The 107,440-nt window shown below is 53.0% G+C and overlaps 2 protein-coding genes across 2 annotated transcripts; one reads left to right on the forward strand and one right to left on the reverse strand.

Annotated features, from left to right (window-relative positions):
* Window positions 1–18,624: 18,624 nt before the first annotated feature.
* Window positions 18,625–20,162, forward strand: BOLA1 (bolA family member 1). The gene is made up of 2 exons (XM_048828083.2): window positions 18,625–18,728; window positions 19,171–20,162. The coding sequence occupies exon 2, from the start codon at window positions 19,199–19,201 to the stop codon at window positions 19,631–19,633; it is 435 nt and encodes a 144-aa protein (XP_048684040.1). The 5' UTR covers window positions 18,625–18,728; window positions 19,171–19,198; the 3' UTR covers window positions 19,634–20,162.
* Window positions 20,163–31,587: 11,425 nt separating this feature from the next.
* On the reverse strand, window positions 31,588–88,861 carry SV2A (synaptic vesicle glycoprotein 2A). Its single transcript, XM_048828082.2, has 13 exons — window positions 88,641–88,861; window positions 71,267–72,171; window positions 56,459–56,639; window positions 54,674–54,825; window positions 52,183–52,316; window positions 50,753–50,842; window positions 49,149–49,259; window positions 48,244–48,332; window positions 42,277–42,441; window positions 41,446–41,579; window positions 39,343–39,546; window positions 38,092–38,251; window positions 31,588–35,047 (listed from the first exon to the last, which is right to left on the reverse strand). Exons 2-13 carry the CDS (start codon window positions 71,853–71,855, stop codon window positions 34,864–34,866), a joined length of 2,193 nt encoding a protein of 730 aa, XP_048684039.1. The 5' UTR covers window positions 71,856–72,171; window positions 88,641–88,861; the 3' UTR covers window positions 31,588–34,863.
* Between the last annotated feature and the right edge of the window lie 18,579 nt (window positions 88,862–107,440).

The raw sequence follows: 107,440 nt of genomic DNA on the forward strand, positions 1-107,440 counted from the left end.
CAGAACTAAGAAGGAAACGCAGATCGCTTCACTGCCAATCCTGTGTCATATCTACTCAACCATGTTGCCAATGGTAAAGCCCTTTAAAACACACTGTGGCAGTGTCTTAATGAGCGAGGATCGTCACAATCAGAGAGGGTGGGGGACAGTCCAAGGATGCTGCCTGTCCTGGGAACTGGAATGACGGTCCGCCTGGGACAGGAGCTGGTTAGTAAAAAAAAAAAATCAACCACAAACAGGTTTCTACGCAGTTCAAGTCCCACCTTGGGTCTCTGTTGTCAACCAGGGACCATGCCCGGCCTGGAACCCTAAACAGCCCACAGAGACATCTAGAGGCAGAACAGCATCCTGCACATGATCAGGAAGCCAAGGAGCAGTTTGGGCTGGTGGTTTGCCCCCTCAGTGGGGCTGTCCCTATGGAAAGGGAGTGGGTGGGATCCATACACCAAAGTTCCCCATGGGACATGGGACAGGAGCCCCTCTCTGAGTCTGATTCCTTGGGCTGGCCTGGAAGACCAAGCATTTTGGAGAGGATGGGTGAGCCCGTACTGGTGGAGCAGGAGGGGAAGGTGATGGAGAAGGTGCCCTGGCAGCCAGCCGGCCATGCTGCTCTATTTAGCACACGAGTGTGAGCCCAGCTAGTGCCAGCCTGTCTCCAGGCAGGTGGAAGCCTCGCTCCCAGCTGCAGGGTAGAATTACCCTCTGGGGACATCCATGTTGCAAAAAAGACGCGTTGAAGGGCATCTCAGAGCCCGAGTCAGCTGACTTGGACTCCTGCTATGGGGCGAAAGGGGCGTGGACCTTTGGGCTCAGGCTGGAGCCCGGACTCTGAGACCCACCCAGACTCTGAGCTTCACTGATGCGGGGTGGGTTTTTTTGCAGTGTAGATATATCCTGTGCGTCTTGGTTCCTCACCTGTGAAATGGGGGGCAGGGAATGGAAATCTTCGGGTATGTCTACACTGCAAGCATGGGTGATGTAGCACAGGTAGGAGTACCCGTGTGTGCTTTAATCCAGCTAGCACGGGTTCCAGGAGCAATGTAGACGTGGAAGCGCCGGCTAGCAGCCTGTGTGTGTACCCAAGAACCCTGGACTTGTTCTCCGGTGGCCAGCCTGTGCTGCCATGTCTACATTGCTCTTGTAACCTGCGCTAACTAGATTTAAAGCTACCCCCCAGGTACGCCTGCCCCTGCTACAATCACACCTTTTCTTGCAGAGCAGACGGACCCCAGGGGGGAGCCACTGTCTCCTGCTCTGGCACAAAGGGGCCCTCATCTCAGCCACTCTCATGCCAATGGTAGTATTTAGTGCTGTCCCTGGGACCCTGATGTTTAGGTAGATTCAAGCCCTGTTTAGCCTTAACTTCACCCCCACCCTGGTGGCCTCTCCCACTCTAGAGCCATCTGCCAAAGAGGCTGGCGCCCGGAGCAGGGCTGTGACTCAGACTTCCCAGGGCTCGGAGTCCCCGCTGGGCTAACCTTTCCAGACCCCTCTCTGCGGGAGCAGCAGGAGGGAGGGGCTGTTGATCCCAGAAAAGTGCCAAAACAAACAAGAGGCGGAGAGGGGACTCTGGTGGCCGGGGAGCCAGGACGCAAGGTCAGCGCAGGAACAGATCAATCCCGCCCGGTGACGCCGGCCCTGGCAATATTTTTAACCTCATAATTAACTCCCTGGCTGACAAGGAAACAGGAGGGTCGTGTGTCAGCAACGGCTTAGCAAGCGGCATTCACCCTTTCACGCTGCTGATGTGGTGATGGCGACGAGAAACTGTCCTTTCTCCCAGCTCCGGCCCTCCGGGCTCATTAGCAACAAGCCGTGTGGCGGGTAGGCAGAGTTGCAGGAAAGAGATCTTTGCTCAGCAAGCAGAGAGGCCGGTGTTACGTGCATAGAGGCCTGGGATGTTTGCCCAAGAGCAGTCCGGCCACTGGCTTCCATTCCTTACCACCCAACTAGACCCCCACTTCCTGGAGCATTCATACTACACCCCGTGTATCCCCCAGTCCACAGGACCACGGCCGCATCAGACCCCTGCTCAGCTCTGCCATCTGCTTAGGACGCGGAGCACGTGGCCTGGGGGCTAATCCCGGCCTTTCCCGTTTCTCTCTCAGGGTGTGTCTACACTGCAAGCAGGAGGGTCCTGGGTGGGGTTGTACTACGCCATGGAGGGTAGCCCACGCTGCCGTGGCTTCGCGGCTATCATCACTCGAGTTAGCTTTGATCTGAATCCCACCTTTGAATCACACCTCCTGCTTGTGGCTATGGCACATCCTCACTTATTGCGGTGGCTAGTCCTGGCCTCTTCTCCGCCCTCATGGGGTCTCTCTAAATTCCCGGCCTGGCTACCCCCGTCGTGGAAGGGGCTGTTGGCTACCACACAGCTTGAACTGATTGGCTAGTGGAGTGGGCCAGGAACCAGATTTTCCATTTCACAGGATACGCCGCAATTTCGAACTGTTTCCAATTAAGAAATGGAACGGTTCAGGGATTAGGGAGCTAGCCATAGGTTAGAGCTCAGGAAGCAGTTTCTAAGGATAGTTAAGCACTGGACTAGACATCCTAGGGAGGTTGTGGCATGGGCGGTTTTAAGGACCAAGTTAGACAAACACCTGTTAGGGATGGTCTAGGTATTCTTGGTCCGGCCTCAGCACAAGGAGGCGGAGTAAACATCTTGTTGAGGTTTCTTCCTGTCCATTTCTATGAAAATAACAAAATGTCAGAATTATCCATGACATGCACTTCCAAGAGAAAGTGGGTTTTGGTTCCAATTCTGGCCTTTGAAAACTTTCTAAAATGGGCGGTGGTTTTCTTTGGTTTTTTTTTTTTTTTTTAGAATGGATGAATTTCATTTCAAAGGGAAAATTGAAAGGTTCCTTTCAGGCAAATGTCGAAATGGGAAGGTGAGATGTTATCAAAATGTTTCATTTCGGGGGGGGTTTCAAGATGCAACTTTGCCACCACTGACGCGTTTTCCAACAGTTTCAGTTTCAACAAAAACTGCATTTGCCACTGAAAAAAATGTCAACGAAAAATTTCTGACCAGCCGGGCAGTTTCTCAGATACTCTGGAAAGGGAGTGGGCCATCATCTGCCCAAATTATCCATCTCACCTCACAGCCCCTTTGTGCTATTAGAAACCACTGAGTGGTCTCTAGACCCCTGCCCCTCCCCAGAACAGGTGAAGCCAGAGCCATGCTGAGCGACTGGACCTCAGGGTTGAGTTATTCAGCAACAGGTGGTTTGGTAATTGGCAGAGCTTGGGAAAATTCCCAGGGCCTCTCCCTGACCCCACCCCAGCCCCGTCGCTTAGATTTCTGTGCTGAGGGGACAAGGGAAGAGTGCCTGGCTGCAGCCCATTACCCACAAGGGGACAACAAAGGGTTAAGGATTGACTGAATGACAGGAAAATAGACCCCCAATGTTGGGCAAAACTTGCTGGTGGTGAGATGTGGGATCGACCCACATACAGGCAGGGGTAGGATTTTTAAAACGGATCCCTGTGGACTGGACTGTAGGGAAACTGACTAGAGAGGTCTCAGTCCTCTGTGATGCTGTTATTTCCCTTTTAACTCAATGGGCCCCGACCCCATCTGGCATCAATCAGTGTCACTCCATTGGAGTCACTGGGGGGTCCCCTCTTTCCTGTGCTCCAGACTGGACGCCTTTCCACGGGGGAACGGAAGCTCCTGAAGGTTAATCTCCTCCAAGCTAGCAACCATCCCAACGGTGACCCAGCCTGACTGCTGCATGCACGTGTCCTGGGTTCAAGTCACTCCAACTCCCTGCTTCTCCGTCCGGATGGGATTTCTCAGCCCTGCAGCTGCTTCGCCGCTAATTGGGGTGTGTCTACACTGCAGCTAGGGAGGGCCTCCCAGCCCGAGCAGACAGATGTATGCTAGTGCACTAAATGCAGCCGTGTGGACGCGGGTCCAGACCCAGACCCAAGTACAGGCCTGTGCCACAACCTAAGGTGTGTCTACTCTGTAGTGTGTGTGGATACGGGCTCTGACACACATCGCACAATCCGCACACAAAGCCCTCTGAGACATGCCTGCACCCCGTCTGCCCACGGGCTGGCTGGCTCATCCAGGGGTACAGGTACGAGCCCAGCCAGCTCACTTTGCAGTGAGGACGTAGCTAAAGCTCATGTTTGGATAGTCCTCCAGTGCTGTCCCACAATTCCCGGGGCCTGTGTCTTCTGGCCCTTCTGCCTCCCAATGTCCCATTTGCCTCCCTGAATGCATCGGTTTCACAGCCGCCAGCGTGGGCGATTACTCCTGGTAGCTGCGCGTGCCGAGCTTCCTTGTGGCTCAGTCGCGCCCCCCCCCCCCCCCCCGGCCCGGCACATGATCCTGTCCTCCCACAGAATAACCCGCCTTGTTGTCAGAAACGAAACAAGGGGCTCCCTTGTCTTCCCCGCTCTCCTCCATTCCCTCCTCCCCCCGTCCCGGCAAAGGTCGCAACCCCCGGTGCCCTTTGCATGACATGCTCGGTCATGCCTTCTGTGCATTCCACAGCCCTGCATTCCAGCTGCCCCAGGGAGGCAGAGCCCCCACGGCCTGCTCACCTCCCCCCTCGGCTGAGGGGTTTGTTTTTTTTCTCTGAGCTCAGCAACACCTGAAGATACCAGAGAAGGAGAAATACCGGCTCTGCCTCCCACATGGCAGCACATCCCCGCAGCATCAGTGTCCAGCCCCGTGAGCAGCCCTACCCACGCTGCACCAGGCTGCCAGAGCCTGATGGCTAGACAGGCTGTATATAAAAAAAAAAACAGGTAAATTGAGAGGCAGTGTTGCCTAGTGGATAGTGCAATCACTTAGGAATTGGGACATTTGGGTTCCAGTCCCGTCTGTGCTGTGTCACCCAAGCAAGTTGCTTCTCCTCTTCTCCGTGCATCTGTTTCTTCTCCCAGTCTGCAGTGTGCAGGTTCGGGATGGCCTCTCTTCACATAGTTTGTGAGCCATCTAGTGGCACTTGCTGTGTTCTTGGCTTGGAGAAGCGGCCAGAAACCAGCCAGAGCAGCAGTACACATGTAGTTAAGGACCGCTCTGTTCACGTGTGTTTCGTAAGCACTCAATGCGTGGGTGTCTTTGTATTGTTTTGCTTGCATAAAGGGCAAAAGGCACAATGCATTCCTTGTCTGTTTTAGGCTGGCGATGCTCGAAGGAAACCCAAGGAGTTGGTTGCTGAAGGCTCTTTGAAAAGCCATGCATTAGATCACAAGGGATTGTCTCTGACGATGCGTGTGCAGCTCCGAGCGCGATGGGCTGTGGCCTCTCGGAATGACAGGAATAGAAATCAGTAATGATGGATTGCTGTGGATCTGCACGATGCTAGCAGGACACCTTTCCCCAGCCAAGGCGATTCTCGCTACATACAGAATTGGTGCTCACCAAAAAATAGGAACCACGAGAGATAAGGCGTAGAGCCTTAAATCAGTGGGATAAAGGAGATGGTGAAAGTGAGAGCAGCTTTCAAGAACACTGCACATGCTCTCCAGAATAAGATTAAAAAAAAAGCGGGGGGACCACAAGTTTCTGCTCTCTGCCCCACTGGTGTAAATTTGGATTCTGCTCTCAGCCCCAGTAATGTAGTTATTTACATCACTGGGGATGGGGTGTAAACTGAGGCACAAGTGCAGCGCAATGGAGAACCTGTATAATTTGGAGGGCAAGGAAAGAGAGAGCAGAAAGAGGCAATGCTGCCAGGAGGAATGAAATAAACGACAGCAGCGTAAAAGGGATGATTGATTTTAGACTGGGTTTGCAGTTGTGGTGTATTGAGGACCACATTGGCATTACAAGCTACTGCTTTAATACCGGGAGGGCTTTGCTGCTTGGCTTGCAGGCTCGAGGGCTCCGTAGCAAAGTGTGAGAGCAGAGTCGGTTTGGAAAGAGCCAGCCTTAAATTAAGATGGGGTGAAATGAGTCTCTCTATGTTAGAGAGCAGCCTGTTTTCTCTCTCTGTGTTTTGGGGTTCTTGTGTATTATCATTCTGAATTCGAAGAAATAATATTGTGTTATTCATTCCAGCAACAGAATCTATGTTTTTATCCAACTTCTTTGTGTGTACGGCATGAACTTTACAGTAGTGTTGTCCTCTGTCATGATGTTATCACAGGTATTGAGATTTTGAAGGCCCCCAACTGGAATCATGTTATTATGTGACAATTTCAGCTTTCTTTCTTTTCTTTTCTTTTTTAAGTATATTTCTAGCCCTTGTGGCTGCAGAGACATTAGAAAATGTGACCCATAAAACCTCTAGGAGCTGAAGACAAATATACAGGACCCTACATTTGCTCAATTTTAATGAGTTTTGGGGCAGCTTGTGACAGTTTTGAAAATATCCTGCAATATCCTGGACAAACCTTACTGAATTAAATTAAATCTTGTTGAATTACGTTCATTACCTTTGGAGTCCACTGTACTGATGATTTTGGAACATGTGGGGTTGGCAGATCAAGGCGCTGAGTCCATTTTGTTGTGAGTCGAAGGGTCGTATTCTGGCGGCTGCCAGGCACCTGTGAGAATGTCGAGGGCTCCTGAAGCCTTCATGAATATTAGCCGCCTTGATGGCTTGTAGCGCAGAAAGTGTCATTTGCTGCTCATTATTCCCCAATTTTAAAATGGTTCAGTTGTCCAATGAGGGAGCAGAAACAGCGCCATGTGATTTTGGTGACCAATTGCACATCAGGAATGAGCAAATAACGACTAGTCGGGGGAATGCTTTGGGAGCATCTCATAGGTTGAGAAAGATTGATTCAACCCAATCAGAAATACTTATGGATAACAAAATATCCTTTCTTTCTATTTATCTATCTATCTATCCTCATATACCTTATCTCTATCTCTCTCTCTCTCTCTCTCCACCTCAGGGCTGCTCTATTTTACCCTCAGTGCCCATGCTCCCCCATGGGCCCCTAGAAGCAGAGTAGCCGCATTAGTGCGGCATATTCTGGCCCACCCGACGCCCCTGATCCACCCCTTCTGCTGGTGGGAGCAAGGCGCTTATGCCGGCTCCACTCCAGCTAAGAAGGCATCTGCATGGGGAGGTCGTTTCTGACCACTTTAAGGCCCCATGGCGCTGCCAGAATGGCCTGGCAGGGCCCAAGTGTGACTGAGAACCGGGGCCAGGATTTTTAAGATTTTTAGTAGGGAAAGTTTGAGCAGCTGTTCTGGGCGGAGAGGTAACCAGGGGACAGCCTGTTGCAAAGGGCATGTGAGTACATGCAAATGACTGTGTGTGCATACGAGGTGTGTGTGTGTGTATGTGTGTGCACACGTAAGGGGGACGTGTGTGCATACAAGTATGTGTATGTACATGCCTGTGAGCGTGTGTGTATATGCATGTATGTGTCTGTACATATAAGCGTGTGTGTGCGTGCGCATGCACCTATATACTTGTGTGTGTGTGTGTGTGTGTGTGTGTGTGTGTATACACCCATGTGTGTGTGTTCATGTTGTGACAAAGTTCCTCCTCTACCTTGCGGGGGGTCCTGCGCTTATTGGCGGATTTTGCTCACCTCAGAGATTCAGGGCAGCCCTCAGTTTGGCCTCTTTCGTGAACAATCCCCGCAGTTTCTGCTGATCCACCATGTGGGTTGGGGACCAGCTCAGAGACCTTCACCTCTGGTGGAAGCTCCTGTGTTGGGTCAGGAGTTGGGAGGTTTGGGGGGAACCCGGGCCCGCCCGCTACCCCGGGTTCCAGCCCAGGGCCATGTGGAATGCAGCTGTCGAGAGTGCCTCCTGGAACAGCTGTGTGACAGCTACAACTCCCTGGGCTACTTCCCCTTGGCCTCCTCCCAACACCTTCTTTATCCTCACCACAGGACCTTCCTCCTGGTGTCTATTAACGCTTGTACTCCTCAGTCCTCCAGCAGCATGTCCTCTCACTCCCAGCTCCTTATGCACACACCTCACTAACTGGAGTGACAGCCTTTTTAAACCAGGTGTCCTGATTAGCCTTAATTAATTCTAGCAGCTTCCCAATTGGCTACAGGTGTCCTAATTAGCCTGCCTGCCTTAATTAGTTCTAGAAAGTTCCTGAGTGCTCTGGAATAGTCTCTGTTATCTTACCCAGGGAAAAGGGACCTGTTTAACCTGGAACTAATGTATCTGCCTTTGACCACTCTCTTGTAGCCATCTGGCCTGACCCTGTCACAACGTGTATGTGTGTGTCTATACAACCATGTGTGTATGTGCATATGCGTGTGAACACAAGTGTGTTGTGTGTACGTATGCATGCATAGGAGTGTATGTGTATGTGTATACAAGCCTGTGTGCGCACAGAGTATGTTATGTGTGTGCGCATACATGTGCGTGCAAAGTGTGCGTGTGTGTTTGTGCATGTCCTCACATATGTGTATGTGTGTGCACCTGTGATCTCCCATCTGTCTCCCTGGCAATCCTGGCATCACGGGCTGGTGACCTATCCATGACTTTTACTAAAAATACCCCTAACTAAATCTTAGGTGCTGGGTCGGGGGCGCTTCTGGGGACGGTGCTGATCCTGGGGGGGCAGCACCCAGGTCCAGCTGCCTGGAGTCGCCCGAGCAGTGGCCGGTGTGGCTGGCCCCGGGGCCGCCACAGCTGCTCCGGTGGCCCTGGGGTCAGCCGCACCAGCCACTGCAGAAGTCACAGAGGTCCCAGAAAGTCACGGAATCCGTGACCTGTGTGAAAGGCTCGCAGCCTTATTTATCAATCATCCTGGTCAGGCAGTACTACAAAAATCCAGTCAAGCAGGTCAAGCATTAGGGGCCGGCTGGCGGGCGGATTCCTGGCTAATAGCCCGTAGGTGCATTGCAAGGTGTGAGAGGTTGGGACCTGTTTGCTTGACACTCTCTACTCGGAGCAGGGATTGCTTCGCCACAGCCACCTGGCCGATCATCCCCAGGCCCTGGTAATTGCTGCCGGCATGTGCACTGACTGGAAACCTAACCCTCTCATCCCCCAGCCTGCATGAGGCTCAAACCTGCAGACACTAACCCAGATGGGGCTGTGGCGGGAGGGGAGAGCAACAGGGACCGGCCCTTCTCTATCACATCAGTGGTAGGGCACTGGATGGGACTGCAGGAGACCAGGGTTCTAGTCCTAGCTTTGCCATTGGCCTGCTGGATGACCTCTTGCAAGTCACTTCCCCGCCCTGGGCCTCAGTTTCCCTATCCATACAATGGAGATAATGATAGTGCCTGTCTGGGTAAAGTGCTTGGAGATCTGCTGATGAACAGCACTAGATAAGAGCTAGGGATTACTCTTGTCTCCACTTTCAAGGCCCTCCCTGGCCTGTCCTCCCAGCTACCTCTCGTCTCCCACCGAGCCGGCGACGCCAGCCTCCATCGCCCACTTGTTACATTGCCAAAGAAAGCCCCTCTGCGCATTCTCCTGTGCTGCCCCTCACGCGTGGGAGGCACTCCCCATTAACCTCCACCAACCGACAGCACAGTCTTTGCCGCAGAGCCTGCAAATACATTGACAAGGGTTAGCCGGTGTGCCGTGGCCACTGCCCGTCAGTATAATCTCCTAGTTACCTGGCACTTCCCCATCTGTCTCCGCCTCCACCCGCTGTCCTAGTTGTCTGCTCTTTGGGGCACGGTCTGTCACTGCCACTGTACAGCACCTAACACCATGGGCTCCTAGTCCGTGACGAAGGCTCCTAGGTGCGACGGTCATTAATATCGTAAGAAGAATTGACAAACAATTAACGAACGCAGTCTAGGTGAGTCAGTAGGGGGCGCTCTCCCCTCTGAGTCAGTGCTGCCCCAGGGCAGCACAATGGGGCGCTGGATTGCAGGGAGTGGGGTGGGTGGCCCAATGGGGGCACTTGCTCCTCTGAGTCACCCCCCCCCTCCCAAAAACCAAAGTCCTGACAACTTGTGAGATTGCAAAAGATCCCTCGACTGATTTCACAGCAGCACCCCAGAGTCAATGGGACCCAGGGGTGCACGGCCCCTCTGCCAAGTCGGCCCTGGGTGTCTCAAGTTGGCTCTTCCCTCCCCCCCTCCAGCAAAAAAATGGAGACACTCTCTAAAAATCAGAAGCCTCTTTGGAAAAGTTTAGCCTTGAAGGATCAACTGGGGCTGGATCAAATACCTGGCCCCAACCCCCCCCCCCCCATGCTCTGGATGCAGTGACGTGGCTCAGGGCAGCCGCTAACTGCTCTCACTACCCCTTGCCCCCAAGTACCACTGATGGGGGGGCGCTGGAAGATAATCTGCCCATTGCTGGCTTTGGGATCGGGGGCGGGGCAGGGAAAGGATTCAGGGCCAGAGTGCGTCACAGCCCCGCAGTGGCTGTTTGATGGGGATGCAAAAGGGGCGAGGGGGGTTCCTTTAACCCTCACACTTTGCCCCCCTCCCACTCCTCTGGAGACCCTATTCACTGGCGGATCAGCCAGCTAATTTGAGGCGGTGACTAAGTGCCTGACATGATCCCTGCTTGAGAAAGGAACCTGCGTCTCCTCCAGTTGTTTAAGTACTTAATGAACATTTGTAGCCCATATGGCAAGACTATATTAACCCCGCGCAACCCGCCCCCGCCTCAGGAGAGCAAACACTGCCGCCATTCAGCAGCCCCGTGCCCCCCCCACCCCCCCGTCCCGCTCCGGGGTCGCCCCGTCCCTGTCGCTTTGATACTTTCTGGCAGGCGAAATGATTTCGGAGGACCGTTTTAGCAGCAGCTTCAGCCCTCTGACCTCTAGCTGTTCTCTCCTCTGCTGGCGGGAGGGGTTTCAAAAGAAGGGGTCAGCGAGTGGTCAGATGGTTCCTAAAAACCAGGCCGGGTTCTCCGGCCCTTGAAGAATTGAGGCAGCGGGGTCGGGAGGGGGAGATGGAAGAGGTGCCAGAAGAGGATTTGGAAGTATAAGAAGGGAATGGGCTTAGCTCAGCATTTGCCTCTCTTTGGAGGGTGTTAGCTGGGACTCGTGAACAACTAATGGACCAGGGAATTCTGCAATAATTGCTTCCCCCCGCCCCCAAAGGAGAAAAGCATTGGTCATTACAGGTTAAAGCCCTGGTATTGCATTCCATCCCAAGCAGCTGGGAGATGAAGCACCCGCTCCTATGCAAGGGTGCTTGTCCCAGGCAATGCCGCTCGCCAACATAACCAACGCTGGCTCTCGCAAGGAACAGACCCCGTCACCGCCCCCTGCCCTGACACCACCTGACACCACAACCCGCGACAAGTTAATGCACTTTCCAGAGCTGGGGTCTGTGAGGTCAGACCACAGGGTCATCGGAAGCCCATCTCCCACACACGCTCAAAGCCTGCCCTGGGTGGAGGTGGGGAAGAGACAGGGGGTGGGGAGAGCGACCATCACAGAGGGAGAGAGACCCAAAGGAGATTTAATCAGCAAATGAGGAGCTAGGGCCGGATTTTCAGACAGGCTCAACACCCACTCTCAGGGGCTGCATTCTCAGAGAAGCCCAGCACTCTTTAGATTCCTGAATAAAGATTTTCCAATGGGCTCAGACACCCCGATGGGCAACATGTTCTGAATTTTCACCTGTGTGCTGAGCGCGTGTGAAAATCCGGGGGTCAATGGTGAAAGGTTTCGTGGCTGGAGCTAGGACAGAGGGGGATTAAATTGTCGAAGTAGCTTTCAACTCAAACCAGCCAACACACATGTACGTGTAGACGGGTATGCACACAGTCATATGTACACAGGCACCCGTGGAGGCAGGCACATGTATGCAAACGTACGCTCACAGATCGGGGCACACTGTGTGCCCACGCATCACGGGACAGGCACATCTGTGCAAACGTACATGTATGCCCACACGCGTGCACTGCACAAATCTATGCACATGCTCGTACCTGCATATACACCCACCCATGAGCATATGCTCATATACAGAAACTCCCCCCCATGCATACGTGCACGGCTGAGACCACACATCACCCACTAGGGTAAAGGAGCTTCCTGTGCTCTGGGTGCGTTTGTTTCTATTTCATTTAGGGCTCTTTGAAGGCACAGCTGTCACTCCTCCCCCGGGATACAAGTCAGCTGTGCAAGGCCACAATACAAGCAGAAAGGGGGAGCGACAGGCCGGCGGAGGAGGAGAGAAATATTTGCTGCTTCCCTGGTTTCCCACCCGCGATGGATCCGGTTTCAGGACACGCATTGGCGAACGCAGACACCCAACTCCCGAGCTGCTTTGCCCCTTGCCAGAGGAGACAGATTTACTGCTCTGGGAAGGAAATGAGATGAGTTTCCCCCCACCAGCCCGGGTACAGTTACCGCCATCACGGTCACAGCTGTACCTCGGCATCCCCTTGCCCAGCCGCGATACTTTTAGCCGTGGTACCCCACGGATGACTGCGCATGACAGCCCCGGTGCACACATGATCCGAGTCGGTTACAGCCCCAGCTAGGGTCCGCCACGTTAATAACACGCTCAGGGCAGTGATGCGTTTACGGCAGAGACGAGCTAACGGGACATTTTGCGGGGCGGACTCTCATTTATAGCCGGGAAGGGGCGTTCAAACAGGCGTCTACCTCCTCCAGCCCCTATCCTTCCCCTGTCGCCTCCAGGATGGCCATGGCTGGGGGGTGGGAGATCGGACAGGGCTCTGCGGTGGTACTGTGCAGTCCCTCCCTCTCTCTCTGGTGCCTGGCTGAGTGGCTCTTGCTCACACGTTCAGCACAGTTGCCAACTTTCACACGGTAAACAAGCACCCCGACTTTCACAATCAGCCAAAAAAACAGGCTAATCCCATTTCAAAACAAGGCCAAAACAAGCCAATCCTTAAGAAGCCCAACACTCTGTGTGACTAGATCCCCCCGGCGTGCAGTCTCGGACTGTGGTGGGCCCGCTGTGCAGCCCGACTCTGTCCCCCCCCTTGCCCCTGCTTGCTGGGAGCTGATCAAAAAAAAGAAGCAACAAGCTACAACAAGCAACAAGCCAAAAAATCTACAAGCCAAAAACTAGCCAATAAGCCACTCACAAGCCAATAAAGCCAAAACCAAGCCCAATTGCTGCGTTTTTGGCGTGTCTGATGCTCAGGGTCTCACTGATCACCATAGCTGGGATCAGGAAGGAATTTCTCCCAGGTCAGATTAGCAGGGACCTTGAGGGCGGGAGTTTGCCTCCTTTACAACATAGGGTGCAAGTTTATCTGGGTGTATCTCACATAATTATTTCCTGGCCACTGCGGGGGCCTCGGGCCCTGGTGCGCCTCGGTCCCTCCTGTTCTCTGCCCATGGCACATAGCGGGCTAGTCTCCTGTGGTCTAATTTCAGCGGTTGGGTTTAGTGTGGAGATGCCGGAGGTCAGAATACACGATCTCGTGGCCGTAAGCGCCGTGACTCCCTTTTACAGGGTGGGGAGGTGATCCGCAGAGAGGCCACATAGTCAAGGCCACAGAGGGTGTCTGGAGCAGAGCCAGGAATTGAACCCAGATCCCCTGTGTCCCACGTACGGGCTTGCCCCCACCGCAGCACCTAGTGGTTGCATGTCTGTGACACGCACTTTAAGGCAGGGTCAAGGCCAAAGTGGTGTGAAGGGGCCCTAGTGTGAATGAGCGTCAGCCCCACTGTCTCTGGGGAGTAATGGGACAGTGCTCTCTCCCTCCAGCGAGGGACGTGGGCCAGGACCCTGTGGTGCTAGGGGCTGGACAAACACAAAACCAAGAGACAGCTCAGGTCTTGGCTTCTCTCCTCCTTCCTTGGGCAGGAAGTTAAATGGGAAGGAAAACAGAGGCGAGAGAGAGGAGAAAACTGAGGAGGAATGAACTTCGCACAGCTCCAGGGTTCCCTGCAGAGAAGCACCCGAGAGCAGAGATGCTGATCCCAGTTATGTGCAGTGCTCTGGGTTGGGAGGGGGGCTCATTGGTTTGATCCAGTGCCATGGGTTGCGGGAGGGGCTCATTGGGCTGATCCAGTGCAGTGGGTTGGGGGAGGGGCTCATTGGGCTGATCCAGGGCAGTGGGTTGGGGGAGGGGCTCATTGGGCTGATCCAGTGCAGTGGGTTGAGGGGCATTCATTGGTCCACTCCAATACAGTGGATGGGTGGGGGGACTCATTGCTATGATCCAGTGCAGTGGATTGGGAGAGGTGTTCATGGGTCTGATCCCATGCACTGTGCTGGGGGAGGGGCTCATTAGCCTGATGAAGTGCAGTGGGTTGCAGGGGCTTGTTGGTCCAATTCACTGCAGTGCGGGGGGACGGGACGGGACGCTCTTTGGTCTGATCCAATGCAATAGATTGGGGGGGGGGGGGGCATTGGTCCAGTCCAGTGCAGTGATTTGTGTGCAACAGGTTGGGGAGGGCTCAGGGGTCCAACATGGAGCATAGGGTTGAGGGCGGGGGAGGTGAGGCTCAGCGTTCCATCAGTCACAGCAGGGAGAGAGAGGAGACCTGACTGGCCTGGTCCATGCCCGATCCAGTGCGGGAAGCCCCCTGCCCTGCCAGACACTCCCCGGGGCCCGTTGTTTGCCCACAGGGCAGCCTGGGCGGCTTTCTCCCTAAAGGGCCTTTTAACTCACCCCTTAATCCCAAAGTCACTTAGTAAAAGACCCGGCCCCTGCCCTGCTGGGGCTTTGTGCTCCCAGCCCGTGGCCACGCAGCCCAAACAAGAGCGGGGCGGGACGGGCTCACACGCCGCTGGCTGCTAATACTGGCCCTTAATCCAGGGGAAGAATGGGCCTGTTTGAGGCTGCCTGGACCCCTCCGGGGCTTTGAATGGCAGGTGCAGTGGGGAGCCCCGGCTACAATGCGAGTGTGGGAAAGGCCTCTCCATTTAGGGGCCCGGATGAAAAGGCCCCGTTCCCAGCAGAGGTCGAGGGGCTTTCAAAGGTCCTGCTCCCCACCCCCATCCCCGAGCTGGTCAGCCTGCTGCAAAGGCAGCGGGGCTAGAGGGGGAAGCAGTGCCTGACTTACACACTCAGTGCACCCCCCTACTCCTCCCAAGCATGCTTGTGCAGATACCTACGTAGTCACCTCTGCTGTAACCTGCCCAGCCAGAGGGCCAACATGTACATGCTGACAAGCATGCCCAGTGCATAGACACGTGCAAATACACAGGCATGTGCAAAGGGCACATTCACACACCTGGCGAGCTCAAGGATGGCCAGGCTGTGTGCACACCCAGGTACACTCGCACACTCGCACATGCCTATGTACACTTCTGCACACACTCATCCGGTACAGAAGACAGAGGTGGGCACACACGTGTGTGCATATGCGCTCACACACACACACCCTTTGTGCCAGGACCCGCCAAGTGACACTCATGCACAGACACTGGCAACCCCACGCGCGCACATCCTCCCTTCCCTCTTCCTTTTCTCATCTTCTGTCACCTTGTCTTGACTCACTTGACCAGAACGTGCCCAGCATCTGCTGACTGCAAGGCTGAGCTCTGGCTGTCAGGTGGACACATTCCTTCATGCAGGGGCTTCCAAGCCAACAGCCGTGAACACTCCCTGGACCCTCCTGCAGGAGTAGGGAGGCCAAAGCCTGCTGATCAGCCCATTCTCCCCTGCCCAACTCCATTGGTCAGCCCTCCTGGGGATCATTCACCCCTTGCTGAATGAGGCTGCTCCTGATGCCCACCGGAGTTCACTCTGTGCAGGAAAGACTGAAGAATCCACCCTGCCACCTGCTCAGACCTGGCCTAGGCAATAGCGCACTGGCCTGCGAGCCAGGAGACCCAGGGGCTCTTCCTGGCTCTGACACTGGCCTGCTGCGCGACCATGGGCAAGTCACGTCACCACCCTGTGCCTCAGCTTCCCAATTTGTAAAACGGAGATAACAACATGGCCCTCCTTGGAAAAGCCCTTTGAGTTCTCCAGATGGAAAGTGCTGTTAAAGAGGTAGGTGCTGTTATTATTTTGCTGCCCCAACAGGAGTGGGCCCCACAGAGGGGGTGAGAGAGTGGGAAGGAATTAAAATCAGACTGAAAAATGCCCTGGAATAGAGTATAGGGAAGGCTCCTGGGCTGGTACCTGATAGGGATGAGCTAGATTGGATCACAGGGAACATCCAACCCTAACCCAGCCGATTCCAGGAGCACGCCCGATTTCCCACTAATCTGTCCACCGTGGCCCAGTGACAGCCGCCTGTTTCTTCCTTGCCTGACAAGGCCCTTTTAGCCACGTGGGGGGGATGGGGGGGGGAGGGGGGAAACAGGGGAATGGCAGGGAGCAGCAGGCAATGAAAGAGGCCAGGCATCGCAAGGCTGCCAGAAAGCCAGCAACAGGCACTCCTCTCCCAGGTCTGCACCTTGTCTCGTCTCTGCTGTGGCATAGCAGGGACTGAACTAGGGATCCCCAAAGCTAAAAGGACAAACGGCCAGAGCGCCCTAGCAGCGGCTGTAAAAGGCTCACTTCAGCTGCCGGTTAGGCCCAGCGTGGGACCTGTAACATGCACTCGAGAGGGCGAGCTGATTAATTCATCACAAATAATGAAGAACAAGGGGAGGGAGAGGGAGCTCCGATGGGACCGGTCCTCGCCCCTCTGGCACACACCTAGTATCAGGCTCATGTTCCTTTCCCCTCCTGCCCCTGGGTCAAGGGACTGACCTGCCCACAAGGCCCTGTGAGATATGCCAGAGGATGCCGACTGCCCTGGACCTGAGCTAGCTCATAATTAAAGGTGATTAGAGTCTTTCGCTGAGAGGCAGGGGAGGGAGGGTGTTGCATGCCTGGTCTTTGCTTCCCATCAATCAGTTCCCCTAGGACTGAGTCCAAAGGGGCCTGGCCAAGAACCATCAGGAGGGCCCGATCCAGGAGGCAGATGGCCTTGTCAATTGCCACCCGGCCTGTGAGTTGTCAAGGGCTGGTGGTGGTGGTGGTTTGGGGTTGGTAGACAGGTGGAGAGCCAGTGTGCGCAGGGAACTCTGTGTTAGGGACGGCTCATTGCAAACAAGCACCCTCCCCGAATCTGGCCCCCATGCACCCGGCGCTGACGGTTCAATGCAGTTTGCATTCGCTTGCCTTGCTCTGAAATGAGCCTGCGAGGCAGAGCTCGGATCCAGATTGCAGGGAAACTGAGCTGTTTGCTTCACCCTCTTATCAAGATCGAGCTGCAGAAGTGGGAGCCGAACTGGAAGTTCCCTGGACTTTGTGGGTCACTGAATCTGGATTGCCTGGGTTCGAGCCTCAGCTGGTGTAAACAGGCACAGCATCATCTTCAGTTACACGTAGGCCCTTTCCCTTTGCGTTCGCCGAAAAGTCTAAATTGGCCTGAAGCCCATTGATTTCAATGGGAGCGAGGCGCTTAAATACCTTTGAGGGACGGGACGGTAAATGAGAATCAGGCCCATTGGCTTTGATGCCTTCAGTGGAGCTAGTCGGAACTTTGCAGAAACCCGGCAGATCCTTTAGCAGCAAAAACTAAAATAGCCTTTAATTTCAGATAGATGCATCACCCAGTTTCTCCCTGGAGCAGGGTTGCAAAGCAGCAACGTGTCACCTGGTTCCGATCCATTTAGCTCAACCCTCCCTCGCTCTTAGGTGGGCCCGTGTCCTGCAGAGCACCTCTAAAGCTTGGGCGAGTTGTGACTTGAAGTAAAACGTGTGGGCTATGGCTCCTCCCAGTGGGGAGATGTTAGACTACAGCTCAGACAGGAGAGCAGGACGCGGCCACCTCTTAGGAACTCTTTGGCCATCGTCCCTCATGGGTATTTTTTATGCCCATGCAAAGTGTGTGTAATCTGCTACCAGATCGGAATGGCAGCATTCTTCCCCCAGCATCAGAGGGAGAGCTGTGCCCACCCGCGCATTGTTCAGGTCACTGGCAATTTTCGGAAAATCAGAGGCAAAAAAAAAAAAAAAGAAAGAAAAAAGAAAAGAAAAGAAATCAAATTTTTTGAAATTTTTCAGTGAATCAGAAAGTTTTAAAAAAAATCATTTGGGGTCAAAGAAAACGTTTCCTCTGACCCAAAATGAAAAATTTCAATTTTGAGCATTTTTAAATGTTTCTGATTGTTTCAAAAATACAATTAAAGGAAAGTTCGAGACAAAAAGTTAAAAAACAAAACAAAAACCACAAGGCTTTGTTCAGAAAACACTAAAATGAAACATTCTGATTTTTTTCAGGATTTTTTTAGGCCCCCCCGCATCATAAACAATTCGGCAAAGCTGGCCCTAATGCATGAAATGTTCCGGCGTTGACTAATCTGCATTTTTTGCCCCCCGAAGTTTTATCGGAAAAATGTAACCCAACTCTAGACAGAGGGTGCAATTCATCCTGACACGGTGCCCTGGGGGAGGCTGAGGCCAAGGGGGGGATCACTTGATGATCACCTGTTCTGTTCATTCCCTCTGGGGCACCTGGCGTTGGCCACTGTCGCAGATAGTGGGCCAGATGGACCTTTGGTCTGACCCAGTATGGCCGTTCTTATGGGGTCAGCAACCAGGCATGGCTCCATCCTTTCCCCAGGGACACCCAGGGTGCAGGGGGGTGAGCCAGGGCAGCCTGGGGTGGATTGTAGGCCAGCTTTGCTGCCTCACTGGGGTCAATGGAGCAGGGGGTGCCCTGGGCAGGTTGCCGACAGAACTACAATTCCCAGAGTGCACCTGGGGAATAGGCGGGGGAGAAATGCAGGCGGGCTGGCGAAAGGCCTCCTGGGAGCTGTAGTTCTCTCTCGCTCTCCCGCCCATGTTCTGGAGGGGAGGGAACTACATTTCCCAGGATGCAAAGTCCTGCCCGCAAGTGCACGGAGGCTGGGGCCGCGGCAAGGTGGCTGGAGGCCTGAGCACGGGAGCGGCTGCGGGTCCCTGCGGAGAAGCCCAGGTAGGGGCGGGCGGGGGCTGCTGAGGATGAGCCAAGCCTGGGAGCTGGGGTAGCCCCGCCCCATTACAAGCCCCCCCCCCCCCAAACCCAGGATCATCCCCTCCAGCATGCAAATCACGCCCCCCAGTTGCAAACCCAGGCTCCCTCTCCCTCCAGGCAAACCTGGGCTCTCCCCCGCCCTGCATGCAGGCTTCCCTCCTAGGTTCTCCCCCTGCCCTGCATGAAATATCCCCCTGCCCCCCCAAATCCAAATCCCAGGCTGTCGTCATGCTCACCCTTCATGCCCCCCTGCGTTCTCTTGCCCCCTGTGCTCCCCCTCCTGATAGCAGGCTCGGCCCTCCCCATGCACAGCTGCCCCTTATCCTCCAAATCAGCAGGCAGCCGATGCTGTACCAGGGGATGTTGTCTCAGTCTGTCCCTCCCCCCCCGCACTGTGTTGCAGCCTTGGGGCGCTGTCCCCCCCCCTCCGGATGCTCCCCGCCCGCCTCCTTCGCCAAGCCCTCCCTCGGCCAGCCCCCAGCTTTGGGTACTCGACAGCTGGTCCCACCATGGAGGAGAAGCCAGTGGAGTCGTCCATTCGCACCAAGCTCCTGCAGGCCCTGCAGCCGGTGCACCTGGAGGTGCTCAACGAGAGCTCCATGCACGCTGTGCCCCGGGGCTCCGAGACCCACTTCAAGGTGGTGATCGCCAGCCCGCGCTTCGCCGGCCTGCCCCTGCTCCAGCGCCACCGGCTGGTGAATGAGATCCTCCAGGCGGAACTGGCCGGGCCCGTCCATGCCCTCTCCATCCAAGCCAAGACCCCCCAGCAGTGGGAAGAGAACCAGAGCGTGAGCCAGAGTCCAGGGTGCCTCGGGGGATCCAAGCACGACCCGCAGATGGCAACCAAACTGGGCAGTCAGGGGTGACCCTGAGGGGCGGGACGGGATTGGGTTGTGTTGTGTTGGCTCACTCCCCGGGGTGACTCTGATGCTCACATTGTGACCACGTCCAGAGCCTTGCAAAGCTGCCTAGTGCTGGAAGTGGGGACATTCACAGGCTGGGCTTGCACCACCAATGCCAAGAGTCCACCAGGGTCAGCCCCAGACTCTGCCTGCCCCTTGCTCTTGGCCGCGGGTTATCGGTTTCTCGGTTGGTCGTGTGAAATATCCCTGGCTCCTCTGCTTTCATGGTAGCAGGAGGGTCAGGCTGGCGGGTCGGGCTGGCAGACCGGGCTCCCAATGGGCGCGAATGCATGTGTTCATGGTAGTTGTGTCTGGAAAGCTGGGGGAGATTTGGGAAGCCTTATTTTTAATGGAGACTGGGTGCCCGAAATCTCTCCAGTGGCTTTAAAAAGCTCAGTGCCGTGCATTTAAAGTGCGGGGGGGAGGGGGGGGGTCCTTGTGTTGTTAATAAAGCTCTTGACTGAGCAAAGAACGGTTTCACACTGGAAAGCAATGACATCATGTCTCTGGATTTGGTTGACCCAGGTTGAGTTTGCAGCTGCAAAATCTTTATTTCACTCGGGAAACTGCGACATGCTGGTTTGGTTTTTTTTTCCCCGTGCGCATCGTCTGCAGCGACAAGAATTCTGCCGAGCAGACCCTGCCCCTCGTGACGGGGAATGCAGTTTGGGACGGTCATTGGAACACAGTTAATAGTTCTGTGGAGGATGTTGGAGCCAGAATAAACTCTCGCCTCCCCCCTCCTGTCTCCGGGCTGGCTCTGCAAGTCTCGTAGAAGCCCTTTGGCTTGGGCTGGCTCTGCTGGGCTACTGAAATATATGTAAGGCCATGAGAGGGAAGTCGTTTCTGCCATCAGCTATGAACTCTGCATCCACACAGACAGCAGGTGAATAATGGTAATAATTAATCCCTAGCTGGGGTATAGCAGCTGCACAGAGGAAAACAGAAATTAGGGGTTGAAAGAATCTTCATCATTTCTGCTTCGTTTCAATGTTACTTTTCATCATTTCTGCTTTGTTTTGCAATGTGTTCAGCTTGGGGCAATGGAAAATAGACTGGTTGGTTTTGTGACCATGAGAGTGTCCATCCCCCTGCCAGTTGGAGGGTGTCACTTTTGCCCTCTACTTCTCCTGTGCTAGCACAAGGCTGGGATGTTGGGGTTAAAAACAACACAGGGAAACATTCAAAACACTGTTGGGGCCGGAAACTCCCCCACCCCACCCCAGACTTCATAGGGATGTTTGTTTGATCTCAAAGTTATCCTGATCTTGAGTCTTTTTGTTTTGTATTTTTTACACCCTCCCCACTAAAAACTCAGTTTGGAGCTAAAATCCAGGCAGAAAGCAGATCTGTAGCAGCCCAGTTGGGTTTTCCCCATAACTCTTAGGGCAAGGCTTAGCGTAAGCAGGCACGCTGGTGACAAAATGAGCGAGGTCTGGACTGCGTGTTTGCGGTTTGGAATGTTCACTCTTCGTCAGTTGGCTCAGATACTTGGCTGGAAAGCTCCCGGACGTTACAGGGCCTGGGAAGTTTTGAAGCTCTCGTTATCTTTCTCCTTTGGGACCATTGGAGGATGTTTTTCTTGGCCGGGTCGCTAGCTGAATCCGATTAAGAAATAAAAATGATTTGTCCATGACTGTGCAACTCTGAAGAACTGGGGAGATTCTGCTCTCCATGCCACGAGTGGAAACACAGGCGGGGTGAATCATCTTGCATTATATTCCCTGCTGGCCATTGTCATAAGATCTGTCCCGCTCCCCCCAGTTCCGTACACCCCCTGTGTGCAAATGAAAAGGGGCACAAACCCGTTTATTTCCCAGCACCCCTAAAACCATCCCCCAGCCCAAACCAGACTCCGAGGCAGCTGGGTTTTTTTTAATCTTTTAATCTTTTTACATTGATTTTTATGGAATAGTCGTTCATAGCGCTGGAAAAAACGGTCACTGAGCCAGCAGGGGGCACACGGCCTTCCCCCTCCCCATTCCCAGCACCTTATATATTTTTAGTTGATTTTTTTCCCAGCATGACATTTAAAATAACTGTCATATCTAATCACTCTGTTTTATACAAAATGGACAAACCAAAGACCACAGCTGAATTATTAGTTTGCTTGATTTTTGGAGGGGAGGGGTTTTTTTTTGTACATTTTTGTGGTTCTTTACAAACATCTACAAACTACACCACAGCACAGGGTTGCATACGGACAGTACTACGCATGTTCTCTTAGAAAGACCAGCTACACCGAAGAATGGAAAGAGCGAGAGAGACGGGTACGTAGAAAAACAGGATGGGTTGTGCTGTTTGATTGCTTCGGGCTGGCGCAGGTCACGTGGAACCAGCTCTGGATCTGCTTGCTATCAGTGAAGGATCCTTTCTGCACGGGATTAGTTACGAGAGCCCAGGGTGTAAAGCTGATGGGGGAGGTTTTATTTTGGGGTGTTGGATTTTTTGGGGGGAGGGGAGTTGCTGAATTCAAACCAGCACTGATGCACGTTGTGCGGACCCATTGCACCGGCTCGCATGCTCTTTGCTGCCAAAAACAAGTAATTTGTTGCATCTCGATGCAAAACCCAAGAGGAGATGAGGCAGCTTACAGGGAAATCCCCCAGGTGGAGGGTGTAGCACTGACCTTGATTAGCGACATCAGGGTAAAACAAACTACCTGTGGCTTCATCCACCAAGACTTCCCCTGGAGATGTGAAACCAGAGCAGTTTTTGCAGCGAAGGCAGCCTGTCCAACAGGGCAGATTGGGTGTCAAAACGCTACCCCATCCGAATGCTCTTGTGCGAGGGGCAATGTAAGAGCTAGAATGCTCCCTTGCATGCTCTATGCAGGCAGATCTTCCCCATGGGCGTTTTGCCTTAAAAATCGAGACAGGGCTATGGCAGAGTACATCAGCACTGGATGTCTCGCCAAAAGATCTGACTCAGCTCAGCCTCAAGTCCTGGAGAATCCTTGACTGAGGGGTTTCTCTGCCCCATGCTTTGCAGGAAGTCAGATGAGACGATCAAATCTAGGATCACTCCGAGTGCTTGGTTTGGAAGGGGTTTCCTGTGTGGCATCCTCCGTGTGAGGGCACTTCCGAAGACTGTGCACACGAAATGCTCACCCCAGCCTGGAGGCCAGAGGATTTGGAGCCTCCCAGCCTGTGGGGAGCATGGTGTAACTGCATGGGGGAGGGGAGGATGCCTTGGCCAACTGCTGCGGCGTTAATCTGGCCTGTACCTGGGCACAGTCATGCACGTTAAGATGTGAGACCGCAGGGCTTTGCAGCGCCCTCTGCGGGGAATTTTGCGATGAATCGTTTTTCGTCACTGCCCGCGGATTTGTCGAAGCTGAAAGGGGGTTGGGTTTGGCGACTTGCCCGACTCGGAACAGGGTGGAGGGAAATGTTTAAACACCATCGAAGCCCTTCACTCGATGCTTTGTAAGCCACACGTTCCCATTTGCCCTGCCTCTTGGGTTGGACATTTCAGCTCGTTAAACCGAAAACAAGGTTTGAAAAAGAAAAAGGAAAAAAAGGCCGAGGAGAAAGGACACGGACAGAAAGTAGCGCGACAAAAACATTTCAGTTGGCAAACGGCGTCAGGGCTTGGCTGTGCAAATCTGCCATTTTGACTTTTCATCCCCACATGAGATGGAGTGGCAAAAACTTTAAACACTCGACCACATTCACGGGGCGGGAAGACCGTTTTCCATGCAGCTGAACGTCTGAATCAGTGGACGCCCAAGAATGGCAGGAGAGCCCCTAAACTAAGGGACTGTGGGAGGGAAGAAATGCTGTGTCTGCCCTTGTGACTGATCATTGCTGGGGGCAACAAGCCAGGCGGGGACACGCAGTCCCATCATGGGGCAGACCTCAGGCTGAAAGTCTGGCCTTCCCGCTACGGGAACGGACATTGTGACTGCAGCTCTTTGCTTCCCACATGCTTTTATCCTTCTAAGAAGCCCCCTGGGTGCTAGCCCAGCCGCTGGGCTAGGCTGCACCCAAGCAGGGTTAAGGGGTGACGTATGATCATGGGCTTAAATTGCAGCAAGGGAAGTTTAGGTTGGACATTAGGAAAAACTTCCTAGCTGTCTGGGTGGTGAAGCACTGGAATAAATTGCCCAAGGAAGTTGTGGAATCTCTGTCATTGAAGATTTTTGAGAGCAGGTTGGACAAACACCGGTCAGGGATGGTCTAGATAAATACTTAGGCCTGCCACGAGTGCAGGGGACTGGACTAGATGACCTCTCGAGGTCCCTTCCGGTCCCACGATTCTATGATTGTGCTTTTACCCGGTTCTAGCTCGGCTCTCATTATACAGAGCCCCCCCCCAAAAAACTGTCTTGTCCCTCTGCCAAGATGCATCAGTCTGGCTGAAGTGAGGATGCTGGTTGGCGTGGGGGTGGGGGCGTGTGGTTGAGACTCAGCAGCTGTTTCTTTCCAGGCATTCCCAAAGGCGTATGAGGGGGGGATTTGGGCTCCAGTGTAAGGGGAAGCCTGGCTGGTTTGGGGTTGGTCTTGTCCCAGGTTGGTGCAGGTACCTTTGTGCTTTTCCCAACAGCTGCTGGTTTTAAGACTAGCTGCTCGTTTAAAATATGCTCTGGGAACCCCACGATCCGCTCCGCAGAGGGAAAGAGGGAAATCCAATTGTGGGCTCTGAAAAAACCCACCTTCCCTTCCCCCAAAGCACCTCTTGCAAACCCCTCCACCTGGACCAAACGCCTCCCCTCCCAAACACACCTGTGCTGCCCTAACCCTCCCACTTCCCGTCAGCTGGGACTGCTGCTTCGGTTTAGTTGATTGAGAAGAAATGAACACATTTTAAAAAAAAAAGTCGAAAAATATTTGGCGGTTGGGGGTGTGTGCATCTGACCCGCCGAACGGTGTCATCAAACAGGATGTAAGGGTCACGTAAGGGTTGCCCTGGGCGATCGGTACATTTCAGAGCTTTCTGTCGGTCCTGTTTGGCCTGTTCTATGTACCCACCCCTTCCCTCCGCCTTTCAAAACACACCATCAGTGACTGAACCAGCGTGGCTCGCATGGAGCAGGCACCAGAAGGGTCCACCAATTGCTGTTCCTCCAAGGGAGGAGCGTGGCTGCTGTTGCAATGAGCTACCTCCCAGAGCACATCTGCTGGAGTTGTCACATTTCCATTGGCATAAGCGAGATCAGACTCCAGGCCTGGGTGATGCAGCTGCTGTTCCTGATACAGGCCTGATGATCAGTTGAGCTAAGGCTCCTTTATGGTGCAAAGGTAACCTCAGTGGAAAGGAGAATCAGGCTCCTAATCTGTATTTTCTGGCTTCCTAGGGGCCCAGTTCTGCCCTGGGTTAGAATCAGAATCATAGAATATCAGGGTTGGAGGGGACCTCAGGAGGTCATCTAGTCCAACCCCCTGCTCAAAGCAGGACCAATCCCCAACTAAATCATCCCAGCCAGGGCTTTGTCAAGCCTGACCTTAAAAACTTCTAAGGAAGGAGATTCTACCACCTCCCTAGGTAACGCATTCCAGTGTTTCACCACCCTCCTAGTGAAAAAGTTTTTCCTAATATCCAACCTAAACCTCCCCCACTGCAACTTGAGACCATTACTCCTTGTCCTGTCCTCTTCTACCACTGAGAATAGTCTAGAACCATCCTCTCTGGAACCACCTCTCAGGTAGTTGAAAGCAGCTATCAAATCCCCCCTCATTCTTCTCTTCTGCAGACTAAACAATCCCAGTTCCCTCAGCCTCTCCTCATAAGTCATGTGTTCCAGACCCCTAATCATTTTTGTTGCCCTTCGCTGGACTCTCTCCAATTTATCCACATCCTTCTTGTAGCGTGGGGCCCAAAACTGGACACAGTACTCCAGATGAGGCCTCACCAATGTCGAATAGAGGGGGACGATCACGTCCCTCGATCTGCTCGCTATGCCCCTACTTATACATCCCAAAATGCCATTGGCTTTCTTGGCAACAAGGGCACACTGCTGACTCATATCCAGCTTCTCGTCCACTGTCACCCCTAGGTCCTTTTCCGCAGAACTGCTGCCGAGCCATTCGGTCCCTAGTCTGTAGCTGTGCATTGGGTTCTTCCGTCCTAAGTGCAGGACCCTGCACTTATCCTTATTGAACCTCATCAGATTTCTTTTGGCCCAATCCTCCAATTTGTCTAGGTCCCTCTGTATCCTATCCCTGCCCTCCAACATATCTAACACTCCTCCCAGTTTAGTATCATCCGCAAATTTGCTGAGAGTGCAATCCACACCATCCTCCAGATCATTTATGAAGATATTGAACAAAACCGGCCCCAGGACCGACCCCTGGGGCGCTCCACTTGACACCGGCTGCCAACTAGACATGGAGCCATTGATCACTACCCGTTGAGCCCGACAATCTAGCCAACTTTCTACCCACCTTATAGTGCATTCATCCAGCCCATACTTCTTTAACTTGCTGACAAGAATACTGTGGGAGACCGTGTCAAAAGCTTTGCTAAAGTCAAGAAACAATACATCCACTGCTTTCCCTTCATCCACAGAACCAGTAATCTCATGATAGAAGGCGATTAGATTAGTCAGGCATGACCTTCCCTTGGTGAATCCATGCTGACTGTTCCTGATCACTTTCCTCTCATGCAAGTGCTTCAGGATTGATTCTTTGAGGACCTGCTCCATGATTTTTCCAGGGACTGAGGTGAGGCTGACTGGCTTGTAGTTCCCAGGATCCTCCTTCTTCTCTTTTTTAAAGATTGGCACTACATTAGCCTTTTTCCAGTCATCTGGGACTTCCCCCGTTCGCCACGAGTTTTCAAAGATAATGGCCAATGGCTCTGCAATCACAGCCGCCAATTCCTTTAGCACTCTCGGATGCAACTCGTCCGGCCCCATGGACTTGTGCACGTCCAGCTTTTCTAAATAGTCCCTAACCACCTCTTTCTCCACAGAGGGCTGGCCATCTATTCCCCATGTTGTGATGCCCAGCGCAGCAGTCTGGGAGCTGACCTTGTTCGTGAAGACAGAGGCAAAAAAAGCATTGAGTACATTAGCTTTTTCCACATCCTCTGTCACTAGGTTGCCTCCCTCATTCATTAAGGGGCCCACACTTTCCTTGGCTTTCTTCTTGTTGCCAACATACCTGAAGAAACCCTTCTTGTTACTCTTGACATCACTCGCTAGCTGCAGCTCCAGGTGCGATTTGGCCCTCCTGATTTCATTCCTACATGCCCGAGCAATATTTTTATACTCTTCCCTGGTCATATGTCCAACCTTCCACTTCTTGTAAGCTTCTTTTTTATGTTTAAGATCTGCTAGGATTTCACCGTTAAGCCAAGCTGGTCGCCTGCCATATTTACTATTCTTTCGACACATCGGGATGGTTTGTCCCTGTAACCTCAACAGGGATTCCTTGAAATACAGCCAGCTCTCCTGGACTCCTTTCCCCTTCATGTTAGTCCCCCAGGGGATCCTACCCATCCGTTCCCTGAGGGAGTCGAAGTCTGCTTTCCTGAAGTCCAGGGTCCGTATCCTGCTGCTTACCTTTCTTCCCTGCATCAGGATCCTGAACTCAACCAACTCATGGTCACTGCCTCCCAGATTCCCATCCACTTTTGCTTCCCCCACTAATTCCTCCCGGTTTGTGAGCAGCAGGTCAAGAAAAGCTCCCCCCCTAGTTGGCTCCTCTAGCACTTGTGCCAGGAAATTGTCCCCTACGCTTTCCAAAAACTTCCTGGATTGTCTATGCAGCTTTGCCTTTGGGGGTTAGCTGGGAACGAGGAACCGGGGGTCGGGGCCGAGGGGCAGCGTTGGCGGGGGAGAGGCGGAAGCGGCAGCTCTGGGTGGCAGCAGGGTGCAGGGGAGAATGTGTCCGGAGTCGTGCTTTTTCCTACATCATGTGTGGCTTGCGCTGTGCTCACCCAGGGGTGCTCCCGCTCCTGCTCCCAAACGCCGGCGAGGCGCCCGGCAGGCGGGGGTGTGCACGAGCCATCGCAGCAGGGTTTGTGGGGACGGCAGGGAGTTTTTGTTGACCTCAGAGGACTGGGGTGCTGGTGACTTATAGGGAGCCCAGGGCCAGCAGGCTGACCCTGCAGAAGAGCTGGGGCCAAGCTGGGGAGGGACCTAAGTTTGGTCCAGTTTTGGGTCGGGGGGGGGGGGGGAAGGGGAAGTGACCATTTTCAAAATGTTTGTGACATTTATCCCCTCCCCTCCCCTCTTTTCTTTTCAAGCAGCCAATTAACATTTTCCAAAATGATCCCTATTTTAAATCTTTTACGTTTCAAAATAATTTTTTTTAAAAGGGGGCAGGGGTGGGGCTGGCCTTCCCCGGCCTGGGACCAGTTTGCTCCAGTAAGATAAAAATCCCTCTTGCCTAGAACGTCACTCTCCTACTGACCTCTCGTCTTTGGCTCCAGTTTGCAACTAGATTTTTAAACTAAAAGCGTGATACGAGGAGGATTGTTTTTTTTGAAAGGAGACTCGGGGTAATATTTTCATAAGTGCCTAAGTCCCATTTCCAAAAGTGACTTAAACCCTTGGGAGCCTAAATCCTCTTGACTTTCAAAGAGATTTAGGAGACGTTTTGAAAAAAGTGACGAGTAATTTTGGTCCCCGCCCCCCTTATGTTTTGCATACCCAAGTCAAGCCATCTTAACGCGGCTCACCGCGCAGAAGGTGGGCGTGCAACGCTTTGTGCAAATCCGCTCGCTTACCCACGCCCAGCTGTGTGCACAGAACTCAGATGCTCTGACTCATGAGTCTCTTCTGACAATGGGACTTTGGAGCTGAGGGGGTAAAATTTTTAAAAGCAGCTGAGTGACTTAAGAGCCCAAATCCTATTGAAAGGCCATAAAACTCAGGCTCCAAAGTCACATTTGAAAATGATCCCAAGTGACGCAGGTGCTTTTGAAAATTCCGGCCAGCGTTCGGTTAGTCTGGTGTAAATTACGGTACAAGACCAGCCACAGCAGCTGTGCTATTCCCTCTGATCGCGGCCTCACGCTTTGGGCCCAGAGTGGTTTGTCTGTACGGTGAGACACGTGTAACCCAGAATAGGAACAAGCTCATCCCAGGGTCTCGAGTTAAATCTTTCTAAAAATCAGTCCACTTCGTCGCTTAGGCAGCTATGAGTCAAGCGCGCCTGCCGATCCGATAGGAGGGAGGCAAACACAGCCTGGTTAGGATAGGGAAACATTGATGATCAACTGGGCCTTGCAGCCCTTCCTCACTGGAGCAGGTTGCATTGGTGGTCCTGATGCTGCAGCCTAGCTGACAAGTTTTCTAATCTCCCATCTACACCAGCCCTTTAAAATGAGCTTGTGTGGGCTACACTCATGCTCCCTTCTGGCTCAGGTTACAGTGTGATCATAATCCAGTCTGGCCCCATTCACAGTGGGGTGGAAAAGCCAACATAGTTGGGACCAGTAGATTGATCTGAGCCTCCTCCTAGGTGGGGCCTTTGTCCTGCTATAGTGCTTGGCCTTTTGGTACCTTTATTAAAGGGACTGGCTACCCAGCAGTCACCTTGTGGTTAGCTGCTAAAATAACATCTATCAACTGTCATGCTTCAGAACTGGAGCTATGATTGCTGCATGGGTCAGGAAGGAAATTCTCTGTCCCATTACATGCAGGTGCTTGATGCATGTCCTTTCTCTGATCCCCCAGCTATCAGCCACCATGGGAGGCCCAGGGGCTGATTCACTCTTTCCTTTCACCTTGTGCAGCCACTTACTGCAAATCACCACTTTTCTCACTAGGGAGTGGTGCGCACCCACTGCGCAAGTGACAAGATGGGTGTGCAGTGCCACCACATCAGAGCATTCCTTTTATGCGTTCCTTTTACCCAGCTGTATATGATGATGCAAGGCACGAGGCACTGAAGAATTGGGCCCAGAGGCTCCTGGCCTTGTCTACATCCAGGATAATAACAATACCTAGCTCTTACATAGCAGCTGCACGGGTTTAACGTAAGTTGGTTCTTAAAGTGCTACAAACCCTTGTGTGGATACTGCTGGTTCAGTTTACGTTAACCCTGTTCTCAGTCAGCTGAAGCTAAACCCAAATAAGCCTAGTTTAAACTGAACTGTGTCCACGTAGCATTTTGCACGAGATGAAAAATCGCTCTCAAACTGATGCCATCCTCCACCTGGCCAGCGGCCCTGATTCTCCAGGGCAAATCCTTAGCTTGTAATAAAAGATGACACCTTTGTTTAATTAAGCTTTGTTAATGGAAGAAACATTGTGCCCTTTCATGCTGCCAGAGAAGTAGAGGAAGGATAGCTCAGTGGTTAGAGTACTAGCTGGGCTAGGGAGCCTGAGCTAGGTTCAATTCCTACCTCTGCCACAGATTCCCTGTGTGACCATGGGCAAGTCACTTAGTGGATGTCTACATTCCCTGCGGCAGTATGACTGCAGCGTGGATAGACAGGCCCAATCCAGCTAACTGGAGCACTGATAGCAGTGAAGGCTAGAGCACAGTCCGGGGGGCTGAGTGGGTTTGTACAGCCCCTGGTGCTGCAGCTTTATTGCTATTATTATTCAAGCGAGCGAGATCACAGCTAGGTTGGCTATGTCGACACATGCTGCACTCCTCTGATCACAGGATAGACAGACTCTTTGTCTCTCTGGGCCTCAGTTTCCCTACCTGTAACTTGCTGCACAGTAGGGCTGTGAGCATTAGACATTGTGATGTGCTCAGATAGCCCAGCTGGGGAGCTAGGTAGCTAAGAGAGACACAAAAAACGCTTCCTTTCAGGTATGCTTGGTCCCAAGCTTGCGCGAGGAGGGGAAACTGAGATCTGGTATAAAATTATAAATAATGAAAAATATACTACTCTTAAATATCTCCTAAAATGTAAAAAAATACAACTCTCGCTTAAAATGATACAGCAGGACGTTTCCCCCCTTGGTGTACACCACGCTTCTCTACGTATCTGAATAGAATTGGCGACCTAGCTCTAGTGTCTAATGCAGACCGAAGTGACCTTAAACTGACAGCCCCCTCCCCACGTGCAGTGTGTTTCCCTGTTTAGCTCTGCAGCGAAGGCAAGATATTTAATTCCCCGTTTTGGAGCTCGGCTGGTATGCATTACACCAAAGAGCCCCAGCAAAACCGACACAGGTGCTGGTCAATTTCATCCCTTGTTTAAAATACAAATTTTGGCTGTGTGTGTGTCCAGCTGCTATAATTAGATTAATGGGCACCGGGGACCACATGCCATTCAGATCTTTGGATGATGACACAAAGAGACACATCTAGCTATTAAAGCATGGAACCTGCATGGGCCCATTGAGCGATTAACCTACAATGTGACAATTAGTGGGCTTTGCTATGCAAATGGGTTATAAAATACAACCAGAGAACCTGGACATTCCCACCCCCCCCTTCCTCCAATCAAAGTTGCCCTGAAGTCCAGATTCTGCTCTCTTAGACTGGTATGATGGGGATTTACTCCAAGATTTACCCCAGGGTAACAGAGAGCAGCATAAAGACTTAGCCCAGGGCATTATTATGATGTTTTGAAATTAAGAATTGCACTGTCGCCGTGCAAGGTAGAGATCTGGTTTTAAAAAGCTTATTTCCTTCCACACCACCATTGGGGGGTCCTGCTGCTTGTTAGAGTTCAGGGGTGGGGGGTTAGGTTAATTGAAGATCTGGGTTGGAACTCACTCACCATCCGGATTTTAGGCCCTCTAGCACGCGCTTAAATATTATTGACCTCAGTGGGTGAATGTGCATAAAACGCTCTCCTGCCATCTGGGCTCAAGCCTCCCTCTTGGGCAAGGCAACGGGCTTGTGTCTCTTCCAGCGCAAGGTCAGAACAGACTCAAGTGCCTCTACCCCCTTGCTGACAGCGGAAAGGACACGGCAGGGATCCTCCCCTCATTGTTTCCAAGCCACAAGATGGGGCAGATGCTGAGACATCTGCCTCGGGGCAGATGCTGAGACATCTGCCTCAGGTCAGCTGGGGTTTTAAAGAACATTTAAATTCTCAGCTACAACCAGCGCGTGCGCGAAAGGAGCCCCCCTCCCCCAAGAAAGCTTCTTAGCCTCCTGGTTCCTGGACAGTGCTGGCTTTATAGCGCAGAGAATTAAAGGGCCAGCATGTGACACCCAGCTGACTCCATGACCTTGGAATAAAAACCATACATTGGTCCTAAGGGGAGAAGGAGGCCAGGGTGTGCATCCACTCTGTGCCCATAGATGGCGCTAGATGGCTGCTTCAACGAGGTTGCTGTTCTCCACCCAACACCCACTGCTGCTGATCAGTGTGGGGCCTTTGCAACCCACAACAGGGTTTCTTTAAAATAGCCCCTTGTGGCCCCTAACTACCTCTGACCTCACTGCTCCTTCAGCTGAGCAATACCTTCGCCCAGTGAGTCCTGGACACACGCGCTGAGCAAAAATCTTCGAGGCATCTTACGCCAAGCCCTGGGCAGCCGCACTGTCCCTCCCGCCCTAGCTCTGCCTTCATCTGCAGCAGGAAAGAGGAAAGCAAGAAAAGCCAGCCGGAGCTGGGGCAAAGGCTCTGGGTGCCTTCGGGGCTTGGCCCGTCTCTAATGAGCAAGGCGCGGTGCTTTGGGTTTTGCAAAAGTAGAGCCCGCTTGCGTGGAGCCATTGCACCTTAAGTGCTACGTTCTGATCCTCCCCTGGCTTTAGCTGCCCTCAGACTCTAGGGGGTTCCCTCTGGCAACCATCCAAGGTAATAGATTTTCAAGGATCTTACTCTCCCTGTGGCCCTGATGGTTAAGAGATGCCATTGCTCCATTTTCCCTGGTAGACCTGTCTGAAGGGGTGGAACTGCCCCACCCTTCAATGAGCAGCCCCCCCCTCCCCCCCCAAAAAAACCCCTCTGCTCCAAGCTGGATGCATGGTTTGCACCCTTGCAAAGCTGTTCCTGAGTAGGAATGAGAAGAGGAACAATTGTCCTGGGGCCCCAAGCACAGCGGGCTCCCAAAATGTCTGTAGCTGGGGTGAAATCAGAGGAGGCAGACCCCAGTGAACCTGACGTATTAGGGCCCCTTCTCTGGGCAGGCCTGGATGCAAGTTAATTAAATCTGGAGGCGGAGGGTGAATTCATAGGCAAGCGTTCCTGAAAAGGACGGGAGGTGGAGGGGGTGGGGGTGTAGCAAAACACAATCATGGGCCTGCTGAGACATGGGACAGAGCCCTAGGCACTCATGGTCTTTCCTCTCTTTTCCCACATCTACAACCCAACGCCCCTGCTGGGTGACGCTAAATGCGCCCCCTCCCCAGGCCAGCTGCATCAGTCGAGGACATGAAAAATCGGCAGCCCTGCGTGCCGTGCGGAAGACTGCATGGGAGGACTGCTTCCATCGACGTTGCTACTGGCCTGCGAGGAGGTGGCGTTCTTACATGGATGGAAAAACCCCTTCCGGTGCCAACAGGCTGCATCTGCACCAGGGCTTTCCATTAGGTTCCATCAATGGGGTCAATCCACCTCCCTGAGAGGCCGGGGCTAGGTTGATGGAAGAATTCTTCCTAGGAGCAGCTACCTCTGGGGTTAGGTCAACCTAAGTAAGAGACGCAGGGTACGAGATTTTTCTTGGCCCTGAGCGACATAGCTGGGTCGATCTAATTTCTTTTAAGTGTAGACCAGACCTTGGTGTCGACCACGGAACGGGGGGAGGGCAGAGAGACAGGCGGCTACAGAATTAAATACACGAAACGCCTAATCGGAATGAGCAGCAACCCACAGACAAGACAGAGGTTAGTGTCACTCTCAGGCCAGCTGGGCTGCTGGCCTAGCATGGTGGAGCCTTGATCTCATCTTGGGGAATCACAGGTGCTACTATCACACCCCTTCCCACGCCCCCACCCCCAGCCCCAGCTGTGTTTCTGGATGGCCGCTGTGGGGAGGGGTTTGGGGAGAATTAAAAAAAACAACAACAACCACAATCCCTAAGCTTCAAAGTCAAATTTTCTCCCCCCACACAGAAAAAACAACATTTAAAATCCCTGAATAAACAATATTAAAAGAAACCGAGCATTGCTGTCTTGTTCATCTGCAATGGATAACTGGAAGAGGGGAATCTCCTTGGATTAGCGCGTTAAATTCGGTCCAGTTACAGAGGGATGTCTGAGCTGATGTGGGTCCAAAGGAGAAAAAAGAATGCTACTTTGCCCTCACATACAGCACCGTTTCTCTAAAGCACTCAACAGAAGGATGCCAGTATCATGATCCCTGTTTTACAGATGGGGAAACTGAGGCACAGAACATTGGGACAATCCACCCACCAGAGCCAAGGATGGAACCGCTGCTCTGATACAGCTTCTGCCATGCCGATGAGAGCCTAGACCTGCTGCCTGCAAAATGTATGAATGCCCAATACCACTAGAGCCGACAGGGGTGTATGCCTGCCGTGCCTGGTGTGGCTCGACCAGACATTTGTGACACCAGCGAGACATGATGCAAGGGCACGTGCGGATCAGGATTTCAAATTCGGTTCACGTGACACAGAGGAACCACTTAGCTCTGCCGATTTGCTCCTGCAAACCTGGTTTAGAAGCCTGAAATGGATGCTTTGTTAACACCTGAAATCGATGCTACTTTACATATGACTCAAAGGGCCCCGAAAAAGCAGGGGGGAGGGAAGTAGGGGGGGGTGTTTGCGTTGCTCTCCACACACCACAGGTGCCCGATGAAAAAAATAAATGAGGATTCGGAAAATATTACACAGCCAAGATCCATGAGCACACATTGCACGTACTACTAGTTTACACCCACGTGTGTAAAATTAAATGGATCACGTGTTCACCAGCACACACCCTAGAGCCAGTGCCACAGAGGGGTTCCAGGTTACTGCCCAGTGACAGGGTGCCTAGACATTAGATGTCCCCTTGAGGAGCTGGCCCTAGCCCCTAGCATCCAGCTCTGATCAGGAGCTAGGTCAATTGGCGCCTGCCCAGTTAATCAGTTCACACTGCCGGGGCTGGACCGTTTCCAGCCTGAATTTAGTGCAAAGAGGTTATTTCCCCCCCTCTCCTTCTCAGTCAAGTTTTATTCCCTCCTCCCCCGACTCCCTCAACGAATGAGCCGATTCTCACACACGTAATGACACCAAAAAAAGAGGGAAGAGGAGCCGGGGGAGGGGGGGGGGAGCGAAAAAATAAAATAGTCAAAATCAGAAAATCAGACATTTCACAGTGTCTAACAACTCTAATCTCCCTGGAGCGGGGGAGAATCGGAAGGGGCGGGGTACGCCCCACTCACTGCAACACCTGCCCCCGCGTCTCCGGCAGCCTCAACGCTAGCGAACTGCCCACGGCCAGCGCGGTCGAGGCCAGCAAGATTGGCACGGCTTTCGTGATGCCGACGAAGGAGGTGAAGCTGCTGATGCCCAGGACGGCCGCCAGCTTGCAGAGGGCATTGAGGAACCCGAAGGCTGTCGTCCTGGAGAAGCGGGGAGAGAGGCTGAGGTTACAGGCGAGCTAAAGGGTTTGGGTGGGGGGAGAAGGCTGGTATGTGCGTGGGGGGGTTAATGGCCCCTTTCTCCCTAAAAGGTGGAGAACAAGCAGGGTCACAGCAGCAGCCGTCCAGAGTAATCTGACTGCATTTCAGCCTCGTGGCCTGGGAACCTAGACCCCTGCATTCTATTCCTGGCTCTGCCACTGATCTACTGCAGGACCTCAGCCAAGTCCCTTCCCCTCGCACCCTTTCGCCATTTCAACTGTGAGCGCTTTGTGGCAAGGCCTGCCTCTCTCTCGATATATGTACAGCACCCGGCACAATGGGGCCCTGAACTCAGCTGGGGCGCAGATGCTACCCATAACAGCCAGTGATGGAGAGGGGAAAGGAGTTTTATTTTACACACACACACTCTCTCTCTCTCTCTCTCTCTCTCTCTCTCTCTCTCTCTGTTTAAAGCTCTGCTGTTCGCATGTATTTTTCTATCAGGAAATCAGTCGCCCCAGTGTATTTAACACCGATTACGACAAAGCTCCGGTGTCTGGTGTAAGCTACTGTAAAATGCTTCAACGACAGTCCCTGCGTTCTAACTTTAGCTGCAAACTCTGCAGCCCGCCTCTAGTCAGCACAAGGGCCCAGCTTCCATTCCCCCCGACCTGCTGGGTGTGGGGGGCTCCTCCTTCCAGGAGCCCCCAAACCCCCTGCTAAAGCAAAGTCTGGTCCATTTAATGCCTTAATGCCTGGAGCAGCTCCCCAGTCTCTGTACTCAGCCACCTGCCCGCCTCTCCCTTCCTACTGTCTACTTCCAGCCTTCGGCAAGCTGCAGTCAAAGATCCCCTTTTCCTACGGGTCTGCAAAAAGCCGAGCACAAATGGATCAGGCACAAGGGCAGCCCAGACCACCACCTGCCGCCCATGGATCAGTGCCCTTCGCTCTCAGTGACGGGCCCTCCAGGCAGCCAAGGCCCAACCTGGCAGCTCTGGGCACCAGTTGTGCCTGCGCGATTTCTCCCCCGCAATCAGCGGTGTCAGCAGGGGGCAGCTGCCGTGACTCACAGCCCCAGGTGAAAGGGATGTGCGTCATGGCTTGGCCTGGAGGTGGCGCCCTTGAGCCCCTCTAGTTGACTGCATTGGCAATACCTTGTCCACGTTCAGTCTCAAAGCAGCAGCCTCCCTCCCCACCCCCCGCATGCAAATGTTGATGTGCTCCCAGAATCCTTTGTGGGCCTTCCCTAAGCACAAAGGTTTATGGGGAACCCCTGGCATCTCGTGGGGGGGGGGGGGGGCAGAACAAATTGGCAGGCCAGGGAGAGGGGTTGGGAGCCGATTGCTGCCAGCTGGCAGGCTTATTGGGATTGGCATAAAATCTCCTCAGTGGTCCCATTCTCAGAGTCAAATGCACCCATGCCATCTACAGTCAGTGCCCAATTCACAGAGGAGAAAACTGGGGTACAGCAAGAGGAAGTGACAAGTCTGTGCAGCCAGGCAGAGGCAGAGGTGGGAAGAGGACTCCCCAGGAGTCCTGTGCCCCAGTGCTCTACTCTGCCCAGTAGACACCGCTCCCCACCCAGAGCTGGGACTAGAACTGGCTGAAAAAGAGGGGAAGGGGGCTTCCTTTCTGTGAAAATGTGTCCAGTTTTAAGAATATAAGGACAGCCATACTGGGTCAGACCAAAGGTCCATCTAGCCCAGTGTCCTGTCTTTCAACAGTGGCCAATGCCAGGTGCCCCAGAGGGAATGAACAGAACAGGTAACCACCAAGTGATCCATCCCCTGTCCCCCGTTCCCAGCTTCTGGCAAACAGAGGCTAGGGACACCCTCCCTGCCCATTCTGGCTAATAGCCCTTGATGGACCTGTCCTTCATGAATTTATCTAGTTCTTTTTTGAACCGTTATAGTCTTGGCCTTCACAACATCCTCTGGCAAAGAGCTCCAAAGGTTGACTGTGTGTTGTGTGAAGAAATACTGCCTTTTGTTTGTTTCAAACCTGCTGCCCATTAATGTCCTTGGGTGATCCCCAGTTCTTGTGTTAGGAGAAGGAGTAAATAACACTTCCTGATTCACTTTCTCCACACCCGTCATGATTTTATAGACCTCAATCATATCCCCCCCCCCCCTTAGGCATCTCTTTTCCAAGCTGAAAAGTCTGAATCTTATTAATCAAAATGTGCACTCCCAAAGCAGGGTGAAATGTCAAAACTGTGGAAATTTTCATGGAAACGGGCTTAAGGAAAAATTCCATTTGTTAAAAACTGAAATGGAACTTTTTGGCTTTCCAGCTGCCCTCAGGGAAGGCTCTAGTTAATTTCGTGTGAAATTGACAAGTACCTTCCCATCCCACTGCTGGAGGGGCAAAGAGCCCTGCCACACTGCCTCCCTGTGAACCGCCCTCAGCTCTAGGCACCCGAGAGGGTGACCAGACAGCAAGTGTGGAAAATCAGGAGAAGGGCTGGGGGTAATAGGGCACCTATAGAAGACAAAGCCCCAAATATCAGGACTGTCCCTATGAAATCGGGACATCTGGTCACCCTAGCACCAGAGCATTGCTGCTCATCCCACAGAGCCGGGGTGGGGGGGGGGGAGCCAGGGGAACCCTGGTCTTTGTGTCTCTATCCCCTAGAGCTGGCGTTCAACAAAGGTATGGTCAAATCTGTGGCTGATTTGGCTCAAGATTTCACTCTGCCACATTGGCATTTTCCAGCAAAATTAAGTTTAGTGGCTTCTGCTCTAACCACTAAACACTCCTCCTGGGGCTGGGAATAGAACCCAGGAGTCTTGACTCCCAGTCATTCTGCTTTAGCCATTGGGCCGCCTTCCCTCCCGCCAACATGCGGGGGCCTTCGAGCCCTAACAACTATTTATCGTTACTGCATTGTGTCCCCAAAGCTACCAGATTGCGGCGGTGACCCAGGATTCCTCCTTCTCAGCCACCCTGAGGTGGCTTCATGGGACCAGCCCCTGTCTGGACTGGGTGTCCCGGGATCAGGACTTGCTCTGCCTTGGGTGGATAACGGAGGCGGGGACTTGTACCTTTTGTCTGAGGGGTAAAGCTCCACCGTCAGTACATCCAAGGCGTTCCAGGAGGCGATGCTGACCCCCCCAAAAAGGCAGAGCAGGGCAATCATGGCTGACTCGCTGTTCCCGAACGACAGGAAGAAGCAGCTGATGCACGACATCACGCTTGAGCCGGCTGCAGCAGGACGAGGAGAGGCGTGTTAGGCGCGGGTACAGGCCTCGCTGGAACTGTACCTGGTCAGAGCCAGCATCACCCGCCTGGTGCAAGAGCCTTCTCCTATGCATCAGCCTCCAGCGGTCCTGCAAGGCCTCCTGACCATCCCCTCTGCACAACCCAGTGCAAGGCCCTTCTCTTCTGCAGCCTCCCTGCCCTACCCACCATCTCTCACCAGCTTCCTCTTTGCTCCTTCGTTCTGCCGGTGCAAAAACCACTGACTCTGCAATTCTGCCAGGCCCTCTGGCTACAAGAGGCAGCTGGGGCAGCTGGCCCGAATGGTGCAGGGTTGCAAATCCTAGCTGTGCCCCTGCTCTGCATGGAGAAGTTTCCCCTGGGAAAGTTTCAGTGGGAACGGCTGATGCCTATGGACCAAGAGGGTCCAGTTCAAGCATCAGCCAAGGAATAGAGCCAGTTGGGAATTTTTCAACTCAACTTTTTTTTTTTTTTTCGGTAGGAAAATGGATTAATTGAACCTGTTCTTGGGAAAGGGTCAGATCTGATGAATTTCCCATTTCAGACAGTTTGTGGAGCTCTGTCTTTCAGCTTAAAAGGACTTTTCATTTTGAAACATTGTTTGTTGATGATAAACACCCATATTTTCAGAAGAGAAGAGGTGGCAATAAAAACGAAACATTTTGAAACGATCGAAACATAATGTGTCACTGGCCGGCTTCGGAAAGAAAATATTCCGATTTTCAGTGCGGGACAATTTTTAAGATTTCAAATTTTCGTCCCGAATCTGGATGGGGGCAAAATTTTGAAATCTCAAAAATTCTCACGGGCTGGGGAAACCTTTCCTTCCCAGCTCTCCCAAGGAGGCATGCAGCCAGCCTGGGGACTCTGTTAAGGGGTGAGACCCTCTCTAGCCAGCAGGGGGCAGAGGCAACTTCAAGCCACAGGAAAGCTGGATTAAAGGGGAAGGGGTCAATTTTTGCTCCTGCAGCCAGGGTCTACAGGGGGATCAGTGCAGAAGGAACAGACTATCCATACCCCCATGCTGCCACCACCACTCCCCCCGCCAGTTCCCAGGCAGCATCCCCGCCCCTTACCCAGCATCCGGAGGCGCCCGATCTTGTCCATGAGCAGGGCCGAGACAATGTTCCCTGGCAGCACGGCCAGGGTGCCCAGGAAGCTGACAAAGTAGATCATGTAGGCATTGTTGTCGTCGCTGAAGTCCAGCTGGCAGCCTTCTTTGTTGTGCAGGAAGGTGCTGTTGATGATTTTGGTGTTGATGAATTTGTACTCAAACAGGTCTGTGGAGAGGGAGAAGACGACACTGGGCATGGCCTTGCACTGAGCTACAGAGCGATTGGCAGGCTGTTTGCCCCTCCCACCAAGCACTGGGGGATGCGGGAAGATGGGCTGAGATGCAGCCGCCTCTGAGGTGGAGCGCAGCTGCTATTTAATGACCACACATCAGCATTGCACAGGGATGCTCTCCCAGCTCTGCAGTGCAGCCATGCCACCTCTGGGTTGGACCACAGCTGCTGCTTAATGGATGGACCCAGCACTGAAAAGGAAACCACTTCTGATATGCAACATGGCTGCTGTTTAGCGGCCTCACCGCAATGCCGCACACTGACACTCACCCACCACTGAAAAGCAGCCACCTCTGGGACAGAACACGGCTGCTGTTTAGGGACTACACAGCAACGCTTCACAGGGATTGCTCACCCCCTTCTGAAATGCAGCCCCCTCTGAAGTGGAACACAGAGGCTTTTCAACAGCATGCAGCAGTGCTGGGAGTGGAGATAGAAATGCAGGGGAACTGTAAGCCACCAGGGTGTCATTAATCAAGGGGAACTTGACCGGGACTAACAGTTTTGTGTTTTGCAGACCAGCCCAGGGATTCTTAATCAATATGAACAGCCGGGCGCCTGGGTTTTAATGGCTAGGTCCAACCCACCAGAGGGCAGAATCAGTCAGTGCGACATTGCAATACACGGAGGGTTGGACACAGAAGTCACGAATGGTCATTTGTTCGCACACACAGGGCCAGCCTTGGAGCAGCGTCTGTCCCAGCTGAAGATGGCTTTTTTGGGGCGGGGGGATAAATTTACCAGCTGTTTGCTTCCCCTTCAACAGCGTTTGTTGATGCCTTTCAGAAAATACGTGGGTTAGCAGCTCCAGCTGCCTGATCTCTCGTTGTCTAGGGCTCCCCTCCCAAAGCCCATCAGAGTCTATTCAGTGCTGAGTCACCGCGAAGCAGCTAATTAGCACGGCCCAGAGGATATTGAGCAGCAGCCTCACAGCAAGTGCAGCAATCTCTAGCCCCACAGAGGGCCGGGTGGAGAATTAAGGCCCGAAAACAAAACAGCCCTGGCCCAATCCTTCTCCGCCCTGAACCTTGCCCAGCCATTTCCATCAGTGCAAAGTGGTTCCCAGATGCTGCCTGGTAACATTTTACACCCCCTTTGCATCAGTGTGTGTAAATGGCTGCAGATGGGGCCAGGGCAGTGGAGAATCAGGCCCCCTGTTTGTTCCCCCATCATGTTCATGTCGCTTGCCCTCCCCTTCAAGGGACCCCAAATGCAGCATCTGCGCTGGTTAGGCTAGTGAACACAAGGGCTATTAATCCTCATGCTCCATGGCACAAGCTGACCACCAGCTGGCCGGTCAGGAAGGAACCTCCCCTATGAGGTATACTATTAGCCAGCAAGGTCCAGTGTTGGAGATTTCAGCCTGTCTCTAAGGGCATGTCTACACTTCAAAATACGGTGTGTCCTTAACATGGGTTAACTAACCCACATTGGCTAACTCGGGTTCAAATAGAAGTGAAGACACGGCAACTTGGCTTTTAACTGCACTTCGTGTCTCAAGTTCAGTCCCTGGCTGCCCTGTAAACTTGAATTTGAGCTGCTGACCCAAACTGCCAGGGCTGTACTGCTATGTTACCCTGAGTCAGTGAACCCAAGTTCAGAACAGACCTTTGCAGTGAAGACATAACCTAAAAGCCAGCGAGTCAATGTGGCCCAGTGGGTCTGGTACTGTCTCAGTGGGTCTCAACCTATTTACCATTGTGGGCCACATCCTATACTATCTGTATGGCCCTGAGGATGTCACATGGGCCGCAGCTCTGTGCTGATTGGGCCAGGTTGAGAACCACTGGTCTAGATGGCCCATCGACTTGTTACAGGGCAGCAGGAAGTTACCTGTGTTGTAGAAGACAGTGGAGATGAAGGAGCAGTTCTTGAAGAAGGTGTTGCTGGAGGTGATGTCTTCGAAGTAGCACTCCTCAAACAGGGAGTCCTCAAAGGAGACGGATTTCAGCTTGAGGCCGATGAACCTACCAGGGACGAACCCGGGGACTGAGCAACCCAAGAGCGACTGGGATAAAGGGTGTGGGACGTGTGGGTCTCCCTCCATCACGGGGGAACAAAAATGGTTTCTGGACCTGCTAAGCCAGACACTGGATGTTCGGCGACCCTTCTGTGCAATGAGTTTGGTGGGTCTCAGTTCAGTCCCTATTGGATGAGTAGCCACAACTGGGAGTTAATTAAGTATTTGCAATTGGCACAGCAGATAACTCAAGACTTGCATGGACTCTGGGGGTCCATAAAGGTAGGAGTTGGTGTGTGGTAGGGTGGGGGTTCAAGCTTGCCCTGTTGATGCCCACGTTCTGGATACACAAAGGATCCCAACCTCTAGGGCTGCACTCCTGGTGAGGTTCTGGCTGCATTTCCCTCAGCACCTATTTATTTATGCACACCCCTCCTCTCGAGCCCAGAGACCTCCTCCCAGCACTGGCTAGGCTCGCTATCCCCCAGTGCAGGCACATGCTGCCCATTCTCTGCAACCACGGGGCCATGTTAGACCCCACCAACCTCCCAGTGTCTTTGCAGGCTCTGCCCAGAATAGGGATGCCTGGTTGTTTTCCGTGAGCACGTCCCCCTGCTCCCCGCCCCAGCACCTCGGCCCATCAAGGGTCAAAGAGGGCTCTGGCTAAGTGCCCTGGGGGTGAGGAGGGACGACCCACTACTCACTTGTCGTTGAAGTATTCACCATTGCGGTGGATCTGGTTCTCCAGGGTGAAGTTGAAGGTGAAGTGTTCCACCTTCTCGCGGGTGAAAAGCTTGGTGCGGGAGGCATATTCGATGTTCTGTAAATGCTTGATCATGTCTGGGAACCAGACGGTCAAGCCGTAGTAACTATCAGAGAGAGAGAGAGAGAGAGAGAGATCAGTACTGATTGTCTGTAGTGGCTAGGAGCCTGAGTCATGTACTAGGACCCCATTGTGCTAGGAGCTGTACATTGTTATTGCTATTAGGTGCATTATGGTAGCACTAGCACCCTAAGTCATGGAGCAGGCGCCCAGTGTGCTTCATGCTGTACACTGCTATTAGGTGCATTATGGTAGCACGAGGACCCTCACTCATGGGACAGGAACCCAGGGTGCTAGGAGCTGTACAAAGAAGGAACAAAACTCAGGCTCTGCCCCAAGGCACTCACAATTAGCGCTGAAAATGGTTTCCTGGTAGATTTTTGAAAAATGTTCCGGTCTCAACTCAGGATGAAAAGATGAAATCTCAATTTTTTTTCACAAACTGAAAAAAAAACCCAAAACCCCTGCGGTTCAGGTCACTCAGACAGCTTCATTTTGATCCTTTTGAAATGCTTCATTTCCATTTTGACCTGTTTGTTTTTCTTTTTTAAAAACTTTTTTAAAAAAGTATAAATTAAGTTAAATTTCCAAACAAAAAGTCGTTTCCAACTGGAAACTAAACTTTTGGTTTCAAAAAGGTCGAAACATCCCGTTTTGATCCTTCTGAGGGTTTTTTTCCCAGCTGGGCAATTCATCACCTTGCCCCTTTCCTGCAGAACGATTCGGTTTCCATGAATCTGCAATTTTATTTTTTTTTGTTGCATAAATAAATTTCTCAGAAAAATCCCCAACCAGCTTGACTTACAATCTAAGTATCAGACAAGGGACCCAGGTCTCTCGAGTCCCAGTCCTGGGCTCTGTCTCCAATGTGTGCTGGATCTGGTTCTTAAATCTCAGCTAATAACAGGACAACCTATCCCAGCATGCTGCCCTGACAGCATGCCTCTGCGTGCATCCATTCTCCATGGACCATTCTGTCTTTGGCCTCTGTCCTGAGGCTGCCCACAAGGGGCTGACTGTGACTGGGGAGCTCCACCCCTAAATCTGGGCTCAAACCCACCAAGCCTTTTCCCCAAACTCTTGTTGCTCTCTGCCATCCAAGGCTGGATTTGAACCAGCTGCCTGAAGGCCCCATAGTTGCCCCATAGAATGGGGTGCACCTGGCTCTCCCTGCACTGGGGGATGGCCAGTGGTGGGAGGAGGTCTCTGGGCTCGGTGGGGTGTGCATAAATAAATAGGTGCTGGGTTGTGGGGGCGGAGGGGCGGGCATGCTCATCAAGAGTGCAGCCCTGTAGATTGGGATCTTTTGTGTATCCAGAGCACAGGCACCAGCCGGGCATGCTTGGCCCCCTGCCCCCTCCACCCACTGACCCCCTGAACCAATCAGATGAGCCCTCTGCTGATTGTAATGTTGGCTTAAAGACAGCAGGAAAATGTACTAACCCCTGCATAGCTGGGGGCCCTTGGGGTGTTCAGAGAAAAATGGGGGAGGGAAGGGGAAAAAGAAATGGCCTTTCCTGCAGCGATTCTCATGGCAGATTCTCTGCACTGAGCTCCATGCTTCAGCACCAAGGACAGCTACTAGAGTCCAGAGTCTTCCTGAAGTCCTTCCCAAGGTGCGGTCAATAACACTGCCGGGAATAGAACCCAGGAGTCCTGACTCCTAGCCCTACACTATAGTCACGGGAGCAAATTCCCTCCCAGACACAGAAGCCAGGAGTCCTGATCCATCTCCAGGCTCCAACTCCAGCCACTGGATCACGCTCCCGCCTTCTGCCAACATATGGGGAGTTAATAGGCTTTCTTCTTAATTTTCAAAAAGAGGATAGATAGATAGATAGATAGATGGGGTGTATGGGGATAGATAGATAGATAGATAGATAGATAGATAGATAGATAGATAGAGGGGGTGTATGGGGATAGATAGATAGATAGATAGATAGATAGATAGATAGATAGAGGGGGTGTATGGGGATGGATAGATAGATAGATAGATAGATAGAGGGGGTGTATGGGGATGGATAGATAGATAGATAGAGGGGGTGTATGGGGATGGATAGATAGATAGATAGATAGATAGATAGATAGATAGATAGAGGGGGTGTATGGGGATAGATAGATAGATAGATAGATTAGATAGAGGGGGTGTATGGGGATAGATAGATAGATAGCGGGAGTGTAGGGGGATAGATAGATAGAGGGGGTGTATGGGGATGGATAGATAGATAGATAGATAGATAGATAGAGGGGGTGTATGGGGATAGATAGATAGATAGATAGATAGATAGAGGGGGTGTATGGGGATAGATAGAGAGATAGACAGACAGACCCTGGACAACCCGACTGACTTCTGTGGGGCTTTACGTGATGTGACCCAGCCATGTAGGCTTTGTGCTGGGATACAAGCCCCCTCTGATACAAGACACCCTGCCCCGGTTGCACGGCCCTGTTGCTGAGGTGGCCGAAAACAGAGAAGCCAGTTAACTACAGCAGCCACAGAGCCAAAGTCTGGCCACTAAACTCAGTGGGGCTGCTTGGGCGTGAATGGCGAATCCCCACGCAACGGGGAAGCCACCGCCTCTCCGCCAGAGACTATTCCACAGCCTAGCAAGTCTCGCGGCTGCAGAAAAGGCTTTTCATTGTTAGCACGGCTTTCCCAGTTTTCCCTGTGCACAGCTCCCTCCTGGGGGAGGCCCGTCCGGCTGTAGGTGGAGCGTAAGAGCTTTGGCAGGGCTCGGGCTGCACCGGGCCTGTGCCGGGAAAGTCAAGGCGTGTGGCAAATAGCCCTTCCACCCCCTCCCCCATTCTGAAACATCCCCCCTCCCCACCCCCCAGCCTCTCTGACAGCAGCTAAACCTAGCGTGAAATCCTGTTCTGGGAACAGCAGCTGGCAGGGGAGGAGGAGGGCGGATTCTGTGAGCGAGATGGATCCCACACTGAGCGAATAGCGTCTGGCAAGGAAGCACTCGAGCCAGGGGTAGGGGGGGAAGGCTCAGCAGTGCCCTGGGAGTGGGGGCGACAGGCTGGATGGGAGGCAGGGGGAACGTGGTTGGAGTCTGGACTTGTTAGCTGGGGGCTGGGGAGCACCGCGAGAGTGGCACGGCACCAGGGGGATCCTGGCTTATAGGGAGGGAGTCGGTTCATTTGTTTGAAGCCAACCAGAATGAGGGATGTTTGGAGCCAGAGCTTGCTGTGGGCCCAGGGGATGGGGGAGCTACGGTCACACAAAGCCACTGTACATCGCCAAGGAGAATCGGGGCCAGCTGAGCGCCATCCCCCTTTGTTGGCAGCAATAGGGCGGGGAAATGTCTTGGTTTGGGTCAGCACGTGGCGTTCTGGAGGTGGATCTGAACTCTCTGACTGAGAGGAGACTGGAGGGGTCATGGTGGGGAGGGTCTCTGACTCCCATCCTCTCTCCTCATCCTGCCCGCCTAGGGGTAGGCAATAGGCAGACGAGCCAAAGCCGGACTGCCAGATGCTTTTGAACAGGCACCAAAATCTTTGTATTTACTCATTACCACCATTATTGTTAATATTTTTGTATAATTTCCTCTGGAATCTGGACCTTGACCATACCTTGACCAAGAAATTTGGATCTTGACAAAAAATAATCGATTACCCCCCCATGTCTGCACTGGGAGCCTTTATGCTCGCTCATCCAATCGAAGAAAAGATGTGATACCATGTGACCCAACTGACCAGCAAACGCATGGGGACATCCCGCCAGCAGGAATAGGACAGCCTGTGGCCCCGTTTGCAGAGATGCCCAGCGCGTGGATTTCATGGGAGCTGCAAGCACTCAGCACCCAATTCCTTGGCGTGTTGCTCACTGCGAACACGGCCTCAGCAATTATCCAACCATCTCAATAATGGACCCACGCTTGTCCTGTAACACCCTTTAGTAGAGTAGTCCAGAGATCAGTTTGCTAAAGTTAATTGGCAATCAGCTAACTTGAATTAGAACAGGAGCAAGACACTCAATCCTTTGCGCCCACAAGCAAGACCCTGATTGCACAAGAGGAACGCCACGACAATCACCTCTCTGCCAGCTCCAACTGACAGGACTTTGCAGAGATCAATTACAGAGACACGGTTCCTGATTGGAGTCCTCACCAGCTCCCCGCGGCCTCGGCTGATATTGGCAGCTGAGCTCATTTGTCCCAAAAAAGCCAAGGAGGCAGATTTGTCCTCGCAGGGCCACTGTGCAAATTGGTGGCCTTTGATTCTCCTTATGATGCTGGTAATTGCTCCATGTACATTAAAGTCAATGAAATATTTAATCACAGCGATGACAAGACTGAAATCAAGGGGAGCTAGGCGCCTAAATACTTTTAAGGATCTGGACTCAGATCCCCAGCTGGTGTAAATTGGCCACCGCTCCAGAGGAGTTGCTGAGCCAGAACCCCAGCCAGGGTGTATCGGCCTCGTTCCGCTGTGTCCGCACCGATGTACACCAGGTGAGGATCTGGCCCGAGGAGTTTAGGCCCTGAAAATGTTACCTCAGCCTGAGCGGTGCTGGAATCTTCTTCAGCCCCTTCCTCCCCTTGACTATCACAGCTCCTTTCTCAGCCCCCGCCCCAGCTCCCCAGACCCCAGCAAGGACAGAATGCTGCTGCCCCGATCTCAGCCCCCACCCCCCAGCCCAGCTGTCCCCGCCCCGACGCTCACACTCCTCCACCTCCCCGCGTTCAAGGCAGGAGCCAACCCAGATTGAAATGCTCTGTTGGGGGTTTTGCCCCAAGTTTTCGATTTGCCGAAAAGTTAGAAAAGTTTCATTTTCGGTTCTACCCCAAACAGGTCCCCCCCCCCGCCCCCGACACACTTTTTTCGGAACCGCCGGAGAACTGAAAAAGCCGTTCTCCTGCTGGCCCTAACCAGAAGCGCGGCTGACGCCAGCCCATTGGGCATGACCCGCTGCCGACCACAGCACGGCGCCGACTGGCTGCTGTAGAAGGAGCTCGGGAGAAGGGACGCGCACGGAGGACCTCATGCGAAGCCAGGCAGCATGAGCAGGGGGCGCGTGCCCCCTCTGGATTGCAGAGCTGTCCTCTGACCCTGGGCACCAACCCTACAGCGGGTGGGGCGGGGGTCTGATAAGGCACCAAAGTGGCTCAGGGGAACGTCGATACCCAGCTGCTGGAAAATCCCCATCAACCACATTGTATTAATCCCTTCCCTGGGCATGCCCCATTCCCCTTCCCAGTGGCGACATCTTATGTCCCCCTCCTTCAGGCTGCATGGATTATACTTGCATCCCTCACAAGATCTACACCAGGGCGTGACCATCTCTCCCTAACAGAGACAGTATGTGTAGTGGTTAGAACAGGAGACAGGGACTTGGGACTCCAGGGTTTTGTTCCCAGCTCTGTGTGGGGAGCGGGGTCTAGGGGTTAGAGTGTGGGAGGGGACCTGGAAGCCAGGACTCCAGGGTTTTGGTCCCAGCTCTGTGTGGAGTGGAGCCAAGAGGTTAGAGCAGGGTTGGGGCTGGGAGGCAGGACTCCTGGGTTGCGCTCTTGTCTCTACCACTGACACCCTGCCTGACCTTTGGGGAGTCACTTCCCCCTCACTTCCATGCCTCAGTTTCCCTGGCCGTAGCATGGGCATAACAGGATTCCTCCACCTTTTGCAAAGCACTTTGTGGCCTTCGCGCCATGCAAAGGGGAAGCATCACTGAGCCCGGGATAATTTGTGGCTCAGAGGAGACCCTAGCCAATCCCCTCCCCCACTAGGAGCAGAGCCAGGAAGAAACAGACCCAGCAAGTCACACAGAGCAAACAACACTGGGGCCGAAATCATCTTTCCGGCCCCTCCCCCACCCCTCCCCCTGGGGTCCCCGCGCCCATCGCACCTGAAGGACATGGTGAACCACACAGCCATCATCATGAGAGTGACGCGCCGGTACTCGGGAGCAAAGCACTGCAGGAAGTTGCTCCAGACCTGAAGGAGGGAGAGACGGGGCGTGTGAAGGGACCACTCACCGCCACGCCAGCTCTGCTGGGGGATGGGCACAGACGGGGACATGCCCAGCTCCCAGCAGGGGCAGCTGGGGTTGGGGGGGCACGATGGAGGAAGAAGACAGAGACGGAGAGAAATACAGCAGCAGATGGGGCGAGCTGATGCATGTGCATTGACAGGGGCCAACAGGGGGGTTGGGATGGGCACAGAGAGGGCTGGGGTGCAGACCCCACCCCCCAGGAATCCCCATTGATTTTGGCAGAGTGGGGGGCGCACTAGGACACTGGTAAGGGACTCCCTACCGCATGAGCCAGGTGCCCAGCCCTTGGAGAACGCTCGGCTGCGGGTTCAAATCCAGCCTGAACCGCCCCCTGAGGGGACGGGGACCACATCCAAGTCGCCGTGGGACCAGTGCTCTCGGATCTCTGGGCAGAGGAGCCGAGGGGCAGCGGGGTCGTGACACACACCCGGCCCCGCGCTGGGCAAATCCCCTTCACTTTGCAAGGTGTCACTCAGCTTTGACCTCTGACCCCCGAAGAGGGGTGCTGTGAGGTTGCCTGGCACGTCCTGATAAAGCTGGTCATCTTGGGGGAGGGAGGACCCTGCTTCCCCCCAGGGCCCAGCACATAGGGCCAAGTGCCTCACATGGCTCTTGGCCGTGCTGGGGGAGTATTCTGGCTGGGTGGAGCCGTCCTCTGGCCTGAATCCAGCCCCGGTGTAGCTCAGACCAGGGGTGGAATTGGCCCCTGAGTTCCTGGGTTTATGACAAGGTCCCGGTCACCCAGGGGCCGGCCCTACCTGCTGCAAGAGGTTCAGGATCCGAACCATCCAGCGCCGGTACCAGGTGCTGGTGTCCAGCTGGATCTCAATCAGCTCGTCCTCCTGCTTAATGGTTTTGATGTGGGTGACCTGTGAGGCGGGAGGGAAGACGAGCACTGCAGGTTACCGGCGGCGTGGGGCAGAATGGGGACATTCCCCTGGCACAGGGTGGGGCCCGACGCCAGGCATGGCAGGATAGGGATAAAGCACAGGCCATGGGAAGCTCAGAGGGCAGAGACGTCAGCCGGTCCGGCCCCTCCAGCATGGGGCCTCGGACCAGCCGAAGACCCATTGCCCCGTGCCAGGGGAACTGGTGCCAGGTTGCACCCCGATCTCTGCCCCTGCTGCCGCAGCAATGCAGACTGGAGAGTCGGGGCCTCACCTCACTGTCCCTGCAGTACTTCTCCTGCCCCCAAACACCCCGTCTCAACCCCCCGCCCCCTCTTCTGCTGCCCCAACAGTCCCCACGGCTCCCCACCCACCTTTCGCTGGCTCACTGGAAACACTAATCACACCAAATCCAAGCGGAGCACCTCGGGTCTTCTCCCCCACAGCCCCGCTCCTTTCCCTCCACCCCGCACGGCTTTGTGCCTCACATTGGGAATGAATCTCCCCCTCTCACATCCTCCCTTGGTTCCCTCTCACCACCCCGCTCTGCCTTGATGCTGCAGACTCTTCACAGCCCAGCGCCCCCCGCACCTGAGCTGCCATGCCTTGCTTTGCGCCATCTACCGCAGCCGGGCAGCTCCTAGCAGCGGCAAGCACACCTCATCCTAGGGCTCAGATTCTCCCCATTCGAGCCAATCCCGGCCTAGATGTTGGACGCTGGCCCAGCATGCCACGTCACTCTCTAGCAACTGGCCCATATAGAGGATAATGGCCTATTACTGCTACCAACTAACGGAGTTACTCCTTTAGCTCAGGGGGTTGGGGTCTGGATCTGTGCTTTGGTGTGGAAGATGCCAGGTTCCAACCCTGCTGAGGGCCCATGGTGCAGGGCCTGTTATATTTATGGGGCAATAGAAATAATTTCAAACCAAAATAGTGTTAACAACCTCCACACAGGGGGTGCCTATGCCACCAATGGCCCAATAGAGGCAGCTGGCACCATACTACCCTCACAATCCATGAGTGGGTTTTAGACTCTCAACCCCCCCCAAGAGTTAGGGAAATGGCCTAGCGGATAGAGCACTGGGCTGGGACTCAGGAGACTCACGTTCTATTCCCGGCTTGCTGGGTGATTTTGGGCAAGTCGCTTCCCCACTCTGTGCCTCAGTTTCCCCAGCTGTGAAATAGAGATAATGATACTGCTCTGCTAATGGAAAGAGCTAGGGATCATCGTCATTATTTACAGGTGGGGAACCCAGGCTCAGGGAGGGAGCGATTTGTCCAAACTCAGCAGCAGAGCCAGGAATAAAACCCAGGTCTCCTGACTCCCAGCCCATAGCCTACTCACGACACCCTCCTCTGTCACCACCAACAAGCATTTTCCCTTGGCTCGCCCCTCTCTCCTCTAGCCTAAAGGTCTCTCCTCTGCCCCAGGGGACCAGAGCAGCCAAGGGGAGCGACTGAGCGGCGCTTACCGAAAACACCCTCTCGGGGTGGCCCTTGGCTCGCATGTTGGTGTCGTGAACCTGCTTCAGCACCATCCAGGCCTCGTCGTGCTTCCCGTTCTGCAAGACAAAAGCCAAGGCCACTATTGACCCAGCTGCCATGCAGCCGTGCAGGGGGCAGGCACCTGGGATACTGCAACTCAGCCTTCAAGGGGCACCCCACTGCCTGATGCGTCCTGGCTTGAAGGGAGGTCAGCCATGCAGGAGATGCCCCTAAGAATTAGGGGCACCTAGGCCAGCTGTTCTCAACCAGGGGTCTGAAGCCCCCTGGGGGGCCCCCAAGCAGATTTCAGGGGGTCCGCCAAGCACGGCCGGCATTAGACTCACTACAGCCCGGGTCAGAAAGCTGAAGCTCCCCCAGCTCCGAGCCCTGCCACCTGGGGCCGAAGCCAAAGCCTGAGCAACTTCCCTGCCTACCCCCTGGGGCGTGTGGCCCCAGGCCACTGCCCTGCTTGCTACCCCCTAATGCCGGCCCTGGCTTGTATACAGGGGCGCTGGAATAATGTGTACAGTGGGGGTGCTGAGAGCCACTGAACCAAACTGTAAACCCTGGCTATAAGGGAAACCACTTCAAGCCAGGGGGTGCAGCTGCACCCCCAGCTCCCCTCGCCCCAGCGCCTGCGCTTTTATATGCAGTTGGGGCACAGGGGGGCCGTGGAGTTTTTATAGCATGTTGGGGGGGGGCCTCAGAAAGAAAAAGGTAGAGAACCCCTGACCTAGGCACCCCACACCTCGCCACAGTGCTGGCCCACCTCTCAGACCAGGCCCTGAGCCAGATGTCGCCGCCCTCCAGGTATCATGCCCCACCGCTGCAGCCAGAATGGCCCTTCCTTCCCTGCACCCCCCTCCAGCCCCACCCCACCTGTGCACGGGGGCATCGCCACGAGTCGCCCAAGCAAACAGTATAGCCATGGGACACCCCCTGCTGCCAGCGGGCTCTAAGCACCATTCCTGCCCCAGGCTGCTAATTTGGTAATAAGTGCTGCGGGACTGACAGGTCCTGGATACAGGAGCCGTCTCTCCATCCCCAGAGTTCATATGGAAGCACCAGCTTTCTGCATTGCCCCCATTCGGGGCAAAGGCGGGGGATTCAGTCCTGGGGCACCTGTTCAGGGCTGAGGCTGATGGATTCATTGCTAGGCCCAGGGCTGTGATCCCCAAAGCCCCGTCTCAGATAGTCTCATCTGACGGCTGCTCCTGGCCCGTCTCTAGTTTCTACTGCAGGATGTTGAAGCAGAGCTGGAGGCCAGTTCAGCACCTGGTCTCCATACTCCAGAGCCAGCCTGTGCCCCCTTTCTGCCTTAGATCCGGCTGCATCCCAGCCCAGGGCCCCAGACGCGGACATGCACAGATAAGTCCTTTCTGACTCCCCCCCGCCGATCAAGCTGCACAGACTTTACCTCCAGGAAGAAGCGTGGGCTCTCGGGCATGGTGGTGAGAGCACCGATGGCGAAGACGGAGGGGAAGGCGCAGACCAGGACAAAGACCCTCCAGCTGTGGAACTGGTATGCGGAGCCCATCTGGAAACTCCAGCCTGGGGAACAGGATGGAGGCATGAGAGAAGAGGAGCAAAAAACAGGAGAGGAGGAGCGGGAAGTGGTAGAACTCAAGATAGCTACATCCAAAGCTGATTGCCGAGAGTCACAAAGGGATCTCCTTGAACGGGGTGACTGAGCAACAAAAGGGCAGATGAAATTCAGTGTGGATACATGCAAAATAAAGCACATTGGACAAACTAATCCCAACTATACAAACAAAATGACGGGGTCCAAATTAGCCATTGCCACTCAAGGGAGAGATCTTGGAGTCATTGTGGATAGTTCTCTGAAAACCTCCGCTCAATGTGCAGCGGCCGTCAATAAAGCGAACAGAATATTAGGAACCGTCAGGAAAGGGATAGATAATAAGACAGAAACTATCATCGGGCTGCTATATAATTCCATGGTGCGCCCACACCTTGAATACTGCGGGCAGTTCTGGTCACCCCATCTCAAAAAGACAGATTAGAATTGGAAAAGGTGCAGAGAAAGGCAACAAAAACGATTAGGGGAATAGAATGATTTCCATACGAGGAGAGACTATAAAGCCTGGGTCTGTTCAGCATAGAAAAGAGAGGACTAAGGGGGGATATGAGGGAGGTCTATAAAATCATGAATGGGAGAAAGTGACTAGGGAAGTGTTATTTACCCCTTCACCTGACGCAAGAACTAGGGTTCATCAGATGAAATGAATAGGCAGCAGGTTTAAAACCAACATAAGGAAGTGCTACTTCACACAACACACAGTCAACCCATGGAACTCGTTGCCAGGGCATGTTGTGAAGGCCAAAACCACAGCCAGGTTCAAACAAGAATGAGATCAGTTCCCGGAGGATAAGTCCAGCAATGGCTGATAGCCACGATGGTCAGGGACCAACCCCATGCTCAGGGTGTCCCTAAACCTCCGATTGCCAGAAGCATCTGGCACTGGCCATCGTCAGAGACAGGACACTGGGCTAGATGGGCCACTGGTCTGGGCCAGTGTGACCATTCTTAAGTTCTTTGGTTCTTAAGTGGAGGAGCATGGGGGGAGATTTCCACCCCGTCAGCAGCAGCTGCATCTTCATCTCCACTCCTGCCCCCTTCCTCCCTCCTCCACCTCCTTAGGGCTTCCCTGCCTACCCCCGTTAAGCAGCAGCACCCCCCCTTCCTGCACAGCGCCCTCGCCAGCATGACCCCGATTCCCCCACCCAAGCCGGCTCCCATCCTGTGGGTGTGGTCAGGAACTGGAAGAGTGTGGGAGGAGGGGAGGAGCTTGGGTCCCAGTGGCTGGTAGGCAGTGACTGACACCCCTGGAGCAGTCCAGACCCTGGCGCTCAGGGGGTTAAATGCCACCCCAGACCGCCTGCTGCCCCAACACACCCCCTTGGCGAGGGAATTTCTTTCCCAACTCTGTATCTTGCAATCAGTTCAGCCTAGTGCACATAACAAAGCCCCTGGTCCCACGCACAGGAGCCCTGGATGCTGTTAGCATCCACATCCCAGCCAGGGTACGTCTCAGAGTCAGCTTCGGGGCCAGCGCCCCCTAAACACATGCCCTCTGCTCCTGTATGACCAATGTGGCCTGGCCCAGAGCAGGTGCAAGAGGGGAGTTCAGCCCCACCAGATGTCTCTGCTGAGGCTGCCAGCCTGGGGGTGTGAATGGCTGGGATGGCAAAACACAACCCATGCAGACAGCTAGACGGTGACAACTGGTGTGAACCAGAGTGGCAGGGGCTACAGAGCTAAAGCTGGTCCAAAAAATGTGGGGTTTCCCCCCTGGAAAATTTTGATTTTTCAGCAGAAATTTGAATACCAAAAGATTTCGATTCAGAAATGCCACTCTGGTGCCTCATGGGAGCTGTAGTTCGGGTGCCTTGTTCTCTATAGGCCAGGCTGCCTGACTGGACTACCTGTCCCATGATGTACCACAGTCTCCCCCCGACTTGGAAAGGGGAGGTGGTGCATCTTCAGAAGCCCTAGCCATGGTGCATCATGGGAGATGGAGTCCAGCTCAGGAGTCCAGCACATAAAGGAAAATGGGGGACAGGAGGCACCCAAACTACAACTCCCATGATGCACCATGGTGCATTTCTAAATCAAAATGTTTCCACTTTGAGGCAGTACAGGATTTTCTGAGGGAAGCAGACACTTCTTGCAAAAAAAAAAATCATTTAGTAAAAAAGCAATTTTTTTGGCAGAAAACAGTTTGGATGGAAAATTTTCAGCCATTCCTATCCATTGCCCATTACTACCACCCCCCCGACCCACCCATTCTTTAACACAATCTTTGCTGGAGCAAGAGGGGAGAAACAATGGTGGCTTTCCCAGCACAAGGGGGACGGGAGCACCAGTTGTCCCCCTTTTCTCTTACCATAGTGAGGGATGATGGCCCAAGCCATGGCTGATGCATAGATGCCCCCAATCATCCAGAACATGCAGAGCCAGCTCAGGTGCTCGCCTCGCTTCTCCTGAGCTAGGAACTCCGAGAAGTAGGAGAAGACAATGGGGATTGAGCCCCCGATGCTGGGAAAGGGAGGAAGAAGACATGGATCAGAACAACTTCCAGTAGGAGAGAGCCTGCAAGGGCTGGCGATCCTCATGCTTCAAGGCATAAACTCATTGCCAACTGGGAGAGGGGGGTCAGGAAGGACTCGTCTGCACCCTACTGCGAGGTGCCGAGGTTTTAACACCGTCCTCTGAAGCCAGGAAAGCAGACCTGATGCACCATCAGCCTGATCCAAAATAGCAGCAGGTTTTGGAGGATACAAAGTTAGATAGGCAACAGGTGGAGCAGGTCATATACCTGGGCTAGATGAATTATGTGTTTGCTTAGGGCGGAGCGGGGGGGGGGGGGGGCGGGGAAAGAGATCCCAGACTGGAGGGATTCCCCATTACAGGCTCTTGTTCTACATCCATTGCAGAGACACCAGGCTGGCCAGATTCCGGCACTGGGTCTGGACGTTTCATTCCACAGCATTGGTTTTCTCAGCCACGGGGAAGCCTGCTCTTAATTACCTTAATTACCAGCAGATTTCTGCTGGCAGATTCCAGGCGGTGCTCCCCAAGAAGGGGAATTCAGAGGTGCACGCGGCATTAGCATCTCAATTCATTATGGCACCTGCTTTCCTGCCCAGATGTGGGAGCTAGCTTGATCAGCAAAGTGGCAACTTAGTTTATAAACCCATTGGGAGAAGAGAGTTTAGGGTTTAGAGGAGGGGGAAGGGAGAGAGGCTTTCTGGGTCCTATTTCTGGACCTGCTACTGATTTCCTGGGTGACCTTGGACAAGTCACTTCAAGTCGCACCTTCCATATCAGTGGCCACCTTTGATCTCCCAGCTAGGCTCCTCCATCACCGTGAGCAGCGGGAATTCAAAGTGGGACCCTAACAGGGGACAGAGCCCCCTGGCTGAGCTGGTAGTTGCTGTGCTAAGATTGTCAGACAAAGGAGAGGGAGTGAGAATCTGGGCAGGATGTCCAAGGTGGAGCAGATGGAAAAGTATTACAGAATTTCCAGGGACATTTCCATTCCAGATCAAACCATTGGTCCATACAGTCTGGTATCCTCACCTCCTACCATCTCAGATCAAACCACTCATCTATACAGTCTGGTATCCCCACCTCCTGCCACCTCAGGTCAAACCATTGGTCCACATAGTCTGGTATCCCCACCTCCTACCACCTCAGATCAGACCTTACTGGCATCCCGCCAGCTCCCACCCATTTGACCACTGGTCCATCTCTGCCAGTTTCCCTCCTTCTGCCATAACATATCCAGCCTCTGGCCCATCTGCTATGGCCTCCCAACTGCCTCTCAGGTAGCAGCTCCGACTGCAGGTCTACCTAGCTCCCTCTCTTCGGATACCACCACTCCCCCAGCACCCCAGACTAGACCATCCAGCTTCTGACCTGGCCCAGAGGAGACCTCAGTGGCTCTAAAAGCTCCAGGGAATGGGTTTTCCACTCCGCCTAAAAACATGGTGCACAGAGACTGGAAATGGCTCAGGATCAGTTTCGATCCACCAGCCATGACGTGGTCAGAGGTGGACCTTCCCCTTGGCCCCCTCGGGGACTGGATCCCATCTGAGGGCGTGAACACGCCACCCTCCTGGCAGAGCATCCAGGACGAGCGGGCTGGCTCCTGCCAGGCCTCCCTTACCCCACTCCGGAGAGCAGCCTGCAGAAGAGGAAGGTGCCGTAACCTTGCACGAAAGAGGAGAAGAAGGCGAAGACGCTGTTGACCGAGAGGGAGATGAGGAGGCACTGCTTCCGGCCAATCCGATCCGCCAGGCCGCCCCACAGGAACGCTCCCACCATCATGCCCAGGTAGACGATGAGGCCTGGAGGGACACCGCAAACAGAGTGGCACCTGTCAGCAGTAATGCACAGGCCTAGAGCGCCCCCCACCCATACCCGGGCTGCAGTGCTCCCTCGAGGCTCAGCAGAGCACGTCCAGGCAGGGGCTGTGCGGCCGCCAACACCAAGCAGCAGGTGCTGGGGTGGAGTGCGGCAGGCGGGTAGGGCAACAGCTTCTAGGAGGCAGGCAGTGACAACGAGGGGAAGAAGAGTCAGGACTCCTGGGTTCTCAACCCCATGCTCTAAGCATTAGACCCCATGCTTCTCCCAGAGCTGGGGAGAAAACCCAGGAGTCCGGAGGCCCAGCCTCCCTGCTCTAACCACGAGACCCCACTCCCCTCCCAGAGCAGGGGAGAGAACCCAGCAGTCCTGCCACCCATGCTGTGTCTGAACCCCAAACCCAAGGAATTAGGAGCTCATAGGAGATGAAGATCCCTCTTTCCCATAGCGGGCAGCCCATCACTCTTCTGGATGGTGGCTCTGTGTGGTTCCCAGTGCCCCCACCCCCACCCGCCGCTCCAGGAAAGGCTGTGATCTCCCAAGTTGTCCCAGCAACCCGTGGCTAATTTCTTGCTGCACTTCTCTGCCGCTGGGGGATGGGGGCGCGAGGGGAGCCCTGCTCGCTGCCCCGGCTAACGGGACTGGCATGAGGGGCAGCCCTGGGCCACACGGGGCTCCCTCCAACCCACTGTGGGGCACTGAGAGCCAGGCAGTCAGGGGGCTGCTGTAGCTGGGAGCAGGGCAGGGCAGGAGATGGGAAGGGAGGAAAGGGGGAAATGGGGAGCGATGTGCTACGGGGTACAGCTGAGCTGGGGGGGCAGAGCCTGGGGGGAAATAGGGGGCGCAGAGGGGACTGTGTCATGCTGCAGAACTGAACAGGGGGGTCGGGCACAAGGGGGCAATGGGGGAGCAGAGGACACAGTGTCACACTTCATGGCTGAGATGAGTGGGGGGGCGGGGTTGAGTGCAGATGGAGATGCCGGGGAGGTTCCTGTGATGCTGCCAGGCTGAGTTGGGGGGCAGAGCATGGGGCAGATAAGGGTGCCGGGGGGACCATGTCAGGCTGCAGGGCTGAGCTCAGGGGGAGCTTGGAGGGAGCAGGGGGGACAGTGTCACGCTGCAGGGTTGAGTTGGGGGGCAGAGCACACGGGTGCAAGGGGGTGTCCCTGTAATGTTGCAGGATAGGGGTGAGCACAGGGGAAGACAGGGGCACGGGGGGGGGGAGGAGTTGTGTCGCAGTGCGGCTCTGAGCTGCCGAAGTACAGAGGGGAAACGAATCCCTTCACCCCCAGCCTCCGATCCTGACGTGGCGGGGGGGGCGGGGACTCCGAAGCGGCACGTTCACACCCCAGCGACCAGCAGCTGTCGACCTGTGTGATTAGCACGATCCTGATCCCTCATCCCGGGGATTTCACGGCCCATCGGGCAGCTAAAGCCGAGAGGGCTAACTCGGCCCCCGCAGCGGCCCGGGCTTGTCGGCCTAGCCCGGGGGAGAGAAACATCCTCCCGCCTCCGCAGGCCAGACCCTCATCGGCGTCATGCCCAGCTCCTCTCCCCGCGAGCGGCCTGAGGCGAGGACGAACCCACCTCCCCCCACGCTGAGTCACTCCTCCCTGGCAGCTGGCAGGCTCTCCCGGACCCCCACCGCTGTGCCCTTCACGTCACTTTCAGGAGATGCCGCGGCTGCCCCACAGCAGGGGATCTCGCCTTGCACAGTCAATTCAGGGGACGCTGCCCAAGGCGGACACGTGGCAAGCACGGGCGGCTGCTGCTTGCCAGATCGCTGCCCGTGGTGAGCCAGAGCCCAGATTCTCCCTCCAGTGATGTGCCCCTCAGTTCTCCCAGCCTGGAATCACTCACACCCCCACCAGGCAGCTACTCCCAGGATTTAACTTCTAATGAAATTCAAGCAATTTTTTTTACGTTCCCAACCGATGCAGCAGGCCCAGAGGCGCCGGGGCTATGAACTGCCAAGCCTAGAGGCGCCAGCCCTGGCCCAAATTAAGCACTGGCTGCTCCTGTGGAACAAGCCACCTATCAGGTGGCGGGCGGGGCTGAAGGCAACCAGGCGGCACCCAGACAGCGGGCTGAAGGCAACCTACGGAGTCTGCATGGGCTCCTGGGGAGGTCGCTGGCCTGCGTCCTATTCCTGGTCTGCTGCTGACCTGCTGGGTGACTTTCGCCAAGTCAATTCCCCAATGCAAGGGCACAAGGGCAAAACCAATTTTCCAGCCACAAAATGCATTCTCCAAGCCCCACGGGACAGTCAGTGTTAATTGTCTTGTATCACGGCAGCGACTGGGAGCCCCAGTCATGGGCCAGGGCCCTATGGTGGGAGGTGCTGTACAAACCCAGAACAAAGAGACAGTCGCTGCCCCCAAAGAGCTTGCACTCTAAGTATAAGCAAGAGACACCAGATGGAGGCAAAACAATGAGGTAACTTTGAGCCTGTGACTATTAGCAATAAATCACTCAAGTTGATGTAACAACTTTACAATGTCTGAATTCCAGGCTACAGCCATGAAACCATCCCCGAAACATGAAAAAAACAGAGAGCGTCACCAAGGCTGGTGGCAGGCGGGGTCATCAGGACTGGGATGTAGTGGGTTGGGGACTGTATTGGAGAAAGATGGACTCAGAAAGAGACTTAAAGGCCATAGTGGAGAACCAGCTGCAAGATGGTGGTTACAAGAGAAAATGCAATCCTTGGATGGATAATCTGGAGAATACTCAGCAGATGCAGAGACGTGTTATCACCATTGTACACGGCATTAGTGAGACCATCAGCCAATACTAGCCCTGGGGAAAATTTTCCGTCTGAAATCGTTTCAGGATCAAAAAAATCTGCATTTTTTCGTCAACCAAAACATTTTTGTGAATTTGTGTCAAATTCATTGAATTGTTCCAATCAACCCTGCCCCCCCAAAAGATCCCCCCAAATTTTGAAATGTTTCATTTCCACATTTTTGAAGCAAAACTTTTCAATTTTTCAATTCAAAACGGTTTTCCATTTCAAGTTTTACTTCAATTTTAGCTTTTTTAAAAAAAGGTTAAAGAACTCAAAACCCACCCAAAATGAGTTGAACGGATCATTTCATTCGAAAAAATAATCTGAAAAATTTTCATTCTGGGGCAACCTGACACTGTTCCCTGCCCCCTTCCCAAATTTTTCAGTTTCAGACACTGCAGATCAGTTCTTTGCACAGAGCTGCTGGATACTGGGGCCAGTCCTGGTGTCCACACTTCAACAAGGATGTTGATAAATTGGAAAGGGTTTGGAAGAAAGCTACAAGAATGATCTGAGGCCTGGAAAACCTGTTTCACAGCAAGAGTGTCAAGACACTGTAGCTATACTGACCTAATCCCCAATGTAGACACATCTAGGGTGACGGATGAATGCTTCCATCAACCGAGCTACCATTGCTCAAGGAGGTGGTGTTCCTACACCAGTGGAAAAACCCCTTCCATTGCTTCAGGTCTACACTATGGGGTTATGCCAACAGAGCCTGGCACCGTAGCTGTGCCAGGATAGTCCCCATAGTGTAGACACGGCCTGAAGCTAGATAAATGCAGACTAGAAATAAGGTGCAAATTTTTCAACAGTGGGGGGGATGAATCCCGGGAACACCGCATATAGGGATGTGGGGGATTCTCCATCACTTGGGTCTTTACATGCATAGACTCCAAGGCCAGAAGGGACCACTGTGATCATCTAGTCTGACCTCCTGGATAAAACCTGCCAGAGAATTGCTCCAAAATAATTCCTAGAGCAGATCTTGTAGAAAAACATCTCATCCGGATTTAAAAATGGCCTGTGATGAAGAATCCACCACAACCCTGGATGAGTTGTTCCAAGGGTTAATTACTCTGCCTGTTAAAAACATTCACCTTATTTCCAGTCTGAATTTGTCTAGCTTTAGCTTCCAGCCATTGGCTCATGTTAGACCTTCCTCTGTCAGACTGAAGAGCCCATTATCAAGTATTTGTTCCCCACTTAGGTGCCTATAGACTGTGATCAACTCACCCCTTAACGGTCTCTTTGTTAAGCTAAATAGATTCAGCTCAGTGAGCCTATCACTACAAGCCAGGTTTTCTAATCTTTTAAATCACTCTTGTGGCTCTTCTCTGAACCCTCTCTGAGCTACCAACATCCTTCCAGATTGGCCATCTCTTTCTCAGAGACACATTCTAGCTCAACCAGAAGTTAAGGCTCCATGCAGGAATTGCTCAGGGAGGTTCTCCAGGCTGTGCTATTTAGGAGGGCAGACGAGATGATCAGAACGGCCCCTTCTCGCCTGAAAATTGACACATTCAACAGAACTGACCCAGTCTGAACTCCCTGACCTTTCCAGAGGAGCTTTCATTTCAAAAGGAAACCCAAAGCTATGGCCCCAACCCAGCAATCGATCCACGCAGGCAGGTCTGAGGATGGGTCTGTCCGGGCTCAAGGATTGGATTGCAGGACCAGTCACCCTTGCAATAGAGTGACAACGGAAAGACTCCTGCAACCCCAGGACTCCCGTTTTACACCAGTGTATTCATGGGGAGAATGAGGCTGCTGCTCTTTGGACCAAACCGGTGTCAGGACATAGAGCAGGCGCTCTCAATGTCTGCAGACACCAGAGGGATCAGTACTAGCTTGAGCTGTCCACATCCCACATCCCTTCACCCTAATCCTGTTCCTGAGAATCAGTGGGAAACCTGTACAAAGCTTGCCAACTTCAGCACAGGCACCCATGCCCTACCCTAAAGATCACGCCTTAGAACAGCATCTGTGATGTCTTGATCCTTCTCCAGCCCACGCAGCAGCTGGTGGCTCCAGCTGGAAGACTGGGTCCCCAAGGGGACTGCACTGGCCCAGAACGTGAACCCTGTAGGGAAGGCTTAGAGCATGGCCATGACGGGCTGTATTCAGGGAACGCTCACCCCAATGCCTATCCTAGTTGCGTGTATAGGAGGCGCTGGTCTCCAGGCTGGTCAATCCAGCCCTTTCCCCAATGCTGAATCCACTTAAAACACGGAGAAAATTGCCCAACGAGATATCATAAACCAGCCTTGACGAGGAGACAAAGTCCAGATGGGGTCCTGGGCTGGAAGAACTGGCTTATTGGCGGGGTGGGAAGCCAGCCACCACAGCAAAGTAGTGGAGTGCCGGGAGGCAGAGCGCACGCAGAGGAGAAGCAGCTATTTTTATCCTGCCTTTCATTTCGATTTGAGCTGCAGTCACAGGGCCATGCATCAGCATGATACAAGGTGACAGGCCCCATGGAAGAGCAAAGAGCCACAACGATTTTCTTCTGGACAGATTGGGGGGGATTCAGGGCAGGGGGCATATGGGGCAAGGGGGCATCTGCATTTCCAAATGGAGCCAGGAAGAACCGTATGCCTCCAGCGATTGAGTACAGCTGGCAGGAGCCAAGCAGCTTTGGGACCAGGGAGCCTGATTAATAGTCATGCCCTTCCCACACTTGGGGCAGGGAGGTAAGAGAGCTCCTAAGCCCCCTTATGTCCCCCCCCTCCATATTCTGGGTCATGCAAGCTTCTGTCCAACCCCTGGTGTAAATTACAGGCAGCCTTGGGGCTGCTCTAACTCACATTCTGTTTCCCATAGGAATCAAAAGGATACCCATAATGCTGTGCTCTCTAGCCACACCCCTAATCCACCCCCATGCCAGGGGGCTGGGAACAGGGCAGGTGCAAGGCCCATATGCCAGCTCTGCACCAGCTGGGGAGGCCTCCGCAAGGGGGTGGGATCCTCAGAGGGCTGTTTCCACCCCCTTTGTGCTGCCGGAGTGTGACTAGGGGTATGTCTATGCAGCAGAGGCGTGAGCTTTGATCTAGCTGGCTCGGGTACCAATAGCAGTGAAGCTGCAGAAACACAGGGTGCAGCCTAGGCTAGCCATCCGAGCAAGGAGCCAGGGTACTGGAGTGGGCTTGAACCGAAGGCCATGCTGCTGTGGTTGCACAGCTATTGGTACTCAGGCTGGCTAGATGGAAGCTAGCTCAGACCACACCCCATGATTGCAGCACAGACGTACAGTACCCTGAGAATCAGGGCCAGAGATATTAGAGATGGAACGACCTGGCAGAACCTCGAGGCTGGTGCAGGATTGTTCCGTAGGGGCATTTTCCAGCAGATTGTCCAGTCTGCTCCCACCCTCCCACTTATTCCAGCCAGAAACTTTCCTCCACCCAGGCACCATGCCATTGAACTCAAGGCTGGGGGGGTCACACAAGGAGAGCAGAGATTGCCCTTCCATTCAACCCTGATGGAAAAGGTTGAGCTTGTCTGCTCGGGCTTGGTTTGTTTCCTTCAGGAGCAGCCTTTGGTGCCCATGCTGCAGGGATGTTGATTCGCTGCGAGCTCTCGACTCTGTGCCCCAGGAGCAAATCTCCCATCTTAGATTGTTAGCCCTTTGCGGTAGGGCTCAGCTCTTTGTTATGTACCTGTACAGTGCCCCGTATGGGGGGGTGTGAAGTGTCCCAGGCCACAGCCCGTACAGCACCCCACACAATAGGGATCCATGATTGTGGCTCCTAGATGCTACCACAATATAAACAGTAAATAATCAAACGGCTGGCACAGGGGATGGGACATGGGGACCGTCCCCTCTCAGCCACCCCTTTCCTCCAGCAGCAGGATCCAGAGATGGCGCAGCGGGGGGCCTTCTCTCCGCTCCCCATTGCTGCATCCCACTCATGTCCCATCTGGTTCCTCCACCACTGGCCCTGGAGTCTGTCCACCCCACTTGCTGCTTGGAAGCAGCGTATTGCTCCCAGCTGCCACATCCACCTGGAAGTCTCCAGGCTGATGAGACCCAGCTCCCACTGCAGAATACACATGCCAGCCAGAGCAGGGCTCATGAGGACCATCTCCCCCTTCATGCCAGGGAAACCCAGCTGCATTGCCCTGCATAGGATTCAAAGTGAACATGACCTGTGCTGATCCTCTACCATATTCTCCAAGAAGCTTGCAATACGGCCACATGCCCCGCCCAGTGTGCAAGGCTCCACCGACTGCCCCCTTGCTTCACAGGTTCCCCCGGGGCTCAGTCCGTAGCAGCCCCCGTGCTCAGTAGGTTGACCTGCTGTGGGATCCCCACGGCCCTGCATGCTGCACTGAGCACTGACATGGGAGGCAAGAAACCCCCACTCTGGTTTCCAACGGCTGCCTGGCGCCGCCTCCACAATGGAGTCCTGGAGGATCCAAACCAGGAGCAGCCAAGGGCTGAATAGGCAGATTCTTCCTTCTCGCCCCCTGGCTCCTCCACCAGTCCAGCTCCAAACTCCCGCACATCCTGGTTTACTGCTGAGAAGTGCAGGGGCTCCCCTCTCTCCAGCTCCGTTTCCTCTGACCCTTCCATTCAAGCCCGTGGAGCCTTTAAGCGCAAGGCAGCTGTTCAGGGTCCTGGTTCCCCTACTTACACGGGGGCAAAGCCACGTGTGACAATAGCGCTCCTGGCACCACCTTGCCCAGGCCATGGTGTCGAAGGGAAGGGCCCCGTGGTCAAGTGGCCCCATTGGAAGTCTCCCAGCCAGATTCCGATGCCACTTAAGCCTGCTGAGCTCACACCAGCTGCCAAGGGCACGGTCCCAGGTGGGACCCGGGCGCAGAACCAGCCAGCTCTGCAGGGCTCACAAGAGAGATCGCCGGTCTGCAGGTGGCCAGTCCTCCGCGCCCCGTGAGCTGGGAGTAGTAACAAACCCACTGGCTTTATCGGTCATGCTTATGTTTGAATTCAGCACTGGCAAGCACCACAGCGTGGCATCCCAACACCACTCTGCCCTGCAGCTGGCACAGAGGAGCTCTTCGACACTGACAGAGGTGCCCCCCAAATCCCACCAGAGTTGGGGGCTCAGAAATGGGGGAGGGGGAACAAACCACTCTTTTTTTTTATGCACAGCCTCCCTAAAGACAAACACTATGCTGGTCGCCAGTAACAGCCCCCAGCCACCTCAGCTGCACTTGGGGCTATGGGGTAACTGTTCCTGCAGCATACTGGGGTACAGCAAGTAAAGCGAGGAGCGGAGGGAGACAAGCAGGGAAAATGTGAGTTAGAAGCAGAACAGTTTCCAAGCAGTGTGTCTGCGGCTCCCCCCCAGCCCCCCGAGCACATTCAGCCAGAGCTCCAAGATCCCCCAGCACACAGGCTCCGAGAGCGATGGTGGAAGTGGAGTTGATCTGACCCTTTGCAGAAACACCTCCCAGCCTCCCCCCCACCATGCTCAGAAGACAGACAGTGTCCTGACCGCGGCCCTGACTCAGACCCTTTCATTGGAGAGGTGGCTGGACTGGGGGGGGGGGGGGGGGGGGGATGAGAGATGGGCCTTTTCCGGGAAGCCTGAAGGATCAGCGAGGGAGGCAGAGAATAAAGCCAGACTCTCCTGTAATGAGATGTGCAGACCCAGTGCAAAGCTCAGGAAGGAAATGCTCAGGCTGCTGCTAAGGGTGCTGGGGGAAAGAGAGGAGCCGATGAGGGAAAATGCCAGTGACTGGCACCCTCATAGTCACGGGCGGATGGCTTATCAAAGGGGGAGACCCTAAAGCCTAAGGAATTGGTCCTCAGGATGCGCAGACAGCCAGGCATGGGCCAGGACTGGGGCTGTTATCAGAACACGTGTCCTGGGAACCGTGGGCGGCGAGGGAACTGCAGTTATTAGTCCTGGGGTGAGCCAGAGACTGGACTCCTGGGCTCTATTCCCAGCTCTGGGAGGGGAGTGGGACCAAGGAGAGAGGCCCAAGCAAATCGCACTGAATTAGCAGCTAGACATTCCTGGCAACTGCTGCCAGGCAGGGTCCTTCCAGAGTTCACGCTGGGCACTGCCAGTGTGAGTTCAGCAAAAGGGCCGGAGTCCTGTGGGGATGGGGAGCGCAGGGCAGAGCGAGGAGCTTCCCTGACCAACCACTCTGCAGCCCAGATCCTGTCAGTGCAAGTGACTGTCCCCGTAACACCCTGGGAGGGGCAACGCAAGGGGCCGGGCCGGCCAAACCCTAATGGGAATCAGCCTCCCGCACAGCTGGGCACGGCCTCGTGGTTCCACACAGAGACAAGCATGTTCCCCCGGCCCCTGGCACGGGCACACACATGCCTCCCCGCACTTATCCCTCCACGTGTGCTCATCCTACACATCCTGCCCATGTGCTCGTCTTGCACACACCCCCATGTACGCGCACTCCTGCCTGCCCCACGCATGCACAGGGCCAGCAACAGCTCTCCCAGCTGGGGATCTCCAGAGGGGAAGCTGCAGAGGGCCACACCAAGCAGTGACCAAGCAGCTCCTGGGGTCGGGGCCGGGGGAATGGGGCGAAGGCGCTTTGCACACTCAGGCCCGGGACAGGCATGGCCAAGAGTCAGCCCTGCTGTCGTATGGCGACGCCTGCATGCGATGAGTTTGCTGGGGCTCATTCTAGTTCCTAGCAGGACAGAGAGGTCCCCCACTCAGAGCCCTTCGGCAGACGGACTACGCAGACAGGCCGAGGATTGAAAGGGCCATGGAGACTAAGCGCCCCGCAAGTGGGAGATGGGGGGGGCTCCCTCCCCAGTCTTCACGGCTCTTTCAAGGGGGGGTAGCTCCCGCTCGGGACTGTGACGGGCCATGCTCGAGGTGGGAGGGGGAGCGAGCTTTGCCGCAGTGCAGCCCGCACCTGCTCAAATCGCCACATGCCGGGGGTGTCGATCCTGTGCCTGCCTCTAGCACAAAACTTGCTTGAAATCCAGGCTGCTCTGGGCCTTCCCCAGGTTCCCAGACTCCTGCCCTCCCCTCTCCCCCCAATTATAGCAGCCCCACCCCTTCACTTCTCTTCTCCGCAGCCGTTCAGGCAAGATTTTCTCCTGCTTGCTTTCATTTGGATTTAATTCCCACTAAGCTCTTTGCGACAGTGCCGAAGCCTGGAGGGGCTGTCAGTGGTGCAGGGAGATAAGCTGGGGGCCCGTTCACATTGGCTAAATTATGCCGGTATTCGAGGACGGCAGGGGAAGGAGGACGACGACACGGGGGGGAGTCACCGACTGTCACTGCCAGCCGGGAGCTCTTGCCCGCCGCAGCATCCAAAGGGATTTCAGAGCATGAGCCCCCCTAGCTACAAATCCAGCTCCCCACCCCCTATTTCCAGCTCGGTTCTACCAAGCGAGGTGCTTGCCTGAGCCCTTCGCTGTCATTAGCCTCACTATTATCCGGGTGCGAATCCCACCTGGGCTACAGCCTGTTGGGTGACGCAAGAGGTCTGGTCTACATCCCAGCCACTGAGCAAATCCTACAGGGCATCAGCCTCTTACATGGCCTCTTTGCGCCTCAGTTTCCCCCTCTAGTCTGATTTCCTGTATATCACAGGCCAGGGAGGAGCTCCAAAATAATTCCGAGAGCAGATCTTTTAGGAGAAACAGTAGCACAGCCAGGAATAGAACCCAGGAGTCCTGACTCCCCAAATAACCCTGCTCTCCCCACTAGATCCCATTCCCCTCTCAGACTATAACCCTGCAGTCCTAACTTCCAGATCCAGGCTCTAACTGCAGTTTGACTTTCAAGAGTCCTCCTGACACTCCACGGAGCAGCACCTCATCTCACCAGCTACTTGCCTGGTCATTGGCCTTGCTCAACTACTGGAGGCAAACAGAACTTAAAAAACAAAAATGAAACGGGGGGCAGCAGCTGACAGGTGCCATGGGTGAGGGCTGCAGCCTCCACAGACCTGGCTACGAATCCTAGCTACTGGCACCAGAAAAGAAAAACAAAAAAAGGGCCATAAAGACTGAAGTCCACTCTCATCCCTCGCAGGACAAGGCTAGGGCATCAGGGTATTGATCTGGGTGCACCTCACAGTCCACCGGGGATTTATCCTACATGGGGTTGGGATGGAAAGACATGGGCTGAGCCGGGGAGTCTGGGGGAAGCCCGGGGCTGGAACAGCAGGGGGCTGCAGGTTGGGATTGAGGGGCACCCAGGCCCCTGACTCTAACCACTAGACCCCACTGCCCTCCCAGAGCGGCGACTAGAACCCAGGAGTCCTGGGGTTCCTGGTCCCTTCCTGCTCTCCCCACTAGACCACTCTCCCTCTCACAGCCCGCCCTCGAAGGAAGCGAGGGGGATGAACCCTTCCCCAGTTATTGAACCTAGACTTAAAGGCACGAGAACTCCCTCGCCCCTGGCTCCCTGGGCTCCAGCCCATGCTCTGCTTCACCAGCTGTAACACTCCGGGGGGGGGGGGGGGGAAGCAATACTTCATTTAAAGCTCTGCTGTTTCCAGCCGTCACACCAACCCAACAGCGCTCGATCCTTTGGCCAGCACTCTGCCCCTCACTAGGGAGAGGCAGCTACTGACCAGGCCTGTATGGAACAGGATCTCCCACCCCGGGCTGCCCCCTCCCTCCCAAGCCAGGAGCCTTCCTTGTAGCCAGGGCCAGCATAAAGGAATCTGGGAGGCAGCAAAGGACAGCATATCAGGCAGCAGAGCTGCTCGAGAGGAAGGCCGGCCTACTGGTTAGGGCTCCAGCCCTAACCCTCAAGAGGCCCGCATTCAAGTCCCGGTTCTGCCAGTAACTTGCTGCGTGACTTTAAGCAAGTCACTTGCTGCTCTGTGCCTCAGTTTCCCCACCTGTAACTATGGCTCACAGGGGGTTGGGAGGACCAGTCCTTTCATGACTGAGGCACGGATACACTATGGTGGCGAGGGTCAGGCAGAGCCCTGCCCGCACAGGTCCCATTGCTCCTTCAACTACTGTGCTGCAGACAGTTGGCCCTGGGGTTCTGGTCCAAGCTCTAGAAGGGGAGTAGGGGCAAGTGGTTTCCGCAGAGGACTGAGTGTCAGGATTCCTGGCTTCTACTCCCAGCTCCTTCACCAATTTGCTAGGTGACCTAGGGCAAGTCGCCACCTCAATATCTGCCTCAGTTTCCCCATGTGTAAAGCAGGGATAACGATACAGACCCATCTCCTGGGGAGGCTTATTCTGGAGGGACAGCGCAGCCTTAGTCCCCCAGGGACCTACCCAGAACCCTTCCCTAGGGGGCAAGGGGCTTCCTCTCCTGGCTCCTAGGTTACGGCAGAGCTGCCTGCCACGTATCCCTGCCTGCCTGCTCTGGGAAGGCAACACCCCATCCCCCAGAGGAGGTGGCGACCGGGGTGCAACTCTGACAGCAGCAAGCGTGGCTGCACTAACCGGGGACGGAGCCCTCTCACCCCTCCAAAGACACGGACATGGAGGGAGATCTGGGATCTCAGTCTGGGCTGAAGAGAAAATCAATGGCCCAAAAGAGCCGCTAGCCACCTCCATACAACCCAAACGCAAAGGCCTGGCCCAGGCAGGGATACTGTCATACCCAGCTCGGGGGGGGGGGGGGGGGGGGAGGGCGTCCCCTGAAACAGCCTCCTGGGGGGGGCCTCAGGAGCTGCACCCCCTTCCCCCACACAGCTGGGGCATGCCGTCTCTACCCGATAGGGGACACTGCCTCCAAGGGGAAGCCAGTGCATCCTCCCTGGCCCGGGCATGTCTTGCATGTCTGGTCTTGGAGCCGGGGGCTGCTAGCCAAGAATCTTGCAGCGGATTCAGCTGTGGACTGAAAGCCCCTCCAGACTCCAATGCTCTAGTTAGCCAGAGATGTGGCAGCAGGACACAGGTAGCCCCCACCCCTCAAGGCTCCCCAGCCACACTGCCAGTGTCAGAGGGTCGGGGTGGGCTGTTGGCTCTGTCTGGGACGTTCACTCCTCAGGCTGCGTGGCGAGGAAGGCCTGTGGGCCACGGAGGAGGCTCTCCCACCTCAGGCAGCAGACACTCTAGGTGGCGGGGGGGGGGGGTGTGCCGGTTCCTCCGAAGCTGGACCAAATCTACAAGTTATCGATATTGGTCCGTCCTCTCCCTCCCCTGCCGCCCCTCACAGCTTCCTTGGGCCTGCATCTCCCAGCTGCACTGGCCTTTCCCACCAGGCTCCCATCACGCGGGCACCAACACTGACTCAGCAGGAATCAAAGCCCGCAGGGACACACTCAGGAGAGAGCCAGGTGCCAGACAGCTAGTTCCCGAGACCCTATCTTCATGGCCGTGCAGGGGTTGGGAGGAGAGCTGCTGGCCTTTAGCCACCAGGACGGACAGTCAGGGACACACAACGGACTCAGGACAGAGTGGGCATGTCTCAAAGCCGAGGGAGGGGCTGAGAGTCAGGACTCCTGGGTTCCAATCCCAATTCTGGGAGGAGTGCGAGGTCTACTGATTAGAGCAGCAGCCTGTGGGAGTCAGGACCCCTATGTCCTATTCCCAGCTCTCTAACTGTATGCGAGACCCAAGTCATTTCACTTTGCTGCTTCCCAGGGGAAGGATATTGACCAGCCTTAGGGGATGGACCACAGGGCCTGACCTGCAAGACACTTTGAGATTCTCCTGCAAAGAGGTGAAGAGCCATGACAAACCAAATCCAGGACTACCAAGGACTTGGTGGATTTCAATAAGGCACAGGGCAGATAGAACTCAACCTCTCACCCCAAAAACCAAGTCCCTGCCTCTTTAGAACCCCCGTCCGCTGTTAGCAGTACAGGGGCTATGAGACAGAGCTTGGGAGATCCGATTCCATCTGCCAGAGAGCAGTGGCATGCCTCAGACACACACACACACAGCAGCTCATTAGCTGCTGCAGAAATAACGTGAGCCAAAAATGAAAACCCCCATTGGAGGGGCGGGAGGAGGGTACAATGCACCCACTGGGAAAGCAATTTGTAGGACCCTTGTGGAGAAAGACTACCCTGGGTTCACACAGCACAGCCAGGGCAGAAACCCCAGTTGCCATGTGCTAGGGGAGAGGCAGAGAAAGCTGCTTGAGCCTCTCCCAGCTTTCCAAGGTGGCCTGCAGCCATGGGCCAAAAGAAAAACACAAATTGCAGACATGCCTGGCTAATCGGGGCCCGGATCCCATTCTGGCCATGCCCTGTGTGCACGGTGGGTTCAACCTGTGCTATTAAACCAACAGGGGTCTGCCTGGGGCTGGGAGCCACTTTTACCACTTTTGCCCCCAACAGCATGGTACAGAGCTGCAGCACACCAGTCGAGAGCCCAGAAGGGAGAATAATCTGAATTCACACTCGGAGCCAGCGTCCTCCCCATTTTGGTGGAAGTGCAACTCGGGGCTTCTGCAAAACCCCATCCGCTATCCCACTGCACACACCAATTACTCTAATCTCATAGGAGCTTGGGACAGTGAGGGGGCTCTCTGCACACGGAATCCTGAGCCTTGCAGGTGGTGGTGGTGGTGGTGGGCAGACCCAACTGAAAGGCTTTGTAGCCAGGGGGGCTCCCCAAAACATTGGCTTGAACCGGCAATGCGCTAACCTTGAGAGTGCTGTGCACTCAAAATGACTTCACACAGCTCTCCACAGCAGAGCACTCCCACGTGCATTTGGGAGCAGGACACCAAGAGGGGTGGGGATGCCAAACTAACTTTCAGTCACGAGGACCCCTCTCCACACTGAGCCAAAGGGAGTGCCTATATCTCTCTGCCTCCCTTCCCAGCATGCACTGCTTCGGGCCTATAGTGGCTAGGCTCCCTCCGGGAACACGATCCCCCAGAATGCCTCTTTCCCCTTTGAGGGTCAGCATCCCCCCGCCCTCCTGGCATCCCAAGGACTTACCCAGCATGCCTTTGTTGGAGTCTGACAAGCACATGTCCTTCTCGGCGCTAGGGAGGACAAAGCCCACCACGAAGACCTCCACGCCATCGGCCATGAGGGCCAGCCCCAGCACAAAGTAGAGCGTCCACTGGAAGCGCCCGTGGCCGCACTCCTGCAGGATGAGCTCATACTGCTGGGCCAGCTCCTCCTTGTCCTTCTTCTTGTCCCCTTCCAAGTCCTCGAAGTCTCTGAACTCGCTCACCACCTGCTGGTTGTCGGCCAGGTGGTCCCCGGCCTTCAGGGACTCATTTCGGGGGATGCCCTGGTACTCGCCCTCGTAGATCTCGTCATCCTCATCATGCCCTTCGGTGGCATCGCTGGAGGCCCCTTCCTCGTCGTTGGCCGACTCGCCGCGGTAGTAGCCATCCTGGGGCTGGTAATCCTCATCCTCCTCATCCTCCTCGAAGCGGGAGTAGGAGCGCTTGGTGTATTCATCCTGCATGCGATCCACGCCCTTGCCCATCTTCTTGGTGGCATGCTTCTTCACCTCCTTGGCAATGTCCTTTGCCCCTCGGATGAAGGCCGTGCGGTCCCTGAACCCCTCATCCATGGCTCTGCCCTGGCCGACGCCCCACCTTCAGATCTCACAGGCGTGAGGAAGAAGAGGATGGGAACCGCCTTTGACGAGGGGCGGGGGGTGGAGGGCAGGTCTTCCTGGATGAGCACGCAGGGCCCCTCCCCGTCTCCTCAGGCCAGGGGGCAGCGGTGGGAATCTTTGGCGGGCAAGGAGGACGCAGCTTTCCAACGGCGGCCAATCGAGGTCACTGAACCGCGACCCATTCGCTTAATCCAGGCTTGAGACGCCGGAGCAGCCAGGCAGGTCGATTGGGCGATTCTCCCTTGGGTGGCAGTAGATGGAGACGGTCCTGGGAGGGTAACAAACACAGAGGGGGGCGTTATCAGGCAGGAAAGGGCATCCGTGCTCCCTCTCTCAAGAGCCAGTTCCCAGCGGAGGAGGCTGCTGGCTGTACTGCGTGGCTGGGGAACAATTCAATTCAATACCACGTGGCTGGGGAACAATTCAATACCTAGCCCCTAACGTCGAATGAAGGACCTCAAAAACGCAACAGGCAAAATTACAGACAAGGTTTTTCAGTGGTTTGCCAAGCAGGATGCGAGACGTTGGCAGAGGTCCCCTGAAAACCCACATTTGGAAAATGATTAAAATACGCTGACAGGGCAGCTGCTCCGCTGTAGCACTTTGAGGAAGACGCTCTAAGCCGAGGGGCGAGAGCTCTCCTGTTGGCACCACAGTGAGAAGCAGTAGCTAAAAAGCAAGATGACAATGAATAACTGAGGATGACCCAGGCAGAGCGGACGATGATACCAAGACATGAGGCCAATTGCTGAATGGTAAAGAAGGAGGAGGATGCGTTCGTTTGATATTGATGGAATGTCCGTGGTTTACTTTCGAATAACTAACAGGGTGCCTTGCCCAGAGGCTGGAGAGCTTGGGGCTAAACCAACCCTGATTACAAGATGGGGCCCACCTGAGGGGAACCAGGTGGTCCAATGTAAAAGGCAGGAGGAAGGGGCAGGGGTGTATCTGGGTGAGAGAGAGAGAAAGGAAGAGCGAACAAACCAACGAACACACAAACACTAACTTGGAAGCAGGGCCAAAGGGCTCCAGCCAGAGAGAGCTGGCAGAAGCAGGTGGAGCTTACGATTGGGGGCTTCCTTGATGACTGGTTTGGATTATTTTGCAGTTAAGGACTCTGAGCTTTGCATGAACTTTATTTGCCATTAAGCCAGCCTGAGTCAGGGGTGCTGTGAGTCACAACACAGGCTATAGATTTCAGAGTAGCAGCCGTGTTAGTCTGTATCCGCAGAAAGAAAAGGAGTATGATGAGATTACTGGCTCTGTGGATGAGGGGAAAGCAGTGGATGTGTTGTTTCTTGACTTTAGCAAAGCTTTCGACACGGTCTCCCACAGTATTCTTGTCAGCAAGTTAAGGAAGTACGGGCTGGATGAATGGACTATAAGGTGGGTAGAAAGCTGGCTAGATTGTCGGGCTCAACGGGTAGTGATCAATGGCTCCATGTCTAGTTGGCAGCCGGTATCAAGTGGAGTGCCCCAAGGGTCGGTCCTGGGGCTGGTTTTGTTCAATATCTTCATAAATGATCTGGAGGATGGTGTGGATTGCACTCTCAGCAAATTTGCGGATGATACTAAACTGGGAGGAGTGGTAGATACGTTGGAGGGCAGGGATAGGATACAGAGGGACCTAGACAAATTGGAGGATTGGGCCAAAAGAAATCTGATGAGGTTCAATAAGGATAAGTGCAGGGTCCTGCACTTAGGATGGAAGAATCCCATGCACTGCTACAGACTCGGGACCGAATGGCTTGGCAGCAGTTCTGCGGAAAAGGACCTAGGGGTGACAGTGGACGAGAAGCTAGATATGAGTCAACAGTGTGCCCTTGTTGCCAAGAAGGCCAATGGCATTTTGGGATGTATAAGTAGGGGCATAGCCAGCAGATCGAGGGATGTGATCGTTCCCCTCTATTCGACATTGGTGAGGCCTCATCTGGAGTACTGTGTCCAGTTTTGGGCCCCACACTACAAGAAGGATGTGGATAAACTGGAGAGAGTCCAGCGAAGGGTAACAAAAATGATTAGGGGTCTGGAACACATGACTTATGAGGAGAGGCTGAGGGAGCTGGGATTGTTTAGTCTGCAGAAGAGAAGAATGAGGGGGGATTTGATAGCTGCTTTCAACTACCTGAGATGTGGTTCCAGAGAGGATGGTCTAGACTATTCTCAGTGGTAGAAGAGGACAGGACAAGGAGTAATGGTCTCAAGTTGCAGTGGGGGAGGTTTAGGTTGGATATTAGGAAAAACTTTTTCACTAGGAGGGTGGTGAAACACTGGAATGCGTTACCTAGGGAGGTGGTAGAATCTCCTTCCTTAGAAGTTTTTAAGGTCAGGCTTGACAAAATCTGGCTGGGATGATTTAATTGGGGATTGGTCCTGCTTTGGGCAGGGGGTTGGACTAGATGACCTCCTGAGGTCCCTTCCAACCCTGATATTCTATGATTCTATGAGTACTTGTGGCACCTTTAGAGACTAACAAATTTATTTGAGCATAAGCTTTTGTGAGCTACAGCTCACTTCATCGGATGCATGCAGTGGAAAATACAGTAGGGTGATTTTATATACACAGAGAACATGAAACAATGGGTGTTACCATACACACTGTAGTGAGAGTTATCAGGTAAGGTGAGCTATTACCAGCAGGAGAGAAAAAAAACAACACCTTTTGTAGTGATAATCAAGGTGGACCATTTCCAGCAGTTGACAAGGCTATGTGGAGTACTTCTGGGGTCTGCCAGAGGGGACTAACAAGAGTAAAACCCTTTCAAACACTCCCCCGGGCACAATAAACAGCCACACTGCTACAGACAGCATAGACGGGAGGATGGAAAAACAAATCATGAAAACGTGGGTCGATGGAGAACTGGGTATGTGTGATGTTAAATAACGGTGGCTGCAGGAAAGCTAACGACTCTAACGTGGAAATGTAGAAGAACCAAGTGAAAGAGGGCCCAAGTCAGAGAAATACCAGACCGGAAACGGAAGGAATGAGACTGAAGGAAAAGCCTGGAGGCCAGAGAGTGAGACAGCCATCAGGAAGGATAGGAAAGCGTCCCAGAACTTGGGTCCGCACCTGTTCCATTTTCTCTCTCTATTGTCTGGCATAAACATATGATCGGAAACTATAAGTGACAATTGTCTGAAAATGTATAAATAAAGATGAAAATTGATTAAGCCTAAATTAAGTGGACTCATGCCTCAGTTTCCCACCTTACAGAGCCTAACACCATGGGCTCTGTGGTAGATTGAATTTGTGTTAAAATCACAAGCTATCATTTGAATTTGCAAGCTAGAGGGCTCAGCCAGGAAGTGTCCAGTCAGAGTCAGCTCTGCAGAGAGCCAGCTTAGAATAAGGTGGGGTGAGTTGTGCTGCTCCACTTTAGGGAGCAGCCTGCTTTGTCTCTCACTGGTTTTGGGTCCCTGGGTGTTACCATTCTGGAGTTTAAGTAATAAAGTCATGTCCCAGGGCAACCTTCCACCAAGAGTATTCATGGTTTTTATCTAACTTTCCTGTGCGTATGTCTAAACATAACAGGGACCCGATCCAGGACTGGTGCTTTAGGTGCTACCATAATACACCTAATAGCAATGAACATGTACAGCGCCTAGCACCATGGGGTCCTGGCCCATGGCTGGGACTCCTAGGTGTTACGGTATTACAGATAAATAACTTTTAAAAGATCCCCATGTTCTCCAAGCCAGGATTCCAAGTCATTAGTAATTTTGGAGGTCCAATTTATGACACCATGGAAGAGAGGGATTTTCAGACAGTGCTGACCCCCATCCTCTGAAAACAAGGCCCCTCTTAGGTGTCAAGTCTTGCCAGTGTGTTTGGGTGCTCCTTTTGAAAAGCCTGGCTGGTATTTTGCTTTTAACCAGCACCTTCTGTCCATGAAACAGAAGGAGCTTGGCCAATGCTAACTCAGCCCCATTGCTTCGCTATGAAATGGCCTTGGCCTCTAAACCATCTGCTGTGGAAATGCAGACATCCCTGGGGTGGGACACAGGGGCTGTTTAACAGCCGCATAGCACACGTTTGAGACAGGAATTGAAGAATGCTATGAGACCACAACTGCAAGTGGAGACGTAGGACAGCAGAATGTAAAAGGCCCTGTCTTCCTGGCCCCAGAAGTCAGCTTCATAAACACTAACATATCACCAGGGCTTTAGCCACCCACAAGAGCTCAGGATCTTGGTCTCCCACTGCATCAAACAGGTGGCCCCTCCAGCTGCACAGTTCCCTAGCACCGTGCTGAGCCACTGACTCCATACCAAAGGGAAGAGCGCCCCTGCGGCATCACCAGTGTCACTTCCTATGCCACCAGGGTCCTGCTTGGAGATCTACCATCCAAAGATCAATGTAGCCCAACCATGCTTAGCTTGGAAAAGCCGAGTCATAGCTGGGGATGACCTGTGGCAGCATGGAAATTGATTATTAATATTGTCTATATAAGAATCCCCATATCTAGCTCTGGTCATCCCCAAGCTATCCAGAAACTCTCCCAAGCCAAGTACGGTTCAGATAGGTTGATATTGGGATGAGAGATCTCACTATTTATATATAGTTATTCTCAAAGGTGCCATCAGCTGACAATCACAGACATAGTCCATGGCTGTTCCAAGAACTCCCTTTCAGAATCAATGGAAGGAGCAGTTAAGCCCCTTTATGTAGTCGAGACAGCTACAAACAATGGAAGGACTGCCCAAGGCAGGTCAGAGCTGAGCTTGATGGGCTTGGGAGCAAGGGGGGTGTGGGGGGGTATTCCCTAGCTGCAAGTGCAAGGGCTAAGTTATCAGTTTTGAAGGCCTTGTGTGTTGGAGGCAGAGAGGCAGGAGAAGCAGTTGTGAGCATGATCCTGGGAGGAAGCAGAGAGAGAGAGATGCTTGGGCACAGTGCTCGCTGGAGTGGCAGACATGGGAATTTCTGAGCAAGGAAATTGCCTGCTGTTTGTTGCTCCCGGGTTCAGGCAACCAGGACTCTGAGGACAATTTTTTTTTTTTAGTGGTAAATAATCAAGGTTCCCCCCAAACAATATCCCTGGCTCGTATCAATATTTTACAGTGCAATTTCCCTTAAGCAGCCATTCCAGGGCTCAAGAGACAGAGCTTAACAGGGCTGAGCCTTCTTATTAAGGGGGAGGAAACTTTTCAAAGAGCAGTGGTGAAAGTTGGGCTCTTAGATCTCCAGTTAAGTCTCTAAATAAGGGGCCTGATTTTAAGAAGTGCTGAGGACCCAAGAGCCCCCATTTGGCCTCAGATAGGAGCTGCTGGGTGACTCCGTACTTGAAACATCAGGAGACTTATTTAGCAGCTTCAATAAGGATTTAAGGATGGGATTTACAAAACCAGCCAGGGCCCGGATCCCCAAAGGGATTTAGACGCCCCATTCCCATTGATTTCCTTTGAAGATGTGACTTAGTCAGAGACCTGTGATCCTCTCAAGCTCACCCTACCTACTTGTGAGAATCTTGGCCAATACATTTGGGAGATGCTTTGGGACATTCTTCCGAGACAAGCCTCTTGAAGAAGATCCCCTGCATTGGAATAAGAAGTGGATTTCGCAAAAGGACGGTAACATCCCAGCAAGGCACAAAGACCCTATTACACACAAATCACAGACCAATTGGCCATAATAGAGATGCCAACAACTCTGTGCCAGCCGAAGCTAGTGGGAAATAAACCTGCCACTGTATACTTTAATATGCCGATTATAAATGATACGGCAGGCAGACCAGAGAGAGCAAAGCTTAATCATTTCTAGGCTGGCCTGAGGACCCTCCTTTCCCAATAGCCATAGGGGAAGGGGGTTGGGATAGTTCATGAATGGCCAAGAGGTATATGAGAACCGATTTGCAACACACGCCCCCCAGCTCAGCCCCTGCAGGGAAGCCCTAGCAAGCTGACGCTGGAGCATTCTGAAATGCCTGCAGGGGAAAATGACCCAGTCGCTGTACCTTGACCATGATGGAAATAGTGGGGTCCAGGGACTCTGGACTCCTGGGTTCTATTCTTCTGCCTCACACGCACATGGCAGAGGAGGAATCGTACAGAGGGGGAACCGAGATGAAGAGACATGCCTAGCATCACACAGGCAGTCGGGGGCAGAACCTTTTCTTGAACCCAGATTTCCCTCCTCTCAAGCCTGCGCATTTGCTGCCAGGCCGGCCTCACTCCCTGCTGTCCTACGTCGGAGGGAAAACGTCAACAAGGGAGGCTGACGCGCAATTGGGATCGGGGACCTGGCCAGGGCGGGGAGATGAGCCCTGGTGACAGCCCGGAGAGCACCAGATAACACACAGATAACAAGGCTGTCAATGGCTTCTGGGCAAGAGTTCCCGTTTCCTGCTTGTAGACTCCAAGCAGGGGCTTGGCAACTGGCCCCCTGCTCCCTCGCAGCCTCATGCTGGCCCAGGGGCCTAGCGGAGTGGGGCTTGGTGCTGTCCAGGCCAGTCTGGCGAGCCGTCACCTCAGAGCAGGATGTCTACAGGAGTGGGAAAGCTGTGCCACAGGCAGCATCAACAGAGCACCCCATCGAGAGGAGGGGACAGCGGGTGGGGGAAGGACCCGGCTATGGACAGCAGGGATGGCTAATGGGGGAGGAAGGATTCCCTAGCGGGCAGCACGCCGGCCTGAGACTCAGCAGGGCCCTGCTGTTTGACCTTGGCCAAGCCACGTCCCTTCTCCAGGGGGCTGTTTTCCACCCCACCCTGTGTCTATTTACACCGCTTCTTGCTGGCACCAGACCATGGCGGGCGAGGGAGCAGCGGCTCCTTGATCCCAGCCTGTTTGCCAGGGGACACCTGCAGCGCCCTAAAGGATGCGCAGCCGCCCTCTCTCCTCACCAGGAAGGGGCTGCTGCGGGGAAGCGGGGGCGGCCAGTTCAGCCCCAGCAGGCACCAGAGAAAGTCCTGGAGGGCTGCATCCAATTCTGGTCATCGCTGTGTAGAAAGGATGTAGAGAAACTGGGAAGGATCCAGAGGTGAGCGACCAAGGTGGTCCAGGGGCTGGAATGCCAGAGCTGAAGGAGCAAAGGCTGAAGGGACTGGGTATGTTTAGTTTGGAAAAGAGGAGATGAAGGAGGGTTTCTTCAGGTATGTTGGCAACAAGAAGAAAGCCAAGGAAAGTGTGGGCCCCTTACTGAATGAGGGAGGCAACCTAGTGACAGAGGATGTGGAAAAAGCTAATGTACTCAATGCTTTTTTTGCCTCTGTTTTCACTAACAAGGTCAGCTCCCAGACTGCTGCGCTGGGCATCACAAAATGGGGAAGAGATGGCCAGCCCTCTGTGGAGATAGAGGTGGTTAGGGACTATTTAGAAAAGCTGGACGTGCACAAGTCCATGGGGCCGGACGACTTGCATCCGAGAGTGCTGAAGGAATTGGCGGCTGTGATTGCAGAGCCATTGGCCATTATCTTTGAAAACTCGTGGCGAACGGGGGAAGTCCCGGATGACTGGAAAAGGCTAATGTAGTGCCAATCTTTAAAAAAGGGAAGAAGGAGGATCCTGGGAACTACAGGCCAGTCAGCCTCACCTCAGTCCCTGGAAAAATCATGGAGCAGGTCCTCAAAGAATCAATCCTGAAGCACTTGCATGAGAGGAAAGTGATCAGGAACAGCCAGCATGGATTCACCAAGGGAAGGTCATGCCTGACTAATCTAATCACCTTCTATCATGAGATTACTGGTTCTGTGGATGAAGAGAAAGCAGTGGATGTATTGTTTCTTGACTTTAGCAAAGCTTTTGACACGGTCTCCCACAGTATTCTTGTCAGCAAGTTAAGGAAGTATGGGCTGGAAGAATGCACTATAAGGTGGGTAGAAAGCTGGCTAGATTGTCGGGCTCAACGGGTAGTGATCAATGGCTCCATGTCTAGTTGGCAGCCGGTATCAAGTGGAGTGCCCCAAGGGTCAGTCCTGGGGCCGGTTTTGTTCAATATCTTCATTAATGATCTGGAGGATGGTGTGGATTGCACTCTCAGCAAATTTGCGGATGATACTAAACTGGGAGGAGTGGTAGATACGCTGGAGGGGAGGGATAGGATACAGAAGGACCTAGACAAATTGGAGGATTGGGCCAAAAGAAATCTGATGAGGTTCAATAAGGATAAGTGCAGGGTCCTGCACTTAGGACGGAAGAACCCAATGCACAGCTACAGACTAGGGACCGAATGGCTAGGCAGCAGTTCTGCGGAAAAGGACCTAGGGGTGACAGTGGACGAGAAGCTGGATATGAGTCAGCAGTGTGCCCTTGTTGCCAAGAAGGCCAATGGCATTTTGGGATGTATAAGTAGGGGCATAGCGAGCAGATCGAGGGACGTGATCGTTCCCCTCTATTCGAATTTGGTGAGGCCTCATCTGGAGTACTGTGTCCAGTTTTGGGCCCCACACTACAAGAAGGATGTGGATAAATTGGAGAGAGTCCAGCGAAGGGCAACAAAAATGATTAGGGGTCTGGAACACATGACTTATGAGGAGAGGCTGAGGGAGCTGGGATTGTTTAGCCTGCAGAAGAGAAGAATGAGGGGGGATTTGATAGCTGCTTTCAACTACCTGAAGGGGGGTTCCAAAGAGGATGGCTCTAGACTGTTCTCAATGGTAGCAGATGACAGGACGAGGAGTAATGGTCTCAAGCTGCAGTGGGGGAGGTTTAGATTGGATATTAGGAAAAACTTTTTCACTAGGAGGGTGGTGAAACACTGGAATGCGTTACCTAGGGAGGTGGTAGAATCTCCTTCCTTAGAGGTTTTTAAGGTCAGGCTTGACAAAGCCCTGGCTGGGATGATTTAACTGGGAATTGGTCCTGCTTCGAGCAGGGGGTTGGACTAGATGACCTTCTGGGGTCCCTTCCAACCCTTATATTCTATGATTCTATGATTCTATGATTCTAAGGAGGGGGACGTGGTAGCGGTCTTCAAATCCTTGCAGTCCCTACTAACCCTCTGGTACTATGAAAGCTCCCTGCCCAGGGGATCATCTCCCCAAGCCCTGGCCAGCCCACAGCCCGCCCCACACACCTATACTAGCTCGCCAAAAAGCCAGTAACACAGAGAGGGCCTCTCTCTCTGAGACAGGGCCAGTTGAAGCGCCAGGCCAGGCAGAACCAGCCCCTGCCCCCAAACTCCCCTGGGGGCAGAAGCAGCACTCCTGGAGGAATATCTTTCATCCAAGCCGCAAGTGCCCTAGATACTGTTGAGAGAGGGAGAGGGAGGATTATCAGGGGCATTCCAGCAGTACCTGGAGGTCCCCACCACCTGAGACCAGGGCCCTGTTGGGTGCTGCGCAGACCTCTCGAGAAGCGCACACTTCAGGGCTGGAGCCCACTGTTACCTATTCCAGATGAGGGTGAGACCCATGGGCTGGGAGGGTAGATTATCCCACCTCTGCTACTGTGGGGTTCTTACCCCTTCCTTTGTCGGCCACTGGGCTAGGCAGACCTGGGGTCGGAGCCAGTCTGGCAGTGCTTGTGTTCCCCAAGGAGTCATGCACCGCTACCCTGGCAGCATGAATTCACAGCCAAACAGCTCTCCCTAGCAGGGAGCTTCCCCCAGGGCCAGCTGGCATTGCCCTCGGCTCAGTTCTGGTCCGTTCCTCTGCCGGGGGCTGGGGTGGGGGGCAGATCTGGACTCTGCAGTGGGAGAACGGCCCCGCCAGACCCACACACGGGCAGATGGTTGGTGGCAACCATCTTCAAGAGGCAGGACATCTGCAGCTCAGAGCGCTACTCTGGGCGGATGCTGATCTCACTCATGCGGACATGACTGCCGCCACTGATGCTCATGGGGGGATTGTCTTTAGTTCTCCCCACATGCACCCAGCTGGGCCCGGGTTTGCAGCAGTTCCGGGCATGGCAGGAAGCGCTCAGCGGGGTCGCAGGCCCAGTTGCAGGCTGGCACGGGGCGGAGGCCGGGGGGAGAGAGAGAAGAGGCCGGCCTGGCTTTGTTTCCCAAGCTGAACCTCATTTAAAAGCACATTTCTGGGTATTCATTTCCTATGCTTCTTAAAGGATACTGGGAATCACAGGGGCCTCTCCCTAGCAGCAGAGCCCTGCAATGCTCCTCAGTCCCAACCCGCAGCCCCCTCTAATGTTCCACACCTAGGCTCCCCCCCCAAATCCCAACCCACAAGCCCTCAGCCAGGCCAGCTCTGGGCCCCCTCCTGCTCCCCAGCTCTGCCGCTGCCCCTCAATCCCAACCTGGAGGCCCATCCACCCACCCACCCAGCTGTGCCAGAGCACCCCAACCCTGCTCTGCAGGGCCCCGCTCCCTGCCATCCCACCACTTTTCCTAAAGGAAGCTGCCAGTCATGCTATAGGAAACAGAGACATCCACGAGGAGGGGCGCGAAGGCCAACAAACCCATAAGCCGATCCCCAGTTACAAACCCAAGTCTCTGGGAGAAGGGGGCCAGAGCAGGAGACCAGCCAGAGCAAAGGAAGCCTGGCATTTTGCCATCGCCATCTAGCCCCTGGGGCAAACACAGATCACAGACTCACCGGACCCTAACCCGGCTCACGACTTAATGGTGCTTTTGCCACCTTGGAGCCCTTGAGGCCCTGGGCTCACAAGAAGGGCTGCTTGTCACAGAACTAATCCAAACCCTGCGGCTGCATTAACCCTTCCACATTGCGTGGCCAGTAGCTGCTTTAGGGGACTTGCCTAGTCCTACTGGCCAGTGAGTCAGTGGCCTTATGGGAGTGCGGGGGTCTGTGTTCCCCTGAGTGATGCAGCCAGCTTGCAGCATCTCTCAGGTTGCCCAGCACCCAGCTTCCCATGGATTCAGTGGGGCAGCCAGTGAGTTGTCCCTCATGTTGTGTCAAACCTAGAGAGAACAGACCTTCCTGGGCTATCCAAGCCCCTGAGCCATGGGGCAGCTGTGAAGATGGCCCTGGGAGCCCTGGATCCACAGGCACAGCTCCCTGCCCCTGCCCGGTCCTGTCCCCCATAGAACTCCCTGCCCTCATGACAGAGAAAGTCACCCCACCTTGCCCATCCCCCAGCACATGGTCTGATCACGCCAGCCCCTCCAGCCTGTGGAAGGGGCTGCCCCATAAGGCGCAGTAACATGAGCGCTGGCGGGAGGGCGAGGGGTTTTCTGTCAGAAACATGACAAAATGAACAAGCCCTCGGGACACACCTCCTGCCAGCAGTGACCCGCATGCATAGCAACTGAGCCCAGCTGTCCCATAACACACAGCCTGGCCTGGCACCATTTTGTGGCCACTGCGTGGTTCGCCCACCTGTCCCCTTCTGGTGGGTGCCTGGGCCACAAAGAGCCTGCTACAGCCTTGAGACACTGGAGAGGGGCCTTTGAGCTCAGGCCGGAGTGGACCGTGCCATTAAATCCAGAGGGCCTGGGTTCAACCCTGCTGCCACTGCGGGCCAGGTATGAGTAAGTTTACGGAGCCACACTGGGCTGCTGCCCTGCATCCATTCATACCAGTGCCGAGGGGTGTCTGCCATCGCCAGGTCAGAGCGGCCGTGTTCCCACATCCAGCTTCCACTGGTGCCCGAGGTGCAGGGCAATGGAGGAAACAGTTAAATAAAGGTCCCCACGATACCCTGCTCCCTTCGCTGCTCAGGGATGAAACTGACTGGTCCGGACACAGCAGCTGGGCTGCTGAGGGCTCACCGTCCACTAAGGTTGCCAATTTTGATTGGACATATTCCTGGAGGTTTCATCACAGGACATAGTCCTGGAGGGCTGGCAACCTTACTCCCCAGCTCTCAGCATCTACACCAACTCCGCCTTGGGAGACCTGGGTGTGTGGCACCCAGAGACCATGGTGGTGGGCATGGGATACGAACCTAGATAGGATCAGTTCTGCCTAAGCTGCACCCATGCTGACTAACACAGGGAAAAGGACATGGCCATTCCAGGTGCTTCATCCCAACCCCCCCAGTGAGGGGCAGTTACCATCAGAGATGGGTCGAGAGCGGCTCCCAGATCTGGGATCTCAGCAGCTTCAGAGCCGGATGCAGAAGACCAAACTGCATAAGAGGATGGGTCTTTAAACCTCAGGCACTGCACACTCCACCTAACGCAGGGGGCAGGTGCGCTCTTATGCACAGAGCCCTGCAAATCTGCAGATATCCACAAACCATGTTCGGCATCCACATCCAATCCGCAATTTTGTATCCACGCAGGGCTCTGCTTAGGCAGCCAAAAGCATCCCAGCCCAGCTACTGGCCCTCCTGCCTTTCGCCCTGGTTGGCAATAAAAATTGTCCCTAGCCAAGCAAAAATATAGGCCATTTACCAGGTGGATAAGACAGGCAGTGGGGGAGCGGTGCTGGCAAAGAGCCTTTCCTAGAGGGGTCGCAGCGCCATCTCGTTCTTCTAGCAGAGCACCCTGCCTGGTGACCCAGCCTCGCCCCTGACCTGGGCTCTGAAATGCATCTGGGCACCCACTGCATTGCCAGTCCCAAAAAACCCAGAGCAGGCTGGGAATTTTCCAGTTAATTTTTTGTCCTTTGTTGTTGTCAGCAAAATGCCAATTTTTCCAGCAGAAACGTTTCGGTTTGGAAAGGGGCAGCGTGTGTGTGTGTGCGGGGGCGGGGCGGGGCGGGGGGAGTTTCAACCTTTTCTACATGAAAAATTCCCGTTTTCTGGACAAACAACTTTTTTGTTTTGAAATGAACGCGAAAGCATAGGGGGTTAACAATGGTCAAAACCAAAATGAAAATGTGGCAGTTGACCCAAGCCAGATTTTTTTTTTTTTTTTTGCAAGCTGTCAGTTTGCGCAAGTTTTCAAGATGGACTTTTCATCCTGATTTGGCAAGGGACATTTTTTTCGACCTCTCCAAAAATGTTTGCAGGACGGGAAGACCAGATCCCGCCCTGCTGTGCTGAGACCCCTGCGGAGATGACAGACAGGCCAGTGTGTGGCGGGATACTAATTCACAGTCACTTTCAGGGAGATGTTTCCAGAAAGGGTTGAAGGAGCAATGAATATCGGCAGAATCCAGGCCGGCAGCTAGAGAGAGCGGAGCGTTTGTGCCTCGAATTGCTGGGGGGGGGGAGGGGGCAGGGCAGGTTGGAAGACGAGCAAATGCCCAGATCTTCACAAGCTTCAGCTCGTTCATTGCAAATGATGTTCCCCTTCGGGCAGTGCTGGCAGGTCAGGCTTGTGAGGGACTGCAGAGAACAGAACTAAGCCGGGCTCTTCCCCCAGGTCTCACTGGCAGGCCTGCTTGTTTCCTACAGCTGAGCAGGCTGGTAACTGGATCTGCAGGGCCTGCTGGCAGAGGCTACTGGAAAGCGAGGGGTGCAGAATGCCCCCTACAGAGGGTCGCTAGGCAGGGATGCATCTGACAGGGAGACGCGTACAAACGGATTTCACCGAGGATCCCCCCTGCAGCCAAGGAAACGCTTAGATCACCCCCAGTGACAAAGCTGGGACCAGAGTGATTGCAGGGACCCGGTGGCAGTGGGAGGAGACATGCTACAGAAACGGCCACAGCAGTTCTTTGCCCCGTCCAGCCACTTCCCTCTGAGGGGCTCATAACACTTTACAATCACCAACGAATTCAGGCCGCAATGCCCTTGTGAGGGTGGGGTCACTGTCCACATTTTACAGAAGAGGAAACTGAGGCACAGAAGGGCGTGACTTGCCCAGCATCATGGCAAAGCTAGAGAGACTCCCAGGACTCTGTTCTAACCACTGCCCCACTCTCCTTTCCCTTCAGGGCCTGACCAAACCACTGCCAGAGCAGTGGTCAAACACTCCAGCCCAATACACATGCCTACCTCCTGCTGATGCCAACGGGAGCCAAGCCAGGATGAAGAAACCAGCCTGGGCCACTTGGCATGAACGGGTACAGCTCCACTGGCACGGGATGTGTTTGAAGGTGAGATCTCAGGAGGGAATAGGGAAGATACATTCAGGAACGCATCCCTCAGCCAGCCAGCCAGCCACTTCCCCCAGAAAGACTATTTTTATCTTCGGCAGCACAAACACACCTGAGAACAGTGTGTGTGTGTGTGTGAGAGAGAGAGAGAGAGAGAGAGAGAGATGGGGTGGGAGGAAAGGGGAGAGAAAAAAATGCACGAATAAAAGTGTAAGTCAAGCAGGATGAAACAGACCTGGCCATTTATGTACTGTGTGTCAGAGAGTGGGGGGGCATGATTTCAAGTTAAAATTAGCCCTTCTAAAATAATAATGGCTGCACCTCCCATCACCCCTGGATGTGGGAGCAAGCAGCGCAGCCTGACCACATCACCTATACATCCAGCCATGCAATCTACTTGCCCACCCTTCCAAGGAGGATGGAGAAACCAAGGGTAACCAAGTTGCAGTGGGGGAGGTTTAGGTTGGATATTAGGGAAAACTTTTTCACTAGGAGGGTGGTGAAACACTGGAAAGTGTTACCTAGGGAGGTGGTGGAATCTCCTTCCTTAGATATTTTTAAGATCAGGCTTGACAAAGCCCTGGCTGGGATGATTTAGTTGGGGATTGGTCCTGCTTTGAGCAGGGGGTTGGACTAGATGACCTCCTGAGGTCCCTTCCAACCCTGATATTCTATGATTCTATGTAATTCACTCACCTAAAGGGCAGGGGATGAATTGTTACTTGACCTAGGCCAGTGGGATTTTGCAGAGCAGGGCCAGTGCGTGTGTGGATCAGGCACCTACAAAGCAGACAGCTGGGATAATGCATCTTCTGAGAGATTGTGTGTGAGTGTGAGAGAGAAGGCAGGATTTAAATGCAAACTGGGGAGTCAAAAATAGATAGTGCTGACTCTGCATTCTCTGTGTGCGAGCCACAGTCACATCCGTACACATTGTACGTATCCCTGCACACCCCAGGTAGATCACGTTCACACAAACCGACTCGAAAAAGCTATTAAAAATGTAAATCTGCAGAAGAGAAGAATGAGGGGGGATTTGACAGCAGCCTTCAACTACCTGAAGGGGGGTTACAAAGAGGATGGAATTCAGCTGTTCTCAGTGGTGGCAGATGACAGAACAAGGAGCAATGGTCTCAAGTTGCAGTGGGGGAGATCTAGGTAGGATATTAGGAGAACTATTTCACTAGGAGGGTGGTGAAGCTCTGGAATGGGTTACCTAGGGAGGTGGTGGAATCTCCATCCTTAGAGGTTTTTAAGGCCCAGCTTGAGAAAGCCTTGGCTAGGATGATTTAGCTGGGGATTGGTCCTGCTTTGAGCAGGGGGTTGGACTAGATGACCTCCTGAGGTTCCTTCCAACCGGGGGCGGCTCTACCAATTTTGCCGCCCCAAGCAGTCGCCGCCGAATTGCCCAAAAGCCGCGGCGGCCGGAAAAGCAGCGGGGCTGCCGCCGAATTGCCGCCCCATTTTGAATGCCGCTCCAAGCACCTGCTTGGAAAGCTGATGCCTGGAGTTTGCCCTGCTTCCAACCCTGATATTCTATGATTCTAAGAGCTGGCAACAGCTCATTTCTGAATGAACGACGCAATGTGCTTTTAACGAACACAAATTACCTCCTACGCCCATTCCCCCTCTCTGAACAACCCCATCCAAGTTCCTTTATGCGGGCTCAAATAATACGAGAAGGGACGAAAGGTGCTAAGTTTTAAATAAACAAATTAGCGTCCTTGAAGAAAACAATGTGACCCGCTTCTTTATGACAAGGTCATTCTCACCCAGCTAACACCATCTCCAGTCTCCTCACCAGTCCCTTTTTTCCTTTCGATATTCACTAAAGCCATGTCAAGGCAGTTATATTTACTGCGACGCAGCTGTACACTTAGGGACTCGACAAGGGAGAAGGGGAAATCTAGATGTAATTAGATCTATCGGAACAAGGTCATAGGCTCTTCTCCTCCCTGGTAGAAATGATGGTTTTTAAAGCCATAATCTAAGCCATAATTCTTAGCAGCTGTGTCAAGGCAGTTTATGAAGGATTGAAGCTGTTTAAACCCAGAGCTAGTTTTGATGTTAAGAGAATCTACAAGCAGACATTTCATCGTCAAAGTTGGAATCCCCCAAAATACCCTCCTACGCATATAAATACATTGCTGCTATTTAAAATCTGTACCAAGATTTAAGCTGAGCATCTCAGCAAATAAACACTATCAGCAGTTTCCAGACAAGGTTATTTATTTTTGAACCCATTTCCTTTTGCCATTTCTTTGATCAGAGCTGTTGATCAATACAGTACTTACTCCTGGGTTTAAAAGAGTGGTTTAGTTAAACACACACTTATAAATCCCAAATGTGCCAAAGACGATTTGTTTGGTTGGATTGGAAAGGGTTGGGACTTGAGTTAACAAGTGATTTCGCTTCATTTGAAACCCCCGTTCTTTTAGAGACCTCCTCATAGACCAACAAAAACCATGGCGACAATAGATAATGAGAGTTTTTAAATCTACAGTCCCCAAGGTCATTTTCCAACACATTCACTCGCTCCCAAATCCGGTACAGATTTCTTCCCCTGTTCAAGACGCGTGGGTTTCATCGATATAAATAACCATCCCTCCAATGAGATGCCCATCACCCAACCTACCAAAGATCTATCTGCATAGATTCCAAGCTGTAGGATAGCTGGAATAACCGGGGCAAGTGAGATGACCGGACGCTATTAACACTCATACACAAATAAAAAGACAGACAAAACCTAGAGGCAAGGTTTTTCAGGACAAAATGGCCACACCAAAGGGGGAGGGGGGAAAAAACCCAAAAAAACCTTTCTACATCAACAACTATGTATCCAATTATACTAATTAAAGCACCTTGTTTTTACAAAGACATTTGTTTTCCTCCTTACCTGTGGTCTATACTCCGCTCTGCCACAGCCCTCCTTTAAGTATCTGTCTCGCGTGATATTATGAAGGATGCTCTGGCAGGGATACAGGAAGGAAATAGCTCATGGGTACCAGAACGAGCATTAGCATCGCAGCCTTCTACACACACACTGAACATTGGGAGAGTCCATTGTAACAGCCCAGGGAAGGGTGGCGGCAGGACCGGCTGCTATAGAAAATGAAACAGAGAAGGAGGAGGGGTTGTCTTTTTTTTTTAATGAACCAGGAAAAAAAAGAGAATGCCTCCCCCAGCCGGTTACCCATCCATGTGGGAATCTTCTGCAAGATCAGGTTGCCTCCGTCAGGGACGAGATTTCAGTTTAACCTGCTTCACTGAAATGCACTGAAGGAGGTGAGACTGACTGATGGTGTATTATTAGTCAGTTTCATCTGATAGCTGCCCCTGGACAGCTTTGCTGGGAGGAATGGCAGCAGCAGAAAGACACTTTGTGTTTGTGTTTGTTTTTGCTCGGAGATGCTCGCAGTCACCTATCGCAATTTTTCGCCCCCCCCTTCCCCCCCAACCCATCACAACCGCAGAGACACAGCACACTGCATTTAAATGTGATTTTTCAAACAGGAATCAATGGCTTTCTTGTGGGGGGGAGGAAAACCAAACAAACCCAAATCCTTGATGTTAGCCATTTAAATTACACATCTCAATACAGCAGAGTTAAACTATCTAGATTCTCTGGCCCCCGTTACTGGGGGTATTCGAGCGGCTCGGTCTTGGAGTTATTTTATCCTCACCACGCTCCAGTGAGGTAGGATGGAGAACTGAGGCACGGAAAGATTAATTGACTTGCCCAAGGTCACTCAGAGAGTCTGTAGTGAAGCAGGGAATTGAAGCCAAGTCTTGTAGATCCTAGGTTAACATCCTAACTGTGGGATTGTCCTTCCTCTGTGCATGAGCTGCACACAGCCACCGCCTAAGGCCTGGCCCACACTAAACATTTTAGACTGACAGAGCTCCATCGCTCTGCGGTGCAAAAAAGGCAACCTGAGCGCTGCAGCTGTGCCAACCTAACCTCTGGGGTAGAGGTGGCCGAGTCAATGGAATAATCCTTCCGTTGACCTTGGTGCCACCGCTGGGGGAGGGGCAGTTCCTACAGAGCTGGAAAAAACCCCTTCAGCCGCTGCAGAATAGTTGACACGATGGGGATCTCTGCCGCTGGAGTTCCCGCTGCGGAGACAAACCCTGAGTAATGCAGGGTGCACAGTGGGCTTGGAAGATCAACTGCGGTCTGCAACAGTGCGACAACCTTCCAACTTCCAGGGCATTAGTAGGGCTTACCTTTCAATCAGCCACCAAAGTTTCTTCGTTATGGTGTTTCATTTCCCTTGGAGAGGAGGAAGTGGGTTGGGTTTGGGGGTTTTTTTTTTTTTGGTTGGTTGTTTTTTTAAGCGGGGGAAAGTTTACAGCAAAGAGTCCAGTGAATGCATCCGATGAAGTGAGCTGTAGCTCACGAAAGCTTATGTTCAGATAAATTGGTTAGTCTCTAAGGTGCCACAAGTACTCCTTTTCTTTTTGCGAATACAGACTAACACGGCTGCTACTCTGAAACCTGAAATAATATTGTAAAAAACCTGTGGTTACAGAGGACTTCACTGTTACTGCCATGATGCCGTTCAGGACTTCACAGAAACAGCAAGGATAGAATTCTAATCCTCCTGTGCCAAATGTGTAGGGCCTTGCCACTTGAGCTAAAGGAGAATCACCGTTAGTTGTATGCAGTATAGGGCCAATGACACACAGCTAAGCAGTTCCAATTATTTACAGGGGAGGGCAGTGGTGCAGGCAGTAGCCAGCTCCTTAAATTATCTTATTTGGATCCCAAGCCTCAGGTAACAAAGCATCAGAGGGAGATACACTTTCTTCCAACACTGAACAAGGAACTTTAATAAGTAAAACGGTATCATCCCTGAAGCTCCCCCGTATCTCTTGCTCCGCTCCTGCCTAGAACCTTCCCCAGCCCTCTGTCCAGGCTGACTCCTTTGTACAGGCTTAAAAGAAACAATCTTTACTCAAAACCCAAGAGCCATGAACTCAGAGGATCTTTCTAAGCAGTCACACCTTGTTTAGGTAGATTTATAAAACAGTCATCAAGTTTCCTTCAAATACATATATTGTTTGTATTATGTTAGCACCCAAAGCATGCCCCTCCCACCCACCCACTCCCCAAGATCGGGGTCTCATTGACATAGACAAGAGGGGAAGGGGACTTGCCCAAGGTCACCCAGCTGATCAGTGGCAGCGCTGGGACTAGCATCCAGGTCTGCTGAGCCACTGGGCGGTGTCCTACTCTGTGGGTCACATGCCTTTCCCGCCAAGATAATCAAACAACAAGCAACGGTTAACAACAAACGCCCCGAGCCAATGGCAGACAAAGGACTCTTCCGCCGGCCTCTGTACAAACCTTCGCCAACCAAACTCCAACCAACCTCATCCAAAGGGCTGAGCACGGAGTGGGGCCTTTGAATAGCCATACGCATCGGGCCCAATTTTCCATTGCCCTGGCCTGACACAGTTATTCACCTCTGTGCAAAGTGCAACTGCATCAGAATGGGGATGTATCATATAGACTTCCCAAGAGGTGTTTGTTTATTTATTTAAAGTCCTTATCTGTCCCCCATTACCATGGTATCTGAGCACCTCGCAATCTTTGATGAATTTATCCTTGCCACCCCCCTGTGAGTTACAGCTGTGCTGTTAGCCCCATTGTAAAGATGGGGGAAACTAAGGCACGGAGCGACTAAGTGACTTGCCCAAGGTCATACAGGGAGTCTGTGGCAGAGCAGAGAATTGAACCTAGCTCCCCTCGGTTCAGGCTAGTGCCCTAACCACTATGTCATCCTACCTCTCAAAAACCCAGGACAATGAAGAATCTGACCCTGTGACTTGGGCCATTCCAGAGCAGAGGACACCTTGCCACTACGACTCCAGGGCTGATGGCTTATGTGCTTTGGCCAGCGGAGACCCAACTCACAAAAATATCTCTAGTCTGGACAGCACTAAAGCATGTGCGAGTCTCACTGAAGCCAGGGGGACTTAAGCATATGCTTAAAGTTTAGCACACACTTAAGTGCTTTCCTGAGTCAGGGCCCCTCCCCAGGGTACAAAGCCAGGAGAGACATTGCATCTGTTCCTGCTGCAAATGCCAGCTCAGCTAGTGCCCTCAGTAGAGAGGCCAAGGAGAATCAGCCACCCAGAGACCAGACTCCCCTCTGGTGCCTGCATTTCGGGGGGGGAAGGGCACACATGGGGCAGTGCAAGAGGAAGCTTGCAGTGCAGCTAGGCATGAGCTGCAGGGAAAGGCGGGCCCATCAGTCCCCACAGAGGAGGAGTGTGACATCATCCAGGATCTATGCAGGCTGCGAAATCCACCTCTGAAAAAAAAATTACCACCTTGGTTCTCATGCAGGGCTGAAGCCAGAGACTGACTTCCTGTTGAACTGAACGATCTTCCTGGGAGCCCAGGGAAATGGGGCAGGTGAAACTGACCAGCAAGGTCAGTTCACCGCAGCAGGTAACTATCCCAGCGCCTCTGCCCGGCCACTCACATCCACCCTGCTCAGACTGCAGCATCAAGGCCAGTTTGGAGGACTCCTGAACACATGGCTGCAGTCTCAGCAGGTCAACTCTGCAGCGCCTGGCGAATGATTGACAGTTCAACAACTGTCTCTGCAGAGACTCTGCTGCCCGTCAGCATGACAGCCGTGCAGGTGACATGGCCTCCGGTGAAGCATAATTGTGCAAGCAGGTGGGAAGAGATAGGGTAGACGGCTGGTGCAATGGCTTCCCCAGCCCTGGGTTCAAATCCCAGCTTTGACCACAAGTGAAATGGATTTGAGGAGTCTCAGCTTAAGGCCGCATCGAGACGGGAACCTTTTCTCTGGTATAACCTATGGTTTGAATTTAAACGGACATTGTTACACTGGCATTAACCCACTCGCCCATGTGGGCACACTTAATCCAGTACCAGAAGTTCAGTGGATGTCACCGGGGAAGGGCTGTATAATCTATCGGTATAATTAGGTAACATAGATCAGCCCTTGTCCTTAGGAGAGATTCACCCACAGCACAAAAATGTCCATATAGATTAGCACTGTGCCTCAGTACCAAGACACCATTCGTGCTATACAGCTTGGGGCTTATTTTTGCAGAAGATGGTTGACTTTCATGAGCACTTTCTATAGGCTTCTGTCAGACCATTGATTCAGGGCATCAAGCAAGCCTGCCGGATCTGAGGCAGTGACTTGGCAGATAGCTTTGTTGACAGAAGAGCTCGATAACAGAATGGAAAGCTGCAGCGAGATCTCAAACACGCTGATGACATGGTCTTGTTGGCTCACATTGGTGGGTCGCTGCAGCCAATGGCCCACCTGGTCAGGCAAGAAACAGGATGCATCAGTCTGGTTATTAATCCAGGTAAAAGTAAGTCCCCGGCCTTTACCATGGGACAACCTCCAGCTCTAGAGTATAAACAGCTCAGCATTAACCTGTCTGGATGGGACATGGAGCAGGTGACAACAGCCAAATACCTGGGCAACGTCATAGAGTGGGAGAGGATGCACAAAGGATGCGGATGTTCATATAGCACCAGTTGCTGCCCCGTTCTGGGCTATTCATCAGCCTTTGTGGGGACGCCGTGACATCAGGTTTGCTAGGAAGCTGTGGATCTACAGAACCGCAGTTATAGCCACTCGATGGCACGGCACTGAAACGCGGGTGCCGAGCAAGGCTGAAGAACACCAGGTGGCTGTTTATGATTCTTGCCGTCTTCATCAGCCTCTCCACAGTCAGTGGCAGGACAAGATCTGCAACAAGAACATCCAAAGCTGATCCCAGCAGCTGCCGCTGTAGTTCAGTTTCGGCAGCTTTCTCAGTATTATCAGGATGGAAGACCAAACGCGTTACAAAGCATGTGTGCCCAGGAATGCCGCTACGCAGCTGGAGATCACAGGTACACTAAAAGCTTTGGAGGCATGATAAGATCGCCAGTGACGGACATACATTGACCATCCAGTCAGACCACCTGAAGGACCTAGCTGGAGATCGATCCGGATGGTGTTTGATCTGCAAGAAGGCTACGTCCCTTTGCAATTTGTCTCGATGATGATGATACTTCTATTAGAAAGTTTTCCAAATTACACCAAGCTAGTTATACAGGTTGGTTATGCTGGTGTAACCTTGATGGAAACACTGTTTTAGTTTAGCTTAAACCCCTCCCCAAATATAAACTAAACCGAAAAAAGCCACTCTTACTGGCCTGGCCCACACATAGATTTTGCACCGATGTAAATGTAGGGGTATAATTTTTAGCAATGCAGCCTCTAGTGTGGATGCAGCTACACTGATACAAAGGTGCCTTATACCAGTGTACCTTATTCCCCTTCCATATGGGGATAACCTATACCAGTATAACTCCCTTTATATCAATATAACTGAATTCCACATTAAGGGATTTTACTGCTTCAACTATACTGGTGTAGCTAAGCATTACAACTTCCATGCATGGACAAAGCTTTATACCAGAACAAGAGTGTCCACACGGGGGTTATTCTGGTATCACAATCACTTCATTTCTTGATGCCTTTTCCTGGTTATACAGGATCAAAGTGCCCACAATTCTTTGCCACTCCTTCCAGTCCATGGCACTAGTTCACAGGCCATGGGAGTTCCAGGCCTTTTCAGACTACTACTGACAGATTCTTTCCATCGGATCCTCAGTCTTGCATGTCCTTTCTCGCTGTCCTCTTCCTCCCGTGTTTTCTTTGCTGGCTGTTCTCATCACACATCCAGTCTATCTCAAACCTGTGCTCTCCAGCCCCAAGTTCATCTTCCCCTGAATTTCTGCCATGGGCTCTGTTTACCTTCTGCTTGCCTGCCATTCTTACTATCTGTATCTTTCTTTCTTCCAGCTCTGTAAGACCAGCCGCTCCCCAACCATGGAGCGGGCAGGTACAAACACATGTGGCACCCACAAACTCCCATTTTAGGGGATACTGAAAAAGCCTTCCTGTGCAGGCAAGACCTTAGACTGAAGAGGTAAGGCAGAGGGACCAGTATCTTTTCCCCTCCTCTTCCACCAGAGAGGTTCACAGCAATGTGAGGAAAAGGCCAAATTCTCAGGCTGCAGGAAACCACAGTACATAAGAACATAAGAACGGCCATACCGGGTCAGACCAAAGGTCCATCCAGCCCAGCATCCTGTCTATTGACAGTGGCCAAGGCCAGGTTCCCCAGAGGGAGTGAACCTAACAGGTAATGATCAAGTGATCTCTCTCCTGCCATCCATATCCACCCTCTGACAAACAGAGTCTAGGGACACCATTCCTTACCCATCCTGGCTAATAGCCCTTAATGGACTTAACCTCCATGAACTTATCCAGTTCTCTTTTAAACCCTGTTATAGTCCTAGCCTTCACAACCTCCTCAGGCAAGGAGTTCCACAGGTTGAATGTGCACTGAGTGAAGAACTTCTTTTTATTTGTTTTAAACCTGCTGCCCATTAATTTCATTTGGTGGCCCCTAGTTCTTATATTATGGGAACCAGTAAATACCTTTTCCTTAGACACTTTCTCCACACCACTCACGATTTTATAGACCTCTATCGTACCCCCCCTTAGTCTCCTCTTTTCCAAGCTGAAAAGTCCTAACCTCTTTAATCTCTCCTCATATGGGACCTGTTCCAAACCCCTAATCATTTTAGTTGCCCTTTTCTGAACCTTTTCTAATGCCAGTATATCTTTTTTGAGATGAGCGGACCACATCTGTACGTAGTACTCAAGATGTGGGCATACCATGGATTTATATAAGGGCAATAAGGTATTCTCCGTCTTATTCTCTATCCCTTTTTTAATGATTCCTAACATCCCGTTTGCTTTTTTGACTTCCGCTGCACACTGCATGGATGTCTTCAGAGAACTATCCACGATGACTCCAAGATCTTTCTCCTGATTAGTTGTAGTTAAATTAGCCCCCATCATATTGTATGTATAGTTGGGGTTATTTTTTCCAGTGTGCATTACTTTACATTTATCCACATTAAATTTCATTTGCCATTTTGTTGCCCAATCACTTAATTTTGTGAGACCTTTCTGAAGTTCTTCACAATCTGCTTTGGTCTTGACTATCTTGAGCAGTTTAGCATCATCTGCAAATTTTGCCACCTCGCTGTTTACCCCGTTCTCCAGATCATTTATGAATAAACTGAATAGGATTGGGCCTAGGACTGACCCTTGGGGAACACCACTAGTTACCCCTCTCCATTCTGAAAATTTACCATTTATTCAAACCCTTTGTTCCCTGTCTTTTAACCAGTTCTCAATCCATGAAAGGATCTTCCCTCTTATCCCATGACAACTTAATTTACGTAAGAGCCTTTGGTGAGGGACCTTGTCAAAGGCTTTCTGGAAATCTAAGTACACTATGTCCACTGGATCCCCCTTGTCCACATGTTTGTTGATCCCCTCAAAGAACTCTAATAGATTAGTAAGACACGATCTCCTTTTACAGAAACCACGTTGACTTTTGCGCAACAATTTATGTTCTTCTATGTGTCTGACAATTTTATTCTTTACTACAGTTTCAACTAATTTGCCCAGTACTCACGGTAGACTTACTGGTCTGTAATTGCCAGGATCACCTCTAGAGCCCTTCTAGAACAACTTCACTTCCACCCAAGGGTCTCCAGATACTGTGTAAACATTCATAAAGCTTCCCAGCCGGTAGAGGAGTATTATCACCATCTTACAGATGGGGAAACAGAGGCAAGGGAGTCACAATTGAGGTGAGTCATCAGAGCTGCCTCATGGCCCAGGACTAGAATAGCAGGGGGTGCTGCAGGTTGTATTTGAAGGGCATCAGCATGTGGAGGGGGGTGTGGGGAAGAACCCCAGGACTTGAATAGCAGGGGAGCTGTGGATTGGTACTGAGGCATCGGCAGAGAAGAATTGTGAGTCAGGATTAGGGTGAAATGGCAGTGCTGTGTAGGGGCCCAGGGATAGCGTGGGGGGGCGTCTATGGGTCATGATCAAGGAGCTACAGCAGAATCAGTCTGGGGGAAAGGTTAGAACTGTCAAGTCCTTTAGCCCTGAAGTGTAGGAACTTACATAAAAACAAAGTTCTACAACGCCTAATGGGCACAGAAACATTTCCATTCAGTTTAAACCTCATGGGATGAAAAACAGGGGAGCTGGTTTCTTCTTAATTAACTTTTCCTCCTGGGTGCCAGAAACACTCAACTATGCTAGCACTGGAGAAGCAGAAAGCGAACCTGACAAGGCCTAGCCCTCTCCTTAAAGCAGGATTAGGCACAAGGGTGGAATGTATGTGCGAAATAAAAAGAAATCACTCCGCACTGGTCTGTTAACGCAAACAGTAAAACTCCCGTCAGACTCACTGAGAGCAGAGTCTGGCCAGCACTGAGCGATGCTGCAAATCCCACCTTAGGGATTAATCAATAACAGACTCCTAGAAAGGGAAGGTTGGAAGGAACCTCACCTCGTTTATGCCCCTGTGCTGAGGCAGGACTCCACAGCTCTTTTCAGGCGTAGATATCAAAGCACTTTTACAAAAGAGGTTGGCTTCATTATCCCCGTTTTACGGATGGGGAAACTGAGGCACAGAGAGTAGATGTAACTTGCCCATTGTCACCCAGCAGGCCAGTAACAGAGCCAAGGATAGAACCCAGCTCTCCTGCACCCCAGTCCTGTGCAGTAGTTACCAGGCCAAAGGAAAATACCCAAACAAACCTGTGGAGTTCTCTGGTACCTTGGGCAAGTGCCTTCATGGGGAGAATATACCAGGTACTACAGGGCCCCTTAATCTAGCGGGGAAAGGCAGAACAAGAAGCAATGGCTGGAAGCTGAAGCCAGACCAATGGAAGTTAGGAAAAAGGTGTCAATTTTTAACAGGGAAGGTGACTAATCAGTGGAACAAACCGCCAAGGGAAGTGGTGGATTTTCCATATTTTGAGGTCTTCAGATCCAGACTGCATTCCTCTCTGGACGACGCTTTAGCCAGACACAGGTTATTAGGCTGAATAGAGGGGTAACCAGGGGAAATTGTCTGACCTGTGTCAGGGCTGGCCTTAAAAATCTATCCCTGTATTACATCTATCAGTCAAGCCACCAGATGAACTTTCACACTAGGCTCCACTGCCCTTTGCTGTTACGCCCCCATGCCTTTCTCCGTACATCTGTCCTGCCAGCACCTCAGAGCAGGCACCTTTCCCGCCTCACACGTGTCACAGCGATTGATAGAGTCTCTGCCCAGGTCAAACACCGCGCAGATGGTGACAAGTCCGTTCGGTTCTCAGGGCTCTGAATCTGACCTCACTTAGGCAGGGCGGGATAAAGGGACATCCCCACGACTGTCCATTGAATCGGGGGCAAGCTGGTTTAAGCGAGGGGAGAGCCAGACCACGGTGGGTAGGAAGAGGCTGATCATTTAGTTGGGGATTAGTCCTGCTTTGAGCAGGGGGTTGGACTAGATGACCTCCTGAGGTCCCTTCCAACCCTGATATTCTACGATTCTACACCCCTATACTGCAGCCCTGAGTGGTTTCTGGTGACTTCCCAACCCAGAGAACACTGAGAGCCAATAGTGTTTGTTCTGCCATCGGTATCTGAAATAGCAGCAGCGGGGAAGAGGCCGTGAGGAAAGGCCCACGCCCAGGAAATGGATGTTGGTATAAAGAGATTCTCTCCCTTCAAGTCAGCTCCATTCTATCCCTGACAGGTCGAGTGGTCCGATCCACGGATGGGGAGCCAGGAATGCTGGGTTCTGTTCCCGACCGAAAGGGCATGCGGTCGAGTGGTTTGATCCAGCGATGGGGAATTCAGGACGCATGGGTCCTATTGCTAGCACTGTCAGAAACCCTCCTTCCCACGCAGCCACCTCCTTACCTGCTCCCTGCGCCCATACACACGGAGAGGTGGCCTACCCCCCAGTGGTGCCAGACAACAATACGATCCGCGTTGCCACCAGTTACGCTGGTGAAACGGGCTCTAACTGGGGGGGAAGGCACACTCTGACCAGAGCCAGCTAGTCACGCCTACAGCTTCGCCGATCCTGAGCGCCACGTCAACAAATGGAGCGAAGACCCAGCAAGTCCCCTTCTCCCTTGTCGAGTCCCTAAGTGTACAGCTGCGACGCAGCAAGTCCGCACTCCCGCAGCCCACTTTTAAGATGCAGTTAAGCAGCGGCGAAGGCTATTAAAGATGGAATCACTGCCCCAGCTCATGCCATATGCCGTTTATTACTCATCCTGGGATTCCCCTAAGAAGCTTTTATCATCAGAAACTGCAGCAGCATTTTATTGCTCTTCTATCCGTTATTATTTGTGGCTGTGTAAATACCACGGTCTTGCTGGAGATTAAACAAGGATCTCAGGCCATCCGTATAGATCTGTTGCCATTCAAGGATGTGGAGATGCTGGAATGGGACTCAGGAGGTTTATTAAAGGTTGTGTCACCTAGGAGCCTCAGTCAAGGATCAAGTGCCAATTATGCCGGGCGCTGTACATTTTTATGACTATTAGGAGCATTACTGGAGCACCTACAAGTCCGTCTTGGCTCAAGATCCCACGGCGCTAGGCGCTGTACAAAGAAATGGTCCCTGCCCCAATGAGCAAGCACTCTAAGGAGATCCAGGTTCAATTCCTGGCTCTGCCACAGACCTGCTATGTGGCCTGGGGAAAGTCACTTAGCCCAAGGTTTCAATAAGTGACTGGCCATTTGGGAGAGTCTAACACCAGATGCTTTAAAGGAGCCCTGAGGTCCAGATGCTGGGTCCTCACCACTTCCTGAGCATCAGACCCTTTGAAGGCACCTCACATGGGGCACCCAGGAGATCACTCTGGAACATCTTGGCCTCTCCTGGGCTCCCCATCTGTAAAACAGGGATAATAAATCTGCTACTTAGATTTCGAGGGCCGGCTTTTTCCAAAGGTGCCAGTGGAAATCAATGGGAGTTAGTAGGAGTCTAAATAGTGTTAAGCTCTGGGGCAGGGACTGTCTCTAGGCAACACAGTGAGGCCTTGATCTCTCTTGGGGCTACCAGAATATACATAATAATGAAAGTTGGATTAAGGGGGAGGGGGGACAGACAGCCCTGAAGGTCCTTGGGGATTCTGAGATCAGGGCCAGGCAGAGCAGCAAGGGGGCTGGCTCCCTACACAGGCTCACTGGGTCAGCCTGCCTCAACCCTGCCCTTGCGGGGATGGGAGGGGATTTCAATCCTTGGCTGACACCTTTGTGGGAAGCCTCAGTAGAGAGCCTCTCCATTAGTTACCAATTGTTCAATGGCCACTGGGGACCAAATTGAGACAGACACACACACACACAAACTCATCTCGCACAGGAATTTATTTCCATTGCGGGGGGTGGGGGGGTTGGAGGCAGGAGGGGAAAAAAACATTTCAGCTAGGATCTGTTTGAAAAGAATCATTTTCCACCCATTTTGCCAAGTCTGTTGGTAGCCTTAACAACCACCTCCCTGAGTGGCAGGCTGTGAAATTAAATCCAACTGTACCGTAAATGGCACCAAATTACAGGCTGTAATTGTCCTACTGCCTGGGCCCTTTCAGAGCTTTCATTGTATGGCATTTCGGCTTCTCAGAACTGAAGAATACAAACAGAGGAAGCAGACGCTTTGATGGGCCTCTGCAGAGCAGCCACGGCTGTGAGGAACACGGCTGTTACGGGGGACTGCAGGACTGGTTAAGCACCTGCATTGCAAGGTGATATTAGATATAAGAGATATTAAAGATTAGGGCAGCACAGACCTGATACAGTGAATTATCAAAGATGCCAGGTGGGGGCAGGAATAGGAGAGGATCCATTCTTGGGCTAAGTGACTTTCTCCAGGCCACGCAGAAGGTCTGTGGCAGAGCCTGGAATTGAACCCAGATCTCCTTAGCGTGCTTGCTCTAATGGGACATGGAGACTTTCTAGGCTGCAGATCTAGCCCATGTTTATTGTGACTGAAGTTTATCTCTGGCTCCTGGCTGATGGGCAGTCAGTTGCTGGGATCAAGCTAGCGTGTGAGGAGATCCCTCTCTTCCGGGCTCTGGGGCAGATATAAATCAGGGAAGATGCATCGTCAGAGAGCGCTGCCTTTGGAAGAAAAGCCCATCACGCAGGCAGAGTTGTACTGCAGATTGAATTAAAGGGCGGCCAGTTGAGAAATGATACAGGGAAATGTACCATCGAGTCATGGATTCTAAAGCCAGATGGGATCATCTAGTCTGACCTCCGCAGGCCAGAGAATTTCACCCAGCTACCCCTGCATGGAACCCAATCACTCATTTTTTGACTCAAGGGTCACTTCCAGAAAGGCAGCCAGCCTGGATCTGAAGCCCTCAAGAGATGGAGAATCTACCACCTCCTTTGGCAGTTTGATCCAGTGGTTAAAGATTTGTGCCTTATTCCTAATTTGAATTTGTCTGGCTTTAACTTTCAGCCCTTGGTTCTTGTTCTGCCTCTTCCTGATAGATTATATTAGGGAGCCCTTTGGTTCCTGGTATATTCTCCCCGGAGGATAGTTAGTTATAATCGGTGCAACCCCTGGAGTGGACATGGTTACACCAATATAGCTTATTCCCCTTCCCAGACAGCAATGAGCTATGCAAGCATAAGCACTTACCGCTGTATCTGCATCCCCAGGCTGGGTAGGGAATCCTACTGCTTCAACTATACCAGTCCAGTTAAAATAATACAATGTGTTTGTGTACACACAGCCCTTAATGACACACAACCACAGCACAGAGGAGAAAAGGCAAGCCGTATAATCACAGTCCCAAGGATCAGTGGTAGATACTCTCTTTCAAAACCCACGCATAGATAGAATCACACTCACCAAGCACCTCTACTCCGTCTCAGCTCAGTGCCTATAAACCAGTGGCTCTGGAGGCCGGGCCATTAGGCCGTGAGCTAGCTCAGGTGTAACTTGATAGCTAGCTCTTCAATGGACACATCTGGTGCTGGATGCAGGTGTATAATTACTTCCCCCCTTGTAGCTCTGCTCTGTTCCTTAAAGGGGATATGACTGTGAATCGGTTCCTGTCGTCCCTGTATTGCAGGGGGGGAAACTGAGGCAGAGAGAGGTGGAGGTTTAGCCCCATCACACAGTGAGTCAGTGGCAAAGCCAGAAATAGATGCAGTCAAGAGTCCTGACCCCCAGTCCCCTCCTCTAACCTTTTAAGCAGCTGTTTTCCTATAGGTCTAGCAAGGCAGCTGCAAAGGGCATCTTACGATCCTCCCAGTGAGGGATGAAAAATAACCAGGCTGAAGTCTGGTCAGCAGCAATTGCAGAACGTGGTCCCCAGAGAGAGGGCAGAGCAGATATTAAGGTGATATGACATGTGATTAAAGCCAAAAGGCTGACTGCGCTGGGTTTGTGGAACAGCCCGCGATGGCATCACAATCCACAGCAACATAAACACCACACTCTTGCAGTCAAGAACTTCATGGTGTCACGTGGGCCCAGCCACTCGATAGGCAGTGTGGGTGAGAGGGTAGTGCACAGGAGGGGGACTCGGGAGAGTTGGGTTCTATTCCTGGCTGTGCCACAGGCCTGCTGGCTGACCGTGGGCAAGTCACTTCATTGCTTTGTGTCTCAGTTTCCCCATCTGCAATCTGGGGATAATGATACTGACCTCCTTTGTAAAGTGCTTTGAGATCTATGGATGTGCAGTGCTAGATAAGAGCTGGAGATATGTTATAAGAAGTATTTCTAAGGTACAGAGTATCCAAGGCTAGACTTTTCAATGGATCCTAAGTATCAAGATGCCCAACTCCCATTGGCATCCACTGGGAGCTGAGTGCCTAACTCCCTTAACAATAGTCTCTAGTTCTTTTCATCAGCAGCTCTCAAAGACCTCTACAAAGGAGGTCGGTAACATCACCCCGTTTTTCCAGCTGGAGAAACTGAGGCAGGCAGCATGGCAGTGGCTTGCCCAAGGTTACCCAGCAGACCAGTGGCAGAGCCCAGAATAGAACCCACGTCTCCTGAGCCCAGGCCAACTTTCTATCCACTAGGCCCCACTGAGTGAACCACACCATTGCAAAGTACACCCACAGTCCTGCTAAAGAAGGGGCCAAGGGCTCCCACGGGAGCAGATGGGCTCATTGTATGCCGGGTCTGATCCTTCTCCCCTGCCATGAGTGGGTGCAGCCAGATGTTTAGCCCCAGGTGCACTCGATCAAGGCTGCTCCAGCCGTCGCTCCTGCGAGAGGAGCCAGCAGGAAGGTAGCAGTGTTGGGCTGATGCCTCGGCCTCGCTCCTACAAGGCATTTAGGTGCCTAACTCCCATCGAGTTTTAGGAGTTGGGCACCCAAATGCCTCTGAGGAACCAGGCTCTTGTTTCCCACCTGTGGATTTTTATTTTGGGCAGTGACACCTAGTGGCCAGAGGGGCAGGGTTTTAATGATTGCTGTTGAGGTTGAGTTCAGTATCCAGCGAGGCAAACGAACTGAGGCCCCCCACCCCACAGCAGCACAGCAGGCTCTGGCCCAGAGAGACCGAAGAGCCAGGCCCACAGCTACACCCGCGCTGCTCAACCCTGGTAGCACCGGCAGCGGGATAAACTCGCCCTGCCCTGGGCCTCGCGTGCTGGGCTCCGACAGGAAGGGTTTTATAGCATTCATTTTTGCTTCCAAACTATTAGGGCCTCAACAGTGATTCTGTCAGGACGACCCCCTTCCTCCTAACCCGAAACGTTCCCAGGGCCGCCCCCACCAACCCCTGAGTCCCAGCTCCCCAGCTGCTGTAGCGGGTCAGTGCGCTAGCCAGCTGGCCTAGTGGTCAGGCAGTTCTCAACCATCTGCTCATTCTGGAGATGGTCCCACCTCAGTCCCTCCTGGGCGTCCCTTCTTCTCCCCAGGGGTCTGGCATGACAGAGGGGAATGGGAGCAGGGAAAAAGGGACCCAGGCCCTCCCACTCCACGGGGTCCCAACCCAGGGCTCTAAAGGGATATTGCAGTGTCCAGTCCCCTCCTTGGTCCACCCTAGTTTAAACAGCCTCCTGGGTTGCTTCCTACCGGACTGTGGTGCCTCCGGTTAGGGGCATGCTTAGACTGCCGGGGGGAGACACATCCCATTCTTCGGGGCCTCTTGGGGGTTTCAGCCCTCAAAGGTGTGTGGAGGTGAGGGGGAGGATATGGATTTCCACTTTTGAGCCACTCTTCCCACAGCTCCTAGTGCCCTTTTAAAAGGTCCCTCCACCTGGAGTACGCCCTGCAGCTGCTAAGGGGTGGGGCCTCCCTAGCCCAGTAGTGCCCTATGTCTTGCTCCGGTTAGTGTGGAGTCGGTCAGCCCCCACAAGTCTAAGAGAATTTCCCAGCTTGTCCCTTTGGCTGGATCCCTACCCCTCTGCATCCTTCCACTGACTACCCCTGCTGCATTGCATCAGACACAAACTTCTGGTCTTCCTCTGCAACGCCCTTCACAGCCACTCCCCTAATCATCTCTCATTCACTATGGGAAGGTCAAGTCCTGCCTGTGAGCAGACCACGAGGCGGCCTCCTTGTTACACTTCCAAACGAGCACCTCCAGCCTTTCTCCCACTGCCTTTAAACACCCACAAAGCTAGCTCGTTAGCCTCCTTCAAATCCCCCCTTACAACTTCCCCTGTGCCTACAAAAAACTGAACAGCGACCAGGCAGCTGGTGTGCTGACTCCCCTGCCTGGCATGCTGGTCAATATAATCTCCTCCTTTCCTTGTACTTCCCCATCTGTCTGTAATCAGCGGTTGTCTCTTCTCTTACACCTTGTAAGCTCCCTGGGTCAGGGACCATCCTGAATGAATTTATGCAGCGCCTAGTACCAGGGGGCCTGAGCCACTGCAGCACACATAATAAATAACTCCTTGCAAGGGCAGACACTGTTATGGGGAAGCCAGCTGGACTGTCTTCTGCTTTGCGCATCAGCAAAGCCATCAGCTTCCAACTGCAGAATCTTCACACCTCGGGAAGGGTGAGGCGCAGAAGCAATGGATGGCTTTCCAGAGGAGCAGGCTGCAGCGTTAGCAATTAGGAAAGTCTTTCATGTCTGAAAGGGAGCAACGGGGATTCAGAGAGAATCCAACCTGCTGTAAACTCCAGCTCACTTTTCTGGCTCTAATTGGATCCTAAAGGGGAGGTCAACTTTTCAATAAAACTAATGCTTCCATCTGGATTTTTTACAGCGTTATTTGTGTACTAATTAACTCCTAAGAGCCCTATAAACAAACCAGCTTAAAAATAAACAATCAGGAAACCAGAGTAATTTTATCTTGCACTGTCAACCCTACAACCAGCATCTGTACTTCATGCAGGTCTCCCCCAGAACAGGCAGGAGCGAATTATTTTTATCTACAGGGAAACATGATTATAAACCCACAAAAACTGGCAGGAGAACCTGGAAGTACTTGGAGACTTCTTTTTTTGGAACTAACTAGATTTCAAGCTAAGAGGTGCTATCTTTTATTGGATCAATTTCTGTTGGTAAGAGAGACGCTTTCAAGCTCCCACAGAGCCCTTCTTCAAGTCTGGGGTTTCAAGATGACAGCGGCCCTTCAAAGCATCTGGTGAATCAAGGGCCATATCTCTTCCCCATCTTCAAATGGAGACTTTTAAGCCTTTATTCAGTCAGTCTCCACCCTCACCCCTTTCTAGCTGTCAAGGGAGGTGTGAAACTTTCCACACAGCACCTCTGCTTTTATACCTTCCCAATTAACAGCTTCACTTGTGTGATCGCATTGAATTTGTTAGAGGAGCTGGGAAGATTCTAAAGATATAGCTATGCCAGGTTTGCCTAACCAGGCAGTCATCCATATTTGGGGTCGGGAAGGAATTTTCCTCCAGGGCAGATTGGAAGAGGCCCTGGAGGTTTTTCACCTTCCTCTGTAGCATGGGGCACGGGTCACTTGCTGGAGGATTCTCTGCTCCTTGAAGTCTTTAAACCATGATTTGAGGACTTCAATAGCTCAGACATAGGTGAGAGGTTTTTCGCAGGAGTGGGTGGGTGGGTGAGTGAGATTCTGTGGCCTGCATTGTGCAGGAGGTCGGACTAGATGATCATAATGGTCCCTTCTGACCTTAATATCTATTCAGGGCACAGACCCTACCTGCATCTTCAGGACAGACCTTCTAATTCCTAGCTGGAGACTGGGGAGAGGGCACGACCTCATTGCCAAAAAGATCTCTCAAAGGAGATGAGGTTTAGGGTCAGATGGCAGCACGACTCTGGGATTGTGAGAACCAGACTGTATTCCTAGTTCTGCCCCTGACTGATTGGGACCTTGGGCAAGTCACTGCATAGTTTTGTAGAGCTTAAGGCCAGAATGGACCATTAGATCATTTAGTTTGACCTCCTACAGAATAAGGCTGTTAAATTTCACCCCTTTATCAAGCCCAGGCATCACTTCCAGAAAGGCCTCCAGGCTGGAGCTGAAGATGTCAAGAGACAAGGAAGTCACATCTTCCCTGGGCAGATCGTTCCAGTGGTAAATTGCCCTCCCTGGTGCCTTGTTCCTACTTGGAATTTGTCTGGTTGCAGCCCTTGATTCTCATTCTGACTTTCTCCAGCAGCTGGGGGAGTCTTTTAGTCTCCAGCAGGCACCGATCCACTGAAATTGAGGCACCGTTCATTTTTCTTTTAGATCAGCTAAACCATGCCAGCGCTTTACGTTTCTCACCGTAAGGTGTTTTCTGCAGCCCTGGAATTATGTTTTGGGCCCTTTCTGCCCCCCTTCTCCAACATCTTTTTTTAAAATGTGGACACCAGAACAGGAGGCAGTATTCATCTCACCACTGCCATCTCCAGGGGTGAAATCACCTCCCTACCCCAATTCCCGTGTATGCACCCAAGGATTGCATTAGCCCTTTGTGCCATAGCCTGGCCCTGAGAGCTCCTGGTGAGTTTCTTCTCCACTAGGACCTCCTGATCCTTCTCACCCTCTAGCTTGTCCACTTACATTGTAAGCTCTTTGAGGCAGGGCCTGTCTCTCACTATGCATCAGTGCAGGGCCCAGCACATGCAGCCTTGATCTTGGTTTGGGGCCTCCCCAATCATACAAGCAATAATAAACCCATCCAAGATAAATGTCCCTCTGATCCCTGGTTTACAAAGTCTAATGGAAACAGGGTTAAAAAGAAAAGATAGGAACAGCACCTGCCACGTTTGCAAAGCAGGCGTCAGGCAGGGGATCCGGAAAGTGAAATCGATCAGACACAAGACCATAAACAAGAGGGAAGCTGATTAGTCTATTTCCACTGCACAAGCTGAGTGAAGTGCAAAATGACAGCAGCACAAAGTAAATTAGAGTTCTAATGTCCTAGGTGACAGATCCAGCTGAGTGAGGTAAATCAGAGAAAAGCTCCATCGTTTGGAAGACACATCAATAAACCCACTTGCTTTTATTCCAGTCAGGCCATTATCATCAGGCAAGAGCTCTTATCTTAGTGAGATGCTGGCTGCTAGGACACAAGACATGCGCTGTGCAGGGAGGAGTGAGAAGTGTGTCCCTGAGTATGTTCTGGATTGAAGCACACGCTTAGCTGGGCTTTGAGATTAGAGACTGGAGGCCAACGTAGCAGCAGCGCTGGGGTCTCACTAGCTGAGAATGCCAAAGTGCTCTACTAAATGGAGCTCTCAGACCCCCTAACACCACAAATTCACATAGCACATTCCAGCTAGCCGAGTGCTTTACCTAGGGTACAAAGCGTCCACCCCACGAACTGACAGAGAATCGTTCCCTGAAGCATATCGACTCAG

Source organism: Caretta caretta, chromosome 24 (genome assembly GCF_965140235.1).
Source record: "Caretta caretta isolate rCarCar2 chromosome 24, rCarCar1.hap1, whole genome shotgun sequence".
NCBI lineage: Eukaryota > Metazoa > Chordata > Testudines > Cheloniidae > Caretta > Caretta caretta.

Coding starts and splice junctions, on each gene's coding strand:
- BOLA1 (XM_048828083.2), top strand. CDS start 19,199: ATGCTCCCCGCCCGCCTCCTTCGCCAAGCCCTCCCTCGGCCAGCCCCC.
- SV2A (XM_048828082.2), bottom strand. CDS start 71,855: ATGGATGAGGGGTTCAGGGACCGCACGGCCTTCATCCGAGGGGCAAAG. Junction 54,826..56,458: donor AGGCTGCTCTCCGGAGTGGG/GTAAGGGAGGCC, acceptor TCCCTTTCCCAG/CATCGGGGGCTCAATCCCCA. Junction 38,252..39,342: donor CGGGCGCCTCCGGATGCTGG/GTAAGGGGCGGG, acceptor GTCCTGCTGCAG/CCGGCTCAAGCGTGATGTCG.